Below are 144,179 nucleotides of genomic sequence, written 5' to 3' on the forward strand. Positions count from 1 at the left end.
TTAAGGCAAAGTTTAGCCCATAGGACCAGTCCCCCTCTAATGGTCTACCACTCAGCGAGGGAACAGCATTAACACAGACTGTTCTATAACGTGACATTAATAAAAAGATTGGCAGCGGGTTACAAAAGGATACACCTAACTACTATCACCTGTTATATGTTAAAGAAGAAAAAAGTCACAGATACAATTTCTATTGTAATGTGTGCACACATCACAGCACCTGCCGCCAAGATGCCATCCTAAAAAAATAACAATATAACATATATATTTTGATGGTGCACCACTTAGGTATGTCCAAACAAGTCCAATGATTCAATATAGTTTCATTATTGTCTTCTCTTTATTCTTCTTTTTTCTTAAAAGCATATCATAACAACATCAGCCAATGCGTTTCATCCTCAACACAGGACTTGTTCAGGGCTGTAATACAATAAATGTAATATCCAAACATTAAGACCCCACATACATACCATTTATTCTAAACAAACAAGACACACTTAACATTGACCAACAACCTATTATTTAATAACATAACATCCAGACAAGGGACACCCGCAATCTATACACCCATTTTTAAAATACCAAAATCTGCAATATACAAAAGCATACCACAGAAAAACATATTATAATATACCTTCCACAAATTTCTATCGTAAAGACATATATACACACTACATAACAAACTATACAAAAATAGTTACAAGAAATTATGAGAAAAAAAGATACATGCATAATCACTCTTATATTTCTTAAAAAACACATCTACATATACAAAAAATAAATAAATAACAAAATCATTTTGAAAAGCCCAAAAATGTTCCCTAACTGTTACTACCTCAAATGAAGATATTATCTACAGTGATAGTCATGACTATTTTATTGCTCCCATAATACACTTACAGTGTGATTTCTCCATGGCTATAAAGGTCTGCTAAATATTTACAAATTGATGCTTACACAGAGAGGATCTAATATTTTTGTTTATACAGTGTTCTTTAATGTTATTACCAAAACAAAATATAACGGTTTTTGTACCTTTTTTATTCGATTTTTTATTCAATTTTCATCTTTCCAGTTCACACCATGGATTTCACTATCCACATCATATTGCCTGCATTAGGCAAAATACCTAATGCAAAAGAGGGGAAAATACAGTATCACGCCAAAGATTACACTGTTTCTCAAAGACAGACAGTCCTCTCCCTCTCTGTAAAGCAAAATAAACACACCTTTATCCTTAGACAAGAAGAAACTATATTGGGCCCCCATGTCTACCAAAAATAAGTGGACATATCTCTTCATAATTCTACTGAACTGTTCCTTATTGACAGGGACACTTAGCCTTATCAACCCAGGCTTGACAGAGGGTGTGATATTAGATCATTGTAGGCGGCAATAACCGCCCGTTTTAACAAAAATGCTTGTCACCCGCCCGTTTTAACTAAAGTGCTAATCATGTGTTAAAAACCCAAAGACAAGTCAAGGGGTATATTAGTAACTCATTGTGGGCAAAAGACCCTCCCGTTATTGTTAAAGTGCTCGTCGTATGTCGTAAAACAAAAGGCAATCAAAGCTTTCGTGAAAAAATGTTTAAATGCCCCAAAGAAAGTTACATCCAACATGTACCATGTATCTCCATATTTAAACAAACATTTATAATGAACCAACATTCTGACTGATAGGCAGCTGTTGAGAATAGTTTACCTTCTTTGGAGCATCGATACTGTGCCTCTCGTAATGGCAGTGACAGCCGTTACTGAAACATGAAGTCGAAACCGAGCTGTTGTCAATGCTCGCTTTTTAAAGTTACTGCCTCATCCGTTATCCATAATGCCATGCCACATTTGGGTTTTCGTGGTAAGTGATCAGCATATAGTCACATAAATCGAGTGGGCAAACACGGCAGCCATTTTATACTGTCATGATTATTCATTTGTGCCTAGTAGAAAGGGCATAATCTATTTCTATCCCACAACCTCATCCAAGTAGTTCCTCATCTATCACAGAAATATGGCTCTACACCCAAGTTATCATAATAAATGATCCACATATGAGCCCAGGGAAAGAAGAGAAAAAAGATAAAAAATAATAAAAGATGTATAAAAAATACAGCAGCCATTTTGGAATGGTCTCCAAGTCTATCCAGACTTGTTAGCCCAGACGCAACCTCTTTGCATCTGGACAGTTTCCTTAGAAGAATCCTAAAGTAAAGTTTTCATCACTAACAAAGCGGACAAGGGGGGTCATTACAACATTGGCGGTAAAAGCCGCTTACCGCCGTGCAGAAGACCGCCAACACACCGCCGTGGCCGTGGAAATCCGCCACAGCTATTATGACACACATCCCGAAATCCTCCAAAACTCAGACACCCACACAAGTCCGACACACCAAAGGTCAGTGATAAACTGGTGAAAACAAAACCTCCACCGTCACGCTAACAGAAATACGCCCATGCTATCACGACCCACGAATCCACGCGGCGGTCTTTCAACCGCAGTATTCCATTGGCGGTACACACCGCCGCGCTCAAAATACACACACATCTCCAAAACACCACCACATTGGACAATTCGAAATACACACACCTGATACACATACACACACCACTCCCACACAATCAATACTATATAAAACACACACCCACATCACCCACAAACCCCTGCAACCATAAATTTAGACGAAGGCCAGATAGACACCACAGCATAGACAACCCCACCATACAGAGGCACACAACACCATCACCCACACTACTTCCACGCACAAAATACCACACACCACTACATATCACCACACTTATCACCACATACACCACCCCACACATCACGTACACCACCCCATGGCACGGCAAAGACACCCCAGGTTCTCGGAGGAGGAGCTCAGGGTCATGGTGGAGAAAATCTATTTGGATCACAGGTGCAGCACAACTCCAAAGCTAGGAAGATGGTGCTATGGCGAAGAATAGTCGACAGGGTCAACACAGTGGGACAGCACCCAAGAAATCAGGACGACTTCAGGAAGAGGTGGAACGACCTACGGGGGATGGTGCGTTCCGTGGTTTCCAGGAACAACATTGCGGTACAGCGGACAAGCGGCGGACCCCCACCTCCTCCCCCACAACTAACAACATGAGAGGAGCAGGTCTTGACTATTATGCATCCTGAGGGCCTCGGAGGAGTCGGTGGACGAATGGACTCTGGTAAGTCAAATCTTAACTATCATATCCCCCACCCTACCTGCATGCTATCACAGACCCCCACCCTCACCCCCACCCCTATCACTCCAACTCCTCACATATGTACTACTAACACAAACCACCCATCCCAACACCAAGCCCTTCATGACACAACAAGGGGGCGGACAGGCCTAGGGAACCCACTCTCCACGAGGCCCTCTCCTCCATCATGGGAGCATACCACCACTCCCAGGAGATGATGGCAACAGTCCTGGACAAGTTTCAGAAGACCCAGCGCCTGCAGGAGGAACAGTATTTGGGGTTCAGGGAGGAACTCAGAACCATCAGCACCGCCCTGGGCACCATCGTAGGGGTGCTGAAGGAGATACTTAACACCAGGAGGGACACTGTGGCACTCCAAGGGGCCCCTGACACTAGCATGGACGAAGAACTACCCACCACCTCCGCCGGCGCTAGTGGACAGGCGGCACCACACCAGCACCCCACCCCCTGCAGACTGAGAACCACCCCGCAAGCGGTCCCTGAGATCCAGGAACAGGACAGAGCACAATGCCAAGACCCCCGCCAAGAAATGAGACCACCCTGATTGTCATCCCACTGTCCCACTTTGTAACCCTGTCCATATTGGAACTGACCCAGCTCCACTTCCCATGCCCATATGGGCAGTGCACCTGTGAGACTAATAGACTGGACTCTGCCATGGACATTCCTCCGCCATCACCCCTCACCATTTTACCACCCCCCTCCAATATTTAGCACTTCAATAAACACCCTTGAACCACAAAACAATCTGAAGTCAGTCTGTGATTTTGAAAATGTGTATTAGCAATGACAGTGACAAAATCCATTCTCAAATGTAATGTCAACATACCTATGTCACACATCTCAAGTCCATGAGGAATGTAAGCAGATGACACACGTTGGTAACCACACCTGTGAAACCGCAATGGAAATGTACAACTCAGTTACCATATACTGGTTGAAATCGACAGACAGGATAGAGGTAGAAGTGTGAAAGTACTTGTAGTAGGCAGGAATGTGTTCTCACCTGTGTGTCACTGGAAATATTGCTGGATAACTGAGTCCCTGTTGTCAATGTCTTCTTCCTCTGCTTCCTCTTCATCACTGTCCACAGGCTCCACAACTGCCACTACACCGTCATCTGGACCATCCTCCTGCATAAAAGGCACCTGTCGTCGCAAAGCCAGATTGTGAAGCATACAGCAGGCCACAATGATCTGGCACACCTTCCTTGGTGAGTAGAATAGGGAACCACCTGTCATATGGAGGCATCTGAACCTGGCCTTCAGGAGGCCGAAGGTGCGTTCGATCACCCTCCTAGTCCGCCCATGGGCCTCATTGTAGCGTTCCTCTGCCCTGGTACTGGGATTCCACACTGGGGTCAGTAGCCATGACAGGTTGGGGTAACCAGAGTCCCCTAATAGACACACCCGGTGCCTCTGGAGTTGACCCATCACAGAAGGGATACTGCTATTCCGCAGGATGTAGGCGTCATGCACAGAGCCAGGGAACATAGCATTTACCTGGGAGATGTACTGGCCTGCCAAACATACCATCTGTACATTCATGGAATGATAACTCTTCCGGTTCCTGTACACCTGTTCACTCCTGTGGGGGGGACCAGAGCTACATGGGTCCCATGAATGGCACCTATGATGTTGGGGATATGTCCAAGGGCATAGAAGTCACCTTTAACTGTAGCCAAATCCTCCACCTGAGGGAAAACGATGTAGCTCTGCATGTGTTTCAGAAGGGCAGACAACACTCTGGACAACACGTTGGAAAACATAGGCTGGGACATCCCTGATGCCATGGCCACTGTTGTTTGAAATGACCCACTTGCAAAGAAATGGAGCACTGATAGCACCTGCACTTGAGGGGGGATCTCTGTGGGATGGCAGATTGCTGACATCAGGTCTGGCTCCAACTGGGTACACAGTTCCTGGATTGTGGCACAGTCAAACCTGTAGGTGATGATCAAATGTCGCTCCTCCATTATCAACAGGTCCACCTGCGGTCGGTACACCGGAGGAATCCGCCATCTCCTCACATGTCCCAGCGGACGGTGCCTAGGAAGGACAACAGCGACCACAGAGTCAAACAACTCAGAGGTATGTACCCACAGTCTACATAGAACACCATTCATACACAGAATCTGGCCTGTATTTGTGTTGTGCGACAAGGCCTAGGTCTGTGTGACGCAGTTGTGAATCAGGCCATGTGGGCCCCTGAAATGGCGGCTGTCTGACCTCTAAAGTGGGACAATGGGATGTGAGGTAACTGTGCTGGCGTTCTACACCGTCGCGGTAGGCAGTCGGAGTCCGCGGCGCAATGCTGCATTGGTTAACATTGGACCCTATGGGTCCCAGGAGCCAATGACGATGTACGCCTGCGGTGATGGCACGCACCGCCGCGGACGTGACCGCCGCGGACGTGACCGCCATTTTCTAGCTGTTCAATCACTCGATACCTGATCTTCAACAGGAGAGGACCTACACTGCAAGTGCTGCTGTGACCTCGATCTGGAAGAGACAATGGCTCGTGCGTCTGGGGAAAGGGCCCCTGCCTTCACTGCAGAGGAGTTGGAGAAGCTCGTGGACGGGGTCCTCCCCCAGTACACGCTACTCTACGGTCCTCTAGACCAACAGGTAAGTACACAGGGATCAAGTTGTATGGGCTATGCCTGTGTGGGGAGGGCTGGTTGTAAGAAGAAAGGGGGCACAGTTCTGCATGCATGAAGGACTGTGAATGCATGTGCCACATGGCAAGGCTAGGGATGTGGGCCACTCACTTCGACGGTGCAGTTGGTAATGGCTTCTCTTCTTCCCCTGTACATTTCATGTAGGTCAGTGCCCACCAGAAGAAGGATATTTGGCGTGCCATCGCCAAGGATGTCCGGACCCTGGGGGTCCACCACAGACGGAGCACCCACTGCCGGAAAAGATGGGGGGACATACGCCACTGGAGCAAGAAGACGGCGGAGGCTCAGCTGGGGATGGCCTCCCAACGTGGGAGGGGTGCCTGTCGAACCATGACCCCCCTGATATTCAGGATCCTGGCGGTGGCCTACCCTGAGTTGGATGGGCGCTTGAAGGCATCACAGCAGGCACAAGGGGGTGAGTACAACAACACTCAGCGGACTTTGCGCGCAGTGAAGGTGTCTGGGTGGGGGAGGAGGGCTGTGGGTTTCCCTAGGTCAGGGCGAGTTCCGTAGGCTAGGCCCCTCCGTAATACAGGCCATGTGGCACCCCACCCCACCTCTGTAGAGTGCCAAGTACAGGTATACATGCCCCTGTGTCATCTATGTGTGCAGATGTCGACTATAGCCATGTAGGATATATCCCAGGAATTGCATCTGTAGAGCCCAACAGCGCGGCATAGTGCAGGGGGCTTCTGTGTCTGTATTGTCTGCCAACGGTAGCGGTAAGCCATGCACTCAACCTGTCTTTCTTCTGTCGTCCCCCCCCCTTTTTGTGGTCTCCCTGTTCTTGTGTGCATCAGCATCATCAGGCAGAGGTACAGTGGCACCGGAGCACGAGGGAGCTGCATCCCACATGGCCATGGAGGGCCACACCACGGACTCGGAATACACCAGTGGGACGGAGGGCGAGGGGAGCTTCAAGGCGGTCACAGGATCAGCAACCAGCGACACAGACTCGTTCTCTGATGGGAGCTCCCTTGTGGTGGCGGCAAAATCTGTGCCCCCCACTTCTACAGGTACAGCCACCACCCCCCTACCAGCACCGCCCTCCCAGCAGCCCCTCAGCCTTCGCCCCGTGCCCGCTCACCCAGGAGGGTGGGCATCACCTTCACCCCAGGCACCTCAGCCCCTGCCCCTGTCACCTCTGCTGCCCTCAGTGAGGAGGCCATTGACCTCCTCAGGTCACTCACTGTTGGGCAGTCTACCATTTTGAATGCCATCCAGGGTGTAGAAAGGGAATTGCAACACACAAATGCATTCCTGGAGGGTATTCATTCTAGTCAGGCTGCCCATCATCGAACCCTGCAAACTCTGGCCTCAGCACTGATGGCAGCCATTGTCCCTGTGTCTAGCCTCCCGCCTCCAACTTCCGCCACCCAGACCCAATCCCCTGTACCCCAGCCTATCCCAAGCACACCATCAGACCAGCATGCACACACGTCAACACACAAGGGAAGCTCAGGCAAACATAAGCACCACACATCCCACAGGCACTCACGCAAGCATCACACACATGCAGACACACCAACATCCACTGCCTCCACTGTGTCCCCCTCGTCGTCGTCTCCCTCCTCCATCCCAGTGTCGTCTACACTCTCACCTGCATGCACTACCACTACAGCCACTACGTCCCGCACCAGCACACCCACCACCACACCACGCTCACGTGCACTCACCACCCCCGCTACCATTTACACATCCCATGTGTCCTCTCCCAGTGTGTCTGTGACGCCCTCTCCCAAGATACAAAAAAGCAGGCACACACCCACCCAACAACAGCCTCCAGAGCATGCACCTTCATCCAAAGTCACCAAACGTACACCTCCTACAACCACTACCTCTTCCTCCACTCCCAAACACCCTCCACCTACCTGTCCCAGTGTTCCTAAGAAACTTTTCCTGACCAAGCTTGACCTCTTTCCCACCCCCCCTCCAAATCATAGGTCCTGTACTAGCACCTCAGCCAAAAAATCACCGTGACCAGTGGTGCCTGTTGTTACAGGTATGTGGAGTGCACCGGCCACCAGGACAGCCAGTGGGACACGGAGCCACAGCACAGCCCTCTGTGAAGCACCAGAAGTTGGACAGTGCCCGGCGGGAGAGGGTGAAGACTCCAGCCAGCAAAGCTGCTCACAGGGGTCCCGAGGGGAGTGTCGACTCAGCTGTGACTCCTCCCAAGGTGGGGAAGGGGCAGAAGAAATCTCCAAAGTCTGGGAGGAGCAGCACGGCGGAGAAGACCGCCATCATCCCCACTGCCCAGGAGGCCACCGCCAGCCCAATGGTCACTGGCCAGGAGCCCACCGCCAGAGTCAGTGCCCAGGAGGGCACCCCGATCGTCACTGGCCAGGAGGCCACCACCAGAGTCTATGCCCAGGAGGGCAGCCCGATCGTCACTGGCCAGGAGGCCACCGCCAGAGTCTGTGCCCAAGAGGGCAGCCCGATCGTCACTGGCCAGGAGGGCCCCAGCAGCCACAGCCCAGCTGCCCAATGAAGGACCGCAAGCCCCAGCCCAGCTGGGCAATGAAAGACCGCCATGGCAACCTCCGCTGAACAGGGCAACACCGCTGAACAGGTCAGAAACTGCCAACTCAAGCACAGCTGAACAAGGCAAAGACCGCCATGGAAATGCCCCGCTGAACAGAGCAAGCACCGCTGAACAGGTCAGAAACTGCCAACTCAAGCACCGCTGAACAGGGCAATGACCGCCAGGGAATGCACCGCTGAACAGGGCAAGCACCGCTGAACAGGTCAGAAACTGCCAACTCAAGCACCGCTGAACAGGGCAAAGACCGCCATGGCAAGCACCGCTGAACAGGGCAAGCACTGCTGAACAGGGCAAGCACCGCTGAACAGGGCAAAGACCGCCATGGCAAGCACCGCTACCCCATGGGCGGCAGGGGCAGTGACGCAACTGGGACTGTCACGGGGTGAGTGATGCACTCTGGGCACCAGTCCCCTACCAGAACCAGTGGAGACATGCATCCACTACCTCTTTCCTTCACAGGATGAAGCACTCTGGGCAGCAGTCCCCCTCCAGAACCAGTGGAGACATGCATCCACTACCTCTGTCCTTCACAGGATGAAGCACTCTGGGCACCAGTCCCCCTCAGAACCAGTGGAGACATGCATCCACTACCTCTGTCCTTCACAGGATGAAGTACTCTGGGCACCAGTCCCCCTCCAGAACCTGTGGAGACTGTTATCCACTTGAGAGACTGTGGCTTTGCACTCCCCAGGATGGTACAGTGGGCAATCCACCCACTGTAGAGACTTGAGAGACTGTGGCTTTGCACTCCCCAGGATGGTACAGTGGGCAAACCACCCACTGTAGAGACTTGAGAGACTGTGGCTTTGCACTCCCCAGGATGGTACAGTGGGCAACCCACCCACTGCAGAGACTTGAGAGACTGTGGCTTTGCACTCCCCAGGATGGTACAGTGGACAAACCACCCACTGTAGAGAGTTGAGAGACTGTGGCTTTGCACTCCCCAGGATGGTACAGTGGGCAACCCACCCACTGTAGAGACTTGAGAGACTGTGGCTTTGCACTCCCCAGGATACATCAATGGGCATGGAGCCCTCTGGTGGATCTGGCATGGTGCACTCATACGGCTGAGGTGCCCCCCCTTCCCTTCCCCCTGAGGTGCCTGTTGTATTTCTATCTGATGCCCCGGCAGTGTTTTCTCCGTTTTGATCAGGTATCTGATGTGGGCCTCGCCCATGCATTTTGAGCCCAGTGGTCCACGGACAATGAATGGTGCATTACCTGCACTACTAATCGTGATGTATATTTTGTTGAATGTGTATATATATATCTGTATATATTTGGTTACTGTATTTTGATATATTACAATGGTTGAACTCATTTCCTTTTGTCTTTACATTCTTCCAGGGGGGCTGGGGGTTGTTACTGTAATGTTTGGATATGCATTGGTGTGTGTGTTGTAGTGGGTGAGGGTCGGGGTGGGGGTGTTGCGTGTGTGTGTCCCTGTCTTTTGCCTCCCCTATGTCCCCTGTTGGCGGTGACCGCCGCGCTGTTTGTTTGTACCGCTGTGGCGGTCTGAGTGTTAAAGTGGCAGTCTTTGTTGGCGGTTTCCGCCACGGTCATAATTCCCATTTTTTTACCGCCGGCCTGTTGGCGGTCTTACGGACGCTTTAACACCGTCCACCAGGGTTGTAATGACCCCCAAGATGTTTAATACAGCAAATGAGCAACAGCCACCTATGTGAGATCATGATAGGTTCTGATTTTTTATCCAATTTCACATTTCTAAAAGAGAGGTTCCAGTCATCTTATATAATAGCAATCCCCAATTAATTGTTAGTCATACTATATCTGATGATATATGCACCATTAGGGCGTGTGACTCATGTAACACAGTAACCAACCATTCAGAACTCACTTCTTGCATTTTTTAATTGTAAATAATGGTCAGATCTCCATTCCGTATATTAACTCATCAATATTATACCTCCTACATGATTGCATTTTATTCCCAAACAAAAAACTATGGTGGTCATTACAACCCTGGCGGTCGGTGTTAAAGCGGTGATAAGACCGCGAACAGGTCGGCGGTAAAAAATTTGCAATTGCGACCAAGGCGGAAACCACCAACAAAGACAGCCACTTTAACACTCTGACCGCCACGGCGGTACAAACAAACAGTGCGGCGGTCACCGCCATCAGACAGGCGGGAGACAATGTACGGCCCACACTATTATGACACATCAATCCGCCACCTTTTCCGGGGCGGATTCACCGCGGATAAAAACACAGCAGAAACAGGAAACCCGAAGGAAAAACGCTCACCTCTACACACCCCACTAGGAACGAGGATGCCATGGATCCGGAACTCCAAATTCTTCCTGCAATAGTCTTCCTGCTCCTCTACCAGGAGCACGAACGCCGGCGGCGAAGACCACGGTGAGTACTGCACCTACGACACAGGGGATGGGGAGGGAAAAAAAAGGGACACGCAACACCCCTACCCTCACCCACCACAACACACACACTAATGCAAATCAATACATCACAGTTACACCCCCTAAACCCCCCGGAAGAATGCAAAGACAACAGAAAATGACTGTAACTATTGTAGTATATTAAAAGCAAGTAGGCAGAAACATATATATACACCATGTACAAAATATATACCAAGCATAATAGTCCAGGTAGTGCTCTAATAAAGTCCGTGGAACACTGGGACCACACGGTATGGGCGAGGCACACAAAAGATCCCCGACCATGACGGAGAGAACACTGCAGGGGCATCTGAGAGCAACTAAACAGGCACCTCAGGGGGAGGAAAAAGGGGGGGCACCTTAGCCACTTGAGTGCACAACGCCAAATCCACGAGGGGGCCACATGCCCACTGTTCAATCCTGGGGAGTGCAAAGCCACAGTCTCACAAGTCTCTCCAGTGGGTGGGTTGACCACTGTTCAATCCTGGGGAGTGCAAAGCCACAGTCTCACAAGTCTCTACAGTGGGTGGTTTGCCCACTGTTCAATCCTGGGGAGTGCAAAGCCACAGTCTCACAGGTGGATGACAGTCTCCACTGGTTCTGGAGGGTGCCTTGTGCCCAGAGTGCTTCATCCTGCCAAAGACTGAGGTAGTGGATGTGATACTCCACTGGTTCTGGAGGAGGCTTTGTGCCCAGAGTGCTTCATCCTGCCAAGGACTGAGGTAGTGGTTGTGATACTCCGCTGGTTCTGGAGGGGGCTTTGTGCCCAGAGTGCTTCATCCTGACAAGGACTGAGGTAGTGGATGTGATACTCAACTGGTTCTGGAGGGGGCATGGTGCCCAGAGTGCTTCATCCTGACAAGGACAGATGTAGTGGATGACAGTCTCCACTGGTTCTGGAGGGGGCATGGGAGTGGAGGAAGAAGTGGTGGTTGTAGGAGGTCTTCGTTTGCTGACTTTGGGTGAAGGTGCATGCGCTGGAGGCTGTCGTGAGGTGGATGGCTGTTGGGTGGGTGTGTGCCTGCGTTTGTGTATCTTGGGAGGGGGCGTCACAGACACACTGGGAGAGGACACAGGGGACGTGTGAATGGTAGTGGGGGTGGTGACTGCACGTGAGCGGGGTGTGGTGGTGGGTGTGCTGGAGAGGGACGTAGTGGCTGTAGAGGTAGTGCATTCAGGTGTGAGTGTAGACGTGACTGGGAGGGAGGAGGGTATCAGCTCCTGTCCCTGCCGTGGAGCTCCCCTCGCCCTCCGTCCCACTGGTGAAGTCCGAGTCCGTAGTGGGGCCCTCCATGGCCATGTGGGATGCAGCCCCCTGGTGCTCTGGTGCCACTGCTCCTCCGCCTGATGATGCTAATGCACATAAGAACAGGGAGACCACAAAAAGGGGGGGGCGCCAGAAGAAAGACATGTTGAGTGCATGCATTACTGCTACCGTTGGCGGACACGACAGACACAGAAGCCCCCTGCATTACGCCGCGCTCTTGGGCTCCACTGTTCAATTCCTGGGAAATGCCCTACAAGGTTATGGACGACATCTGCACACATAGATGACACAGGGGCATGACTAGGTGTACTTGGCACTTTACAGAGGTGGGGTGCCACATGGCCTGCCTTACGGAGGGACCTTGCCTACGGAACTCGCCCTGGCCTAGGGAAACCCACAGCCCACCTCCCCCACCCAGACCCCACCACTGCACGCAAAGTTATCAGAATGAGAGTGTACTCACCCCCTTGTGTCTGCTGTGATGCCCTTAAGCGCCCATCCAACTCCGGGTAGGCCACCGCCAGGATCCTGAACATCAGGGGGGTTATGGTGCGACGGGCACCCCTTCCACGTTGGGAGGCCATCCCCAGCTGAGCCTCTGCCGTTTTCTTGCTCCAGCGGCGAATGTCCTCCCATCTTTTCCGGCAGTGGGTGCTCCGTCTGTGGTAGACCCCCAGGGTCCGGACTTTCTTGGTGATGGCATGCCAAATATGTTTTTTCTGGTGGGCGCTGACCTACATGAAATGTACAGGGGTAAGAGTAAGTTATTACCAACTGCACCGTCAAAGTGATTGGCCCCCATCCTTACCCTTGCCATGTGGCACATGCATTCACCTTCACTTCATGCACGCCACACTCTCCCCCCTTCCTTCTTACATCCAGCCCTCTCCACACAGGCATAGCCCATACAGCATGCTCCCAGTGTACTTACTTGTTTGTCTGGAGGACCGTAGAGTAGCGTGTACTGGGGGAGGACCCCATCCATGAGTTTCTCCAACTCTTCCGATGTGAAGGCACGGGCCCTTTCCCCAGACACTCGAGCCATTGTCTTTTCCACGTACCTCTGAGTTGTTTGACTCTGTACTCGCTGTTGTCCTTCATAGGCACCGTCCGCTGGGACATGTGAGGAGATGGCGGCATCCTCCGGTGTACCGACCATTGGTGGACCTGTCGACAATGGAGGAGCGACATGTGATTATCACATACAGGCTTGACCGTGCCACAATCCAGGAACTGTGTACCCAGTTGGAGCCAGACCTGATGTCAGCAATCCGCCATCCCACAGGAATCCCCCCTCAAGTGCAGGTGCTGTCAGTGCTCCATTTCCTTGCAAGTGGGTCATTTCAAACAACAGTGGCCATGGCATCAGGGATGTCCCAGCCTATGTTTTCCAACGTGTTGTCCAGAGTGTTGTCTGCCCTTCTGAAACATATGTGGAGCTACATTGTTTTCCCTCAGGTGGAGGATTTGCCAACAGTGAAAGGTAATTTCTATGCCCTGGGACATATCCCCAACGTCATAGGTGCCATTGATGGGACCCATGTGGCTTTAGTCACCCCTCACAGGAGTGAACAGGTGTACAGAAACAGGAAGAGTTATCATTCAATGAATGTACAAATGGTATGTATGGCCGACCAGTACATCTCCCATATGAATGCCATGTTCCTTGGCTCAGTGCATGACGCCTACATCCTGCGCAATAGCAGCATTCCTTATGTGATGGGGCAACTCCAGAGGCACCGTGTGTGGCTATTAGGTGAGCACCTGGGAGCAAGACAGTGGGAATGGTTGTCTGGGTCTGGGGACATCCCTACAGGTTAGTGCATGTCTAACAGTTGTCCCTCGCCATTTGCAGGTGACTACCCCAACCTGTCATGGCTACTGACCCCAGTGACGAATCCCAGGACAAGGGCAGAGGAATGCTACAATAAGGCCCATGGGCGTACAAGGAGGGTGATCGAGCAGACCTTCGGCCTCCTGAAGGCCAGATTCTGGTGCCTCCATATGACAGGTGGATCCCTATTCTACTCACCAAAGAAGGTGTGCCAGATCATCGTGGCTTGCTGTATGCTTCACAACTTGGCTTTGCGACAACAGGTGCCTTTCTACAGGAGGATGGTCCAGATGGCGGTGTTGTGGCAGCTGTGGAGCCTGTGGACAGTGAAGACGAGGAAGCAGAGGAAGAAGACATGAACAGCCGGGACTCAGTGATCCAGCAATATTTCCAGTGAGACACAGGTAATAGTACAGACCTGGCTACTACATGTACTTTAACACTACTATCTCTCTACTGTCTGTCCTTTTCACCCAGTGTGTTGGCACTGAGTTGTCAATTTCCCTTACGATTTCACAGATGTGGGTCCCACTGTGTGACATCTGCTTAGATTCCTCATGGACAAGAGCTGTGTGACATAGGTATGTTGGCATTACAATTGTAAGAGCATTTTGTCACTGTAATTGCTAATACACTATTTCGAAATCACAGACATACGCCAGATTGTTTTGTGCTTTAAGTGTGTTTATTTAACTGCTCAATATTGGAGGGGGTAGTAAAATGGTGAGGGGTGATGGCGGAGGAATGTCCATGGCAGAGTCCAGTCTATTAGTCTCACAGGTGCATTGCCCATATGGGCATAGGAAATGGAGCTGGGGCAGTTTAAGTATTGACAGGGTGACAAAGTGGGACAGTAGGATGACAATCAGGGTGGTCTCATTTCTTGGCGGGGGACTTGGCATTGTGCTCTGTATTTGTCCTGGATCTCAGGGACCGTTTGCGGGGTGGCTCTCCCTCTGCAGGGGGTGGGGTGCTGGTGTGGTGGTCCTGTGGTGGGGTGTCCTGTCCACTAGCGCCGGCGGAGGTGGTGGGCAGTTCATCGTCCATGCTAGTGTCAGGGGCCCCTTGTTGTGCCAAAGTGTCCCTCCTGGTGTTCACGAGTTCCTTCAGCACCCCTACGATGGTGCCCAGGGTGGAGCTGATGGTTCTGAGTTCCTTCCTGAAGCCCATATACTGTTCCTCCTGCAGGTGCAGGGTCTCCTGAAACTTGGCCAGTATCGTTGCCATCATCTTCTGGGAGTGGTGGTTGGCTCCCATGATGGAGGAGAGGGCCTCGTGGAGACTGGGTTCCCTTGGCCTGTCCGCCCTCTGTCGCACAGCAGCCCTCCCAGTTCCCCTGTGTTCCTGGGCCTCCATTCCCTGGACCATGTGCCCACTGCCACTGCCCCAGGTCCCTGTTGTTGTTGGGGTGGTGGGTTAGCCTGGGTTCCCTGTAGTGGTGGACACACTGCTGATTGATGTGTCCTGGGGACGGAGGTATGGGCCCGCTGGGTGGGTGCTGTGCTGGTGTTTCCAGAGGGGGGGAAGGTCTGTAGTGACCTGTGACTGTGTGAAGGGAACCGACTGTCCAGAGGTCCCCGATGGGCCGGGCTGGTCATCTAGATCCAGTTGGACAGAGCTGCTGTCATCACTGTGGGCCTCTTCTGTTGGTGGTGTGGACATGTGTGGACCCTCCTGTCCAGTGACGTTGGGTAGGGGTCCTGCAGGGGTATAAAAGGATGTTTATTACATCTGTGTGTGGCATGGTGTGCAATGGGTGGGTGACCGTGTACCCCAGTGCTTGCATTCCTGTGTGGGACCTTGTGTGATGATGGTTTAGGGGGTTGTATGGGTATGTGCAGTGGGCATGCTTTGGTGATGGGTGTCCATGCTTTGTTGTTGCAAGCAGGGCTTGGTGTTAGGATGTGTGGTTTGTGATGTAGGGACATTTGTGAGGAGTTAGAGTGATGGGGGTGAGGGTGGGGGTATGTGCTGGTATACAGGTAGGGTGGGGGATGTAATAGTTAAGATTTGACTTACCAGAGTCCATTCCTCCACCTATTCCTGCGAGGCCCTCAGGATGCAGAATCGCCAAGACCTGCTCCTCCCATGTTGTTAGTTGTGGGGGAGGAGGCGGGGGTCGCCGCCAGTCCACTGAACCGCCAGGTGTTGTCTTGAGACCATGGAACGCACCTTCCCCCGTAGGTCGTTCCACCTCTTCCTGATGTCATCCTGATTTCTTGGGTGCTGTCCCTGTCCACGATTCTTCGCCATAGCTCCATCTTCCTTGTTATTGAGGTGTGCTGCACCTGTGATCCGAATAGCTGTGGCTCTACCCGGACGATTTCCTCCACCATGACCGTGAGCTCCTCCTCTGAGAACCTGGGGTGTCTTTGCCGTGCCATGGGGTGGTGTAGGTGATGTGTGGGGTGGAGTGTGTGGGGATAAGTGTGCTGATATGTAGTGGTGTGTTGTGTGAGGTGCGTGGAAGTTCTGTGGGTGATGGTGTTGTGTTCCTGTGGATGCTGTTGTTCTTGCTGGTGGTGTCTCTCTCTGGCCTTCTTTCGGATTTTTTGGTGGTAGGGGTTTGTGGGTGATGTGGGTGTGTGTTTTATATTGTTTTGGGTGTGTGGGAGTAGTGTGTGTATGTGTATCAGGTGTGTGTATTTCGAATTGTCCAATGTGGCTGTGTTTTGTAAATGTGTGTGTATTTTGAGCGCGGCGGTGTGTACCGCCATTGGAATACCGCTGTTGAAAGACCGCCATTTGGATTTGTGTGTCGTGATAGTGTGGGCGAATTTCTGTTGGCGTGATGGTGGAGGTTTTGTTTTCGCCAGTTTATCACTGACCTTTGTTGTGGCGGACTTGTGTGGGTGTCTGAATTTTGGCAGATTCCGAACTGTGTTTCATAATAGCTGTGGCGGAATTCCGCGGCTGCGGCGGTGTGTTGGCGGTCTTCTGCACGGCGGTAAGCGGCTTTTACCACCAATATTGTAATGAGGGCCTATGTTTCTTGGAGAAGGCAAAAATGGAACCACTCCTCCCTACATTGGTCCATCATTTTCTTCCTTAATCCAGCTACATTCCAGGAAACGAACCGGCCTAATCACAATTTCACTCCGCTAACAAATACAAAACAGCCTTTGGGTAATTTCAAAATGTGATTTCTACCCTGTAGGAGTCGCATTTTACGATTCCCTAATTAGGAAATCTCACATAGGGATTTCCTATTTGCTATTTCTTGGCATATCTACAAAGCATTTTCTAAATGGAAAACGAGCATTTAGGAAATGCAATTACCATCAACTTCAAGTCAATGGTAGTAACCATGTGCAATTTAAAAAAAAGCACCCAAAAATGCTTTTTTTAAACTGCAATAAATGACATGTGTGCGCTTTACATGTGCACCACTTTTTTCGGAGTGCAGCAAGGAGGGGCCTTAGGATGAATGTCACCCTTGCTTTTGCATTTCCTAATTTGTGATTTCCGATTAGGAATTGCAAATTAGGAAATGCTAAACAATTCATACCTATGGGGAACGAATAATTTGGTATTACCTAAATAGCAATTTCCTAATAGCAATTCCTACACTGTAGGAATCACTATTATCTCTATTTTTGTACATACCATTTTGCATTTCCTAAATAGCGATTTCCAAGGAGTCGCTATTTAGGAAATGCAAAATTAGTATTTTATATATATGGCCCATAGACTCCATACATGCTTTGTTTAAACTTCTAGAATCGAGCCCTGTGTCCCTTTTGGCTGCGGAATAAGGTTTCCTTCGATCACCTCTGTGTACCTCTTTGCAATATACCTCAAAAGCGCTAGGTCAGGTGATGAATTAACCAGGGAATTATTAGCTGACTGAAGGCTAGCCAGTCAATCCACTGCTTCAAGGTGTACCTCATTATGGTTAGAAGCAGGTGGCTTAAATGGTTTTGGTACGTTTCCTGAAGTATCTGATACCCTGGTTCAAATTAAACCTCATTCATGAGCTTAATAGTGAACTCGATCTTATATCCGCGGCGATCAGTTTGTCAAAGTGCAAGGGCAATATTATTTTACCATTATTTTATTTTCCATTCTCAGTGTATGTAGTCTGCTCTGACTATATCCGAACACACAACTGACAGTCATCGGCGATTGTGCCTAATCCAGCGAGTTACCTTATTTTTCAAGAAGTCTTTATCTTGCCTGACGTCAGGTCTTAACTTCGAAACATTAACCATATACACTCTGTGTTCTCCATTCGTAAGTGGAGCTTTGTTTATTTGCTCTGTGAGGTATAGTGGGAGGTTAGAATAGAGATTCCTCTTGTACAAATGCATGCTACACGGTGGTCTCTCCAATGATGAATGTTGTGTGGGTCTCTCAGCTACTGGTTATTGGAAATTAATGAGGGGGTGACTATGCTACACCACTATGGGCCACTGTTTCAAACGTTCCTCTTTGCAACATGGGGTCTGCTATTGCCCTGAACCGGTGTTTGAATTAGTCTCATCTATCCCTCGGAGCACTTTGCTTTTATAATTTGGACAATGCATATCATTGTCAAGTTGTCACTATCTGTCTAAATGGGTGTGAATGTGCTGTCTAGAAATATGGTGGCTTTATTGGGGGTGTGTGGTGTGTGGAGGTGGGGGTAGGAGGAATCGGTTAACTTTTAGGTCTATGACTTCTTATGTTAGTGTATTAGTTTTTTAAATTAAGCTCATACACTTTTGTTTCATTTTGGATACATTGTACCACATTGGTAAAACTGGGGGGACCGTTTGAAAGGAGAGGTGATGCTATAACTTGCAGAGTATGTGTGTTAGTACTTTGCACTAGGGTGTGGGCCTTGATAGCACTGGGGAGCTAGGGGCAGCTTTCTGTTGGAGCAGGTTATAGTTATAGCAGGCAACACCTGACTTTCACCCTTGTTGGCAGGATTTACCTGATCAACCTTCTCTATGGGGGAGGAGTGGCCAGCAACTAGACCAGGTTCTGTAGGTGCTAGGTTACAGGCAATGGGCAAAGAGCATGAGGCTCCTAGTTCCTCTATTTCAGTGTCCAGGGCTTTTTATAAACGGTGGTTATTTTTGTGGATCAAACACTAGCCATTTTCCATCTTTCACACAACATTGTCTCAACTTCCTCTTTAAGGTCATCTGTCTTTGTCATAGTGCAGTTATCACCTGCATTTTTCAGTATTTTTGGGTTTTTCCCCATTACTGGATAGTGACATTATAGCTCCATCAGCTATTCTCAGTGATATCCAGGTATGTACTTTTGAATGTACTTAAATGCTGGTATCAGTCCCTCTTCTAAGCCTACATAGTGATCACTACAGTGATCCATGGTCAAAGACAATTTCTCAATGTACCACTATAAAGAAAACAATTTTACAAAAGTAACTGGGTTCTAAAGTTTGATAAGAAATTGAAAATGAAAACAAGTAATAACTAAAAGTAGTTCTATATATGATTATCGATGTGGCATAAATACTGTGTCTTCCTTAAGGTCAAAGGCTGCAGGGGGAGGGAGGAGATATGTGGCTCAGCTCATTCTCTTCCGGGCTATGATGGGCAAGGAAGGGCCTGCCCTTGGCCAGGCCTTTGCCCAGGCCCATCCGATGGGGCAGGAAGAGTCAATCATGCTTTATAGCTGCCCCGGATAAGTTGCAGGTGCAGATAGTCAGAGAGGCCTCCTTCTAGCCCACAGTATCTCATGGGACTTGTGGTCCTCAACAACTGCCACAACTGATCCCTATACTATAAATTATTGTTACAGTTTATGCAAATCATGTGCACTACATATAAACTATACATGAAACGTATACATATATTAAAACATCTACCAACTGAAAAATAGAATAAGACAATAGAGAAACACATTGCAGCAATCATTAGCATATTCAATGCATGTTTCTGACCCATTCAATCCCTGGTTTGGAAGGTGCTGTTCACTGCATCCACCTGAAGAGCACCCGCTGCCCCCAGTGCAGATATCATGTTTGAAAGGATGATGCGTCTGTAGTCCCCTTCACTTTCAAGAATCCACCTTCCCTTGTAATGTATTATTTTAGAGCACACTGATGGTCTCATTCTCATGGCATTAGAAGGCCTGGGAGCTAATACAGATGGGAAAACCAGATGGTCTGGAGATTCTCAGATGACTGGTAGGTCCAAGAGGGCAACATAGGACCAAATCATCCAGGTTTGGAGAAAAAGAGAGCCAGCAGTTTCGAGGAAGACTGATAGATAAGGATAGTGGACAGGACAGGCAGGCAAAGTAATATGAGGGGACATGTATGTCTGAGGGACTGAATGCCAGTAGCTCCAAATCCATTGGATTATACCAGGAGCTATAGACTAAGAGGAATGTATATATTAACTTTATCTTTAGTTTACTTTTGTTTTACACATACCTGGACATCTGCTGAGTAGCATGTAAAAGAGTGTTTGGTGGGTGGATTGCTACATATGTCCTATCAATGCAGCCATTGACGTGTGGAAATTGGGCTTCCTGATAGAAATCTAATTTCGTTTTTTGCAAATCCTGTGGGGTATTGGGGAATTTTATGTGCAGATGTAGTTTTGTCAACATAGCATGTGCACTTTGTGATACACCTCCAGCTGCTGCAATGACCCCTTGATACTTTCCTGAGGCTAAGAGGTGCAGGGAGCATAATACCTGCACATGAGTGGGTATGGCATTGGTTCTGTGTGTGTGTGTGTCGCTGCAGTAGTGGTTGTAAATCAGCTATTAGGTCAAGTATAATGGCTGAGTTCAATCTGTACTTTAAAAAAATCTCCTCTGTCTGATCAAATAGGGTATTGCACACTCTAAAAATGCACTCCTGTCTCCTCCTCCCTCTCCTCAAACCTGCCAGGATCCTCAACCTCCTCGCTATGACGTAAAGTGCAGCCATTGTTGAAAAGGGCTGATGCATTCTGGGCCTATTTGTATGGGCTGCACATGTTTACCACCTGATTTCAATTTGTGGTAAATTGCAAATGCAAAAACCCATTTTGCGGCTAATCGCAATTTTCGAATGCTTCATACATTGTATTGTGATTCACTAATTGTGAATCGCAGTCTTCAAATCGTAAAATCTAGTTGCAATTTTAAGGAATCGCTATTTTAGCGATTCCTTAGAAATGCACTGCAAATGCCTTTCCTACACTGTTTGTGGATGCAAAATCCTTTGATACATCTGGCCCTTACTTACTACCTGGCTTGAATGAATGCTCTGTCAGGGCTGTCCTCAAATCTGACAAACCTTTAAGGCCCTCCCTAAGAGTTTACTGAATTTTGGTATGGAGATTCTGGTTGATAGTTTTGCTCTACATTCCAGCAGTTTTCTCTCCAGACCTGTAATGAGTCATTCCATGGGAAGCTTCTTTTAAATGGATCAGTTGGCAAGGAAACATGGAAAGTTGTTGTTATTACTCTTCTTCCAAGTTCTATCATGCAAATAATGGTGCCAGCTAACTACTATATGGTGGAAAGAGACAAATCAGAGTCACTTAGTGAAGAATACAAAAATGGTTACATTTTCTACATGTACAATTCCATTCATGAAATAACCCATACAACTATATAATACAATGCTTTACAAAACATAATTACCCAGTGCTATATGATTCTCCATCAGCGATCCACAGTTTCTTTCCATTTGAACACTGTTCAGAATGTTGTCACTGCAGCTCAAGGTAGGTATGCTGGCCTAAAGAAAGACAGCTCAACTCACCTTTCCATCTTCTTTGATGCTAAGGGCATCCTCCCCAAGCCCCCAAACAAAGAGAAAAGCAGAGCACCTGTCTAAAATAGCAAATGTTACAACAATTTAGTCAAATTTAGTGCAGTAGTTTTAAAAAAGCTAGAAGAAAATATTATATTTTCTCGAAACAAATATGTTCAAAATATAAAAAAAGACACAGTAATTCATGTGAAGTATCTAATTAAGTTAACTTTACATCATTTATCCTCTGGAAATTCCAATGGCAAACTGCCCAACTTGGGCCCATATTTATACTTTTTGACGCAAAACTGCACAGACACAGTTTTGCGTCAAAATATTTACCGCCGCTAACGCCATTTCTTTGCGCCGCTCGGTCATCAAATTTATACTTTGACGCACGGTGGCACAAACCACTGGTGTGAGTCATTTTTTTGTACTCAAACCAATGCATCACATCGTAAAGAAAAACGGGCGCAAACACCGCAAAATGTGCTAAGAAGAGCCAAAATGGATCCCAGATGCTTGGACCGATCCCAGGAAGATGACAACAGACCAGGAACCAGCCAGGAGGACCCACACAAGACCCAGGAGAGGGAGAAGAAGAAAATAAAGTGTTGCTTCAGTGCAGAGGAGCAGGAAATTCTGGTGAAAGAGGTGATAGAACACCAGCACCAACTTTATGTCACCTCAAAGTTGCAAATAAGTAGGAGAGAGGCAATATGGGAACATATTTTTAATTGTTGACAAGATAAAGAGTGTGGTAGAAGTACGGAGAACAGTCATCGAGTGGAAGAAACGCTGGCATTACTGCAAGCGCAGGACAAAGGAAAAGATGGCGAGGAACAGCGCAGCAGCACTGCAGACTCGAGGTAGGAGTCCTGCACCACAGGAGGCCCTTGACCACATGGAGGAGATGTGGCAGCCGTCATCCCTGAGGAGATCGACACAGGGATTCAAGGACAGGACAGCACAGACTACCAGGAAACCACATAGATGCAGGGTAAGTCGCATGGGGAATTAAAATGCACAAATGTTAACTGCAAGCAGGGGGGACATACCTACTTCACAATGCATGTCATGATATACAGGGAGTGGAATGGGTAAAGGGGCACGGCACGGGGGCATGGCCCGTTCAGAGGAAACCTGGGGCACAGTGCCTTTGCATGGGGGTATGCTGCCATGCCAAGGATGTTGTATAGGTAAAGGCAGTCCAGGAGGGTAGGGTACAATGTAAAACTGGCCTGCTGTCACACATCAGCTGGTATTCTCCCTGGGAAACAACCTGAACAACTACGTTGGAACTACTAATTGCCTTAACAACGAATCCTGAAGAACTACTATGTCTTAACAACAAAGTTTTGAACAACTACTGCCTTAACAATGATTTTGCATTAACAACTAATGCTAGAACAACAAATTTTAAGGTAAGTGAATTTTCTTTTAACAAATTTTAAGGTAAGTTTTGTGTTTTGTTATTTATTTGTTTAGGGTTTAATTAATATATGTTTCATTTTATATATATGTATATTTCTTATTTGTATTATTGTTTGTTTGTATATATTAATTTGTAAATGTGTATTTTTACAAATTTATTTAAATTATTATGTTGATTTAGGGGTCATATATGTGGGATGGAGGGGTTATGAGTAGGGTTGGGTATTATTACTAAGGCATTAAAATGTGTATTTGAGTATTTCTTTTATGGTGTGGCATGCTGTGGGTTAAGGGACGGGATATGTGGGATGTAGGGGTTATGGGTGGGGAAGTGTATTAGTAATTGGGTGTTAATTGATATATTTGGGTGTTTTTTTTTATTTTGTGAAGTTTGGGTGGGGCAGTTCATTAATACTTGGGTATTTTGTTAGGACTTTGAGTATATTTTTTGTATGTTTTTAAGGTTATGATGTGGATTAAGGGATGGAATGTATGGGTTGTGGGAGTTATGGGTGGGGAAGTGTGTTAATACTCAGGTATTAATTTAAGTACTTGTATTTTTAAAAATGTTGTAATTTATGTTGTGGGTTTAGGGGCGGGATATATGGGATGTAGAGGTTAAGGGTGGGGAAGTGTATTAGTATTTGGGTTTTAGTTTATATATATATATTTTTTTATTTATTATGTGAAATTTGGGTGGGGCAATGTATTAGTACTTGGGTATTTTATTAGGACTGTGAGTATATTTTTTAAGGATATGCTGTGGATTAAGGGATGGAATGTATGTGTTGTGGGCATTATGGGTGGGGAAGTGTATTAATACTTAGGTGTTAATTTAAGTACTTGTATTTTTTTAAATGTTGTAATTTATGTTGTTGGTTTAGGGGTGGGATATATGGGATGTAGGGGTTTGGATGGGGAAGTGTATTAGTAATTGGGTATTAATTTATATACTTGGGTATTTTTATATTATTTTGTGAAGTCTGGGCGGGGCAGTGTAGTCATATTTGGTATTTTATTAGGACTTTGAGTATTTTTTTATATTTTTTAAAGGAGTTGTTATGGATTAATTAGTGGAATGTATGGGTTGTGGGCTTTATGGGTGGGGAAGTGTATTAATACTCAGGTATTAATTAAAATACTTGTATTTTTTTAATAATGTAATTTATGTTGTGGGTTTAGGGGTGGGATATATGGGATATAGGGGTTATGGGTGGGGAAGTGTATTAGCAATTGGGTATTAATTTATATACTTGGGTATTTTTTTTTATTTTGTAAAATCTGGGTGGGGCAGTGTATTAATAGTTGGGTATTTTATTAGGACTTTGAGTATATGTTTTTATATTTTTTTAAGGATGTGCTCTGGATTAAGTAATAGAATGTATGGGTTGTGGGTGTTATGGGTGGGGAAGTGTATTAATACTCAGGTATTAATTTAAGTACTTGTATTTTTTTAAATGTTGTAATTTATGTTGTGGGTTTAGGGGTGGAATATGTGTGATGTAGGGGTTATGGGTGGGGAAGTGTATTAGTAATTGGGTATTAATTTATATACTTGGGTCATTTTTAAAAATAAATCTGGGTGGGGCAGTGTATTAATACTTGGGTATTTTATTAGGACTTTGAGTATATTTTTTAATATTTTTTTAAGGATATGCTGTGGATTAAGTAATGGAATGTATCGGTTGTGGGTGTTATGAGTGGGGAAGTGTATTAATACTCAGGTGTTAATTTAAGTACTTATATTTTTTTAAATGTTGTAATTTATGTTGTATGTTTAGGGTTGGGATATATGGGATGTAGGGGTTATGGGTGGGGAAGTGTATTAGTAATTGGGTATTAATTTATATACCTAGGTATTTTTTTTATTTATCTGGGTTGGGAAGTGTATTAATACTTGGGTGTTTTATTAGGAGTTTGAGTATATTTTTTTTAATTTTTTTAAGGATATGCTGTGGATTAAGTAATGAATGTATGGGTTGTGGGTGTTATGGGTGGGGAAGTATATTAATACTCAGGTATTAATTTAAGTACTTGCATTTTTTACAATGTTGTAATTTGTGTTGTGGGTTTAGGGGTGAGATATATGGGATGTAGGGGTTATGGTTGGGGAAGTGTATTACTAATTGGGTATTCATTTTTATTTTTGGGTATTTTTTTGTGAGATGTGGGTGGGGTTCTGTATTAATACTTGGGTAATTTGTTAGGACTTTGAGTATATTTTTGTATATTTGTTTAAGGATATGTTGTGGATTACGGTATGGAATGTATGGTTTGTGTATGTTATGGGTGGGAAAGTGTGTTAATACTTAGGTATTGATTTATGAAGTTGTTTTTTGAAAATTTTTGAATTTATGTTGTGGATTTAGGGGTTGGATATTTGGTATTTAGGGGTTATGAGTGGGGGAGTGTATTAATACTCAGGTATTAATTTATAATGTGGGATCATTTTTTATTTCAAATTTTTATAGTTTATGTTGGTAAGGGGTGGGATATATGGTATGTTCTTTTTTATGGATGGTGAATTGTATTAGTATTTAGGTATTAATTTATGCTGTTGGTTAATTTTTAGTTTGTTATTTGGAAAAGAGATTGTGGGATAAGGATTGGGATAGATGAGATGGGGGGGTTATGGGTGGGCTCGTTTATCAATAGTTAGGTATTATTTTAAATAATTTGGTAGATTTTTATTAATTATTTAAAAATATTGTATGGGTAAGGTATGGTATGGAATAAATTGGTTTTAAGGGTTCTGGCTTGGAAAGTTTAGTAATACTGAGGTATAAATTTGTAGTATTGGGATTTTTTTGGGGTGGAAAACTTGCTGTGGATTTAGGTGTGAGATATATGGGATACAGGGGTTATGGGTGGTTAAGTGTATTAATACTGAAGTATTAATTGATATAGATGAGTAATTTTTTTATATATTTTTTATTATATGTTGTAGGATTATGGGTGGGATATATGGGATGTAGTGTTTATGGGTGGAGAAGTGTATTAGTAATTTAGGTATTATTTGGTATAGTTGGATACTATTTTATTTATTTTTTCAAAAATAAGTTGTGGGATAATAGATGGGATATTTGAGATGTAGGTGTTATGGGTGGTAAGTTTATTAGTACTTGGGTATTATTTTATATATTTGGGTAATTTAAAAAAAAATGTAAATACAAATTTTGTGGTATAAGGCGTGGGATATATTGAATGGAGGGGTAATGGGTGGTGAAGTTTTTTAGTTTTGGGGTATTAATTTGTAATTTAAAAAAAAAATTGTTGTGGTGTAATGGATGGGATATTTGGGATCTAGGGGTTATGGGTGGGAAGTATATTACTACTCTGGTATTATTTATTGTATTTGGGTACATTTTTTATTTTTTTTATTAAAAGTATGAGTATAATTAGGGGTGGGATATAGGGGATGTAGGGTTTATGGGTGGGGAAATGTTTTTATAATGAGGTATTTTTTTATACCTTTGAGTATTTTTTATATTGGTGTTTTTTTTTTTTAAGGTTGGAATTTTGTTTATTGCTGGATAATGATTGGGGAATGTATTGATATTTTATAATTTTTTATTACAGGTGATTTCTTTTTATTTTTTTTATTTTTGTTAGGTTTTGTATTGTTTTTGTATTTTTTGGTTAAAGGTGTATATATATTTTTTTTAAATAGTTATGTTTAAAAAGTTTATTTTTGAATGTTTAATATAATAGCATTTGGTAGAATAGAATTTGGATTATAATAATGTTAAAGTTTATTTCTTAAAACATTTTTTTTGATTGATTGTAATTTGTTTTTGTTATTTTTTAAATTACATTAAATATTTTTTAATTTATTTTGAATATTTTTTTCTGATGTGATAAAATTAATATTATTGTTTTTAATTACTTTTTTGGGATGTATAATTTTATATATATATTAAATTGTATTAATATTATTTTATTAAATTTATTATTTCATTAATATTTTTTTGAAAAAACATAGATATTTTTATATTTTATTTGTTAGGTGTTAGAATTTATTCATTTGTAATAATACATTTTTTCATGCAAATTTAGTTTTTAAGTAATAAAAACACCATTTTTTTTTAATAATTTTTATTTTCAACATAATAAAGTTTAAAAAATGATTTTTTTGTTATTTATTATTTAATATTTACAGATTTTTAGAATTTTTTTACAAATTTTTTTACATTTATTTATCTATTTTTTTGTGGTATTTTATTATTTTTCCTATTATAGTCTATGAGTGAAATAGTCCGTTTTCTATTTTTAGTGCTCTTTCATGTTTACGTTGTTTGACGTCTTCTGTTTTCAGTCGGAGTAGCGTCGCGGTCAAGATAGGACGGAAGCGGAGACCTCGTTCAGGTAAGTGGGATTACACTTTTTTTTACAGTATGTTGTAGGGTATTTTTATTACAGAAATAGTTGTCGGAGGTAGTTATAACGTAGGTAGTAGATTCTCGATGGTTGGAATGTTTTTTTATATTTAATTTTTTTTCTCGTACAGTTTTGTTTATGATAGTGGTATCGTAAAAGAAACAAATTTGTTTAGCAGGGTTTTATGTTTACAATGATTGTACTGCTTTTGTAATAGTTGCAAACAATTGTCTTTTCCTTGTGATAATTTTGTTTTAGGGATTTATAAGGAAGGCAATTGTTCGGTTTATGAAAAAAATGATTGGTTCATTGTAACAGCATTCATAATTATTTTTTTCTTTTGTATTAGTAGTGTCCTTTATTTCGTTTTCATGTCTTTTTGTTGATTGTTAATATTTTAATTCATGATGTTGCTTTGGTAAGAATCTCATTAATTTTTTTTTGGTAAATAATGTTTATGTGGTGTATTTAATATTTGTTTTTTTTCCGAATTTCTGATTTTGTAAAGTTTTATATTTTATTTTTTTAATAGTTTTTATTGTATAGAGAGTTGTTTTTTTAATCATCCATTTAGTATTACCATTTTTTATTTTTTTGGGATGATAAATATTTATTTATTTATTTTTTGAAGTATGAGATGCTTCTTCTATATTAATGAAGAAGATTTCTTCAGCAACACGTGTTTGGATAAAGACATGAATACTTCAAAGGTAGGAACAATTTTGGTTGTATAAATTTAGTGTGAAATAATTTCAAAAATACCAATTAAATTGGTGGGCTATGTGTTTTTTAAACTGGCAAGTAATTTTTTAGTAGGTTAGTGGTTGTTAGTAATGTAGAATATATGCTAGACTGTCGAGGTAGTCTGATGCTGTTATTGTATCAAATTGTTGTATTTTTTCCAAAATTCTTTCGGTCATTTCTTTGCTTTTTTTACTTGTGCGTGGGTTCAGGCTACCTGAGAGTGATTGAGCAAGTCTAATTTCTTGGAAACTTTGCTCCTTTTTCAAAATTTCTATGAAATGATACAGGTTTGGGTGGGGTTTACCTTTTACTTTATTGAAGGAGTTGTGCCATCCCTCTATGGCATTATTAGTTTTTGCACCACCTTCTAAGCAGGTTTGGTAGCAGTTCCACCATTCTATTGGAAATCTTGGCTTTCGTCTGCGACTAGATCTGTTTAGGTGTCCAATCCAGGTTTCTTCAAAGTAATTTAGTAAGGGTGCTAATTTGTCTTCATTTACTGTATAATAGTTAGAGTCTGTTATTGTGGTGTAATACTCATCTACTTTTGTAGGTGGTACAAAGCATAATGCTGTGAGTTTTTTTAATTCAAATTGTAGTATGCAGTCTGAGAAATATTCTCTAGTTAGGGATGATTTTTGTATTCTACGCCAATATGCTTGTGAAAAGTGGAAAAAGCATCCTTGAATTTGGGTTTGTGGATATATTTTCAGTATTGTGTTTATCATTGATAATTCGAAATCTAGTATTACTTTTCTAGGTGTTTTATTTAATGTTTTGCTTTTGATTGTTGATAAAAATTCAGTGTAAGTAGAGGAATGTTTATCAGGCAATAATGCATACACTAGGGGGACTGTAGTGTTATTTTTTGTGGCATGTATAGTGTAAATTTGAGTGAATGGATGGGGTGTAGATTTAAATGTTCCATCCATCATCCAAATATCACTATTTTGTAGGATTAGTAAATTGCGTGTTGTGCTAAATATTAAAATTCTTTTTTGAGGGTTTTCGTTGTCGTGAATGAGGAAAGTTTCTTTGGAGAAGGTAATTATTAGTTCTGGGGGGGATGTTAATATCTTCATAGGATTGTGGTGTTATATTTTGGGAATTACTTGCCTGTTTTTCTCGTTGAAATATTCTCCTAAGGTTTGGTATAGAAGGCATGCTACCTGCAATCTGTACTGGAATATGTTGTACTACCTCCCTTATAGCCTGTCCGCAGGAGTCATTGGAGAAGTGTGCAATATTTTTTATTTTTTGTATGTTTTCTCTAATCTCAATTTCCATTGCAGAGGCAGAGTGGTTGTGATGTGTTGTCTTAACAACGGTGTCTTCTAGAGTAACAGCTCTGCCTCTGCAATGTGAAGAGTAGAATTGTACACACCTCCAATGACTCCTGAGGTTCACAACCTTGTCTCTGCAATAAAGATAACCTTCATACTTTAGTAGCTGGTGTCCGGTTCTTGAGGTTACGTAACTTGCTTCTCCTTGCGATGACATTTGTGAAATATCTGTAAATAATATTTAAAAAATAAGTGGCGGATTTACTTTACAAAATAGTAAGTTAGTTAATGTATACTGTGTGCTCTGTGTAGGCTGTGTGCTCTTTGTAAGTATTTGGTGTAAGTGGCTTGTTAAGTTTTACATTTGGTGATTGTGTGTTATCTGTTGAGGTAAGTAATTTTTACTTTTAGATTTGTAAACGTGGGTCTATTGTGTGACTTGTGTTTGTTCTGAGGTAAGTACTTAGTGGAGTTGTAATAGTATATTATTTGATAGTCACTGTCCAGCATCTATGTTCATGTAAGTATGTAGTGAAGTTGGTATGGTTATTTTGGAATGTCCTGAGTATTTGTAATGTGCTATGAGGTAAGTATTTGGTGGAGTTGGAATAGCAATTTTAGTGCTATTTACTGTGCAGCACCTGCTGTGAGGTAAGTATTTGGTGGAGTTGTAATAGTACATTTCTTTTGTAGTCACTGTCCAGCACATATTGTAATGTAAGTATGTGGGGAATTTGCAATGATTAATTTGTAGTGTAGCTAATGTGTGTAATCTCTTTTGAGGTAAGTAGTTTGTGGAGTTGGAATAATAATTTTAGTTCTATATAGTGTCCAGCACCTACTTTGAGTTTAGTATTTGATGGAGTTGTAATAGTACATTTTATTACAGTAATTATCCTGCACATACTATCATGTGATGATGTTGGGTATTTGCAATGGTTAATTTGCAATGTGCTGAATTAATATTTCTATTTGGTTTGAGGTAAGTAGTTGGTGTACTTGTAATAGTAATTTTAGTTGTATTTAGTGTGAAGCATGTGCTCTGAGGTAAGTATTTGGTGGATTTGAAATAGTAATTTTAGTTCTGTTTACTGTCCAGCACCTGTTTTGAGGTAAGTGTTTGGTGGAGTTGTAATAGTTTTTTGTATAATGAGTATGGTGCACGTACTTTCTAATTAGTATGTGGGGAATTTGTAGTGTTTTTTTGTAATGTTCAGAATATTTGGTATGTGCTCTGAGGTAAGTAGTTGGTGGAATTGGTATAATTATTATAATTCTATTTAGTGTTTAGCAGTTGCATTGATGTATGTATTTGGTGGAGTTATAATAGTTAATTTGTTTTTAAGTTACTTTTTTGTACGTATCTTCATTTAAGTGTGTGGGGAATTTGTAATGGTTTAATTAGATTTTAATAGTAATTTTGGTTCTTTTTAGAGTGCTATATTTGTGCTTCTGTAAGTAGTTTCTGGAGTTGTAATAGTAAATTTATTGTATATTCAATGTGTAGTAGCTGTTATTATATAAGTATCTATAGTAGTTGTATTATTAATTTTGAGCGTATGTTTTGTGCATTTTCTGTTTTAAGGTGAGTTTTTGGGTAGAGGTTTAATAGTATATTTTAGGTTTTATGTAGAGTATATATGTAGTTTGTGTTATTTATGGAGAAATAGAGCAAGTTTTTTAGTACTTTGTTGAATAGTGGTCAGTAAGCATGGTATATGTGAGCTAGTGTTGGAAGAGATAGTGGTAAAGATAAGTTTATTTAAAAGTTTTGGGTAAGCCAGTTGGTTTTCTGTTTTTAGGTGTACTGTAGTGCATGTGATGTGTGTTAGGGATATTTTATTTAGTGATTGTGGATTTAAAGTTTTAAATTAATTACTATTACTGGGTGTGAAAGTCACTCCTTATTTTGTGTTTCTGATGCAGTAGTTTGTAGTGAGCTCATTTATTTTCTTGTATGTTATAATGTTGTAGAGCACTTGTGAAGTGCTTGTGTGGGATACTTTTTTATTTTTATTTTGGTACTCTATAGAATGTATGTTTTATAGGTTTGTATTCTTTGTTTGGCTGTTTTCTGTTATTCTCTCAGAATTTGGTGCAGTAAATGTGTTTATTTAGTTTGAAATTATTTATTTTTTAACTGCATATTGGCAGTATATGTACTGTGTTTTTTAAGTGTTTTTATTTTACTGACTTTATTTATGTTTGTTGTGAGGTTAAGGGGTATTTGATCATGAATGTTTGTTTAGTTTTATTTAATTAGAAAAAATGATTGTATGTTATAATAAAAATGTTATACTTAGTTTTAGTTTTTTTTTCTGAGCTTATTTTTTTTTTAATTGATTTATTTTCAATTTTTTATGTCTCCTGGTGTTTTATTTGCTTCCTTGGAGTCTGAAAAAAATAATAAAGAGTGTATTATTTAGTTTATTATTTTGTTTTATTAATGATTTACTTTACTTAATTTAGAAGTAATTTTTTTTGTAGCTTTGAAATTTGAGTTTAGTAATTTTTGGATTTTGTTTAAATTTACAAGGTGAATTCATTTTTTTAAATTAATTTGTAGTTGAAATATTTTATTTATATATTTTATTTATATTATAATTAATTTTAGTAGTATTATGATATTCATTATTTGACAGTTTTTGAATTTAATTGGTAATGGTTTAGTGTAATGGTTTTTGAAATATGATAATGGTTTACCTTTGATGGTGAAGGTGTTGTGTTTATTTTTTGGTCACTTTCTTGAAATTTATGCCTGTAATAGAATAGCGAAAAGCAATATTAATTATTTATTTTTTTAGCTGTGTTATAGGTTCTTATATTTCTTAATATTTATTTTAAGGATATTTTACCTTGTGATCTCAGTAGATGGCGGTGTTGGATAAATATAGATTAATTTCTTTCCGCAGTTATATGCACGTCTCTGTAAGCTGTTCGGTGTAGTACAAAATGGAGGTCGTTGGTATTTATATGTGTTTTTATAAGTACTGTTATAATTGTAAATGGGATCTGTTTTGGACGTTTTTTTTATTTGAATTTGTTTGTGATGTTAGATATATATAATTTTGAAGTATATTTATCTTGTAGTTTGTAATTTTTTTCTATGTTAGTTATCATTTGTTTAGTAGAGGAAGTACTTGCTGGGTGATGTAGAAACTTTTGTAGGACTATCGTTTTATATAGTTTTTTTTGTGTTGTGTCTTTTTTATATTTATTTTAATATGATCTATTTTAAATTAAAACGGTGTTTATATTTTTTTGATTTTTGCTGATGTTTTCTTTGTTTTATCTAGGAAAAATATTGTTGTTTTCTATTTCGCTGGTTTTTTCATGTAGTACTGTAGTGGTTCCAATATTTTGTATATTAGTCGTTGTTGTTCAGGTGTAATGCACATTAATCGTATTTTTCATTGTTTAGAGTTCGTTGTAAAAAGATTAGTTATTTAGTCGTTTTCGGTGTTGGGTAGTATTTGTTTGGGTATTCGTTGTTTGGGTAGTCATTTGTTTGGTTAGTAGTTATTTGGGTAGTCGTTTGTTTGGTTAGTAGTTATTTGAGGAGTCGTTGTTTAGGTATTTGTTATTTGGTTAGTAGTTTGCTTGGGTAGTAGTTGTTTGGGGAGTCGTTATTTAGGTAGTCATTATTTGGGTAGTAGTTGTTTGGGTAGTAGTTATTTGGGGAGTCGTTGTTTAGTTAGTCGCTGTTTAGTCAGTAGTGGTTCAGTGGAATATTTGTGCTTTAGTGGTTCCCGTAGTCGTTAAATAGGTGGTCGTTGTTTAGGAATAATTTAGTTTATGCTTATTTTTCGTTGTTTAGACTTCGTTGTAAAAAAATTCGTTTTGTAGGTTTTTTCGGTGTTGGGCAGTCATTGTTTAGGTAGTAGTGGTTTAGTGTCATATTCATTCTCCCTACATAAACTAGGGCTCAATTAACAGTCTCAGGCCATATCTGAAGTGGAATTTTGCATTGACAACAGTTGCCACCACCACCTCTGCTGTGTGTGCAGGTCAAGTAGCTAATGGCAGTAACGTCCCCATAGATCAAACACACCCAAATTAGAGGGTTCAGGATGACAACTTTATCAATCCCCTGTAATCAATAAAAATGTTCTAATCCTGTCAAATGTGATTGTCCATAGTTGCCACAAACCTCAGCCATTGCCATTAACATTATGAGGTACACAGCACTAATGTCAATCCCGTGCTGCATATGTCAGGGTCCACCCTGTGCCGGGGTCACAATAGCTCCAATGACACCACGCAACATCCCAAATGTCATACTGCTCAGACAACAGCAGTGAGGGGAGGACATATTTCACCGGCTAGTGAAATTCACCCTCACAGTCAGAAGAGGAAATGGAACACTGCTAGGACCATCAGTGCAATCCAATGTAGCACACATTCCCCAACATCAACATTACACAGTACCAATGCTGGTATCTGTACTATGCCATGCCAATGCTATACATAGTATCTGATAGGTCTCAGCAACATATAGCTGGATGTGAAATATCTGAGACTGGCTCAGTTCCAGATTGTGAAGTGTGGTGCAAGTGCCATCAGAGCACCCACAGCCAGTGCAAGGCCTCACCATGAGAATGGAAGTAGACAGAGGGTTGAGTAGGACAAGAAGGTGGCAATTCACAATTTGGCCAGAACCTACACCTAGAGGATGTGATGCTGACAAGTCCCCAAAATGACCATAATACATGTGACATGCAGGTGGGGCATAGGCCATGGGAGAATGCTAATATTAAAGACTGGAGTAATGAACAAGAACCAAGATCACAATGTGTAACAAATAGAAAGGCAGGCATGTCACATTACAAATGCCACAAAACAGACACACTAATTGTACAATATCTCATTGCAGAGGACAATGGCTCTCCTGGGGATACACCTGTTCTGGACTACCCTGATGACGTGGATGACGAGCTGACAAACATCAGCCAGCAGACCCTCCAAGATGTCCTCTAGACCCCACCTTCAGTTGCAAGTAGGAGCACAGATACAGCAGCCATCACAGAGGACCCACCCACCACCCCAAATGTACGACCTGCCAGCTCCAAACTAGCTGAGGACTCTGACGACACTGGCACCAGCTTTGAAAGAACTGTAGTTGGAGTACAGCGGGAGCTGGCCAAGGAGGTGTGGGAGGGGATGGAAAATATGGCAGCCAGCCTAGACGGGGTGCGTTCGTGCATGATGTCAACTGCAGAACAGGCAGCAGCCATGCAAGGGCAAACATCAATCTTGCATGAACTCGAAAAAAGTGTGAAGGAAATCAGCACAGCTGTAAGAGAGTTGACACAACACCTCCAACAACAAACCTTTCAACGCATGCACAAATGCAATATTGACCCCTCAGGGCCGACCTGCCTGCCTACCACAGTGATGTGGCTGCTATTCTTAAGAACAAGCAGCTCTTCTTTGCTGCAGTACTGCCATTAGTAGCCTCACAGTTGGCAGCTACCGGGATGTCTGACTCCACATCTTCAAACACTGAGGTGTGTTGCCCCTTCACAACCACCACCACCAAGGGCAGAGGAGACAACACACACATTAGAAGATGAAGACGTGGAACAGATCACCTTCTCCCGTAAGAGTACCGGTAGCACTAGTCGCTGCCACTTGGCCACTTATAACCGAGGCCCTGTGCTTTGTAACATGCCAGTCTTACAACAGCTGCTCACAAGCACTGTTCTCCAGGCAACTGTTTAGCTTGTCACTCTGCCCTGTGATTGTCTCACACTAACTCATTGGCAAATCCTGTCCCTCTGCACTGTATGACACTTCACCCCAGCATGTCCAATGACATGTCCTTTTGCACTTGTGTAGGATCACAATGTCACACTAATGGACTCACAATAATGGACAATGTAAATATAGCACTACAGCACTTTAAAATAAATAGCACTTACACAACAACTTTGTCTCTGTGTAATGTGACACATCAACCATGATGGAGATCAGTAATGTTTACCTCATGTCAATGATTATAGAATGTCAATACAACTGCCCTGAAAGTATGTTGGCTGATAACTATGCACTGTGGTCTGGATTGTACCATCATCTGCCCTTCCTGATGGTTAATTCTAAGGGAAATAGAAACTATACAGTATAATGATGTGTTGAACAGAATAAGTCTTCCTCAAGGGTATGTCTAAGCCAAAAATTATTGCGTTAAAATTTTTCTTCAAGCCAATCTTTAAGTATGTGACATTTGACCCAATTTTTTCCTAACACACACCATACAGCAGGAATGGATGTGTATGAGTATGCGTACAAATAAATAACCTGGCTGAACAATGTAACAAATGATAGGTGTGAGTTATGTATACCATACTACATGAGATCATACTACCACTCACCTCATAAGGCTTCACTTGAACATCAAGCTGCATGCAGACAATACACAGTGTCCTCAATACCAAATCTGGTCCCAAAGTAGGTGAGATTTAAAACATACATCAATAATTAACAACACTTTAGGATCCATAGTAACCTTGACTGGTGGGTGCAATGGATGGCAGATTCTTAGCAAAGTAGCTGCCAATGTAACAGCTCAATTGGAATTTGGTTGCAGGATGGGACAACAATGCAAACACTAAAGAGACACTGTTCATCCATGGCAAGGCCCTGATTCCCAAGCATGTGACAAATACTGTAAAGGATTACCTAAATATGTATTTAACAGTAAAGAAGGAAGAACCCTGGGGAAACACCTTACCTAACCTAACCTATCCTAACTACACATTACCCACAACAGGCCCTAACTAATCTCAGCTAAACTTACTTATCACATTTAACTAAACAATCTAAACATTAACCACCCACCCCCCTCATAAGACGGACACATGGAGGACAACATTTACTAACCTAAGCACATACTATCTTGTACTGAACAAATATATATTTGTTTGTATTTTTATATTTTATATATTTTTTTTTTTTAAAACCCAAAACCCCAACATCATTCCACACACACACATAATAAAAAAACAGATATTAAAAGTATCACACCCCACCACCCAACCCACTACTAACTAAACTAACAGCCTATTCTAACATAACACTAAGGCCCATATTTATACTTTTTTTGCGCCACATTTGCACCACTTTTTGATGCAAAAACAGTGCAAACTTGCAAAATACAATGGTATTTTGCCAGTTTGCGCCGTTTTTGCATAAAAAATGACGCAAATGTGGGCTAAAAAAGTATAAATATGGGCCTAAGCCCCCTAAACCCACTAATTTAAAGAACCAGGAAAGAGGAGGGAGGGGAGGAAATCATGGCGGAGGGTATATTGTTCACAAGTTCGCCCTCCGCACTGTCTTCTTTATGGCACAGACCCTCTTATTAACTTGTTCCACCTCCTGCTGCAGCCTGTTCATTTTCCTCAACATACGTTCAATGTCATGTTGCCTCCGTTGGAAATCGTCAGGGTCAATGACTGCAGCAGGAGTGGTCTGAGTGCCAGTTGCAGATGTTGGTCTGGTTGTCGGTGCCATGTGTGTAGGAGGAGGTGCAGGTGGTGCTGTGATAGGTCCAGGAGCAGTGGAGGTTGATGGTCCTGTGGTGGTGCCTACTGTGGTTGGTGCCAACTGGGTGGTAGTGGTGGTGCTGGTGGTGGTGGCTGTGGTGGACACTGAAGGGCCCCACTTGGGCAAATGCCCTCCACACTCAGGAGGCTCTTTCATGGTGATAACACCGTGCCATGTGGCGGAACCCAGACTCCACATCCTGAATGTGGCGGTAACTAATCGCCCAGCACTGAAACTCCCGAATCTGGATGGCATTCATATTGGCTGCTGTTAAAAAAAAAGATAAAAACAAACATTATGTACTTCATTGTGTAATATAGCTTCTGAAGTAAATCAGCCAATACATCTAATGTACCAGAAACAGGCCATTTCATCATACAGATCACAAATTGTCCCTGAGGAAGTATATACTAACGCAGCCTACGCATGTCCTATCTAACAGTGCAGCAATGCTAAAAAGATGTGTAACAACTTAAATGACCTATGCATTATAGTTCAGCCATTTGTCACGCAAAAAATGCTGCAAGTCCTCCACATGTGACAGGCCAACTAATGACTATCTTCTGGATCACAATCAAGGGCCACAAGATCTGTGATTTGTCAATGGAATTACCAGGATAAAATGCAGTTGCTAATCATGAGTGGTATCCTAGTTTTGGACAATTGATTTACAGATTTACATGTCTCATCAGTCCTGGGTACACATTTCATAACCCTAAGCCTGTGTCTGAGGGGGGGTGGACAAGCAACAAATACTTCAAAAACATCTAGGACACCCAGGAAGCTTTGGACATCTGTACATGGGTTTGGGCAGTCCACCACGGGTAAGGAGGATGTCCAACTAGGATACACCCAAACCTTTGACAATCCCATCCACATTTATGTTTGGAAATGCAGACAATTGTCAACATCATTTAATACTACTAATGCATGTTTTACAACAAGGAGATAGATGCAAGCACACATCTGGCCATGAGCTGCATGCACACCTATGCAACTGTACTCAGTGCCACATACATGTAGCACAACATGTTGAGCTACATGCTGCTAGTAAGTCAAACATACAGTCAAACATGTTCATTAGTGAGCACGAAGGCTCAAGTCTGTGGGTCAGACTTTGGCATCCCTATTCTGTGAGATTCAGGGTCTGACTTGCTGACTAAAGCATAAATATGGTCCTCTCCTAAATATTCTTAATAAAAGTTTTATCAACAAATGTCACCCTATTCACATGGCCATGCCTATAGGGCTGCACTACAATCCCAAAATATGACTATACGCTAATGATTGTCCAACTCAAAGATGGAAAAAAAATGATACTCCACTCAAGTAACATATCCGATCATTTACCAGCACATCATACCTTGCTATATGTCCAACACACAGAAGTCAATCACACAACAGCTGCAAACACAACACAGAACAGAAATATCAACGCTTACTCGAGATGTCTGGGTCGGCAAATCGAGCCACCTCTCCGATTGTGTAGGGGGCAGGTCCACCTGTAAAACATGGAAAGGAGAAATGTGCTCAATGTCTGTGCACTGTACAACACTTTCAAATAAAATTACTGTCTGTAACATTAAATCTGAAAGTCCAGATTCTTAGGCATGAAGATACTGAAACAGACATACCACTGCAAACATGTACAGACCCGGTCACTCCAGTGAGTGATACACACATATCTGCACACATGCAGTGGCCCTAACTATCATGCGGTGGCAAACATGCTCCATCAATTGTTTGCAGACTCATTTATGGAGTGTACTCCTCTCATCATTTGTATTAATGAGAGACATGCAAAGCCACTTTCCTGAAGCACTGCAATATCAATCACTCAGGTATTGTGGCTTGGGCATCAAAGGACAATCATTTACTGTGTGCCGCACCTGTGGGTTGATTTAAGGTAATGATTTATCATGCTTTCTAATGTCCCTCACATGTAGGGCCTGTGTTGTGTATAGGGGCTTGATGTAGGAAAATCCGATTTTGCGACTCTCGAATTGCGAGTCTGAGCGACTCCCAAATTGGGAGTCGCAAAATCAGATGCTGCATGGTGTCCCTGACACCATCTGCGAATCGGAAAGGGGTTGCAAAGACCCAACTCATTAATATTAATGAGGTGGGTTGCAATTTGCGACCCCCTTCCGATTCGCAGCACTCACAGGGATGATGGGCCTGCAGGAGATAGCAGACCACCATGTCTGTGACTGCTTTTTAATAAAGCAGTTTTTTTTTTGTGTTGCAGCCCGTTTTCCTTAAAGGAACACAATTTGATGCTAGCCATGGATTTACCAGTTTTAATATTTTGATACAACAAGGAGATATATGCTGACAGTGTATATTGTAGTCATCCATGACAGACTGCATGGGCACAGGTGTAGTCATTGCACCTGAAATGTGTCACTCATTGCCCTGTTTACCCAATATGGGTTTCGGAAATCACAGATGAGCCACATTCATCATCTTACATTAGCCAATTTGGTTGATCAGCGGATATACAGAAAACTGACACTGTGATATCATTAATACATGGTTTAGCAAATGTACCACTGTGTCTATCATGATGATGTAGGTTTCAATTTGTATGTACCTTCGGAATGACAGCAGTCACAGGAATGCTGGTCTTCTGATCTTAGCATACACCCATGTCTGTGATAACCTCCATACTGGGAGGTTAGTTATTAAACATATGCTGCACTAGATCAGCATGGGTGTGCCAAACTAAACTAGCAAAGTATTAGTCAACTTTGTATGTAAGATGGAATTGGTCAGGGGTCCCTTGCACAACATCATGCACCTAATCCATTGTGATCATGCATTCCCCAAAGTCAGGTATCCCATGATGATCCCATAACTTATGAGAAGTACATGGCAATAGAGTAACACAGATGGCAAATGCAATAGTTAGGGTCCAGCTATTGTGACTAAGACCAATGTAAAACACACAGGTACAATGAACAGAGGGCCGTGGATAGTTGTTACCCCTCAATTTGTATCATTTGCTTCATTTTATATGCCACAGCTATGGTACGTAGCACCAAACATTTTGATATGAACCCGTGTGCATTACTTTTGGCATCCATCCCTGATTTAATTGCAGCACAACCAAGTCACACTATCAGCCTAAGATGTTACCTGAGGTCAGAAATAACTTGTTACGTATGTGTCAGAATCCAGTTCAGATATGTATCTGAATAGCTGGGGGACCATTGATTCTTGAAAATATCTGGATAAAAAACATGTCTTTCCTGGTATATTCACAGACCATACATAAAACATATGTTAGAGCCACATTTGCATCATCGATTGATGAGAAGGCAGCATTAATTTGCTGGCTTCAGTTGTGTTTTGTAAGTTAGTGCCGCTGTTGCATCAACAAATGACGGTAATGAGTAGGAATTATTGTATAACTCACGGCCACTGTATGTTTAATTTGCATTCCACATGTCCAAAATCATTGTCTGCAACATATGAACAAATCTGCAACTGTCACTACAGAGCATTTAAAAGTGCACATTACTCTGAATTGTACTCACCAACAGGGCCACCAATCACAATCCCCAGGTGGTCCAGCAGGTCTTGCTCCCTGGCAACCAGGTCAGCCCAACTGTGTTTTAGCTGGTGGTCGTTGCGCAGTGTGTTGTATATTCTTTTAAGATGGTACAGGACCTTTGCCCACCGGAGCCTCCTTGCCTCTGTGTGATACCCCTGTATCACCCGGCCACCTGCTTCAATCATTAATGGGAGGAAATGGCACACCGGACAAGTAAATACCCCCAGCTCCTCCTTTCCCATTCTACCAAGATGTGGTCTACCCAACATGCTTGAAAAAAAAGAAGGAATTAAGGGATACAGAGGATAATGAAGGGAAAGGAGAGGGAAATTAAAAGTAAAGAACACTTCAACAGCCCAACCATCTCAAAGCTAACACTACCCACAACAGACTCCCAACAGTACAAAGATAAAATTAGACAAAAGAAATGACAAAAATACACAGACACAGGATACCACAGATACTTAGGAAACACCAAAACACAATATAAAGAGCACACAGGAGACAAATTCACAATATTCACAGAGATGCGAGTCCAAACACAGCCACACAGTCAAGAAAAATCACATACTGCAAAGTGAAAGTGAAAGTACACCCACTGTACCAATTCTGTAAACAGGATATCCTATTATATCACTTCCTGCCTCAAATGCGGTGCGTTTTTATTCTTATGCATCAAAATATTATAACACTTACAGTCAGTGCGTCATTTTTTTTTACGCACATGCTTAGAAATCACCCCGCATCCATATTTTCAAACATTTTTCATAGTTAACCAATTTCATGGGGTACAGTGTGGGAATTACCACTCAGGGCCAATGGATGTATCATGGCAGTAAGCGTCATTTTTCGACGCATATTCAGCCTTTTTTGATGTATATGCGTCTTTTTTGACGCATATGCGTCAACATTTCTGTCTTTTACTGGGTTTTGGTGATTTCTCAATTTTATTAGTACATGACAGGTGTGACTATACAGAGATATGCTGTTTGCACCTACATTGTGCATTCCGGTGTATGGGCACATGTGGCAGATCATACTACTGTGGACCATGATCTAGTTGTTGTACCGGATTTGCACTCTTAACTGATGCAATAGATGCCAAAACGTGTGAAATAGAAATTGGTATTACCCAGTATGAGCAGGTTGTGCGTCAATAGAGGATAACAAGGCTACGCAACTCAATACAGTAACTCATTGCCTGTGTGTCAATGTATGTGAATTGGCCCTTACAAATGTAGTTGTCCCACTGTGTGAACATCACAAGATGTGTTGTCTTAAATGTGCTTGTATGCGTGTGTTGTCAATGTGGCCAACCATCAGATGTTATTCAGTGTGGAAATGAGAAAGGAAATGTGTTTGTCATACACGTAGCAATAAATGCTGTGTGAACTTCCCAGATTTTTGGGGACTTAAGCATCTCCAATGACAAACCATGCACAGGATAGATAGAAGACTGTTGATCATGGCAAAGTTCCAAGACTTGGCCATCACATGTCCTGGAATGTTGGATACCACTTCCTGGGCACTTGTTGGTATACTACCCATGAGTCAGGCATTGGAAAATGCTATGTGGGTAAGGTGTTTGTGACACTGAGTCCCAAAACCAATCTACAAATGTAATGTCACACCACAGTTTGAGTCGTATAAATTACCTATGTTTCTTCTGTGGCAGTGGAGGACCAGCAGACCAAGCAGCACGTGTTCACATATTTCCACTGGTTAATTGCAAAAAGGTGTCCAGTTTAAGTGTGTGGGCAATGTTTAGCCTGTATCATTATTGGGGGCCATGTTGTCACAGTTACATGCAGGTCTAGTCATGAGTCTCTGGAGCCATTCCCTGCCTCAACAAAGTATCCTTCACAGCAGAATTGAACAAAAGCCAAAGAGGAATAGAAAACACACAAGGGGATAGTCCAGCTATGGCACTGCAGATGTTTTATGAGCCTTACAACAGGGCATTCCTGGTGTCCTCACAAAGTTAATGAATCAGTAATTTTAAACCAGCAGGTTTCCTCACAACATTTGTACACAGGGTGGCCTCTAAAATTCCCACTGCATCCGGGAACATCAGTGCCTCTGTGCTGATTAATCTCACAGATATTCACCACGCAAGCCCCACCAATATTTTGGGGGCAATGTGAATTAGTGTGTAGATCGTCAGGGTACAAACATGTGTTTACATTTCATGCACATTATCTAAAGTTGTTTGGTGTGCTGGAGGCACCATACCCAATTCACGCATACAGCCATGGTACACTGTCAGTACTTGTCACTCATGCATACATGAAACCCAGATGAGGGATGGGCCATGATTAGGCTATATGAAGACAAGTTTCACCACATGATACGATAAGTAAACTGATTACGCTATACAATGTATTTGAGTATTCATCGTAGACCTACCTGACACAATACCTTAGGAGGAGAGTGAGGGCATGGAAAGCAACTATGAGACAAATGTAGCCACAGGGAACCTTTATGGTAATGCAAAGACAGGAACCAGTCAGGCTAACAGGATACAGGGCCAATCAGGAACAAAAATTAACAAGGCATATACACAGTGAGCGGACTGATACTGGTCAAAGGTGGAACAACACTTTGGAAAATGAAAACTGTATTTGTCCTGTGTGCTGCAACGTTACACAATAACCCAAGGCCTGTGTTACCCAAGTGATTTTTACGGCAATGCATAACAGTAATGTACATGTAATGGCAGTTTCTATGCCATTCCAGGCAGCTGCAAAGGCAGTGCATGTTCAAATGGCTGGTCTGAATGGAGGTGCACACAGGTGTGTGCAGCTTCAGTCTCTCACAAGTCCTGTAGGTGAGAATCAAGTTCAAAGGGCCAATAGTACCTTTTACATGGGAAGCAATTGACAGGTGATTACAGGTCGTATAGACTACAAGGCAGTGCATTATCCGACCAGAAGTCCATGCAAACAGAAGAACAATGACTATGGCACACCATACTAAAGTGGGAAGCACACTGGGTTCATAATGTGAGTCTGGGTGTGTGTAGATGAGGGATTATCTGGGTACAAATGGTCCATTTCCAGGGCCCCCTCGAGAAGGGTAGGGAGAGACAGAGAACATGGCAGTGACAGGACTTATGACCTGGGATGGCATATGCAGGGGATGTCTCGTGAGCAATGCTAGTCATACCTGGGGCACTCGTGCGATCCATTTGCTGCTTACATGGATTTCTTGTCAGACACACACCTTGCAAAGATAGCTGATGTCACACTTACTGCTGTCAAGGGTCTGGTCATACCTTCTTGTTACCAATGCTATAGCACATCCACTGCCTCATGTATGAGGCATTTTGTTCCTTAGTAAATGATGGTGTCTTAGTTGTGGCCCATATGCTGCAATGAACCGTGTTGCCAACATGTATGTGTGAAATAGCTGTGGTCCTCTGCTATTGCCCTTCAAATGTGAAATGGACAGGATATATGTCATTTGCAGTGTGTGTGAAGTTGGGTGTACATTCATACCCATCAAATGTGATGTGGATTTTTCTGTATCCTAATATGTAATCCTGGAGTGTTCCATGAGGTTACACTCTGATTATGAATCTTAGGAATAATGTGATGCAAAAATGATTACGCATACCATAATATAGTGATTAGAATAGTTGTTTAATGACATATGGTAAGACAGTGGTGATGGTGAGTAGAGTTAAAAGAAGTTTTGGACTATGTGTTTTCTCTGACGCAATCCTGCAGCTGTATTTGGATGGTCCCCCTAATGTTGATGGGCAACGTCATCCTCTTCCTCCTCTTCAGGCATTTGTGGGTCTGGTTCATAGAGGGGAATGTTCCTCCTTACACAAATGTTGTGCAGGATGGCACAGGTCAAAATTATCTTGCAGACCATTTCTGGTGAGTATACGAGGCTGCCTCCAATGATGTCGAGCCACCTGAATCTTGACTTCAGGATGCCAAAAGTCAACTCGACTATGGTGCGTGTCCTCCGATGTGCCTCATTATAGGCGTGCTCTGATGCTTGGGTTTGCAAATGAGGTCATGATCCATGGCTGGATCCCATACCCCTGATCAGCTGAAAGAGAAAATGAGTGAGAACATTTTGATGTTGCTTGCACCATGATTATCACTTTGCATGGCAGTTGTTCTCTTGTGTTGTCTGTTACTCAACTGTGTTTGTGTTTTTGTGTGGAATCCTAGGCTTCTAGGATGTACCATCAGCACTGGGTTGTTTCATTATCTGAATTAGTGTTTGGCTGATTGACCGGATGTCAGCAGTATTTTTGTAGAGCTGCAGTACATTGTGTACTCCCATGCATTATGTCATGTGAAAGAGGTGTCCATGTGTCTTAACTGGGGGTGACATGATACTTCCATACACAGAATCAGTTCCACAGTGGTGGTAACACAGTTGTATCTATATGGCCTGGACATCCCATCCAATTTAACATATGCAATAGAATTTGTTAAACATCAGTGAAGCCCTTTGATTTGGCAAGGTGACAATGTACAACACATCTCCATAAGTTATTAGCACTGACGTGTTGACAATTGACTATGCACAAATATCCCATGTGTGACAAGTTCTCTGCAGACCTAATTCTCTGTCCTTGCCGAGTTGACTCATGTTCAAATGTGTACCTATACTACTGAACCTGGTCCAGTTCAGCTGGCTAACTTGGTTGTGAGGTTGTCGTTTACAGTGTCAGAAGGTCCATATGCCTGTTAATTTGTTGTGTGTGTGTGAAGTTGTCTCAAACCATATGGTGTAGGAATGTGCACTTTCAATGTTGTCACATCAATATGTGTTCTTAGCACAGTCCACTTGCTTATTGGGAGTGGGCAATGTCAGAGCAGGAGTTAAGTGAGATATTGGTACAGCCTCATTGATTCCATGTCACCTTCATTGCAGTTATTATCATCATGCTATGTGTCTCATGGTGTTTGACCTGCAGCAAAACACATTGCATATTGAAAGAATAATCTTCCAAGTTGTACTGCCAGTTAAGGCCATGTCATTGTCATTGTGTTGTTTTTAAATTGTTCCCTTGTGTCTGTGGAGTGGCATCTGTTGTTATTTGGAACTGTCATTTGTCCATAGGTGTGTATCCCATTGGGTGAGGATATCAAACATGCCTAGCTGTATCACAACCTCTGTGTCTTCCTGGCCACGTGTCAATGTAGTGGTGTATGTGTTGTTTGTCCTAGAGGGTTGCTGTGCTGTGTGTATATAAGTAGGTTTCTGTACTTACGAACAAGTAGACCATTTCCATATCGTCCATCCTGGAAGTGTTGATTGATGGTACAGTGACAGAAGATGAATGAATCATGTACACTCCCAGGAAACTTTGCCACAATGTTGGTGATCAATCCCCGGTGATCGACAATGGCCTGCACATTGATGGAGTGTGTGTGCTTCCTGTTGCGGTACAGATGCTTGGTTGCAGCAGGTGGCACAATGCGTACATGTGTGCAGTCAATGGCACCAAGCAAGTGTGGGAAGCCATTGATTTGGTAGAAGCCCTGCTGGGTCTCCTGCTTCTTCTGCTGTGTGTTGGGGAAGCTGATGTGGTGGGGTGTGAGGGGGATGATGGCATCCAATACCTTGGGTAGGAAGGCAGAGAATGAGGGCTGTGAGATCCCGACAACCAGGGCACCAGTGGTTTGAAAGGAGCCACTTGCCAACATGTGGAGGACAGCTAGCAGCTTGGTTTCTGGTGGAATGGTGTGGGGTGTCTGCAAGCTGGGTGCTAACTGTGGCTCAATGTTGCGCATCAGCTGCTGAATGGCTTGCCAGTTGAGTCTGTACCTCTGGATGATGTCTTGTTGCCAGAGTCTCAGAAGGGTCGTCCTGGTGCAGAATATCCTCTCCTGCCTTCTGCATTGCCTTTGGGGTCCCTGTTGGTGTTATGGAAGCTGCTGTTGTTGGTCCTGTGCTCTGCGTCTGCGTGTATGCTCGATGTAAAGCACCTCTATGTCTTCCTTTTTGAGCTCTGCTGTTGCTTCTGTGTTTTCCTTAAGTACTGGTGTGTTTGCCCCATTTTCACACCTGCCCTGACCCAGGCATTGTTTTTTGACGCAAATCGGGCTGTGCGTCATTTTCCAACTCCGCCTCCCGGCAGTGCGGGATTTTTTGCGGTAGCATAAATATGACGCACGGTGTTTAAGCCATATTTTGGATGGGAACACCTACCTTGCATGTCATTAACGCAAGGCGGTTTCACGCATCCAGAAAATGACACACACGGTGGAACTTTGGCACTCACGGGGTCGGATGTCATTGTATAAATATGGTGCAAGGTTTGCGCCGAATGTGCGTCAAAATATTTTAATGCACATTCGGCGCAGACAGAGTATAAATGTGTCCCTTTGTGCCTTAGAGGCACCTATAACTCAAGATGTTCCACTGTTGCCATTCCCTTTGGAAATCTGTAGGGCTACTTACTGTAGGTACTACCCCCACCCTGCATACCTCATAATGACTTGTCACCTACCGTTTTGTACGTTGGGGAAACTTGTCCCTCTGGTACCTCAGAGACACTGTACCTTCTGAATTCTCTTGCCAGTGTGATCAGACAGCACAGGCCACTCTCAGCACCCTTGGGATCAGCCTGCCAGGGTGATCTAGGGAAACTATGCAGTTAAGATACCACAAGGGTACCCGCTCCTGTCAGAGAGGATTGGCCTACCATCTGGATGCCCATAAATCACCATCATGCAGGGGTATACAGGGAACACATGCCCCTGTTGACCCCTTCTGATGACCTGGGGCCAGAATCTAAGAGTGTCTTTGGCTTACATCCCTATAAATGGCTAAAGGGCACCCTCTAGTCATTGGGAGCTGTTGCAGTAACTCCCACTGTCTATTCTCATCTGCATCTGAATGCAGCCTGCACCTCTAGGTTCCCTGTGTTACAAACCTGCCTAGTTGCTTTATAGACACTGCTCCACAGAGTACTTTAAGGGCACCTGATTTTCTGGTTGATTTTTGGTCCTCCCAGATTACATGCCCCTCTGGTTTCCCTAAAGCTTACTAGGTATCCTGCTGCAACTGGTTTCACTCAAAGCCACAAGCAACCGCCTCTGTGGCATATGGGTATCTCCTCCTCTGAGCTCTTCATGGGCACTGGACAACTTTCTGCCTGGTGCCACTGTGACAGTAGCCAGTGTGGGATCTGAAAGTGTCACGGTGGCATCCAAATATCAAACACAGATATAGGCCTAGAAATCAAGATACAAGGGGCACATAGGAAACAGGACAAAAATACATTGTGTAATGTATGGGATCTATGCCTACAGCTCATTTGGTGCGAATGCTCAATAGCGTCCTTGCAGAAATTCAGATACCAAAGAGTGTACTATTTTTTTTTACTCTAACCTGTCTAACGAAATTTGTTTGTGCAAATCCCCCTTCTTCCATACTGCCAGCCCCATCTGTCTAACCTCATTTTCTTTTTTTACGCTAGCCTACCCTTTGCACCGGCTTGCACCATTCCATAAATATGGTGCATGGCTGGTGCTCAGAAATGGTGCAAGCCGGTGCTAAACTTTTTGGTGCAAAACTGCTTTAGTGCAGTTTTGCACCAAAAAGTATAAATCAGGGCCTTACTATTTTAATGACTGTGATATTTCACTCAGCCATGGTGAAATACCTCACCCAGTGCAATCGCATATAAAAATATCCCTTCTTAATAAATGGCATTCAGTAGTTGAAGAATCAAATCCTCTTTGAATCAGTTGCTTACTTAACCTTGTTTGAACTGTTTAACTCCTTCTAATACATTAAGCAGCACGTTTCTTCTTTCACTCAATAAATCATACTGTGCAGTTTAAAATATTTATTTTTACGAATTTTCCAGAAAAAAAAGATGTTTGAAAAATTGCCTGGCTAGGTTATATTGAAGAAACTAAAAGAAAGTGTGTTTTATTCCATCGTCATGGCATCTATACAAATGTATGTTTTGCTTGAATGTAGTCATGATAGGAAACATTTGTTCCGATTTTGTAATTAACGGTCTTGAGTTTAAGATGATTTATTTCTGTTTCCATACTACCATCTAGTGGCTAAAAATAAAATCACAGTTGCAAAAAAGAATTGTTTTAGTCCGTTTCTCTATTCACATGTTTGTATTAGGAATGTCTGTCGCCTAATCAATAATTTATGGGAGTATGCCACACTTACCCACAGTCGAAGCTTTGTTAATAAATCCCTTTCAGAGGTATTTTTACTAAATGTCCATGTACAATGCTCCTACAGTTAGCAACCACAATAACGTTGCTTATAGTGAAAGGGCTGATGTTGGGGCCTCATAAACTGCAGATGCAATTGTCAAACTGGTAGCCAAGATGCAATGGATGGTGCAATAGCTCTTTTGGGAAACTGTCCTATTGTGAAATGGCCAGTGGTAAACAGACTGGCAGGTATGTCTCAGGTTGTTGCAAGAAGGCAAATGTAGCACAGAGAGTGACAGAGATGGTGTTAATATGCCTTACCACCTCAACTTTTGGCTTCTACCAAACACGCTGCGACATGCCAAAAAATCACATCAATAATTCACCAAAAACAACAAATATTCCACTGTCAGGTTATGATAAACCCAAACTATCAATACACTTACTTAAATACAATGCCGCCATGTCTAGTTTAACCAGGCCATTTAGCAGCAGTAACAGAAAGTCAAGCCGCTCTTCTTAACCTGCCACGCAAAATATTACGGCCCATATTTATACTTTTTTAGCGCTGCATTTGCGTCTTTTTTTATGCAAAAGCGATGCAAACTTGCAAAATACAGGGCCGTATTTATACTCTGGTTGCGCCGAATTTGCGTCGTTTTTTTCGACGCAAATTCGACGCTAAACTAACGCCAACTAACGCCATATTTATACTATGGCGTTAGACGCTTCGGGCGCCAAAGTGCCCGGAGTGAGCGTCATTTTTTAGCGTGAACCCCTTCCTTGCGTTAATGAGATGCAAGGGAGGCGTTCCCGTCTAAAAAAATGACTCCCAGGCCTTTACGTGGTATTTATACTCCCGGCCAAAAATGACGCCCGGGAGTGGGCGTGGCCAAAAACGGCGCATTTGCGCCGCTTTTTAACGCCTGGGTCAGGGATGGCGTTAAGGGACAAGTGGGCTCAAAATGAGCCCACAGTGCCCTCCCCTGCCCCCAGGGACCCCCCCTGCCACCCCTGCCCACCCCAGGAGGACACCCAAGGATGGAGGGACCCATCCCAGTGAAGTACAGGTAAGTTCAGGTAAGTATAATTTTTGTTATTTTTCAAATTTTTTTTGTGGCATAGGGGGGCCTTATTTGTGCCCCCCTACATGCCACTATGCCCAATGACCATGCCCAGGGGACATAAGTCCCCTGGGCATGGCCATTGGGCAAGGGGGCATGACTCCTATCTTTACAATGATAGGAGTCATGTTGATGGGGGATGGGCGTCGAAAAAAAATGGCGCAAGTCGAGTTACGACGATTTTTTCGACGTAACCTGACTTGCCCCATTTTAAGACGCCCATACGCCATTTTCCCCCTACGCCGGCGCTGTCTGGTGTACGTGGTTTTTTTCCACGCAAACCAGGCAGCGCCGGTCTGCTTGCGCCGGCTAACGCCATTCCATAAATACGGCGCCCGCATGGCGCTTCAGAATGGCGTTAGACGGCGCAAAAATTTTTGGCGCTAAACTGCGTTAGCGCAGTTTAGCGTCAAAAAGTATAAATATGGGCCACAATTTTATTTTGTAAGTTTGCGCCGTTTTTGCATCAAAAAGCGGCGCAAATGCGGGGCTAAAAAAAGTATAAATATGGGCCTACATATTCACAACCACCCAAAACATTGAAATGTAATTGTATGTAACAAATAAACTACACACACACACAAACCAACTCACTTAAGCCAGTATACACATTAAATATGAACTACATGTAAGAAATGAGTTATTAGTAAGAGAGGATATGAGTACTTCCAATATGTCCAAAATCCTTTCAGATCAAACTCGTATTTTCAATAAATCAAACATGTGCTCAAATCCTTGCACAAATAGCTCAAATAAGACTGGGTTAACTTATTAAAGTCTTGTCAAGTTTTAGCAGTACCAAAACAATAAAAATGTAAAATCGCAATAATAGAATTTACACAAAAAAAATCTAAAAATTAAGAACATGTTAATAAGAAAAAAAAAAAAGATTAATCTCCAAAATGTCAAACGGGAGAAATGACTTTTCAAAGTTTAAGGACAAAAAGCATCAAGAAAAAGTAAAGTGTCAATCAGAAGCTGGATTGTAGGTGACATTCATTTACATTTTCAAAACGAAAATCCTACTTTGGGAATTTGTTTTCGAAAAATAAAAATCTTAGGAAAAGTGCGATGGCCAGCCATAATATTTGATGATGACATCCGTCAAACTTTTTCTAAAATGACTGGAACTGCCATGATGGCAGTTGCTGTCAATGTATAGTTTTGTCCACAGAGCCCATGGACAGCTCAAACTTTGACGAGTGGATGACTCTCAGGATGACAGAGATAAAGGGGCATATTTATACTCTGTCTGCGCTGAATGTGCGTCAAAACTTTTGACGCACATTCGGCGCAAACCTTGAACTATATTTGTACTATGATGCCCGACCCCGCGAACGTCAAAATTCCTCTGTGTGCGTAATTTTCTGGATGTGGGAAACCGCCTTGCGTTAATGAAATGCAAGGTAGGCGTTCCCGTCCAAAAAATTACTTGCTCCATATTTATACTACCGCGCAAAAATCCCACACGACTGGGAGGAGGAGTCGGAAAATGACGCACAGCCCAATTTGCGTAAAAAAATAACGCCTGGGCCAGGGCAGGCGTTAAAATGGGGCAAACTAACCAGTACTTAAGGAAAACACACAGAAGCAACAGCAGAGCTCCAAATGGAAGACATGGAGGTGCTATTCATTAGCATGCACGAAGACGCAGAGCACAGGACCAACACCAGCAGCTTCCACAACACCAGCAGGGACCCCAAAGGCAAAGCAGAAGGCAGGAGAGGATATTCAGGACCAGGACAACCCTTCTGGGTCTCCGGCAACAAGACATCACCCAGAGGTACAGACTCAACTGGCAAGCCATTCAGCAGCTGCTGCGCAACATTGAGCCACAGTTGGCACCCAGCTTGCAGACACCCCACACCATTCCACCAGAGACCAAGCTGCTAGCTGTCCTCCATATGTTGGCAAGTGGCTCGTTTCAAACCACTGGTGCCCTGGTTGCTGGGATCTCACAGCTCTCATTCTCTGCCTTCCTACCCAAGGTATTAGATGCCATCATCTCCCTCACACCCCACAACATCAGCTTCCCCAACATACAGCTGAACCAGCAGGAGACCAAACAGGGCTTCTACCAAATCAACAGCTTCACACACGTGCTTGGTGCCATTGACTGCACACATGTACTCATTGTGCCACCTGCTGCAACTGAACATCTATACTGCAACAGGAAGCACACACACTCCATCAATGTGCAAGCCTTTGTCGATCACCGGGGTTTGATAACCAACATCGTGGCAAAGTATCCTGGGAGTGTACATGATTCTTCATCTTCCGCCACTGCACCATCAATCAACAATTCCAGGATGGATGATATGGAAATGGCCTACTTGTTGGTAAGTACAGAAACCTACTTATTTACAAACAGCACAGCAACCCTGTAGGACACACAGCACATACACCATTACATTGACACGTGGCTAGGAAGACAATGATGTTGTGACCTTGCTAGTCATGTGTGATATCCTCACCCAATGGGATACACACCTATGGAGAAATGACAGATGCAAATAACAACAGATGCCACTCTAGAGACACAAGGGACCAATTTAAATCAACACAATGACATGGCCTTAACTGGTAGTACAACTTGGAAGATAAGTCTTTCAATATCACATCAATACCACTCAATCACACACCCTTCCAAGAAATAAGTACTGTGTAAGGGGTGTGTAATGTGTTTCGCTGCAGGTCAAACACCGTGAGACACATAGCATGATGATGATGACTCTAATGAAGGTGACATGGAATCATTGACGCTGTACCAATATCTCATTTCACTCCTGCTCCGACATTGCCCATTACCAATAAGCAAGTGGACTGTGCTAAGAACACATATTGATGTGACAATATTGAAAGTGCACATTCCTACACATACGGTTTGAGACAATTACACATATACACAACAGTTGTACAGGCATATGGACCTTCTGACACTCAAACCGTCAACCTCATAACCAAGTTAGCCAGCTGAACTGGACCAGGTTCAGTAGAATAGGTACATGTTAGATCATGCGTCAACTCGGTAAGGGCAGATAAATAGGAACTTGTCACACATGAGACATTTGTGCATTGTCAATTGTCAACACATCAGTGCTGCAAACTTATGTAGATGTGTTGCACAATGTCACCTAGCCAAATCAAAGGGCTTCACTGATGTTTAACAAACTCTATTGCATATGTTAAATTGGATGGGATGTCCAGGCCATATAGATGGAACCATGTTACCACCACTGTGGAATTGATAGCGTGTATGAAAGTATCATGTCACCCCCAGTAAAGACACATGGACACCTCTTTCACATGACATAATGCATGGGAGTACACAATGTACTGCAAGTCTACAAAAATACAGCTGACATCCGATCAATCAGCCAATCACCAGTTCAGATAATGAAACATGCCACTGCCGATGTTACATCCTAGAAGCCAAAGATTCCACACAATAACACAAACACAGATGAGTCACAGACAATACAAGAGAACAACTGTTATGCAAAGTGATAATCAAGGTGCAAGCAACACCAACATTTTCTCACTCATTTTCTCTTTCAGCTGATCAGGGGTATGGGAACCAGTCATGGATCAGGACCCCATTTGCAAACAAACCCAAGCACAGCATCAGAGCATGCCTATAATGAGGCACATCGGAGGACATGCACCATAGTCGAGAGGACCTTTGGCATCCTGAAGTCAAGATTCAGGTGCCTCAACATAACCAGAGGCAGCCTCCTATACTCACAAAAAATTGTCTGCAAGATCATTTTGACCTGTGACATCCTGCACAACATTTGTGTAAGGAAGAACATCCCCCTCAATGAACCAGACCCACAAATGCCTGAAGAGGAGGAAGAGGAGGATGCTGTCTGTGAAAATGACGGGGACCATCCAAACACTGCAGCAAGATTGCGTCGGAGACAACACATTGTACAAAACGTCTTTTAACTATAGTCACAATCACCACTGTCTTACCATATGTCATTAAACACCCATTCTAATCACTATATCATGGTCTGGGTAATCATTTATGCATCACATTATCCCTAAGATTCATAATCAGAGTGTAGCCTCATGGAGCATTGCAGAAATACAGATTAGGATCCCGAAAAATCTACATCACATTTGGTACACCCAACTTCACACACACTGTAAATGACATATATGTCCTGTCCATTTCACATTTGAAGGGCAATATCAGAGGATCACAGCTATGGCACACATACATGTTAGCAACATGGTTAATTGCAGCATATGAAACACAACTAAGACACCATCATTCATAAGGAAAAAAATGCCTCATTCATGAGGCAGTGAATGTGCTATTGCATTGGTAACAGGAATGTATGACCAGACCCTTGACAGCAGTAAGTGTGACATCAGCTATCTTTGCAAGGAGTATGTGTGACAAGAAGTCCATGTAAGCTGCAAATGGATAGCACGAGTGCCCTAGGTATGACTAGCATTGCTCACAAGACATCCCCTACACATGCCATCCCAGGTCATAAGTCTTGCCACTGCCATGTTTTCAGTCTCTCCCCACCCTTTTCTAGGGGGCCCAGGAAATTGACTATTTGTACCCAGATAATTCTTCATCTACACACACCCAGAGTCACATTCTGACTCCAGTGTGCTTCCCTCTTTAGTATGGCATGTCATAGTCATAGTTCATCTGTCTGCATGGACTTCTGGTCAGATAATGCACTGCCTGGTAGTCTGTAGTACCCGTAATCATCTGTTCATTGCTTCCCATGTGAAAGGCACTGTTGGCCCTTTGAATTTGATTCTCACCTACAGGACTTGTGAGCGACTGAAGCTGCACACACCTGTGAGCAGTTTCATGCAGACCAGCCATTTGAACATGCAGTGACCTTGCTGCTGCCTGGAACGGCATAGAAGCTGCCATTATATGTATATCCCTGTTATGCATTGCTGTATAAATCACTTGTGTAACACAGGCCTTGGATTATTGTGTAACATTGCAGCACACAGGACAAATACAGTTTTCATTTTCCACAGTGTTGTTCCAGCTTTGACCAGTCTCAGTCTGCTCACTGTGTATTTGCCTAGTTCATTTTTGTTCCTGACTGACCCTGCTTCCTGTTAGCCTGACTGGTTCCTGTCTTTGAGTTACCATAAAGGTTCCCTGTGGCTAAACTTGTCTCATGGTTGCTTTCCATGCTCTCACTTTCCTTCTGGGGTATTGTGTCAGGTAGGTCTACAATGAATACTCAAATACGTTGTATAGCGTAATCAGTTTACTTATCGTATCATGGGGTGCTACATGTCTTCAAATAGCCTAATCACGGCCCATCCCTTGTCTGGGTTTCATGTATGCATGAGTGACAAATAGTGATAGTGTACCATGGCTGTATGCATTGATTGGGTATGGTGTCTCCAGCACAACAAACAATGTTTGATAATGTGCATGAAATGTCAAAACATGTTTGTACCCTGACGGTCCACACAGTGATTCACATCGTTCCCACCCTATCGATGGGGCTTGCGTGGTGAATAGCTGTGAGATTAATCAGCACAGAGACACTGATGTTCCCGGTTGCAGTGGGAATTTTAGAGTCCACCCTACGTAAGAATGTTGTGAGGAAACCTGCCTGTTTTAAATTACTGATCCATTAATTTTGTGAGCACACCAAGGTTGCCCTGTTGTCAGTCTCATAAAACTTCTGAAGTGCGATAGCTGGACTATCCCCATGTGTGTTCTCAATTCCTCTTTGGCTTTCGTTCAATTCAGCTGTGAAGGATACTTTGTTAATGTAGGGAATGGATCCATAGACTCATGACTAGACCTGCATGTAACTGTGACAACATGGATCCCAATAATGACACAGGCTACACGTGGCCCCACAAACTTGAACTGGACACCTTTGTGCAATTAACCACTGGAAATATGTGAACACGTGCTGCTTGGACTGCTGGTCCTCCACTGCCACAAGAGAAACATAGGTCATTTATATGACTCAAACTGGAGTGACATTACATTTGTGGATTGATTTTGGGACTCTGTGTCACAAATACCGTACCCACATAGCATTTTCATATGCCTGAGTCATGGGTAGAATCGAAACAAGTGACCAGGAAGTGGTATTCAACATTCCAGGACATGTGATGGCTTGCCATGATCAACCATCCTCTATCTATCCTGTGCATGGTTTGTCATGGGAGATGCTTTTGTCGCAAAATTCTGGGAAGTTCACACCGCATTTGTTGCTACGTGTATGACAAACACATTTCCTTACTCATTTCCACACTGAATAGCATCTGATGGTTATCCACATTGACAACACATGCATACAAGCACATTTATGAAAACACATCTTGTAATGTCCACACAGTGGGACAGCTAAAATTGAAATAGCCAATTCACACACATTGACACACAGGCAATGAGTTACTGCATTAAGTTGGGTAGCCTTGCTGTCCTCTATTAACACACAACCTGCTCAAACTGGGTAATACCAGTTTGTATTCCAAAAGTTTGGGGATCAATTGCGTCAGTGAAGAGTGCAAATCCGGTCCAACAACTAGAGGATCATGGTCCGCAGTAGTGTGGTCTGCCACATGTGCCCATACACTGGAATGCACAATGTAGGTGCAAGCAGCCTATCTCTGTATAGTTACAGCTGTCATGTACAATAAAAATGTGAGAAATGACCCAAACCCAGTGAAAGACAGAAATGTTGATGCATACCTGTCAAGAAAGACGCTTATGCATAAAAAAACACTGCATATGCGTAGAAAAATGGCGCTCACTGCCATGATACATCCATTGTCCCTGAGCAGTAATTCCCACACTGTACCCCATGAAATTGGTTAACAATGAAAAGTATTTGGAAATATGGATGCGGGGTAATTTCTAAGCATGTGTGTAAAAAAAAAAAGAAGCACAGACTGTAAGCGTTTTCATATTTTAACGCACCATAATAAAAACCACCACATTTGAGGCAGGAAGTGATGTAATAGGATATCCTGTTTACAGAATTGGTACAGTGGGCGTACTTTCACTTTCACTTTGCAGTCTGTGATGTTTCTTGACTGTGTGGCTGTGTTTGGACTTTTTTCTCTGTGAATATTGTGAATTTGTCTCCTGTGTGCTCTTAAAATTGTCTTTTGGTGTTTTGTAAGTGTCTGTGGTATCCTGTGTAAGTGTATTTTTGTCATTTCTGGTGTTTAATTTTGTATTTGTACTGTTAGGAGTCTGTTGTGGGTAGTGTTAGTTTGGGTATAGTTGGGCTGTTTTAGGGTTATTTACTTTTCATTTCCCTCTTCTGCTTTCCCTTCATTATCCTCTGTACCCCTTAATTCCTTTATTATTTCAGTCATGTTGGGTAGGCCACATCTGGGTAGAATGGGTGAGGAGGAGCTGGGCGGATTCATTTTTCTGGTGTGCCACTTCCTCCCATTGATGATTGAAGCAGGTGGCAGGGTGATACAGGGGTATCACACAGAGGCAAGGAGGCTCCAGTTGTCAAAGGTCCTGCAACGTGTCTACAACACACCGCACAACGACCACCAACTAAAGCACAGCTGGGCTGACCTTGTTGCCAGGGAGCAAGACCTATTGGACCACCTGGGGATTGTGATTGGTGGCCCTGTTGGTGAGTACAATTCAGAGTAATGTGCACATTTAAATGCTCTGTAGTGACAGTAGCAGATTTGTTGATATGCTGCAGACAATGTATTTGGACATGTGGAATGCAAGCTAAACATACAGTGGCCCTGAGTTATACAATAATTGCTACACATTACCGTCATTTGTTGATGCAACAGCTGCATTGAGTTACAAAACACAACTGGAGCCTGTAAATTAGTGCTGCCTTCACGTCAATAGATGATGCAAATGTGGCTCTAACAAATATTTTAGCCATTGTCTGTGAGTGTACCGGGAAAGACATGTTTTTCACCAGATATTTTCAAGAATTAATGTGTCCCCCAATTATTTCTAATACATGTCTGAAATGTATTCTGGCCCATACGTACCAAGATCTTTCTAACCTCAGGTAATATCTTAAGCTGATAGTTTGACTTGGTTGTGCCACAATTAAATTAGGGATGGATGCCAAAGTAATGCACACAGGTTCATATCTAAATGTTTGGTGCTACTTTCCATAGCTGTAGCACATAAAATGAAGCAAACAATACAAATTGAGGGATAACAACTATCCATGGCCCTCTGTTTATCATACCTGTGTGTTTTACATTGGTCTTGGGCACAATAGCTGGACAGAGCTAATGCATTTGCCATCTGTGTTACTCCATAGCCATGAACTTCTCATAAGTTATGGAATCATCATGGGATACCTGACGTTGGGGAATGCATGGTCACAATGTATTACATGCATGATGTCGTGCAAGGGACCCCGACCAATTCCGTAATACATAGAAAGTTCCCTAATACTTTGCTAGTTTTGTTTGGTACACCCCTGCTGATCTAGTGCAGCATATGTTCAATAACTAACTTCCCAGTATGGAGGCTCTCACAGACATGGGTGTATGCTAAGATCAGAAGACCAGCATTCCTGTGATTGCTGCCATTCCGAAGGTACATAGAAATTGAAACTTACATCATCATGATTGACACAGTGGTACATTTGCTAAACCATGTTTTAATAATATGACAGTGTCAGTTTGCTGTATAGCCGCTGATCTACCAACTTGGCAAATGTAAGATGATGAATGTGGCTCACTGTGATTTCCAAAACCCATAATGGGTACACAGGGCAATAAGTGACACATTTCAGGTGCAATGACTACACCTGTGCCCATGCAGTCTGTCATGGATGACTACAATATACACTGTCAGCATATATCTCCTTGTTGTATCAAAATATTAAAACTGGTCAATCCATGGCTAGCGTCAAATTGTCACCAATTAACGCACAGGATCCCTGCCATTATGGTGCCATAGGGGGCATATGTGGCTCAGGGTACACAGTTAATGTAGCATAAGTAACCTACCCACAACACAGGCCCTACATGTAAGGAACCATAGAAAGGATGATAATTCATGACCTTAAATCAACCCTCAGGTGCGTCACACAACAAATGATTGTCCCTTGATGCACAAGCCACAATACATAAGTGACTGGTATTGCAGTGCTCCAGGAAAGTGGCTTTGCATGTCTCTCATTACTACAAATGATGAGAGGAGTACACTCCATAAATGAGTCTGCAACCAATTGATGGATCATGTTTGTCACCACATGATAGTTAGGGCCACTGCATGTGTGCAGATATGTGTGTATCACTCACTGGAATGACCGGGTCTGTACATGTTCGCAGTGGTATGTCTGTTGGAGTATCATCATGCCTGAGAGACTGGACTTTCAGATTTAATGTTACACACAGTAATTTTATTTGAAAGTGTTGTACAGTGCATAGACATTGAGTACATTTCTCCCTTCCATGCTTTACAGGTGGACCTGCCCCCTACCCAATCGGAGAAGTGGCTTGATTTGCAGACCCAGACATCTCCAATACGTGTTGATATTTCAGTTCTGTGTTGTGTTTGCAGGTGTTGTGTGATTGACTCCTGTGTGTTGGACACATAGCAAGGTATAATGTGCTGGTAAGTGATTGGATATGTTACTTCAGTGGAGTTTCACTTTTTTTCCATCTTTGAGTTGGACAATCAGTAGCGTATAGTCATATTTTGGGATTGTGGTGCACCCCTGTTGACATGGCCATGTGAAGAGGGTGACATTTGTTTTTGAAATTTTTATAAATAAAAATTAGCAGAGGCCCATAATCATGATTTATTCGGCATGTCAGACACTGAATCTCACAGAATAGGGATGCCAAAGTCTAAACAACAGACTAGAGCCTCCATGTTCACTAATGAACATGTTCGACTGCATGTTTGACTTCCTAGCAGCATCTAGCTCCACATGTTGTGCTACGCGTATGTGGCACTTGAGTACAATGTCATAGGTGTGCATGCGGTTCATGCCAAGATGTGTGCTTGTATCTATCTGCTTGTTCTAAGACAGGTATTAGTGGTATTTAATGATGTTGACAATTGTCTGCATTTACAAACATAAATGTGGATGGGATTGTCCAAGGTTTAGGTCTATCCTAGTTGGACATCCTCCTTAACTGTGGTGGACTGCCCAAACCCATGTACAGCTGTCCAACGCTTCCTGGGTGTCCTTGATGTTTGAAAGTATGTGTTGCTTGACCACCCACCCCCGAGGCACAGGCTTAGGGTTATCAAATGTGTACCTAGATGTGATGATCCAAGTTTAGTACACAGACATGTACATCTGTAAATCGCTTGTCCAAACCTAGGGTACCCACTCATGATTAGAAACTGCATTCCATCCTGGTAATTCCATTTACAAATCACAGATCTTGTGACCCTTGATTGTCATCCAGAAGATGGACATAAGTTGACTTGTCACATGTGGAGGACTTGCAGCATTTTTTACGGGACTAATGGCTGAACAATGATGCATAGGTCATTTAAGCTGTTACACATATTTTAGAGCATTGCTGTGCTGTTAGATAGGACATGTGTAGGCTGCATAGGCATGTACTTCCTCAGGGAGAATTTGTGATCTGTATGGTGATATGGCCTGTTTCAGCTACATTAGATGTATTGTCTGATTCTCATCAGTAGCTATTTCACACAATGCAGTACCTAATGTTTGGCTTTATCCTTTTTAACAGCAGCCAATATGAATGCCATCCAGATTTGTGAGTTTCAGCGCTGGGCGATGCGTTACCACCACATTCTGGATGTGGAATCTGGGTTCTACCACATGGCATGGCGTTATCGCCATGAAAGAGCCTCAGGAGTGTGGAGGGCATTTGCCCAAGGGGGCCCTTCAGTGTCCACAACAGCCACCACCACCACCACCACCACCACCACCACTACCACCCAGGTGGCACCAAGGATATCAGGCACCACTGCAGGACCATCGACTTCCACTGCTCCAGGACCACTGACAGCAGCACCTGCACCTCCCCCTACAAGCATGGCACCACCAACCAGATACACATCTTCAACTGGCACTCAGACCATCCCTGCTGCAAACATTGACCCTGCAAATTTCAGAGTGATGGAACGTGACATGCAATGTATGTTGCGTAGATTGGACAGGCTGCAGCAGGAAGTGTCACAAATTAATAAGAGTGTCTGTGCCATGAAGAATGCCCTGCAGATTGTGAACCTGTGACAATTATACCCTCTGCCATGATTCCCTCCCCTCCCTCCTCTTTCCTAGTTCTTTTAATTAGTGGCTTTAGGAGGCTTAGTGTTAGGTTAGAATAGGCTGTTAGTTTGGTTAGTAGTAGTGGGTTGGGGGTGGGGTATGATATTTTGAACTGTTATTTTATTATGTGTGTGGGTGGGTGGGTGGCTGTGATGTTGGGGTTTTGGTGTTTTAAATACAATTTTCATAAATAAAATTAAACAAATATATATATATAAAAATACAAAAAAATATATATTTGTTTAGTATGAGATAGCATGTGTTTAGGTTAGTATATTCTGTCCTCCATGTGTTCCGTCTTATAAGAGGGGTGGGGGGTTGATGTTTAGAGTGTTTAGTTAAATGTGATATATAAATTTAGCTTAGGTTAGTTAGGGCCAGTTGTGGGTAATGTGTAATTAGGATAGGTTAGGTTAGTTAAGGTGTTCCCCTGGTTTTACTATTCTTTTTTACTGTTAAATAAATATTTAGGTACTCCTTCACGGTATGTGTCATATGCTAGGGGATCAGGGCCTTGGCATGGGTGAACAGTTTCTCTTTAGTATTTGAATTTGTGTCCAATCCTGCAACCAAATCCTAATTGAGCTTTAACATTGGCAGCTACACCAGAGCTACTTTGCTAAGAATCTGTCATCCATTGCACCCACCACTCAAGGTTACTATGGATCCCAATGCGTTGTTAATTTTTGATGTATGTTTTCAATCTCACATACTTTGGGACCAGATTTGGTATTGAGGACACTGTGTTATGTCTGCCTGCAGCCTGATGTTCAAGTGAAGCCTTATAAGGTGAGTGATGGTATATTCTCAAGTAGTATAGTATACATGACTCACACCTATCATTTGTTACATTGTACAGCCAGGTTACTTATTTGTATGTACACTCATACACATCCATTCCTGCTGTATGGTGTGTGTGGAATAAATTGTGACAAATGTCACATATGTAAAGATTGTCTAGTACAATAATTTGAAGGAAATATCTTTCGACTTAAACATCCCTTGAAGAAGACTTATTCTGTCCAACACAGCATTTTACTGTATAGTTTTGAGTTACCTCAGAATTGACCTTCATGAAGGGTTGATGATGGTACAATCCAGACCCCAGTGCATAGTTATCAGCCCACATTCTTTCAGGGCAGTTGTATTGACATTTGATGGGCATTGACATGAGGCAAACATCACTAATCTCCCTCACGGTTGATGTGTCACATTACACAGAGACAAAGTGGTTGTTGAAGTGCTATTTATTTTAAAGTGCTGTTGTGCTATATTTACATTGTCCACGATTGTGAGTCCATTAGTGTGACACCTTCTATTGTGATCCTACACAAGTGCAAAAGGACATGTCATTGGACATGCTGGTGTCCATTTTGGCTCTCCTTAGCACATTTTGCACTGTTTGTGCCACTTTTTGACGCTATTGCGTAAAAAAAAAGGGACCTATCCGGTTTGTGATGTCGTAAACCGGCTCACAGTCATTTTTGCTGCATTAATGTAATTTTTCTTTATGATGTGACGCATTGGTTTGAGTAAAAAAAAATGACGCACACCAGTAGTTTGCACTGCCATGCGTCAAAGTATAAATTTAATGCCCGAGCGGCTCAAAGAAATGGAGTCAGCCAGGGATAATTTTTTTGACGCAAAACTGCGTTGGCGCAGTTTTGCATCAAAACGTATAAATATGGCCCAAAGTCCTCCACCATTCCATTGGACTTGCTTCTCTTGTAAGGCTGTGCTAGTGCGCCTGGTCCTTAGTAAGTAAACTTACAAGGGGATGCGTATAGATCGATTAGCCTTTTGAATTGCATGGAGTATCCTAGTCATGCAGTGACTACTGAATCGATAGCTAACATCAATAATCAAGAAACATTCTATGGAAAACAGCTTAAAACCATCTACTCGTGAATAACCGCAACTCAGTAATGAGTTAAACAATTTTATTTTCCTCTTGCTTACAATTCTAACTCATCCGTTAGTTCAATCTTTATTCAAACCAATCAATTTATTAATTCATTAATAGAAAACATCATCTTTTGAAGGAACATATGCAACAATGCAATTCCATAAATTAAGAATACCAGCATTAATAGTGAAGTTCAGCAAATAAGTTTGTCAGTCATTTGTCACTGTCATCGTCACCCTTAACAGCCTACCTAACCAAGATTAGCATCAGCATGTGGGTCTTCATGCAAAAAAACTTTTTAGAGAAAAAATTAATTTGGAAAAATCTATCTAAAAGAGTTTCTATAATCAGCGTAGTTGATACCTAGAAGAAAAGGCATAAAATTGTCAATCACATTTTCATAGCTACCTATCCGGGATGGATCAGAAACAAGTCAGTCTTCGTCTTCAAGTCATCAATTAGTCAGCCATGGATCAGGCTCACAAAGTATGAGCTCAATATCAGCACCTCAGACAGCGTCTCCTGACGTCATCAATACTTGCTCGCATTCTCCTGATTTAGCCCCTTGTCATGACTTTTTATTAGGGTCTTCCAGTCCCCCCCCCTTAATTTCTAATTGGTCAGTCAGTTAGCAGATATAACTTTAACCTATAGTATTTATTTACCGAATCTACTAATTTCCACATGAGTTAATTCTCAAGATGTGGATTGGTCCACTTTACGATGTTCTCATCATCCGGCTCTTCAGGTATCGAAATTGTTGCATGTTCCTTTTCAGTCAGTGCCTTCATTGTTCGAGTCCTGGGAAGGTACATTTAGCCTACTCTACACATAATTGTATCAAATTGTCTTCATCATCTCCTGTCCGCCGGTACATTGCAGAAAATTCTAGCTAAGCAACTTTAACATCGAGCGGGTCAGGGTCAGTTCGCAGCAGCTTCTGTGCAAATACGGTTATTGTTTCCTGCTCTCAGTGTGCGAGGCCTAGGAAAACCAGGCTTTTAGTTCAGCTAACTTTGCACTACAAATTAATGCAAAACATAGGTTATACATCTCATTATGGTTAATATAAAATTTTTCTCATATTTTTATTAACTCACACAGTTTCAATTCTATTAGTGCACATGGTGATCATTCCCAGAGGGCATATTTTCAAACGTGCACATTATTTTTCTCTATAATTAATTTCTCTTTGCATTTCTCATTAGTAAATACATATACATGATTAATAATTCTCTTAATTAGCATATCTGCTTCAACAGCTGCGAGGCTCTCAAGGGCAGCACAAAGGCTCAGGACTCAGTCCAACAGAAGCTACAAGGAGGGTCCAGTCCAGGTCCAGTTTCAACTGGTCAGCTGGTCACTCCAGGCAAAGGCCTCTTGCAACTTCTTGTGTCCATGTCGCCACAAAAGAGGTCAATGCTAATAACTCTTCCCTTGAAGTCCACTTCTTAGTCCTAGATACTCATGGGAGCAGGTCCAGATCTTCAGGTGTTCACAGACAGCAGCTCCTGAACTTTTCTGTTTATCCACAGGTCCAGATGTGTTCTGAAGAGTTGGTGGTGAGGTGCAACTGTTATACAATTTACTAGCCTGCGGGTCAGGTTGACTCATGGTGGCTCTCAAACCAATGAGAAAGAAGTTCTCAATGGTTAACCTTCCCCCTTTTTCAACACATGATAATTGCTTTAATGCAAACTATTTGACTTGATTGTCTGACGAAATATTTCCAATAACAATATATTCAACAAAAATATACTTAGAATACTAACGTCAATTTTATATACATTTCATGTAAAGCCAAAAAATCAACAACAAAATCCTCAATATCCACAAGAAATTGGTAAGTATACCGAATTTGAACTATTACAAACTGCTAAATTTAAAATATATATTAACTTTGAAATTAATTGTGCATGTAAAAAATATACTTAGGATATAAAATATATGTAAAAAGTATAACTTACAAACATAAATTAAAAAATATATAATTCAAAATAATTGAAAAAATGATTAGATTATAAAATTATGCAATACAAATTTAAAAAATACCATTTAATTATATCCCACAGTAGATTAAAAAAAAAAATCCTATTTTAAGCTGTGAAACAGTAGGGAAAGTATTAGACTTTAGAGGGATCAGATTTACTATCCCCAAATAAGCAAAAGTACAGAAAATGTTGCAATTTGAAGGAGTTAACTATTCCCACTCCAAACTGGGCAATAGTAGGGAAAGTGTTGGACTTTCAGAGGTTCTGATTTACTATTCCCCTTCCAATATTAATGAAAGTAGGGATTCCCTCTCTAATTTATACAATCTAAGCAACAGTAGGGTAACTGTTGGACTTTGGAGAGGTCAGATTTACAATTCCCACTCCTAAATTCCAACTCCTAAATGTTTAAATGAAATATTCAAGGATAGGTCAGAAACAACTTAATCATAGTTTATATAAAAAATGCACTAATCGAGTACAAAACAAATACAGTTACATTTGAAATGTAAAAATGTTATCTTGTGAGTTAAAAATTAAAATAAAAAAAGAATTACAAATATTGTCAATTAAAACTGCTCCCCATCCCTAAAAAATAAACACCAACAAACAATCAAAATGAATGAAATATATAAAAGAAAACATGAACGTTACATTAATTAATTAATAAAACAATTACAAATAAAACAATTAAAGAGTATAACATAATGTAACACAGCTTAATATTCAATTACATTGCTGGACCAATTAATCATCAATTGAAAATTAACAATGTATTGAAATACCAATGCCTCAATGTATTAATTGACAGAAATAACTATCAATTAAAACATAAAACCACATAATAAATGAATTATGCATTAAAACAATTATTTACATTTTAAAAACTTTGCCACCCTAATTCCCTGCAAAACCAACTCTCTGAATTGCCAAGTTTTAATTGAATAAAAACGTAAAATAATAACTCATATGGAAACTTTCAAACTATAGTTAAACAAATACACACAAATATCATAATGCAAATAACTTATAATACTGAAATAAATATTCATCAAACAAATTAAAAAGAATTGTTAAACTATATTAAATACAATATTACATACAAATATATTTAAAAAGTAGCATATAACTGTAAAGACAATGGTGGTCATTACAACCCTGGTGGTCGGTATTAAAGCTGCGGTAAAACCGCCAACAGGCCGGTGGTAAAAAAAAATTGAATTACGACCTTGGCGGAAACCGCCAACATAGCCAGCCACTTTAACACTCCGACCGACATGGCGGTACAAACAAACACCGCGGCGGTAACCGCCAACAGACAGGCTGAGGACAATGTACCGCCCACACTATTACAACCCACCAATCCGCCACCTTTTCTGGGGCGGATTCACCGCAAACAAAAACACGGCGGAAACAGGACTTCGAAGGGAAAACGCTCACCTCTACACACCCCACGAGGAACCAGGACGCCATGGAACCGGAACTCCAAATTCTGCCGGCCTTTATCTTCCTGCTCCTCTATCAGGAGCGCGAACGCCGGCGGCGAAGACAACGGTGAGTACTGCACCTACGACACAGGGGAGGGAGGAGGGAAAAAACAGTGACACACACACGCAACACGCAAAACCCCCACCCCCACCCTCACCCACTACAACACACACACAAGTACATGTAGATACATCACAGTTACACCTCCCCAACCCCCCCTGGAAGAATGCAAGGACAAAAGGAAATGAGTCGAATAATTGTGATATATTCAAAGACATGAATCAAAAATATGTACAAATATATACATTTATACTATATACAATTATATACAGCAAGAACACAAGTCCAAGGGATTCCACCATCATAGTCTGTGAATCACTGGGCCCAAAAGGCATGGGCGAGGTCCACCCTCAATACCCGATCAAAATGGAGAGAACACTGCAGGGGCATTAGATAGAAATACAACAGGCACTTCAGGTGGAAGGGAAGGGGGGGCACCTCAGCCGGTTGAGTAAACAACGCCAGATCCACGAGGGGGCTCCATGCCCATTGATGTATCCTGGAGAGTGCAAAGCCACAGTCTCACAAGTCTCTACAGTGGGTGGTTTGCCCACTGTTCAATCCTGGGGAGTGCAAAGCCACAGTGTCTCAAGTCTCTACAGTGGGTGGTTTGCCCACTGTTCAATCCTGGGGAGTGCAAAGCCACAGTCTCTCAAGTCTCTACAGTGGGTGGTTTGCCCACTGTTCAATCCTGGGGAGTGCAAAGCCACAGTCTCTGAAGTGGATAACAGTCACCACTGGTTCTGGAGGGGGCCTTGTGCCCAGAGTGCTTCATCCTGCCAAGGACAGAGGTAGTGGATGTATCTCTCCACTGGTTCCGGAGGGGGCCTTGTGCCCAGAGTGCTTCATCCTGCCAAGGACTCAGGTAGTGGATGTATCTCTCCACTGGTTCCGGAGGGGACCTTGTGCCCAGAGTGCTTCATCCTGCCAAGGACTCAGGGAGTGGATGTATCTCTCCACTGGTTCCGGAGGGGGCCTTGTGCCCAGAGTGCTTCACAAGGACAGAGGTAGTGGATGTATCTCTCCACTGGTTCTGGAGGGAGCCTTGTGCCCAGAGTGCTTCATCCTGCCAAGGACTCAGGTAGTGGATGCCTTTCTCCACTGGTTCTGGAGGGGGCCTTGTGCCCAGAGTGCTTCATCCTGCCAAGGACAGAGGTAGTGGATGTATCTCTCCACTGGTTCTGTAGAGGGCCTTGTGCCCAGAGTGCTTCATCCTGCCAAGGACAGAGGTAGTGGATGTATCTCTCCCCTGGTTCTGGAGGGGGCCTTGTGCCCAGAGTGCTTCATCCTGCCCGTGGCGGACTCAGTAACATCGGAATCATTTGCGCTGACTGGCCTGCGGGGCTGCTGGCGGCGGTGTCCTGGGCAGCAGTGCTTGTGGCGGTTCCTTGGCAGCGGTGCTTGTGGCGGCGGTGTCATGGGCAGTGGTTCAGCTGCTGGCGGTCTTGTTCTGCCCTGCGGGGCTGCTGGTGGTCGCTTCCTGGGCAGTGTGGCTGCTGGCGGTCCTGTCTGTGGCAGCGGGGCTGCTGCTGGAGGTCGCTTCCTGGGCAGCGGGGCTGCTGGCGGTCCTGTCTGTGGCAGCGGGGCTGCTGCTGGCAGTCGCTTCCTGGGCAGTGGGGCTGCTGGCGGTCTTGTCCGCCGTGCTGATCTTCCCAGACTTGCCGGTTTTACTGTGCCCCTTTCCCCCCTAGGTTGGCGTCGCAGCTGTCTCCACACTCCCAACTGCACCCCTGGGAGTGGCTTTGGTGGCTGATTTCTGTCCCCTGTCCCGCCGGGCACTGTCCAACTTTTCATGCTTGAAAGGTGGGGGACTGTCCGTGCTCTGGCTCCTTGCCACACTGCCTGCCCTGCTGCCTGGTGCACTCCATAATCCGGTAACAACTGGCACCACTGGTCCCTGCGATGTGGCTGAGGTGCTAGGTTGGGACCTGGAGAGTCCGGCCCTAGGAGACTGACGAGGTGGGGGAGGTGATGGAAAGAGGTCAAGGCTGGCCAGGAAAAGTTTCTTATGAACACTGGGACGGGTAGCTGGAGGGGGTTTGGGAGTGGAGGAAAAGCTAGTGGTTGTAGGCGGTGTACGTTTGGTGACTTTGGGTGAAGGTGCATGGGCTGGAGGCTGTCGTGAGGTGGATGGCTGTTGGGTGGGTGTGTGGCTGCGTTTGTGTACCTAGGGAGGTGGCCTCACAGACACACTGGGAGAGGACACAGGGGACGTGTGAATGGTAGTGGGGGTGGTGACTGCACGTAAGCGGGGTGTGGTGGTGGGTGTGCTGGTGATGGACGTAGTGGCTGAGGATGTAGTGCATGCAGGTGTGAGTGCCGACAAGACAGGGAGGGAGGAGGGAGACGAGGAGGAGGGGGACACAGTGGAGGCAGTGGATGTTGGTGTGTCTGCATGTGTGTGATGCTTGTGTGAGTGCCTGTGGGATGTGTGGTGCTTATGTTTGCCAGAGCTTCCCTTGTGTGTTGAGGTGTGTGCATGCTGGTCTGATGGTGTACTTGGGATAGGCTGAGGTACAGGGGTGTGGGTCTGGGTGGAGGAAGTTGGAGGGGGGAGGCTAGAGACAGGGACAATGGCTGCCATTAGTGCTGAGGCCAGAGTATGAAAAGCTCGCTGAAGGGCTGCCTGACCAGAGTGAATGCCCTCCAGTAATGCATTGGTTTGTTGCAACTGCCTCTCTACACCCTGGATGGCATTCAAAATCTTAGACTGCCCAACAGTGAGGGACCTGAGGAGGTCAATGGCCTTCTCACTGAGGGCAGCTGGGGTGACAGGGGCAGGGCCTGAGGTGCCTGGGGCAAAGGTAATGCCCACCCTCCTGGGTGAGCGGGCACCGGGCAAAGGCTGAGGGGCTGCTGGGAGGGCGGTGCTGCTCCTCCGCCTGATGATGCTAATGCACACAAGTACAGGGAGACCACAAAAAGGTCAGTGCATGCAATACCGCTACCGTTGGTGGACACGACAGACACAGAAGCCCCCTGCACTACGCCGCACACTTGGGCTCCACTATTCAATCCCAGGGACATGGGTTACAAGGGTATGGCTGATTTCTGCACACATGGATGTCACAGGAGCCTGACTAGGTGTAGTTGGCACTGTACACAGGTGCGGTGGGGTGCCACAGGGCCTGCCTGAAGAAAGGAACTTAACTAGCAAACTCGCCCTGGCCTAGGGGAACCCAGAGCCCACCTCCCCCACCCAGACACCTAAAACGCACTCTGAATCAGCAGAATGAGAGTGTACTCACCCCCTTGTGACTGCTGTGATGCTTTCAAGCGCCAATCTAAATCCGGATACGCCACCGCCAGGATCCTGAACATCAGGGGGGTCATCGTGCGACGAGCACCCCTCCCACGTTGGGAGACCATCCCCAGCTGGGCATCCGCCATCTTCTTGCTCCAGCGGCAAATGTCCTCCCATCTTTTCCAGCAGTGGGTGCTCTGTCTGTGGTAGACCCCCAGGGTCCGGACTTCCTTGGCGATGGCACGCCAAATGTCGTTCTTCTGGTGGGCACTGACCTACAGGAATTGTACAGGTGAAACGAGAAGTAATTACCAACTGCACCGTCAGTCATTGGCCCGCATCCCTACCCTTGCTATGACCCACATGCACTCACCGTTGTTTCATGCACGCCTCATTCTCACCCCCCCCATCTTTCATCCACCCCACTCCAAACAGGCATTGCCCATACAGCATGCTCACAGTGTACTTACCTGTTTTTCTGGAGGACTGTAGAGTAGTGTGTACTGGGGGAGGACCTGATCCACAAGTTTCTCCAACTCCTCCGTGCTGAAGGCAGGGGCCCTTTCCCCAGACACACGAGCCATTGTCTCTTCCAGACTGAAGTCACAGCAGCACTTGCAGTGTAGGTCCTCTCCTGTCGAGGATCAGGTATCGAGTGATTGAACAGATAGAAAATGGTGGTCACGTCCGCGGCGGTGCGTACCGTCACCGCCGGCGTACATCGTCATTGGCTCCTGGGACCCATCGGGCACAATGTTAACCAATGCAGAATTGTGCTGCGGTCTTCAACCGCCTACCGCGACGGTGTAGAACGCCAGCGCAGTTACTTCATATCCCCATGTCCCACTTTACAGGTCAGGCAGGCGCCATTTCAGGGGCCCACATGGCATTATTTTTTACTGCGTCACACATACCTAGGCCTTGCCTAACCACTCATACAGGCAAATTTCGATTTATGAATATTTTCAGAGTAAGCTGTGTTTACGTACCTCAGAGTTGGTTGACTCTCTGCTCGCTGTTCTCCTCCATAGGCACCGTCCTCTGGGCCATGTGAGGAGATGGCACCATCCTCCGGAATACAGACCGCTGGTGGACCTATCGACAATGGAGGAAAGACATGTGATCATCACCTACAGGCTTGATCGTGCCACAATCCAGGAACTGTGTGCCCAGTTGGAGCCAGACCTGATGTCAGCTATCCGCCATCCCACAGGAATCCCCCCTCAAGTGCAGGTGCTGTCAGTACTCCATTTCTTAGCAAGTGGGTCATTTTAAACCACAGTGGCCATAGCATCAGGGATGTCCCAGCCTATGTTTTCCAATGTGTTATCAAGAGTGTTGTCTGCCCTGCTGAAACACATGCAGAGCTACATCGTTTTCCCTCAAGTGGAGGATTTGCCTACAGTGAAAGGTGACTTCTATGCCCTGGGACATATACCCAACATCATAGGTGCCATTGATGGGACACATGTGGCCTTGGTACCCCCCCACAGGAGTGAAAAGGTGTACAGAAACCAGAAGAGTTACCATTCGATGAATGTGAAAATGGTGTGTTTGGCAGACAAGTACATCTCCCATGTTAATGCCAAATTCCCTGGCTCAGTGCATGACGCTTCCATCCTGCGGAAAAGCAGCATCCCTTATGTGATGAGGCAACTCCAGAGGCACCGGGTGTGGCTAGTAGGTGAGCACCTGGACCCAAATCAGTGGGAATAGTTGTCTGGGTCTGTGGATGTCCCTATGAGTCAGTGTGTGTCTAACAGTTGTCCCTTGCCAGTTGCAGGTGGCTCTGGTTATCCCAACCTGTCATGGCCACTGATCCCAGTGAGGAATCCCAGGACAAGGGCAGAGGAACGCTACAATGAGGCCCATGGGAGAACTAGGAGGATTATAGAGCGGACCTTCGGCCTCCTGAAGGCCAGGTTCCGGTGCCTCCATATGACAGGTGGTTCCCTATTCTACTCACCAAAGAAGGTGTGCCAGATCATCGTGGCCTGCTGTATGCTTCACAACTTGGCTTTGCGGCGACAGGTGCCTTTTCTGCAGGAGGATGGTCCAGTTGGAGGTATTGTGGCAGATTTGGAGCCTGTGGACAGTGAAGACGAGGAAGCAGAAGAAGAGGACATCGACAACAGGAACACGATGATCCTGCAATACTTCCAGTGAGACACAGGTAAGAAGACAACACTGCCTGCTACATCTGATTTTAATCCACTTCCTCTCATCTGTCTGTCATTTTCACCCAGTGTATGGTCACTGAGTTGTCACTTTCCCTTACAATTTCACAAATGTGGGTCCTACAGTGTAACATCTGCTTTGTTTCCTCATGGACTAGAGCTGTGTGACATAGGTATGTTGACATTACATTTGAAAGAGCATTTTGCTACTGTAATTGCACTACGTTATTTCGAAATCACAGACAGACTCCTGATTGTTTTGTGCTTTAATGGTGTTTATTTAAGTGCTCAATATTGGAGGGGGTTGTAAAATGGTGAGGGGTGATGGTGGAGGAATGTCCATGGCAGAGTCCAGTCTATTAGTCTCACAGGTGCATTGTCCAAAGGGGCATAGGAAGTGGAGCTGGGACAGTTTAAGGATGGACAGGGTGACAAGGTGGGACAAAAGGATGACAATCAGGGTGGTCTCATTTCTTTGCGGGAGTCTTGACATCATTCTCTGTCTTTGTCCTGGATCTCAGCGACTGTTTGCGGGGTGGTTCTCCCTCTGCAGGGGGTGGGGTGCTGGTGTGGTGGTCCTGTGGCGGTGCCTCCTGTCCACTAGCGCCGCCGGAGGTGGTGGGCAGTTCATCGTCCAGGTTGGTGTCAGGGGCACCTTGTTGTGCCACAGTGTCCCTCCTGGTGTTGAGGAGTTCCTTCAGCACCCCTACAATGGTGCCCAGGGTGGAATTGATGGATCTGAGTTCCTCCCTGAAGCCCAAATACTGTTCCTCCTGCAGCCGCTAGGTCTCCTGAAACTTGGCCAGTACCGTTGCCATCGTCTCCTGGGCATGGTGGTAGGCTCCCATGATGTTGGAGAGGGCCTCGTGGAGAGTGGGTTCCCTGGGCCTGTCCTCCCCCTGTTGCACAGCAGCACTCCCAGTTCCCCTGTGTTCCTGGGCCTCTGTCCCCTGAACTGTGTGCCCACTACCACTGCCCCCAGTTCCCTGTTGTTGTTGGGGTGGTGGGTTAGCCTGGGTTCCCTGTAGAGGTGGACCCACTGCTGATTGACATGTCCTGGGGGCAGAGGTATGGGCCCGCTGGGTGGGTGCTGTGCTGGTGTTCCAAGAGGGGGGAAAGCTCTGTAGTGGTCTGTGCCAGTGTGAGTGTGACTGTCCTGAGGTCCCAGATGGGCCGGGCTGGTCATCTAGATCCAGTTGGACAGAGCTGCTGTCATCACTGTGGGCCTCTTCTGTGGGTGGAGTAGACATATCTGGACCCTCCTGTCAGGTGACGTTGGGTAGGGGACCTGCAGGGGTTTAAAGGCATGATTATTGCATCTGTATGTGCCATGGTGTTCAATGGCTGGGTGACCGTGTACCCCAGTGCTTGCATTCCTGTGTAGGACCTTGTGTGATGATGGTTTAGGGGGGTGTATGGGTATGTGCAGTGGCCATGCATTGGTGATGGGTGTCCTTGCTTTGGTGTTGCATGCAGGTCTTGGTGTTGGGATGGATGGTTTGTGATATTGGGACGTGTGTGAGGAGTAGGAGTGATGGGGGTGAGGATGAGGGTGGGGGTATGTGATGGCATGCAAGTAGGGTGGGGGATGTAATAGTAAAGATTTGACTTACCAGAGTCCATTCCTCCAGCTACTCCTGCGAGGCCCTCAGGATGCAGAATAGCCAAGACCTGCTCCCCCCATGTTGTTAGTTGCGGGGGAGGAGGTGGGGTTCCACTGCCAGTCCTCTGTACCACGATGTGGTGTCTTGAGACCACGGAACGCACCTTCCCCCGTGGGTCGTTCCACCTCTTCCTGATGTCATCCCTATTTCTTGGGTGCTGTCCCTCTGTGTTGACCCTGTCCATTATTCTTCACCATAGCTCCATCTTCCTAGCTAAGGAGGTGTGCTGCACCTGTGATCCGAATAGCTGTGGCTCTACCTGGATGATTTCCTCCACCATGACCCTGAGCTCCTCCTCAGAGAACCTGGGGTGTCTTTGCCGTGCCATGGGGTGGTGTGGGTGATGTGTGGGGTGGTGTGTGTTGTGATGTGTGGGGTGATTTTAGAGGTATGTTGTGTGAGGTGCGTGGATGCTATGTGGGTGATGGTGTTGAGTGCCTGTGGATGCTCGTTTGTAGGTGGTGGTGTCTCTCTGTGGCTTTCAGTCGCAATTGTGGTCGTAAGGGTTTGTGGGTGATGTGTGTGTGTGTTTTATATTGTATTGAGTGTGTGGGAGTGGTGTGTGTATGTGTATCAGGTGTGTGTATTTCGAATTGTCCAATGTGGCTGTGTTTTGTAAATGTGTGTGTATTTTGAGCGCAGCGGTGTGTACCGCCAATGGAATACTGCGGTTGAAAGACCGCCACGTTGATTCGTGGGTCCTGATAGTGTGGGCTTATTCCTGTAGGCGTGACGGTGGAGGTGTTGTTATCACCAGTTTATCACTGACTTTTGGTGTGGCGGACTTGTGTGGGTGTCTAGATTTTGGCAGATTCCGGCCTTTGGGTCATAATGACCGTGGCGGAATTCCGCGGCAGTGTTTGTGGTCTTCAGCACGGCGGTATGCGGCTTTTACCGCCAATGTTGTAAGGACCCCCAATATTCTTACCTCATATATTCTGTTCCACCATATTTTTGACATCACAATTTTTTTGTACAATATTTATTACTGCCTATTTCGAAGGATTACTATCATCTAGTGCACCATTCTTAGTGAAATCCAACATGGCAGAACCCATCTGCACCTGAAGTTGGCTGGTGGCCCATTCTGGGATTTTTCAAGGGACTATCATCTAGTGCTTCACAACCACACCAAACTGGTTGTGGACCAAATTGCCCATCCAACTAGGTGAAACCAGGAGAACTATAGCTGGCCTGGGGATCAAAGGACTCCTCTTCCCCAGGTCCCATTTTATACTTAACTATGAATGTGCAGCCTTCACTTTGGTCCTTTTCAAGTTAATGACATTCCTGAGTCCTCTCCAATTGTCCTTCCTGAGACTATGAGTCTATATCTCACACTGGGGGCATCATGCCAAAAGACCAAGGTGTGCCATTGTTTTTACTCTAGAAAGCAATTTTCATACGTCATCAAGAGAACACACTGAGGGACAGTAGCTGCAGACAGGATAATTCTAGTTAGCCTACAAGAACTTCAGTCAGGCAAAGTTTAACTCTCTAAAAATTACTCTTCCTATATATTTATTACAACTCTAAAATCACCATTGAATTGGATTTATAATAATTCCTAAATATTGGTTGAATGGATTGTGTATCTCATCCCAAGCCAACATTACAGTATTAGCTGGTCTTTGTGTTTTCTAAAGGGAACAAGCCATATCCCTATAAAGTTAAAATTACTTTTGGGGGAATAGTCCCTGTAGGAACATGTCAATCCTGGGTGCTACTAGGCCTACGTACAAGTTCCTTTCTTTCAGAAAGGGTATTTTTAGAGGTTTACCTCCAGTTTTAAAAGCTACAGCAGTCAGGCTGGACAAGGAGGTCTGAAGACAGGTTTTTATTGTCAGGCTATTGAATGTCCCAATGTGCTACAGTTCATAGGCACCTTTTAGAATTCAGTGGTGTTGGTGTATTAGCCTTTACCAGATACTATAGTCTTACTGGAAAGTAAAATATGCCAATAATGAGTCAGCCAATTCTGATATACATAAATGTCTTCAAGATATGTAGATAGAAAGTGTTAATTTGAATAATCTTTTGAAAGTAATTTTAACATGTATCCATTTTTTTAACTTCACATCAATCTACATATATTTAATTAACATTTCACCTAAGTTGTAGTTCTCTGTTAATAAAGTGTGCATAAATGGCTCAAGTATAAATATCGATTTTGTTTCTACTTTGTGTATATATTATTTTCCTATGTGAATAAAAAAGTTAATTAGCAATAAAAAATTATTGTTAGATGTTTCCTTTAGATGTTGTCTAGTGTTATATTACAATAAGTAAAGTGTAATTTTATATTTATTGAAATTTGAATTTAATCTCAAGTTGTCTCATTACATCCTGATATATAATTTTTTAAAGAAAAAAAACATTAATTGTTATATTTTCACTGTTTAATTTAGTTATTTGCTTATTTATTAATGTGCCTAAAAATCTATATTTGAAGTGAAGAAATCACTTTTGTAGGGAAATCATTAATGTATCTCCAGACAAGATGGGCTTTTATTCCATTTGTAAAAAAGTGGTTGTGTGTAGCAATATGTCAGCTCACAAAAGTATTTGTGGGGAGTGCAGTATGACCTGTCTTATGAATAATCATTAGTCTGGTCGCATTTAGCGATTAACAGTGATTGGCTGCCATCACAGGGATAGTGGCAAGCAAAGTACAGCATTCTCCAAAACAGATTTTTTAAAGCAAACTGTTTTTCTTAAAGGAATTGGCGCTGCTTTAAAAAAGAGAAATTTGTTTTCCTTTGACCACTAGCTACTCCCCTTGAGCCTGCTATCCCGATTTGTGAATCAATTACCACTGTCTTTGAGGAGTCAGTATCTGGAAAATAGTTTGCAACCAGAATTGTAGTCGTAATCAATTGATACAGTCAATACTGAATCACAGTTTTGAAGACATGCCCCTTACATGCCTCTTCCAAATTCCAATTCGGTATGGGTCACAGAATTCATTATATGATACTTTCTGACTCATCAATTGGATTTGCCTATAAGAAATGGCCTTTTTGAGGTCGCAAAGCCTGTGGTTTGGTAAATCACTGAGTTTGTAAGCACAAAAGTTCTTAGTACATCTTGACCTCCATTGAAAAAACGTATTATTGAATGTAAGTTTATATTGTGGCATATTTACTATTTTACCTCAAGTCCCAGAAGTATTAGACAAAGGCCCTCATTCTAACCCTTGCGGTGTAACACCGCCAGGGCAGAGGGCAGAGGGCAGAGGAAGCACCGCCAACAGGCTGGCGGTGCTTCCTGGGCCATTCTGACCGCGGCGGTAACGCCGCGGTCAGAAAAGGGGAACCGGCGGTTTTCCCCTGGCCCAGGGAATCCTCCATGGCGGCGCTGCTTGCAGCGCCGCCATGGGGATTCCGACCCCCTTACCGCCAGCCTGTTTCTGGCGGTTTACACCGCCAGGAATAGGCTGACGGTAACGGGTGTCGTGGGGCCCCCTAACAGGGCCCCACCATGATTTTCACTGTCTGCTGAGCAGACAGTGAAAATCGCGATGGGTGCCACTGCACCCGTCGCACCCCTGCAACTCCGCCGGCTCCATTCGGAGCCGGCATCCTCGTTGCAGGGGCATTTCCGCTGGGCCGGCGGGCGCTCTTTTGGAGAGCGCCCGCCGGCCCAGCGGAAATGTAAGAATGGCCGCCACGGTCTTGTGACTGCGGGGCGGTCATTTGTCGGCGGGACTTTGGCGGGCAGACTCGCCCGCCCGCCAAAGTCTGAATTAGGCCCAAAGTGTCTAAGTTATCAAGGGTTGGATGTACTTTTTAAACTCCAGAGGCAACATAATTTGAGGATGTACATATATTGATCAGTGTGGGGTATATATACTATTCTAATTATAGTCCCATAAACATTGTGGAAAGTGCAAATATTATGAGGGGTTAGATTTACTTTTGTAACTCCAAACCCAGCCACATTTTGTGAGTGCAGAGAATGAATGGGTTCAAATTTACTATTCTGTCTCCAGTCCCACAAACATCATGGAAAGTGCATATATTTTAGGAGGTGGGGAGTAGATGTACTACTGTAGCACCAGTCCCACTAACTTTGAGAATATTCTAATTTACATCCCAAATACAGTGGGTGAGCATATATATTTTGGGTCGTTTGATGTTGTAAGTCCTCATTTTGAGAAACCTGGTTAACTGCGGAAAGAGCCACAATCCACATGTTATTCCTCAAAAACTTGCTGGCATTCTTCACAATCAATAAATTCTTACTCAGGGGAGTCAGATTTTGTCAGGTGCGATAAATATCACAACAATTACTGGGCCACTGTAATGAGGGACTTATTATCATACATCCAGCACAACCAATATGAGAAATAGTGTATACATGCCATGGCCCAGATTTACTAACATTTTGTTGTAGTGAGGTTGAGAAACATTTTTGGCATAGCCACAATGTAAGATGCTAGTTGAGATTAGAAAGCTATTCAAGGGTCCATTTGTGTTGCCTTGCATAGCTTTGTAACGCTGCATTGCATTACACTGCATTAGGTAGGCGTGACATGCATGAACATGAGAGTTCCCACATCCACCTATTTATTTTTACACAAATTCAGTTTCACTAAGGGCAGAATACCTGGGTGCAAGAAAATACTTTTTTTGCATGATGACCTCATTATTTTTAATTGATGCTGTTGGTGTTTCCTATTCTGTACACTGAGGGTCATATTAAAAAAAAAATGGCATAGGGCAGCACTCCAAGCATTTTTGCTGCACTGCCAAACATCAATTTACAAGATACAGTGCATTTCTGTCCTTTCCCCATGGGCTGGAGCACAATTTGCTGCCTAGTGCCAACTCAAGCACTCTTGCACCCTGGTGCAAGAGTGCCTGCATTGCATGAGGATTGTTTTTGTGCAGGAAGGGGCACCTTCCACCACAAAAACAATCAATGGAGGCCCTCTCCTCTTTCTATGTGTGCTGCAGGATGGTGCACACATAGACAGAGGAAACAACAAGGAGGTTACACCTGCCCAGGGGAGGCATACAGTTTTGATGCATTCCCAAGTTTGCATTGCCCTGTAAATCTGGGAATGTGTCAAAACCCATTGGTGTTGCATGGGAAACCCACTGCAATGCCCATGGAATGCCATGGAAAGTTACCTGTGCTGCGTTGCCTTATGCCATATCTATGAGGCCATGAAAAGCCATGCAAAGTGGCTTTGCATGGCCTCGTAGATATGCACCTGCACTATGTGCTGCCAGAGCATCAAAAAAAGTGACACACCAGTGGCATAAGGGGCTTGTAAATATGCCTTGAGACCCTGCTAACCATCCCCAGTCCATGTGCTTTGACCCCTAAAGACTTACTGAATTGGTGAAAAATCCTAAATAACACATTTAACTTCAATGCAAGTCCCTACTATATGGCACCCGGGCCTGTAAGTTAAATGGCACTAAAGGACTCCAGCACCTATTGTGCCACCACTAAAATGATAAGGCAAAACATGCAGCCTGATTGTGCATTGTGATCAATTGCTTCTTTCTTCCATATTTCCTTTAATGCTTCTTCAGACATTTTGGGATTCCCAGTGACATAACAAAGGCCTCCAGAGGCCCCACGTGCAGTGGGCCCCTGAGCTCCAGGGTGTCCCCTCAGCACAGAACACTGTGCATGGGTAGCAGTCCCATGACTGGGTCCAGGGCAGGGCCCTCCACATGTACTTTGCAAGGAGGGGAAGGGGACTTAAGGTTTGTTACACCTCTGAGTATTCCAGTATACAAACGCACAAGAAATGTCAGCCAAGGCTTATTTCTGCAGCATGTGACAATTCACAATCCATCTTAAGTAACCATGACAGCCTAAGCCCAATGCATTTCGATCATAAGCCCTTGCTCAGGGGTAACTAAAATATAGCAAATTCACCTCAGAAGCATCAAACAGCATCATAACTTCAACAGAATGAAAAATGTACCTCACTTTGTGAAGTCCACATGCATAACCTGCATCTCCTGAATGTTAACACATAAACACCCCACCAAAACACTCAGTTACCGTGGTATCCATAATTCAATCAAATGTGCAAGGCGTGATACAGCCAATATATTAAGAAAGTCCGTAATGATATCAAACTCCATCACTGGCATTGCATAGTAGCGGCTTGCGGCGCATGGAAGGGTTGGGGTGGCACGCAGGGTGGGGATATTAAATTTAAAAACAACACTTACCTTGTTTTGCACCGCCCCTCTCCTCCGTCTCACTGCAGGGCACAGGCTCCTAGCCTTCCCTGTGGCCAATCCTGACGCTGTCCAAAGCAGTGTCAGGGTTGGCTGGGAGCGCCCAGACAGGGTGCTCCCAGGCAGACTGGGAGCCTGTGCAGGCTTTCTCCAGCTCAGCAACTATGTTGCCAGGCTGGAGAGAGCACACTGCGCATTTACGTTTGGCCTGCCCGAGACAGCCGACCAAACATACATGCACAGTGAGGGGGAGTGCTTTGAGCTCCCCCTCACTATTCGCCACCCCCGTGGCCCCACCCCTTTTCTTTTAAAGGTTTTACACCTGCCGCTACTGACCGGGGGGCAACAGTCCTGCACCCTAATGAAGGAGCCACCCCTGATAACATGATATAATGCAAGTCTGCTGTAACATGAAAAATCAATGCATCATCGCCTTAAACAAATTGAACATGAGATGTGCCCAATTCCTGCAACACCAGAATATCGTACTGAGTTCTGAGAGATAGCAATGTAACAGTTAAACTGATGCCCTAATCTCAGAGTTAGATTAAATAGCTCAAGCGTCTGAAAAGGATTTGATTTACCTTCGGCATGTGGATTGACTGAAAACAATCCCCCCAACAGAGAACGTTCCATAGACTGAAGCAGGTGTTAGTTTAAGTAGCAGTGTGGTTAATCTGTGACACATGCCGCGGAATTAACCCAAAAGAGTGGAAATTAACTAAACCAACCGTCAACATAAATAAAGTGAAATAAAAAGACAAAATAAAGTGAAATGAACCACACTAGTAACAATGATTTGCTAACATTGTACAGCAAAAATTACAACCAACTATCGACACAATCATAACATAAACAGTACGAAATTAAATGTGACATCTATTGCTGATTCTACTTTTATATTACTCCTGTATATGTATTTCCTGTACATTAGCAGATTTGCCATGTAAAACAACACTTCAAGAGTAATTCAGGATTATTTCAATGGATTTACTGAGTAATTTAAGAATAAACTTCTTTGATTACTGCTACCGATAACTCCTTTTCTCTAATTATGATTTTTTTTTCCAAACTTAGGGGGTCATTATGAGTTTGGTGGTCTGAGGACTGCCATGTTGGCGGCGGCAGTCATACCTCCAAGAGGCCGGCGGAGAAGACCGCCATATTATGACCATGGCGGTCATCCCAACAGAATGCAGCCAAAGCACCACCGACACCGCCAGAGCGGTCAAGCCGCCACGGATGACAGTAGCCACCTTCAGATCAGAGAAGACCATGTTTCCGCCAGACAGATTACGAGGCAGCACACCACCAAGGTTTTCGCCGCAGTTGCACCACCACAGAAACCCTGGCGGAAAACAACTCTATAAGAGGAAACACTCACCTTCAGGAAGCCATGCTCATCCGATGCCACCATGGAACCAGAGCTACATGTCTTCCCGCTGCTCCTGCTCACCCAACAACTTCGAAACCAGTGACGACGACACCAACCGTGAGTACACACACTTACCTGTCATTGTTGTGAAATGTCGAAGTACCTATGCACACACAACATACACACTTGGGATGGCTGGTGAGGGCAGCACACTCATGTTACCTCACACTGCCACGCACACTCACACACTGCCACATACACACACACACTTACACTGCACACACTACGCCCATCACAAACACATAAGCAAAAAAACACACAACAACACCCAGATACACAGCAGAAGCACACTCACACACAACGCACAGCACCACCAAATCACACAACAACAGCATTACCGTGACAAACACAAAAGCACCCTTAAGAACACACACTACACACCTCAGTGTCACAGTTCAATCATACAATACAACATAACAACTCCAGAGACAAATACACACAATCAGACATCCACACAACAAGCCATAACACATACCACGCAAACACACTTCACAGTGGTTCACACATACCAATCCACACACACACATGCACACAGTACAACCACACAAGTGCCCACAACACCACAAATTACACATGTCAACATAGACACCATATAAAGCCAACACAATGACATGTTCCCAACATACACATGCCCATCTCACAACGCACCTGTCACTGGGGACAAATGCCATGCATACAACCACAAATGCAGGCCAGACAAAACTGTTAGCACAGCCACCACTCACAAACAAATGTGAACACAAACCATATCAGCCAAAGGCAAAACTGCCTTAAGAAAAGAAATTTAGGACAAAGATGTTATCTTTGAACCAACAACAGGTTGGCCCTGATAACTATTAAAATAAAGAAACAAATATAATAAAATATGTACAAAGGTCATAGACCCGTTCATAAAAGTCAATTTGCTAAATGCACAACATGCACATGTCTGTTCCCCAACTTGACTCCTGACTGCCATGTAACCTCCACTGGTTGGGGCATCAAGAGGGCAGCCAGGCACCTAAAGCATTGGGGGGGCAGGAGGGGCAGTTTGGGCCTTGGTTAGAGAGGGGGATTCTTGGGTTTGGGCTTGGGAGAGGGCTTTGGTCGAGGCTTAGGGGAGGGTTGGGAACCCTTAGGAGGGGTCAACTTCTTGGCAGGGGAGGGGCATGGGACCTTGCAGGGGGTAGGGGAGATATTGGAGGTGGAAGGGCTGGACTTGGGGAGGGACACTGATCGTTTAGGGATATCACGGGGTGGGAGAGGTGTAGGGAAAAGGGAAAACTCTGAGACGAAAGGCTTTTTACTCACTCAGGGACGGTCATGGCAAAAGGGTTTGGCAGTGGAGGGAGAGGTAGTGCTTGTAAGAGGTGTCTTGGTGGATGTTTTAGAAGCATGTGTGGGTCAAATATGCTTATGGGTCTTTAGTGTCTGTTGAGTGGGTGAGTGTGGGCATTTATGTGTGTTGGGAGGAGTGGGGGTGGAGGTGCTGGGAGATGCTGTGGTGAATGGGTGACTGTCTGTTGGTGTGGTGATTACATGCATGCTGGATGTGCTGCATGTAGATGTGTAGGTAGTTGTGGTGGCTGCAGATGTGGTGACTGGGGTGGATATCTGAGGGTCTGCTATTGTGGTGATTATGGGTAGGATATGAGTTGTGGCTGGATTGGTGAATGTGAGTGTGGGACTGAAGGTATGTCAGCAGTCATGTCAGAGGTGCTAGAGGTAGTAGGGGTGTCATTGCAGGAAGTGACTGTTGCTGTGTGTGCAGGTGGGTGTTGTTTGTGTGCATACCAGTGGCAGGTCTTATGGTTCTTGTGTTTGTCTGAGCCACCTTTGGATGTTGAGGTGGATGTATGCTGATCTGTCTGTGTGCTTTGGCTGGGTTTGGGAAGTGGGATTTGGGTTTGGGAAGAGGAAGTTGGAGGGGAGATGTAAGACAAAGGGTGACTGGCTGCTGTCAGTGTGGAGGCCGGAGCCAGAAAGGATCTCTGCAGGCCTGCCAGTACTCTGTGAATAACCTCTAGGAACGCATGTCTGCTGTACTTAAGTTGCCAGTCCCTCGATGACCCACAGAAATTGACCTCAGGAGGTCAATAGCCTCCTCACTGAGGGCAGCAGGGCTGACTGAGGCAGGGGCAGGGGTGCCGGTGGCGAAGGAAGCACCCTCCCATGTGGGTGAGCGGGCACAGACAACTGGGTGGGCAGCTACACGGAGGACAGCGGTAGAAAGAGGTGGCGGACAAAGATGATGCTGGGGTGGTCCCAGAAGGGTCCGCCACCACCAGAGAGTGGCCACTGAGGAGGATGCCAAAGATGGTGATGTTGTTTTGGTCTCCCCAATGGCACTCCCCTCACCCTCTGGGCCACTGGGTCCCTCAATGTTAGTGGTCTCAGCACTCAGGGCCCCGTGACCAGCAGCTTCCCCGCTCGCCTGTGCCCAGTCTCTTTTGAATGCTGGTGCAGATGTACACAAATAGATAGAGAGGGAGGGAGACAGAGAGAGAGAGAGGGTCATCACATTCTGCACATACACAAATAACAACATGCACAACTGTAGGTGACATCTCCTGGCCAAGGAATCCCATAGTGTATACCACAATCATACTTCACGTCACTACCTGTTAGTGCTAGCCACCCCTTCATGTCATAACTCTCACCGTTATCATGATCCATGTGAGGTACCACAACTTGACCCTTCCATCTATTCACCTGTAAACCCATTTCAGCATGGGCATCATGCCCTAGCTAAAGCCGAACAACTGTCCTCATCCATGTCATATATCCCCTATCACCATAAGGGACAGTAACTGACAGACATGCATGTCCACATACAACTCCTGGCATGTCTGTGTCCATAAGGAATGCACCATGCTGGTCAGGACAACTCAATTGACTAACTACACAGCTCCTGCTATCCAATGCCTAGCTGAACCCTCTGTACATACCTTACACTATGGATATAATCCATGATGAAGAAACAACATGTGGCAGTCCCAGTCAGGTACCATCTGAATCTGACAATACCTGTCTGTAGACCATCTATATCACTACATGTATCTAATCCTAGAGGCCTAGTTGCAGTCTCCACATCACACCATACATGCATGTATGGCAACAGTGGGTAACCTAGCACACATGATATACCCACTCACATTCACAGAGAGCACTATACCACAACTAAACGTGGGACAGCCAACTAATACCAATGAGGCCACCTCAGATTCCACCTGACATGTACATACAGAGCCACCACATGTCAAGATGAGTAAACCCATCACTCATACTAATCCCCACATGTAAATACTACAACCACAGGTCCACACAAGACATATCCCACTGAAAACACATGAACACATGATGCAAACACATGGATCTACACGACTGCCATTGAACTCACAACATATGCCACAACTTTAACAACTGTATGACAAATAGTACTACAGCCAATGATATCTCGTAGTAAGAAGTGACCCCATAGCATGTACTGTCCAACCTGTCCACATCAGCTAGACAAAGGGCAACAAGGATTGTCCCACTCCGCAAGATCAGACCCCAAGTAACCATTGTGACATGATGTAGGCAGATATTGCCATATGATGCACTAGTATTGGTAGGGCATTGGCAAATATTGCATGGACAATGCAGTTTGTGTATGCGTAGGACTGCCTAACCACTCACCTCCACTGAAAAAAATGCCATTGGGACACTAGTGATGAGTTTACATTTAAATGGCCTGTAAAAGCCTGGGTAGGCCACATATACATGATAAAACACCAATATTGGATGTCCTTCAGTTGCAACCTTCACATACCCCATAATATGCACATGAAGGCACAATGGGGACAGCACCACTAACCCATATATAGTGTTCACATCTACCCATACCTGTTGACTGAATGAGATACCAGACTCACATGGAGTCAACACCTGTACCAGGACAAAAACTAACTAGTCCCTGTCCCACACATGTCAGGCACACTGTAGCAAATACAGATTACGCACATAGATGGGAGTGGGCTGGCACCATAGAGCTACATACGCATATATTCGGATATATGGACCAGCATATACTAGGCAGGTAGGATAAAACAGCAGCCTACAGACCTATATACACCTGGGTACAGTGACACATGTGGCACTGGCCACTGTACATCTCCACATGCAGACTTTGATGTACCTAGACACACCTGACCTAAATGTACACATGCACTAGCCTAGGGCCAGATCTCCATCCCAGTGTAATGCATAATGAGTACAATGTACTCCCAGTTGTCTACATAAATGGAGCGCCAACTACAGTGCCTCCAAACTATCAGGGCAAATTAAATTGGTTCAGTCAGTACTCAGCTCCTTGTGGCTGCTGTGCTGCCCTCAAATGTCCATACACCTCAGGGTAAGCCACTGCTAAAATGCTGGCCATTAGGTGGGGTAAGGGTCCTCCGGGCACCCCTCCCTCTTTGGGAGGACATCCCCAGCTGGGCCTCCATGGTCTTCCAGGCCCAGCATCACAGGTTCTCCCACTGCTTGCGACAATTAGTGTTCTGCCAGCTACGGACCCCCATGGTTCACACTTGCTTGGCAATGGCACGCCAGAGCCTCTTCTCCTGACGGCTGATTAACTGCATGGATGAGACAGACAAAAAGAGAAAGTCATATGGACTAGCACCATACCAATAGGACTGTTCTATGCACAACAGCACAGCAAGTTGCCACTCATTCTCATCCACTCAGCACACACGCCTACACATCATGCCATCTGAATGCATCAACACCCACACTAATGCACACGCAGTATGTAACGTCACACACAACATCTATCACATATGACTATGACAAGGGACTCACCTGCTTCTCTGGTGCCCCATATGGCTGTCCATACAGGGGCAGAACCTCCTCCACCAGCCATTCTACTTCTTACGGTGTGAAGACAGGGGCTCTATCACCTGCAGGAAGTGGCATGATGGCTCCCAGAGGCAGTAAACAACAGCTCACATTGTGGAGGTCTTGCTGGCAACAGTGTCAGGATTCGAGTGAGCAATTCAGCAGAAAATGGCGGTCATGACCACCATGTATAGGACTGTCACCACCGGCAGTCATCACCATTGTCCCAAGTCCACCAAAGGCAGCAATGTTATCCAATGGCAAGTTGCACAGCGGTTGCGACCGCCTACAGCCATTACGACTTCTGCCAGCAGATTCAGGTGACTTCCACCTGTCCAGTACATTAGGTCAGGCTCCTGCCATTTTGTGCACCATAAACCTATTCAACCCCACCAGCAGTTTTAATATATGTAATGCCATCAGGTATGTCAACATATTGGTTATATCTTCACTTAATGATGTGATTAGGGAGTATATATGGTGGCACCTATGTATAATAACACTGAGGTACATAGGCCACGGGTAGCTATAGTTAGTTTACAATAGTTATGTGTGAGTAGTGCAGGACAGCTATGCGTTACACACTTGTACACTTACGTTAGTCTCATTAGTACATTCTAATTAGCATGTAAGCCAATATGAAGCAATGAGGCAAGAATTGGTGAATATCTAGGGGCTGTACTGTACATTTCAGAAGTTCTACACATCTTCTACATATGTTAGGTGTCAGGTAATATGCAATGTGCAATAGATGTGTGAATACACCATGACTCATAGTATACTCCCTTCTCTCAACATAGGAATGCTGCCATGAGGAGAGTGAGACACCCACCAGTGTACCATCCACTAGTAGACCTTGAAACCATGGAGGACAGGCATGTCATACAGACGTATCGTCTGGATCGTCTGACCATCATTTGTACTCAGTTGGATCCAGATCTGATGCCTCAAATTTGAAATCCCTATGACACACCTCCCATCATTCAAGTCTTGTCAGTGCTACACTTCCTGGCCACAGGGTCCTTTCAGAATACTGTGGCTTTAACAGCTGGGATGTCTCAGTCTATGTTCAGTCTTGTGTTGAAGGATGTACTGTGTGCATTGTTGAAACACCTGGACAGCTATATCAGGTTTCCCCACCGAGAGGATAAGGCCTATGTGAAAGCAGATTTTTCTGAGATGGGACACATTCCTCATGTGGTAGGAGACATTGATGGCACCCATGTAGCCCTGATCTCTCTCAGTGCCAATGAACAGGTGTATAGGAACATACAGGTGGTGTGTCTGATAGACCAGTACATCTCACAAGTCATGGCCACGTTTCCTGGATCTGTGCATGATTCCTACATCATGTGGTACAGCAATGTCCCACATCTGATGACACAACTGCAAACAGAGAGGGCCTGGCTGCCTGGTAAGTTAATATTGTTGCTTGTGTCTGTGAGTTATGTCTCCTGTCATTACAATCTACCCAGTTCCACATGCAACATTGGAGTTGTTGTCCCTTTGTGTACACAGGTAACTCCGGCTATCAAAATCGTCCTTGGCTGTTGACAGCAGTAAGGTACACAGCCACATCAGGGGAAGTACGTTACAATGAGGCCCACGGGAGGACACTGTGTATAATCAAGCGTACATTTGGGTGACTGAAGGCAAGATTCAGGTGCCTGGACCTATCTGGAGGAGCCCTCCTCTACTCGCCCCAAAAGGTGTGCCAAATAATCATTGCCTACTGCATGCTCCTCAATCTAGCCTTGAGAAATCAGATAACATTGATAGCAGATGAGGGGGAGACAGCTGGTCCTGTGGCTTGAGATGGAGACAGGACAAGTGATGAAGAGGCTGAGGAAGGAGGAGGCGTTGACTCTAGGGCAGATTTCAACAATCAGTATTTCAACCGAAATACAGCTATTTGAAGTAGAGCATATGATGTGTTGAATGAGCACAACATGTAGTAGCTGACTGCCTTTACACCATATTTCATCAGTGGTAGTGTGATGTGCTCCAATGCCTATGTGTGAGTTGTGTATGCAGACTGATAGTCAGTAAAGTGTAGAGTACAATATGTTCACCTACTTCATGTATAGTTATATCAGATCCTGACATACACTTCTGTAAGGATCCAATCAGTATTGGGGTATGTACCTTGCTTTCTCCTATCCTCTTTTCCTTCCACTCACTGATATGGACATGTGGTGTTTGGCTATGCAACCTATGCTTGATGTATTCATTGTCAATGGGCACTGGTATTTGCTGACAGACATGAACGTAGAACCAGCCAGGTAGCTTATAATATGCATTGTGTTGTACCTTGTTAGTACTTCCTTCACACACGTTGGGTTGTAACTGCTTCATCCCTTCCTTGTACCACTGGGGGTGGGTGAAATGTGCAGTGGTGTCTTATGTGTCAAATGTAGTACATGGCCAATGTGTGCTGTTAGCATCATGACCTGTGGCTTCACAATGGGCGTTGAACAAAGTGATGAATTAGGACCTAGCTTTGTTTGTATACTGATGTTGCTGTCCAGGTTGCAGGTCACTGTATACTGACAAAGGTGAATAACAACCCTAAAGTTCTGTTGCATAATTTAGAGTATGGTTTGAGTACTGTGTTCCTCAGTGATGTTCTTTGTGTGTTCCATGGCATAAGTGCACATGTAGCTATGGTATGGTAATGTGAAGATGCTGTACCTGGCAATGTATAGTTCCTATCAGGGTGACCCTCCTTGGTAGGTAGTCTACCCTGGCCATGACTATTATTATCTGTAAGTGTGCTTAGTATGCCACCAATGCTTCCATACTGATAATACTCTCTGTCATGCTCTATTTGGAGATTGGAATACTGACTATACCGTGGTGTTACTCTGGATTTGATACTCACTTACTTCTGGCCTGTGACATGTCTGTAGTACTGTGTCTCCTGCCAAGGGTGCCTCCCTCTAATGTCCATTACACTGGCTGTTTGATGCAGGGTGAATGCCCTGACCACAGCTGGCAAGCATGACAATTGTTGATGTTGTTTTAAAGACACATATACAGTATCTGTGTTCAATGTGATTTATTGTGCATATAATCATAGTGACGATCAAAAAAGGTGCATCGATTAACATAAAGGTGATGAGTGAGGTCATGGTAGGTGGATTCATCAGAGTAGCTGCTACAGCGGTTGGTTGCACAGGTCCAGTGTCCATGGGAAAATGTAGTTCTCTCTCAGAACAGTCAACAGGGTGTATCAGTGGCAAACAAGGGAGACAAATCACGAACGGTTCACTTCCTGGCAGTGGGTTTGGTCTTGGCATCTGCTCCAGCTGGACGCCTAGAAGGATGTCCACGCTTGCGGATGGTTCTTTAGCTACAGAGGGGGGGTGTCTGAGGGTTATGGTTCCCCTGGCAGGGCCTCTATTCCACTAGCTGCCGCAGATGTAGATGGGCCAGATATAAGGGCACTAGTTGTAGGGGCCTGATGCGGTCTGGAGAGACCAATGAGGGTGGTGTTGATTTCTTTCAGCACCTCTGCAATGGAAGCTATGGTGGTATTAGGTGCTTGCCACTGCTGCATGATTTCCTGGTGGTATTCCCTCTGCAGACTTTGATTTCCTACCAGCATGGCAATGATTAGGCCCATCCTGTCCTGGGAAGATTGGTATGCTCACAGGACTTGGGAGATGGTTTCCTGGTGTATTGTCCACACTGGGGCCATCATCCTGAGGGGGACTGGCAGTCACTGGTTTCCTCTCTGTGGTGTCTATGGCAGGGTTACTTGTGGAGGAAGTGAGACACAGGGAACAGGTTAGATTGTATGTTTGGTAACAACTTTGTGAGATACAGACAGTGGCTTAGCTAGACTCCCTGCAATGACATTGACAGCTGGCGCACAGCATACCTTGTTTGTACATATTACTCAGTGACTTGGTTTCCATTGTACATGTTGGGAGCTGTCAGACAAGTTTGGTACAGTTTGCACTGCAGATGGGTTCTGGTTTAGTCTGATATTTGATATAACTATTCAGCTCTGTGACCTTGTGAATGGTCAGGCTTGCTAGATGTCACACACGATAGCTGCACAATGCACAGTGGTGTCCTAGTGGAAACACAGTATGTGAGTATGCAAAGGTAATAGTTCAGTTTCTGGATGTTGTGCATGTGCAGTGACTCTGCCATGTTACTTTCATACGAGTCTCTTTCTAGGTTTGGATATTGGATCTGTGGCCATTTGGAATGGTCACTGAGCTGTAGCTGTATTTTGCTTTGGATACCATTGTGGGTGTGCCATTGCATTGCTGTCATTGCCATGTACTTGTCCTCACTGGTACAATCTAGATGGTGTTGCTAGTACTTTAGTTGTACATGCATTACATGTGAGATAGTGTGCACGTTCCAGGTTTTCACAATGATGGATTAGTGCATGGTGTTGTAGTGATATGATTGACCAGTAATTTACATGACATTGGGAAGGGCTGTGAGGGCAGTTGGGTGAGTGGAGGTGGAGCATGCAGGAGAAGGACATTAGGTGAATAGGTTGGAGGGATAGTAGGACATTTAGTTATATGGGGAGTATTTGGGTCGTGAAGAAGCATGTAGGACAGGGCAAATGTGTAACATGACTGTAGTGGATACTTACCAGACTCCAGTTCCCCAGGTATTCCAGTCAGACCCTCTAGATGCAGTATGTCCAAGACCTTCTCCTCCCAAGATGTGAACTGTGGGGGAGGTGGCGGGCCCACCGCCAGTCTTCTGCACATCAATTTGGTGGCGTGATGTCATTGAAGGCACCTTCCCCCGTAGGTCTTTCCCCCTATTTTTGATATTGTCCCTTGTTCGTGGATGGCTTCCCACTGAATTGACCCTGCAGACTATCCTTTGCCACAACTCAATTTTCCTAGCAATGGATGTTTGTTAGACCTGTGCTCCAAACAGCTGTGGCTTCACCCTGACAATTTCAACCACCATGACCCTCAACTCGTCGTCAGTGAATCGTGGGTGTTTTTGTGAGGATATGGTAGTGGTTGTGTAGACAGTGTATGGGGGTGTTGTGAGTGTTAGGGTGCAGTGTTGTGTACTTGGTGAGGGGTGGTGCTGCATTGTGAAGGTGAGACAGTTGCTACGGATTGTGTGTGCTACTGATGTGTGTATTGTGTTGGTTGTGCAGTTGTGTGGTGTGTGATGAGGGAGATGTGTATGGGTGCCTATTGTATAATAGTGCTTTCTCTCAGACTTTTCCTGCTCTCTGTGTTTGTGTATGGCATTTTTGTTGCAAACGATTGTGGGTTGTGTTGGAAGTGTTATATAGTGCAGTGACTAGGTGCGTTGGATGTGTGGATTTGTGTCAGGTGTGGGGTATTCAAACTATTCGATGTAGTGTTGTGTTTTGACAGTAGTGAGTTTTGACCGCGGCGGTTTGTACCGCCAATGGATTGCTGCCGTGAAAGAACCATTGTGGGGATTTGTGGCTCGTAATCTGGTGGGTGGAATTTTGTCGGGCTGCCAGTGCTGGTGGTGGTTTGTTTATTGATGTTAAGCATTAAATATCTGTTAGGCACTAAGGCCCATAGTTTTGCTTTTTTAGTGCCGCATTTGCGTCATTATTTGACGAAAAAACGGCGCAAACTTACAAAATGCAATTGTATTTTGTAAGTTTGTGCCGCTTTTGTGTCAAATAATGACACAAATGCGGCTCTAAAAAAGTATAAATATGGGCCTAAATATCTCATTTGCTTTTTGCACTTTTTTGCAAATTATTGACATCTCTTTAAAAAACGAATTGGCTTTTTAACATTACCAAGAGATGATTCTGGATAGATTTAACTGATTTTGGGGGGAATTTTTTTTTTTTATTGAAATTTTAAAATTGGAAAATTTGAAGTAAATGTGAAGGGTGTTTGCTAATTTATTTGGAGAATGAAGCACTCTTTTGTTTAATAACTCGCGGCAGCCTGCAATTTTCTGGGGTAATGCTGAAATCAGTTGGGGGTCCACCTTCTTAGGTTAGCGGTCTAGTTGTTTAATGAGGGAAAGGAATTTAAACATGGGTGATGCACAGCTGCAATTCTTGCCACTAGTAATGCTGGAAGTTACTCGACACTTCAACATTGTTGATTCTTGTTAGGCACTAAGGGGCTTATTTATAAGCCCCAGTGCACCGCTGCAACATCACTTTTAGTGAAGGGCTGGCAGTGCACACTGCCAGTCCATATTTACAAGTCCTCATACAGCCACCATCCCTGGCTTTTCAAGGCTTTGTAAAGAAGGACTGAGGCAACGCAGGGCAAGTCACTGTGTTGCCTCACCGTGCGGCAGAGAGGCATGCCATGGGTGTGAGGGTGGGTGTCCCGACGGTAACACCCATGGCATTTGACACAATCCCAGATTTACAAGATTTTGCCAACTTGGGAATGCGTAAAGAGCCTACGCCTCCCCAGGGGAGATGTAAGGGAGATGCAACAAGGAAAAATACCTTTATTTCTCCTTGATCTTTCCTTTTGCTATGTGTGCTACATTCTGTAGCACACATAGCAAAAGGAAAATGCCTCTTGTGATAGTTTTTATGCAGGAAGGTGTCCCTTTCTGCACAAAACAACCTTTCCTGCAAGGCAGACACCCTTGCACCATGGCGCAAGAGTGCCTGCATTGGTGCATGGCAGCCCATTGTGCACCAGCACAGGGGAAAAGGACACAAATCCACCATATCTTATAGATACGGGACATTCCTGCCCTTTTCTTTTGATGCAGGACAGTGCAGCAAGATTTCTTGCAATACTGCCCTGAACCAAAACCTCATAATCTGTCAGGCACTATGGGCCTGATTACGAGGCTAGTGGTATCAAGACTGCCAGCCTCCTGTTGGCGGTCGGACCGCCACAGCTGTGGCACTCCGACCGCCACATTATGAGGTTAGCAGGTAGATCCGCCAACCTACCGCCGTCCCCGCCAGGATCAGTGTCTCTGACAGGCTGACGGCAATCCTGGTTGTAATCCACCAGGGCGGCACTGAACTCAGCACTGCCCTGCTGATTAAAACCTTGTTCTCCACCAGCCTTTTCATTGCGGTCTGCACTGCCCATGCCCATTGTGATTATGATTGGTTATCCATGATTGGCAAATTTAATCTACTGGTAACTCCCTAGTAAATTGCACTGTGTGTGCCCAGGGCTGGTAAATCAAATGCTACTAGTGGACCTGCAGTACTGATTGTGCCACCCACATGAGTAGCTCTGCACATATGGTTCAGACCTGCCACTGCAGTGTCTGTGAGTGCAGTCTTAAATTGCCATGTCGACCTGGCAAGTGTACCTGCTTGCTGGGCCGCAATCCTTCCCTTTTAGTACATGTACGGCACCCCTAAATCAGGCCCAAGGTAGCCCCATGTGCACGGTGCACTGTATATGAACGGTAGGACATGTATAGGTGTGTTTTACATGTTCTAATAGTGAAATACTGATAAACTTGTGTCTCACTATCTCTCCCATAGGTTATCTTTGGAGCTGCCTTGTGACATCTCACAAGTGGAGCTTTCAATTGGAAGGAATAGAGATCTGGAGTTTGGGTTTTCTGAACTCAAAATTCAAAGATACATATTTCGGTGAAGTTTGTTTTTAAATTGTGTGTTTGAAAATGCCACTTTTAGAAAGTGGGCATTTTCTGGCTTTGCCATCCTGTGTCTCAGCCTATCTGTAAATCAATGTCTGGTTTAGACTGACTGGGGCTGTTTTGTGCATACACTCTAGACAGACGGAGCTGAGTTGTGCCCTGCATATCCTGATGGCCCATCAACGGACTGATGGGTCTGCCTGAGGTAGAGTGTTGAGAGGAGCTGTCACTGACACCTAAATAGGGCTGTGGCTGTCCTCTCACAATGATTTCTCCACCACCCTGGAGTGTACCTGGAGCCAGGCCAGGGCAAGCCAGGAGCATGTGGGCAACAAAGACTTTCCTTTGAAGTATGCCTTCTTCAAAGGCTGCAAGGGATATAAGTATTAGACCTAAAACACCAGACTTTTAGAACACTTCTGGATCAAGGGTAGACTCTGCCATGTCTTAATGAGCTGAAATTGTTGGGGGGGGGGATCATTCTATACAAACCCCCGGGACATAATTCTCAGTGGATAACTAACCTACTGGACTGGCTCTCTCCACTCATCTTAAAGTACGAGCACTACTTAGTAATTGGTGATTTTAATGTGTATTTTGAGAATAGAGATGACCCTTTCTGTAAACAACTAGCAAGTTATATGAGTATACTTCAGCTCAGACCAAGTATTCTTGACCCTACACATGGAACTGGTCACAACTTGCACTTACTGTTCTCAAATATGGACACAATTCACAACAGTGTTACTGCGCCTCTAAACTGGTCCGACCATTTCATCAGTATTAGTTTTTCAGTTTCACTCCCGATTAGGCAAAAGCACACCCCCAATTCATCCTTTTCACCTAAAAGGCCCTGGTGCAAAATTAATATCAAATCTTTTGCTGAGCGTTTCTCTCCCCCGGTCCTTGATTCAGCAACTTTTCTTGATGCTTATTAACCTTTCTTAAATCTAGCTGTCTTAAACCTTAAATATATGTACACCATGGAACACCAAACCATCCCGCAGACAAAACGCTTCTCAGGCTTGGTATTAAAACATGAGATGACTAAAATGAAACTAGCAGAGAAAACGTTGTGCCTTTCGCGAAACCTTGCTGATCATTAAGCCTATATATAAAGAGCAGCTAAATGGCTACCACCGACAGCAAAAAAGAGCCAACAAAAACACTTTATCAAAAGACACGAAGATAATAGAAGTTCCAGTAAAGAACTTTTTAAAATTGTTAAAGAGCTCTCTCAGCCAGCCGGTATCCTATATACTATCCCCCTGATACCCCCACTGAGAAAGACGTCGCTAACTATTTTTCAGAAAATGTTGATTTAATTCTACTTTTGCCCCCAACCCTCTCTCTCTGAGCTAAATTGGGACCGACTTGGGCCACATCCAGATGCCAGAGTACATTTCGGTGAGTTGCTAACCTATTAAGAGAACACGTAGAAAAGACAATGGCCCGTATTTATACTCCGTTTGCGCCGAATTAGCGTCGTTTTTTTCGACGCAAATTCGGCGCAAAACTAACGCCATATTTATACTTTGGCGTTAGACGCGTCTAGCGCCAAAGTATGGCCAAATAGCGTCATTTTTTTGCGTGAACGCCTTCCTTGCGTTAATGAGATGCAAGGAAGGCGTTCCCGTCTAAAAAAATGACGGCGACGCAAATGCGTCGTATTTATACTCCCGGGCAAAAGTCACGCCCGGGAGGTGGCGGGTCAAAAAACCCCGCATTTGCGCCACTATTTAACGCCTGGGTCAGGGTAGGCGTTAAGGGGCCTGTGGGCTCAAAATGAGCCCACAGGTGCCCTCCCCTGCCCCCAGGGACCCCCCCTGCCACCCCTGCCCACCCCAGGAGGACACCCAAGGATGGAGGGACCCACCCCAGGGACATTCAGGTAAGTTCAGGTAAGTATAATTTTTTATATTTTTTAATTTTTTTTGGGTGGCATAGGGGGGCCTTCTTTGTGCCCCCCTACATGCCACTATGCCCAATGACCATGCCCAGGGGACATAAGTCCCCTGGGCATGGCCATTGGGCAAAGGGGCATGACTCCTGTCTTTACTAAGACAGGAGTCATTTAAATGGCGTCTGGGCGTCGAAAATAATGGCGCAAATCGGGTTGAGGCGATTTTTTTGCCTCAACCTGACTTGCCCCATTTTAAGACGCCCTAACGCCATTTTCCCCCTACGCCGGCGCTGCCTGGTCTACGTGGATTTTTTCCACGCACACCAGGCAGCGCCGGTCTGCTAGCGCCGGCTAACGCCATTCCATAAATACGGCGCCCGCATGGCGCTTCAGAATGGCGTTAGACGGCGCAAAAGTTTTTTACGCTAAACTGCGTTAGCGCAGTTTAGCGTCAAAAAGTATAAATATGGGCCAATGTTCGAAGTCAAATCAGGCTCCCCACTTGATCCGTGTCCTCATTTTATTTTCTCCAGACTGTCTTCTATTCTTAGTCTGTATCTTACTCAAATTATAATTTTTTTCTTGACTAATGCTATTTGTCCTGCCAAATGGAAGCAGGCATTGATTCACTCCTTATCCGAAGAAAGTAGAACTAGACGTTTCAGTACTATAAAATGACCGTCCTATTTCTTTAATCACTTATATGTGCAAGGTTTTAGAAAGATTAGCCACTAGTCAGTTGACAAGATCTTTAGAAGATAACAATATACTTCATACTTTTCAAATGGATTTTAGGCCCAAGAATTGCACTGAAACCACCCTTGTTGCTGTCCTATAAGACCGGAAGTAGATCAGGGCAAAGCTGTTGCCCTGGTCAGCAGCTGATAAGCAAACTCCAGGAGGCTGGGCTGCACTCAAATGCCTTATGGTAGTTTTGCTCTTTATTTATTAAAAGGACTCAGTCAGTTCGGCTAGAAACCATTTGATCTTTTCCCCACAGTCTTAACTGTGGTGTGCCACAGAGATCATTGTTGAACTCTCCTCATTTTAATGTGTATGTTGCAGTCCTTGCTAAGCTGGTGCACAAGTAGGGTTTAAAAATTAGCTCATATCTTGATGACACACAGTTGGTCGCTTAGAAAATTACATATAGGCCCTGATTCTAAGCTTGGCGGGCGGCGGTAGCCGCCCGCCAAGTGGGAACCGCCAGAAGACCGTACCGCGGTCAAAAGACCGCAGCGGTCATTCTGGGTTTCCCACTGGGCTGGCGGGCGACTGCCGAAAGTCCGCCCGCCAGCCCAGCGGGAAACACCCTTCCCACGAGGAAGCCGGCTCAGAATGGAGCCGGCGGAGTGGGAAGGTGCGACGGGTGCAGTTGCACCCGTCGCGAATTTCAGTGTCTGCAAAGCAGACACTGAAATTCTTTGTGGGGCCCTCTTACGGGGGCCCCTGCAGTGCCCATGCCATTGGCATGGGCACTGCAGGGGCCCCCAGGGGCCCCACGACACCCCAATACGCCATCCTGTTCCTGGCGGGCGAACCGCCAGGAACAGGATGGCGGTATGGGGTGTCAGAATCCCCATGGCGGCGCAGCTGGCGGATTCCCATGGGCAGCGGAAAGTCGGCGGTACACCGCCGGCTTTCTGCTTCTGGCCGCGGCTGTACCGCCGCGGTCAGAATGCCCGGCGGAGCACCGCCAGCCTGTTGGCGGTGCTACCGCCAACCTCCGCCCTGGCGGTATTTACCGCCAGGGTCAGAATGACCCCCATAATGTCTGAATGCCTCAAGGAGGTTAGCAGTTGGATGAGGACTCATTGTCTGTAGCTGAATGTTGAAAAAAACAGAGAATTTTGCTTTTTGGAGGTACCTATGATATATGAGATCAATCTTGGTGGCTGGTATCTTTAGGACCCACTCCTAAACCGAAAAATTGGGAAAGAATCCGGGGTTCCTGATTAATGAGTCTTTAACAATGTATGACCAAGTTATTGCTACCTGTGGCAAATGGTATGGTCTGCTGAAACTCCTTAAGGAACTAATCCACTGGATTCCAGCTGATTGCCGTGGAACCACAGCCCAAGCATTTGTAGTAAGCAGGCTAGACTATGGTACTGCCCTATATTTTGGGATGTTGGACCATCTTTTTTCTCACCTGTAGGTGAATCAAAATATGGCTGCTAAAATTATATGCAATCAAGATAGGTTTAGCTCGATGTCTGCCTGCCTTAAAACCTTACAGCGGCTTCCCATTCATATGAAGGCTCAATTCAAACTTTTGTGCCATGCAGATAGGTCCCTTTATAAAAGAGGTCTAGTGATTCTTCGATCCAGATTGGAGATTTATACCCCCATAAGAAGTCTGAGATCCACTACTCTTGTCCTTGCTAAAACTAAATGAGTTAAAAAACAAAAGCTGGGGGCCATTCTTTTACCTATCTAGCTGCCGCATAATGGAATTTATTGCCACCAGATCTCCCCTGCACTAACACCTATCTTGGACTCAGAAAAAAGCTTAAAACTTGGCTTTTTCCTAAATAATGATTATCCTATGTTTGCCTTTCACAGTAACTATGTATACGTTACATGGCTTGCTTTTGCACCCTGATATCCCTTTCGGGATGTGTGACGCACTTTATAAAAACTAAAAAACTAAAATTAAACAAAATCCACTACCATGTGTGGACCAAATTTACAAAGGTTTTAATTTAACCAAAGCTCAGAGGCCTTCTGGGTCTGAAGCACCTCTGGGCACCAGCTAACCAAAATAAACCTTTTGCCAGGCCTACTCCTTCCTTCTTAATACTTAAATGTCACCTTAAGGTTGACCCATAATGCCCATATGGCAGGGTGCATGGTATTTAAAAAGTAGGACATGTGTACTTAGGTTTTACATGTCCTGGCAGTGACAAATCGCATAATTGTTCACTGTGGCAAGGCTGGCAATCCCACAGTTTTCTATGGTTACATCATAACACATTATGGCCCTCATTATGACTTTGCCAGTCTATTCCGTAGACTGCTAAAGTCACCGCTGCAATATGACCGGCAGTGTGGGCGGTCTGAGGACTGGCATATTATGGCTCCTGGCTGCTCTCTCAGCAGCCATAATGGCGGTCTACGGTCTAGTGGCACTTACTCCGCTGCCACGTCACCACAACACCACCCGCTGAATTACATCATTCTAAACGGCATGGTGGTGTTGTGTTGGCAGGGCACTGGCGGCGGAGCAAGTGCCATGGACCCCATTCCCTCCCGGACACCCACCGCGACCAGCAGGTAAGGTGATCATCTGACCCGGGAGGGGGGGTCTTGAGTGTTCTGTGTGGAATGGGTGTGTGTGTGTGAATGGAGTGGGGTGGGGGTGTTGTGTGTGTTTGCGTGCGTGCATGTGTCTGTATGCTTGTGTGAATGTGTTTATGTGGGGGTGAGGGGGAGTATGTGTACGTGTATGCAGGGTTTGGGAGAGTATGTGTGTGTATATGGGGAAGTGTGTCGCTGCAGTGTGTGCATGTGTGTGTGAATGAGTGAGCATGGATGTGTGCGCAAATGTATGTAAGTGTGGTGCGTGCATGTGTGGATCATCAGTACAGGGATCGGGACGGGGGGTCAGTGTGGGGATCGGGGCGGGGGTCAGGAAGGGCACCGGGGGAGGTGGGGCATCGCTGCTTGGGGGGGCTTCAGATGGGGTATGGGGCCTCCTCCCTGGAGGGGGTTGGGGAGTTCCGTTGTTGTGAGAGGAATTAGTATTCTTGTCGCCAGTATCCTTACTGCCAGGGATTTTGTGGTGGGGCTGCTGCCACGGAATCCCTGGCAGTAAGGATACTCATTATAGCACTGGCTGTGTTAGGTGGACCACCGGGTCAAAGGTAGTCAATTTTCGGCAAGGCGGTCCCACCTCCCCAGCAGCACATGCAGTGAACTGGCTGTGATGCAGCCAGTTCACTGCCACGGTCGTTATTTGGCAGTCCGGCACTGCTACACTGTCAGTGGTCCGACCGCAACCACAGGCATGGCGGGGCAGTATCGCCAGGGTCATAATGACCGCCTATAATGCATAACCTCAAATTGAGAATAACTAGAAACTTGGTTCAAGTACTCATATTAATAGTATTTTAAAGTCAGAATTAATAGTCAAGCCAGATTTAAATAATTTTTTTGGAAATGCCACTTTTAGAAAGTTTGAATTTTCAAGACTAAGCCAAAGGTGCCTTTATGCCAGTGTTCAGTGTCACCCGACTTTTAATGGCTCTCCTGAGGTAAGATGAGGCTTAAGTGTGGGGAGGTGTTTTCACACTGACAGGATGGCCATCTGGGCTGTGATAGTCAACTGGGAACTAGGCACAGGTGGAGAGAAGCTGCCCCCAGAACCAGTTTAGAGTGACATCAAGGGAGGGTTCGACCTTTATACCAGCCACGCCTCCTGGTGGGCCCAAGGTGCTCTGCACAAGGGGAGAAAAGTTCTGCCATATTGGTTTTAGGCAAAGAGGGGAATACTTTACAATAAGACACATAGGAAGTGCTGAATAGGTTTGTGGGGCACCCCTGGAAACCTTCATTGCTTAGGGAGAGGACAGGAGTTTAACCCGGCCAGAGTTCAGCACTGGGCATAAAAGTGGCACCCTAAGCACCCACTTCAGGACTCCCTTTGGTCCTGTGCAAGACAGAAGAAGGACTGCGCCTGGTGTTGAACCTGTGGAGAGAAACCCCAAAGGAGTGAATTCAAAGGGATAGTTAGCTAGCCCTATGTTCAGCTACCGAAGTACAAAAGCTGCAAGAAGCCCTAATCTCTCCTGAGTCCACCTGACCAGCTCCAATTGGATTCCCCCTAGATTCTTTGTGTGACTTTTAGGAGATTATGCTTTAACCCACAAGTGATGGCCATAAAATACTGGACCCTTGGTTGTTGTTAGAGTGTACGTTTTCAAAACTGATGAGACTGCACACTTCAAAGCTTTTTCTGAACTTTTCTCCCAAAGAGCCAGATTGTACCACAGGACCTCCACCAAACCGTAGCCACTGACATTAAACAGCCAGTCAGATTAAACCTGCTAGTTTGCCCCACTGAAAGGTCTTGACGACCAGAAGGTTTCTAATTCTGTTGCGGATTTCACCTGAACCAATGCCGAGTAGCATTTCCCCATTGTTGTTGATGCCTTCCTAAGCCTGAATATCGGACTTTGCCTGCTCTGAACTCTTCCATCATCAATGTCCAGTGCCTCACACTGCTTGCCACAGTTGAAGCTTCTACTGAAGTCCTGTACTTCAGCCGACTGCCCTTCTTCTGATACACCCTCTAGCCAAACCCGCTGATAACCTCCTTGATAAGGACTTTTTCCAGAAAAACTAAGTCAGAAGGTAACTTCCAAATGGGACATATCTGGTCTTAGCATGAAGAGATGCCCATAGTTGGAGCTTTGTGCTTTTTGCAATAGAAACACCTCAAACTTTGAAAAAGCATGTCTCCAGTTCCCTACATTCAAGTTTAGCTGTTTTGGTGATTATTTGCTCTTTAAAATGTACTATATCTTTATAAATTGAAGTGGAAATTTCATTGTGTTGTGTTTGGCACTTTGTAACTATTTTGGTACCAATAAATGCTTTACACGTTTCTCCTGCTCTGTGCTACAACTACCAAGGGTTGAGCTCAGATTTAAATTATTGAGAACTAACTGGACCTAGTAAGGAATAGTGACATTCTTAATTGAAGAGGGCTGCAATACACTTTAACTAATAATCAACTTTCTCACACTGGGTTTGTTCTATAATAGTGCACCTCCCCAAGAGAGGCAGAGCTAGGAGAAAGATCTTAATTTCTCCTTTGTACTTCAATGTTCCACATATGGTGCATTCTGTGCCAGAAATAAAAAGTGGAATATGCCTTTCAGGACTGTTTTGTGCAGGAAAGTAATCCTTCCTGCATAAAAAACAATACTGCCTGAAATGCAGGCACCATTCCACCATGGAGCAAGGCTGCCTACATTGGCGCTAGGCTGGCTGAAGTACACCAGACATATGAGAGAGCAGAACTGTGCCAAATCTCAGTACCAATAGTAAAGAAAATGCACGTTGAGGGGTGTAAGATTTCCTATTCCAAGTCCAAATCCTATAAATACTGTGGAAAATGTGAAGAAGAGGTTACATTTATGATTCTAACACTAATCTCTCCAAATGCACACTTTGAGGGGGTCAGATTTAATATTCTAACTTCAATCCCACAAACAGCATGAAAGGTATATATATTTATAGTGGCAGGCTTACTGTTTAAATACACTCCCAAAATTGTGATTGAAAGTAAATAAATTGAGGGGGTTAGATTTATTATTCTAACCAAGACCCACATACATTGGGCAAACTGTGAATATTTGGGTATTTGGGCCCATATTTATACTTTTTGACGCAAAACTGTGCCGGCACAGTTTTGTGTCAAAAATATTACCGCCGGCTAACTCCATTTTGGTGCGCTGTGCGGGCGTCAAATTTATACTTTGACACACGGCGGCGCAAACCACAGGTGTAAGTCATTTTTTTTGACGCACACCGCAGCGTCAAGTCATAAAGCAAAACGACGTTAACGCATCGGAAATGACTGTGGGTCGATTTACGACACCGCACACCGGATATGCAGCGTTTTTTGACGCAATAGCGTCAAAATTCCCCACGAACACAGCCATTTCAGCAGAGGAGAGCCAAAATTGATCCCAGATGCCTGTACAGACCCAAGGAAGATAACAACAGACAAGAAACCAGTCAGGAGGACCCACACAAGAACCAGGACACTTTTAAGAAGAAAAGAAAGTGTTGCTACAGTGCAGAGGAGCAGGAAATTCGGGTTAAAGAGGTGACGGAACACCAGCACCAACTGTTTGTCACCTCAAAGTTGCCAATCAGTAGGAGAGAGGCAATATGGAAACAAATTGTTGACAAGATTAACAGTGTGGCAGAAGTACGCAGAACAGTCATCGAGTGCAAGAAAAGCAAGCATGACTGCAAGCTCAGGACCAAGGAAAAGATGGCCAGGAACAGGAAGGCAGCACTGCAGACTGGAGGTGGGAGTCCAGCACACCAGGAGGCCCTGGACTTCATGGAGGAGATGGTCGCAGCTGTCATCCCTGAGGAGATCGTCACAGGGATTCAAGGACAGGACAGCGCAGACTACCAGGAGACAACGCACATGCAGGGTAAGTCGCATGGGGAATTAAAATGCACTAATGTCAAATGTAAGCAGGGGGGGATACGGACTACAAAATGCATGGAAGTCATCGTATGGCATGGGGGCATGGCCTGCACAGACAGAAGCTGGGGCACACCATAACTCTACACCAACAACAGTCTCATGGGGGCATGCTGCCATGCCAACGATGGAGCAAAGGTAAAGCCACAACAGGAGGGAGGGGCACAACTTCAATCTGACATCCCATCACACGTTAGCCACCATACCCCCTACAATAACTAGGGCCCAATTAACAACCTCTAGTCACACCGACAACTGGAATGTAACAGTGACAACAGTTGCTACAACCACCTCCGCTCTGTGTGCAGCTCAAGTAGCCAATGGCAGTAACGTCCCCATGGATCATACACACCTAAATTAGAGGGGTGAGGATGACAACTTCAATGATCCCCTGAAACAAGACAAAGTGTGACGAGCTAGAGCCTGCGCGCCCGCACATGGCTATCACTTGTGCTGCCTCTGCCCCTGTTGCTCCGAAGCTTCCTGGTCATGCTGCCTGTGATTGGTCGATCGTTCCGCAGCGGCCGGACACCAGCCGGTCAAATGTACCATTGTCAGCACTTTCAGCGTTGAGAGGTGAAAAGGAGAGAGACGAGGAGCAGAGCTCGACTGTGAACCAGCACCAAAGGTACCGTCCGGATACCGGAAGAGAAACTGGGAGGCGATTCCGAGAAGCCCCTTTTCCAGGCGACCGGGAGGACGAAATGCAGCATCCCGCCACGCTCCAGGATAAGCGTGGCCATTCAGGTGCGTGGGACTACGTCCCTGAGTGACTGTAAATAAGAGAGAGAAAGGAGTGGAGTGAAAAGGGTAACACGGGAATAAGGGGAGAGGGGAATAGACAATCACAGAGGAAACGGAAAGGCACGAGCACTAGGGAAATAGGAAGGGAAAAGAGGGAAACAAACGAGGAGCAGGGAGAAACACGAAAACTTACCGATAGGCACCATAGACCACCATTACCTGAAAAGAGCCAGCCGAAACCCCAAGCACAGAAACGGCTGAATACTAAAGGAAAACAGAAAGACAAGAAAGAGTAGGAATCAGAATAGTACGAAAACAGAAGACAAGTACGGGCTAACCTGAGATAAGGAGAGTAATGTAATATTGCCAAGAACAGAAAGACAGGAATTATAACGATATTGTATAAGAAAAGAGATATCATTAAAAGATCACTCACAGCTATTATTCTTTTCTCTCCACATGCGCTTCCCGGGGGAAAGACCTGTGAGCAAGAGAGAGAGAGAGAGACGAGTAAGGAACGGACCTCAAGAACATCCCACTAATTAAATCCCAGCTTCGCAAAGAATGAAATAAACCTACCTGTATTCCACCATATACTATACCTTCAATAAAAATCCTTTGTTTTAAGCATATAACGCAGTCTGGAGTGGTTCCTCCACACCCACACGGTTACACAAAGGCTCCAGTCCTGTCAAATGTGAATGCCCATAGTTGTTGCAAACATCGGCCAATGTCATCCACATTAGGAGCGACACAGCACTGAGGTCACACCCATGCTGCATATGTCAGGGTCCATCCTGTGCCGGGGTCAAAATTCAACATCCCAAATGTCATACTACTCAGGCAACAGCATTGAGGGGAGAACACATGTAACTGGTCACTGACATACACCTGCACAGTCAGAGGAGGAAATAGGACACTGCTACGACTATCAGGGCAATCCAATGTACCACACATTCCCTAACATCAGCTATACACATTACCAATGCCAACATCCATATCGTGCAATAACAATGCTATGCATAGGATACACTACATGCCAACTACATATAAGTGGATGTGAAAGATCAGAGACAGGGGCAGGTCCAGATTGTTAAGTGTGGTGCCAGTGCCATCAGAGCACCCACAGCCAGTGAAAGGTCTCACCATGAGAATAGATGTAGACGGAGGCCTGAGTAGGACAAGAAGGTGGCAATTCACTATTTGGCCTAAAACATGACTAGAGCAGATGACGCTGAGAAGTCCAATAACTTAATACAATACATGTGACATGCAGGTGGGCCATAGGCCTGGGAGAATGCCCATCTGAAAGACTGGAGCAATGAACAGGAAACAAAATCACAATGTGAAATTATCACAAGGCAGGCATGTCACATTACAAATGCCACAACACACACACACTAATTGTACCCCATTTCATTTCAGAGGACGATGGATATCCTGCGGATATGCCTGTCCCGGAATACCCTAATGACATGGATGACGACCTGACAAACATTCCCCAGGAGACCATCCAAGATGTCCTTGGAACCCTCCAGACCCCACCTTCAGTCACAAAGAGGAGCACAGAACAAGCAGCCATCACAGAGGATCCACCCACCACCCCAATTGTAAGACCTGCCAGCTCCAATACAGCTGAGGACTCAGACGACACAGGCACTAGCTTTGAGAAAACTGTAGTTGGAGTACAGCAGGAGCTGGCCAAGAAGGTGTGGGTGGGGATGCAAACTATGGCATCGAGCCTAGAGGGGGTGCGTTCGTGCATGATGTCATCTGCAGATCAGGCAGCAGGTATGCAAGCCCTAACATCCATCCTGCAAGGACTACAAGAAACTGTCAGGGAATTCACCACTGCAGTAAGGGAGTTGCCACAACACCTCGCACCCCAAACCTTCCACTGCATGCACAAATGCAATCATGACACCCTCAGGGCCGCCCTGGCTGCCTACCATGATGATGTGGCTGCTATTCTTAAGAATCAGCAGATCCTCCTTGCAGCAGTACTGCCCTTAAGACCTTCACAGGTAGCAGTGACCGGGATGTCTGACTCCACATCTTCTAACAGTGAGGTGTGTGTTGCCCCTTCACAACCACCAATACCAAGGACAGAGGAGGCAACACACACATCAGAAGAAGAAGACATGGAACAGATCACATTCACATGGAAAAGTACCCGGAAGCACTAGTTTCTGCCACATGGCCAACTATTACCAAGGTCCAGTGCTTTGTAACATGCCAGTCTCACAACAACTGTACTCAATGACTGATCTGCAAACTACTGTATATCTTGTCAGCCTGCCCAGTGATTGTCTATCTCTTACTCATTGGCAAATCCTGTCCCTCTGCACTGTCTGACACATCACCCCAGCATGTCAAAAGCATTTTCCTTTACCACTTGTGTAGGATCACAATGGAAGATTCACTATAATGGACTCACAATCATGGACAATGTACATATAGCACTACAGCACTTTTCAATAAATAGCACTTACACAACAACTTTGTCTCTGTGTAATGTGACACATCAACTGTGCAGTAGATAACTGAAATGTGCCTCCTGTCAAATTACATAGCTTGACAATACAACTGTCATGAAATTATGTAGTCAGATAAATTTGCACACTGGCCAGGATTGCACCATACTCTGCCCTTCCTGAGGGTAATATCTGATGAAGCGAGAAACCATACACCATCATGCTGTGTTGGACAGAATAATGCTTCCTCAAGGGATATCTAAGTCATCAAATAGTGGCGGCAAAATGTTGACACCATGCGATACTAACACATAGAACAGTGCACACAAATCTAAGCAAATACTCCAAAAACTGCATGAATGAAGGTGTCTGAGTTTGCATCCAAATAGGTAATCATGCTGAACAGTGCCACAAATGATCTATGTGAGTCATGAAGACAATACTACAAGAGTGCTTACGACAACTCACCTTATAAGGGTGTCCTTGAACATCACACTGAAGTCAGACCTAAAACAGTTCCCCCAATACCAAATCTGGAAACACTGTTTGTGACTTTGAAAACATACTTATTGATAAAAACACTTTGGGATCCATATTAACTGTGATTGGTGGTTGCAATGAATTGTGGAATCTTTGCAAGGTAGCTCTGGGGTAGCTGCCAATCTTACAGCTCAGTTGGGATATGTTCGCAGCATAGGACACAAATGTAATCGATCAAAATTAATGTACACTAATGCCTAACACTAACTAAACTAACAGCCTATACTAACCTAACACTAAGCACCCTAAGCCCACTATGTATGAGAACAAGGAAAGAGGAGGGAGTGGAGGGAATCATGTCCCTATCAAAAGTCTAGAGGTTGGCCCTCCGGAGGGTCCGCTTTATGGACCGCACACGCTTGTTCATATGTTAAACATCTCGCTGCAGGTGACTGATTTTGCGTAGCACACGGTCCATTTTTCGTTCCATTGCCTGAAAAAAAGCTGGGGCAGTCTGGGTACCGGCGGAGGATGTGTGTAGGCGTGTAGAGCCAATGACTGTGGGGTGCCCTGAAGGTGTTCCACTGGTGGGGCCTGGAGTAACTGCAGACGTTGGGACAACAGTCCCAGCTGTGGGTGGTGCCACCTGGGTGGAAGTGGTGGTTATGCTGGTGGTGGCTGTGGTGGGCAAAGTAGGGCCACCCTGTGGAAAAGCCCTCCATGCTCCAGAGGCCCGTTCATTGAGGTATCTTCGGGCCATCCGTCAGAACCCCGACTCTACCAGCAGGATATGTTGGTACCTCATAGCCCGCCTCTGGAACTCATGGACCTGGATGGGTGTCATGTTCGCAGCTGTGAAGACAAAGGCAAACAATTTAAATTAGGAACTGCATTGTGAGAAATGGCCAAGAAGTAAATCAGACAGTACATCTACTGTACTTGTAACAGCTCATATCATCATACAGATCATTGAATGTCCCTGAGGAAGTACATGGCATGGCAGCCTACAAAGGTAACATCACACATAGCACATCCAAACCCTAAATGATGGGTAACAACTGGCATTAATTTGGCATCTGAGTTCTGCCAGTTGTCAGCTAACAATCATGCTGCACATCCTCCCCCAATGCCTGGGCTACGGATGTCATTGTACGGGATGGAAATCTAAAGCCACATGGTCTGCAAGTTGTAATTGGACTTGCTAGTATAGTACTCATGTGCCATACCCGAGTGTGTATACTAGGTTCCGACCAAACATTCACTTATTCATGTGTCTGTGTAACATACTGGTAGCATCAGTCCTAGGTACCCTATTCACAAACCCATGCCTTTGCTTGAGGCTGGGGGGGTGGAGAAACAACGAACAATTCCAAACAACATGGACACCCAGGAGTCTATAGAAAGCTCAACATGTGTTTGGCTCTACACAAACACCACAGGTAAGGTCTATAAACAAATAGGAGACAGCAAACCATTGACCAGTCCTAGCGCCACACATGTCAGGAAATGCAGACCTTTGTCCACATCATATACTTCCAGTAAGACATGACTTACAACAGACACAGAGTTGCAAGAACACCCATGATCATGATTTACATGCACATCTAGCCCATTGCACTCAAGTGCCACATACTTGTAGCACTACATGTGGAACTACATGCTGCTAGGAAGTTCTATCTACATTTTAATAAGTACTTTGGTGAATAGGGAAGCAGAAGTCTGATGGAAAGCGATTTGCAGTCCCAATCTGGTAGAATGTGGGTCTGACAGGCAGACTAAATCTGAGATGAGTTCCAGTGTGCCTCTTCTTGATACAAGTGTTATCCACATGACTAACCCCAGTTCTCATTGCGGGCCTCCAGGAATGACCTACAATCCCTAGATAATACAATAGGATAAGCATTGGCCAACTCACAAATGGTGAGAAACTGAAATCCCCCTCATGGAACAAGACAAATGATTGGCCAGCACATCACACCTTGCTATGTGTTCAACACACAGGAGTCCATCACACATCACCAGCAAACACAACACATAACAGACATATCAACACTTACTGGAGTGGTCAGGGACCTCAAATTTAGCCACCTCTCCCACAGTGTAGGGTGCCGGTCCACCTGTAAGGCATGGAAGGAAGAAATGTGCTCAAAATCTGTGCACTGACCAACAATTCCATAGACAAAAACAATGTGTAAGATGACATAAGTAATGAAAGCCATTCAGACATGATGATACTGCATCTGATATATCACGGCTAACATGTACACAGCATGGGTCTCCTGTGACAATTACACACATATCTGCACACATGCAGTGGCCCTAACTATCATGTGGTGGCAAACATGCTCCTCATTAGTGAGCAATAATAATAATGGTGTGTAATCGTCTCATTATGTGCTTCCAAGAGAGACATCCATAGCCTGGTTATGTGAGGACTGCATTACCAGTCAAACAGCCTATGTGGCCATGACACATTTATGACACATGGGTACAATGTAAAGAGGGGCAGGGACTTTTGTAAGCCCTCATGTTGTTACAGTTTCTTCATTTGATGTGGCCCAGCAATGGTGATTTGCACCAAACATAGAGATATGAACCCATGTGCATACCTTTGGACTGCCATCCCTAACTGTAATGTGGCACAACAAACACCAAATACCAGTCTAAGATGTTAGCTGAGGGCACCTTACACCTTTTCCTGATGTTTTCAAATCCTGATCTGACATGTATCAAAAATGATGAAGGACCACAATAATCCCTAACATTCATAGAACTTCCAAAAACGTTTTCCTTACACACTCATCAGACACATGAGACATATGTCTGGGCCACAATGCTATCATCAATTGACGTGAAGCCAGCACTCATTTTCTGCATCATGTAGTGTTTCTAAAGTCAGTCTAGCTATTGTGTCAACAAAGGTTGCCAATATTTTAGTAAATCTATATTTCACTGGCAAATGTAACCTGTATAGACATGCTTGACTCCTATTTTGTGTTGCTGTCTAACACAAAGGCGTCACCAAATTACACTAAGCAAAAGTATTCTGTAAGTTTGCAGAGCACGTGCTTCCTGACAGCTAGCAATTGTGGTCCTTCACATAGCCCATCAATGACCCTGTATGTTTCCGCAGCAATCCAAGCAATCAGCAACTTAGCCGGCAGATATTGTACAAATCATCTGATGTCACTACAGAGCTTTTAATTGTGCACATTTAAATGATTTGTACTCACCAACAGGACAGCCAATCACTATTCCCAGGTGGTTTAGCAGATCTTGCTCCCTGGTCATGAGCTGGTGGTCATTCCTCTGGGTCCCATACACACGCTGCAAGTGATGCAGCACCTTTCCCCACTGGATTCGTCGCTCCTCAGTGTGATACCCATGTATCACCCTGCCCCCTGCCTCGATCATGAGTGGGAGGAAATGGCACACCAGCCATATAAACCCCCCAAGCTCCTCCTCACCCATCCTGCCAAGACGTGGCCTACCCAACATCTCAGCACTGAAAAGGGGAATAGGGGATAAAGAAGAAGAAAGGAGAAAAGGGGGAAAGTAGAAGTACAAAAAAAAGTCAACTTAACAACTAAACTTAACAACTAAAAGAGCCCAACTATCCCCAAACTAGCACTACCCACAACAGACTCCCACAAACAACAAAATACAATACAATACCGGACAATTGTAAACAAAACACACTCAGACAGTATACAACAACAATATTTATTTCACAAAGTAACAAGTAAGATCGTACACAGGACACAAAAGCACAAAAGCACTGGACAACACTCTGAACACAGCCACACAGTCTAGAAGATTCACAGACTGCAAAGTGAAAGTGAAAGTACACCCACTGTACATATTCTGTAAACAGGATATTGTATTACATCACTTCCTGCATAAAATGGCCGCCGTTTTTATCGTTATGCGTCATACTTTTTCACGCATACAGATTGTGCTTCATATTTTTCGACGCACAGGAGTGAAAATTAGGCCGCATCCAAATAATAGTAAATAGTCTTTACAATTATTTGGATGCGGCCTAATTTTCACTCCTGTGCGTCGAAAAATATGAAGCACAATCTGTATGCGTGAAAAAATATGACGCATAACGGTAAAAACGTTGAAATTTCAGGGTATGAACTGGTTTTGGGGATTCTTTCCATTTTAATGTTATGTCACATTTGGGACACAACTGAGATAGGCTGATTGCACCCTCTTTGGTGTTGATGGTGTATGTTCACATGTGAGACATCATACTGCCGCTGACCTTGACCCGCTACTTCCTTAACAGGATTTTGATGCTTGGCTGATGCACTAGATGGCCATATGTGTGGCCTACATATATGTATTGCACAATTTGGGCATGTTTGGCATCAGGAGAAGATTTCAAGGTGACGAACATGAGTACAATACCTCAATGCCTATAGCTCAATATGTGTGCAGTGGCTACTAATGTATTAGTCGACCCAGTGTGTGTGCATCACAAGATGCATTATTGCAAATATGTTTGTATGAAATGTGAAGTCAATGTGTCCAAACCTTAGATGCAAGTCATTGTGGAAATGAGAGAGGAAATGGGTTAGTCATACATGTAGCAACATCCGTTGTGTGCACTTCCAAGATTTTGGGTAACGTAGACACCACAAATGACAAAGCATGCACCAGATAGATGGCAGACGCTTGTTCATGTCAATGGTCCACAATTTGGCAATCCCATGTCCTATATTTTTGGTAACTGCTTCCTCGGCACTTGTTGGTGAATCCCACAGTGAGTCAGGCACATGCATAGACAAAGTGAGTACCATGTAATTGGCCCAGACAGCCAAAGGTGAACCACAAATGTAATATGACGCTACAGTTGAGGTCATATAACTGAGCCACGACTCTCCAGTGCTGTGGTGGACCAGCAGACGAGGCAGCACGTGTCCACATTTTTCCAGTGATCAATTGCACAGAGGTGTCTTGTTCATGTGTGTGGTCCAATGTTGATCCTGTATATTTTTAGGGTTTATGTTGTCACAGTTATGTCCAGGTCTCATCATGAGTCAGTGGCAGCTATTCCTGTATCTACTGAGTATCCTTCAGAGATCAAAATGAGTAAAGTCAATGAGGACATGAGAACCTACATGGGGATGGTCCCACCCTGTTACTGAAGACGTGTAATGAGACTGTCAAGAGAGCAACCTTGGTGTGCTGAGTGAGATAATGTCTCAGGTGTCATGTTCCAGCAGGTGTCATTACAACATTTGTACACAGGTTGGCCTCTAAAAGTCCCACTGCATCTGGGAACATCATAGCCTCTGTGCTGATTATTCTCGCAGCTTTTCACCACGCGCAGCCCATCAATATGTTGTGAGCAATGTGATTCAGCGTGTGAACTGTCAGGGTCCTAACATGTGTGGACTTTTCATGGACATTATCCGAGGGAGCTGGTTCTGCTGGAGGCACCGTACCCAATCCCTGCATACGGCCCTGGGACACTGTCACACTTTGTCGTTCATGCATACATGAGACCCAGACAATGGATGGGCCATGATTTTGGTATTCAAAGACAATTTAACAAATGTGGTACAATTAAAAGGCAGATTATGCTATACAATGTATTTGGGTATGCATCGATGAAGCACATGACAAAATACCCTCTGAGGAATGAGAGGTTTGGTAAAGCAAGTGTGGTACATATGTAGCCACACGGAATCTTTAGGGTAACGCACAGACAGGTGCCAGTCAGGCTGACAGGATGCAGGGTCCATCAGGATCCAGCAATTTCACAAGTTACATAATCAGTTGTCTGACTAAGACTGGTCGGAGGAAGAACAAGACAGTTGACATGTAAAACTGTGTATGTCCTGTGTTTTTGAAGGTGACACATGAACCCAAGGGCTGTGTTACACAGCTTAATTACAAGCAATGCATAACGGTGTATTTGACAAAATGCAACTTCTATGCTGTTCCAGGCATCAGCAGGGGCAGTGCATGTTCAGATGGGTGGTGTGCATGGAGGTGATCACAGGTGTGTGCTGCATCTGTTTCTCACAAGTTCTGTAAGTGAGATTTGCATTCAAATGGCCAACAGTACCTTTCACATGGGAAGCAATCTACAGGTGCTAATAGGGCTTAGTAAGTAAAAGCAAGTGTATTTATTGACCTGACGTCCATGCAGTCAGATGTACTATGACAATGGTATACCATAGGAAAGGGTGTAGCACACTGGATCACTATTGTTTGTCTTTGTGTGTAGAGGAGAGAATATTGGGGTACACATATTACTATTCCAGGGACCTCTTAAGGAAGGTGGGTTGTGACCAGGAGCATGGGTGTTTCAGGAGTTAGGAAATGGGCTGACATGTACATGGAATATAATGTGCGCAATGCTTGTCATATGTGTGGCACTTGTGCTGTCTATGTTTGGCTTATATGGAACTCTAGTCACAGATAGTCCTTGCAAAGATTGGATGCAGTTGGACTTACTGCTGTCAAGGGTCTGGTCATACATTCCTGTTACCAATGGAATATCACATCAACTGCCTCATGTATGAGGCTTGTTTTCCCCTTATTGAGTGATGGTGTCTTAGTTTTGTGCCATATGCTGCAATACACCATGTTGCCAACATGTATGTGTGAAATAGGTGTGGTCCTCTGCTATTGCTCTTCAAAGGTGAAATGTACAGGATATATGTCATTTACAGTGTGTGTGTATGTGACCGTTGTATGATAGGCATCAAAATTGCTCTGGGAGTTTCGGTGTCCTGATCGGTATATCAGCAATGCTCCATGAGGCTACACTCTTATTCTGATAGTTAGACATAAAGGTGAGCAAAAATGATTAGCCAGACCATGATATGGTGATTATTATCGGTGTTTATTTACATTAGTTAATACAGTGGTGATGGTGATTATTTTTAAAAGAAATTGTTCATGATATGTTGGCGCCTACGCAATCCAGCAGCCGTGTTTTGTTGTTCCCCCTCATGTTGCAGGCCACCATCCTCCTCTTCCTCCTCTTCAGGCATGTGTGGCTCTGGTTCCAAGAGGGGAATATTCCTTCTTATGCAAATGTTGTGCAGGATGGCACATGTTAGAATGATCTTACAGACCATTTCAGGGGAATATAGGAGGCTACCACCAGTGATGTTGAGGCACCTGAATCTCGACTTGAGGATGCCGAAGGTCCTCTCGACTATGCTGAGTGTCCTCCTATGTGCGTCTTTGTAGGCACGCTCTGCTGCAGTGCTTGGGTTGCCAAATGTTGTCATAATCCATGACTGGATCCCATACCCCTGATCAGCTGAAAGAGAAAATGATTGGGATCATGTTGACGTAGCTTGACCCATTGATATCACCTTCCATGGCAGTAGGTGTCTTGTGTTGTCTGTGACTCTTTTGTGTTATTGTGTTGCATCCTAGGCTTGTAGGGTGTACCATCTGCATTGTGCTGTTTCCTTGGCTGAATGAGTGTTTGGCTGCTGACCGGTTGTCAGCAGTATGTTTTGGGATTTGCAGTATAGTGTGCACTCCCTAGCATTATGACTTGTGATACAGGTGTCCCTGTGTCTTCACTGGGGGTGAGATGATAGTTGCATACACAGGTTCAATTTGACAGTGTTGTTAACACGTTCACATCAATGTACCCTGGACATCCCAATCCTTTAGACTTATGCAATGGATTAATTTAAACATCATTGTGATGCTTACATTTTGCAAGGTGACAATTAGGCAACCCACTCCAAACTTTGTGATCATTGACGTCTTAACATTAGACAGTACACTAATTTCAGATGTGTGACAGGTTCAATGGTGACCTATGAAACATGGCTAGCGATGTCACGACCTCAGTGTGTTCCTGTTGACATGTTGCTGTTGTGGTGTATGTGTTGTGTGTCCTAGAGGGTTGCTGTGCAGTGTGCATATAAGTAGGTTTCTGTACTTACCAACAAGTAGTCCACTGCCATACCGTCCATCCTGGAAGTGTTGAAGATGAATGAGTCATGGACACTCCCAGGATATTTTGCCACGATGTTCGTGATCAATCCTTGATGATCGACAATGGCCTGCACATTAATAGAATGTGTGTCCTTCCTTTTTTTTCAATAGAGATGTTCAGTTGCTGCCGGTGGCACAAGACGTACATGTGTGCAGTCGATTGCACCAAGGACATGTGGGAAGCCGCTAATGAGATAAAACCCCTGTTTTGTTTCCTGCTGCTTCTGCAGTGTGTTAGGGAAGCAGATGTGGCAGGGTGTGAGTCCAATGATGGTATCCAGTACTTTGGGCAAAAAGGCAGAGAATGATGACTGTGATATTCCGGCAACCAGGGCACCAGTTGTTTGAAAAGAGCCACTTGCCAGCATGTGAAGTACAGCAAGAAGCTTGGTTTCTGTTGGGATGGTGTGGGGTGTCAGCAAGGTGGGTGCCAATTGTGGCTCAATGTTTCGCAGCAGCTGCTGAATGGCCTGCCAGCTCAACCTGTACCTCTGGGAGATGTCATGTTCCCTGAGGCCATGAAGGGTTGTTCTGGTGCGGAATATCCTCTCCTGCCTTCTGCGCTGCCTTTGGGGTCCCTGCTGGTGTTGTGGTAGCTGCTGTTGTTGCTGCTGGGCTCTGCGTCTGTGTGCACGCTGGATGAGAAGCACTCTTTGCTGCTCTGCTGCTCTGTTGTTGCTTCTGTGTGTTCTGATTAAATACAGGTGTGTTTGCCCCATTTTAACACCTGCCCTGACCCATGCGTTACTTTTTTACACAAATCGGGCAGTGCGTCATTTTCCTGCTCTGCCTCCCGGCCGTGCATCATTTTTGCCCGAAAGCATAAATACGACGCACGGCCATTTAAGTCATTTTTTGGACGGGACCGCCTACCTTGCATATGATTAACACAAGGCGGGTTGCCGCATCCAAAAAATGACGCACACGGCGGGATTTTGACATCCGCGGGCGTCAAAGTTTAAATATGGGGCAAGGTTTGCGCTGAATGTGCGTCAAACATTTTGATGCACATTCTGCGCAGACGGAGTATAAATATGCCCCTTGATCTCCTATTTTTACTTCAGTCCCACCAACATAGGAGAGGAGACACATGTTAGAATGGGTGTTCATATTTACTGTATAGTTCTTAATTTGAACATTAAAGAGTACCGGTGACTGAAGCTCTGTTCACATCAGATGTCCATGATAGACACTATTTAACATCAGTGGACCATGTACCAAGGCTGCATAGTCTTGAATTCACCTCAGGCCTCTTTAGTCAACTACTGCATACCCCTCCTTCTTTCTTTCACTTACTGGTCCCCGCTTTCTCTCTTTGTGTCGGCTTCTCCATGTTTCTCTTCCTCATTCTTTCCTGTTTACGTGTTTTTCTGTCTTTTGCTTGTGATCAATATTAGGTGCAGACATAGAAGTGCTGGTCACAAAAAAATAAGTCCCCCGCCCGCCAACTGCCATCTCAAATTAAGCACTGCAATTTTAACCCCTCCAAGATTGCAGAACGAGGATATATTGAAACAGGTCATATTTACCTTTCTAATTTCACTCTTACAATCATTATAACAAATTATTAAACAGAGTACAGGGTCAAAATACACTATCCTAATTCCTACCCTACGTATACAATGTCATATACAATAGTGCACAATTTTCCAAGATATTTCAAAGCCAAAATACTTATTTTCAACTATATTAAATTTTAAGTTTCTCCATGATTACTTTTTAAAATAAAAACGTTAACCTAAAATGAAAAATGTGCTTGTGACACACAAAATCATTAACCGCTTCGCAGCCAAGGATATAATGGTTCCACCCTTGGCTGCGGCTCTGAGGTGACAAGGATGTAACCTTTATGTCCTTGGACCGGCTCATGGGGGGAGCACTAGCACTCCCCCCTTGAGCTTCGCCGTCCCCAGGGCAGGGATGGAAGGGGAATCGCTTCCCGTTCTACCCACTCCCCCATGCTCCCCGGTGGCATCTGATAACATCAGTGTGCGATCGCGCTCTGACCTCATCAGAGGCCTACCCCACAGCTTCCAGAGCGGATTGGAGGAGAAATGCAAAAGCATTTCTCCTCGATCATATGGAGGGGGCAAGAGAGAGGCATCAAAGGAAAGGAAAGGCCTTTCCTTTCGTTTGATGTCTATCTCTGCATTTCTGCTGACCGATCACAATGCGATTGGGCAGCAGAAATGCCCACCAGACACAGAATACCCACTAGACACAGAAATGCCCACTAAGGATTTTTTATTTATTTTTAGTTTTATTGCATAAGGGGAGTTGCCCCTTGGGCAAGGACCGCTCCCCAGGGGGGGAATATTTTTAGGCCTTTTCTGCCCCCTGTGGGGGCAGATCGGCCTATTATAATTAGGTCAATCCGCTCCCGGGGTGGGCAGAAACCCCTAGACACCAGGGATCTTTTTTGTTTGTTTGTTTATTTTGTGTATTACAAGAGGGGAGTGACCCCTTAGGCAAGGCTCACTCCCTTGGGCGGGCAAATTGTTTTTATGCCATTTCTGCTACCCCTGGGGCAGATCAGCCTATTTTTATTTTTGCCCAATCTGCCCCCCACTAGACACCAGAGATTTAGGCCCGTATTTATACTCCGTTTGCGCCGAATTTGCGTCGTTTTTTTCGACGCAAATTCGACGCTAAACTAACGCCAACTAACGCCATATTTATACTATGGCGTTAGAGGCGTCTAGCGCCAAAGTTCCCGGAATGTGCGTCATTTTTTAGCGTGAACCCCTTCCTTGCGTTAATGATATGCAAGGGAGGCGTTCCCGTCTTAAAAAATGACTCCCAGGCCTTTACGTGGTATTTATACTCCCGGGCAAAAGAGACGCCCGGGAGTGGGCGTGGCTAAAAACGGCGCATTTGCGCCGCTTTTTAACGCCTGGGTCAGGCATGGCGTTAAGGGACAAGTGGGCTCAAAATGAGCCCAGAGTGCCCTCCCCTGCCCCCAGGGACCCCCCCTGCCACCCTTGCCCCCCCCAGGAGGACACCCAAGGACGGAGGGACCCATCCCATGGACATTAAGGTAAGTTCAGGTAAGTATTTTATTTTTTATTTTTTGTGGCATAGGGGGGCCTGATTTGTGCCCCCCTACATGCCACTATGCCCAATGACCATGCCCAGGGGACAGAAGTCCCCTGGGCATGGCCATTGGGCAAGGGGGCATGACTCCTATCTTTACAATGATAGGAGTCATGTTGATGGGGGATGGGCATCGAAAATAAATGGCGCAAGTCGGGTTACGACGATTTTTTCGACGTAACCTGACTTGCCCCATTTTAAGACGCCCATACGCCATTTTCCCCCTACGCCGGCGCTGTCTGGTCTACGTGGTTTTTTCCCACGTAAACCAGGCAGCGCCGGTCTGATTGCGCCGTCTAACGCCATTCCATAAATACGGCGCCCGCATGACGCTTCAGAATGGTGTTAGACGGCGCAACATTTTTTGACGCTAAACTGCGTTAGCGCAGTTTAGCGTCAAAAAGTATAAATATGGGCCTTAGTTTTTTAGTCTGTTTCACGAGAGGGGAGACACCCCTTAGGCACGGGTCGCTCCCCTGGAGGGGGAAAATTTGTTTTAGGCCACTTTTGCCCCACTTGGTGGCAGATCGGCCTATTGTAATTAGGTCTACCCCTGGGGGGGGGGGGGGCAGAAACCTCTAGGCACCAGGGATCATTTTATTTTGTTTTAGTTTTATTTTTTTAGATGTGGGATGCAACCCATTAGGCAAGGGTCGCTCCCCTGGGGGAGAAATAATTTTAGGCCATTTCTGCCTCCCTTGGGGGGCTGATCGGTCTATTTTTATGAAGCCAATCTGTCCCCAAGCAGGCAGAAATCACTAGACACCAGGGATTTTTATTTGTTTGCATCAATTTCATGCAAGGGGAGTGACCCCTTAGGCAATGCTTGTTCCCTGGGTGAAAATTTGTTTTAGGCCATATCTGCACCCCCTTGGTGGCAGATTGGCCTATTTTTATTAGGCCGATAGCACTAGGCACCAGGGATTTTTCTTGCATCAATTTCACACATGGGAGCGAACCACAAGGCAAGCGTCGCTCTCTTGGGGAGGGCAACTTTTTTTTATTTATTTTTTAGATAGCCCTATTTTTGGAAGGCCCATCTGCCCCCAAGTGGGGAGATTTTTTTTTTTTTTTTTTAAAAAGAGGGTGGGGGTATGACCATACCCCCACCCCAACTAAATGGGGCCACAGTTATTCTGCCCACCGGTGGGCTGATGGGGCAATTACCCCCATCTACTCCCCAAGGAAGAAGAAAGCCTACTAGATGCCAGAGAATTAAAAAGAAAATAGTGGTCTGGTGGCTTATGCTCCCACCACAACTGAAGGGCGTAACAGTCTTTCAGCTCTCCCCCACACACTAAAACATCTTATCCCACAGCAAGCAGGGGGACAATTGAATAATTTGGGTTTTGGTTTCACATTTGGACCACGAGAGCTTGTCTAACTCTCAAAATCGTCCCACTTGAAAGGGTGAGGACTCCACTTTTTGGACTTTGGGACGCTGCCATGTAGGAAAATCCACAAGACCTAGACACATCTGAAAACTAAACACCTGGGTGAGTCCAGGGTGATGTGCTTCACATGTACCGCACCATTTTCTTACCCACAATGCCCTGCAAACCTCCAACTTTGCTGGAAATCACACATATTTCCCACATTTTTGTGATGGAACATTCCGGAATCAGCAGGAAGACACAAAATACCTACCACCCAGCATTGTCGCATCTATACCAATAAAGATTCTGCCCCACTGGTCAGCCTAAAAATGTTTTTTTTTCAAACTGCCCTTTTGTACCCGCTTTGGTTCCTCCTCAATTTTGACATGTTTTTGGCTAATCCCTCTCACAGGCACTTGGCCCACCTACACAAGTGAAGTATCATTTTTAGAAGGAGACTGAGGGGAACGTTGGGTGGTTGGAAGTTTGTGCCGGTGCAGTGATCCCACACAGAAATGTGGGAACAATGTAATTTTTTAGCTAAATTTGAGGTTTACTGAGGATTCTGGGTAAGAAAACACGAGGGGATCCAGGCAAGTCACACCTCCCTGGATTCCCTCGGGTATCTAGTTTTCAGAAATGTTTGGGTTTGGTAGGTTTCCCTAGATGGCTGATGAGCCCAGGAACGAAAACGCAGGTGCCCACCCTGCAAAAACAGGTAGTTTTGTATTTGATAATTTTGATGTGTCTACATAGTGTTTTGGGGCATTTCCTGTCGCAGGCACTAGGCCTACCCACGCAAGCATTAGGTACAATTTTTATCAGGAGACTTGGGGAAATTCTGGGTAGAAGGAAATTTGTGGCTCCTCTCAGATTCCAGAACTTTCTGTCACCGAAATGTGAGGAAAAAGGTTTTTCTCTTGGCCAAATTTTAATGTTTGCAAAGGATTCTGAGTAACAGAAACTGGTGAGAGTCCCTCAAGTCACCCCATCTTGGATTCCCATAGGTGGCTAGTTTTAAAAAATGGACAGGTTTGGTAGGTTTCCCTAACTACCGGCTGAGCTAAAGATCAAAATCCACAGCTAGATAATTTGCAAAAAACAGCTCTATTTTCTTTGGGAAAATGCGATGTGTCCACGTTGTGTTTTGGGGCATTTCCTGTTGCGGGCACTAGGCCTACCCACACAAGTGAGGTACCATTTTTATAGCTAGACTTGAGGGAACGCTGGGTGGAAGGAAATTTGTGGCTCCTCTCAGAATCCAGAACTTTCTGTCACTGAAATATGAGGAAAAAGTGTTTTTTGGCCAAATTTTTAGGTTTGCAGAGGATTCTGGGTAACAGAACCTGGTGAGAGCTCCACAAGTCACCCCATCCTGGATTCCCCTAGGTGTCTAGTTTTACAAAGTGCACATGTTTGGTAGGTTTTCCTATGTGCCGGCTGAGCTAGAGGGCAAAATCCACAGCTAGGCACTTTGCAAAAAACAGCTCTGTTTTCTTTGGGAAAATGTGATGTGTCCATGTTCTGTTTTGGGGCATTTCCTGTCCCTGTATGCAAATAACCACTGCTTCTCAACACTTTATCTTGTGCCCATTTCGGAAATAGAAAGGTTTTCTTGATACCTATTTTTCACTCTTTATATTTCAGCAAATGAATTACTGTATACCCGGTATAGAATGAAAACCCATTGCAAGGTGCAGCTCCTTTATTGGCTCTCAGGTACCTAGGGCTCTTGATGAACCTACAAGCCCTATGGGGCACATTTACACTCCGTCTGCACTGAATGTGGGCCATAAATATGGACGCACATTCAGCGCAAACCTTGCCCCATATTTAAATTTTGACGCCCGAGCCCGCGGATGACAAAATTCCACCGTGTGTGTCATTTTTGGGATGCAGCAACCCGCCTTGCGTTAACTATTTGCAAGGTAGGCGTTCCCATCCAAAAAATGACTTAAACGCCGTGCGTCGTATTTATGCTTTCGGGCAAAAATTATGCACGGTTGGGAGGCGGAGCCGGAAAATGACGCACAGCCTGATTTGCGTCAATATTTAACGCCTGGGTCAGGGCAGGCGTTAAAATGGGGCAAACACACCTGTATTTAATCAGAACACACAGAAGCAACAGCAGAGCAGCAGAGCAGCAAAAGGGAGACATGGAGGTGCTTCTCATCCAGCGTGCACGCAGACGCAGAGCCCAGCAGCAACAACAGCAGCTACCACAACACCAGCAGGGACACCAAAGGCACTGCAGAAGGCAGGAGAGGATATTTCTCCCCAGAACAACCCTTCATGGCATCAGGGAACATGACATCATCCAGAGGTACAGGTTGAACTGGCAGGCCATTCAGCAGCTGCTGTGCAACATTGAGCCGCAGTTGGCACCCACCTTGCTGACACCCTGCACCATCCCAACAGAAACCAAGCTGCTTGCCGTACTTCACATGCTGGCAAGTGGCTCTTTTCAAACAACTGGTGCCCTGGTTGCCGGAATATCACAGCCATCATTCTCTGCCTTTTTGCCCAAAGTACTGGATGCCATCGTTGGACTCACCCCCCGCCACATCTGCTTCCCTAACACACTGCAGAAGCAGCAGGAAACAAAACAGGGGTTGTACCTCATGAGTGTCTTCCCACATGTCTTTGGTGCAATCAACTGCACACATGTATGCCTTGTGCCAACTACTGCAACTGAACACCTCTACAGCAACAGGAAGCACACACATTCCAAAAATGTGCAGGCCATTGTCAATCACCAAGGATTGATCACCAACATCGTGGCTAAATATCCTGGGAGTGTCCATGACTCATTCATCTTCTGTCACAGCACCATCAATGAACACTTACAGGATGGACGGTATGGCAATGGACTACTTGTTGTTAAGTTCAAAAACCTACTTATATACACACTGCACAGCAACCCTCTAGGACACACAACACATACACCACAACAGCAACATGTCGATAGGAACACACTGAGGTTGTCACACCACTAGCCATGTTTCTTAGGTCACCATTGAACCTGTCACACATCTGAAATTACTGTACAGCCTAATGTTAAGATGTCAATGATCACAACGTTTGGAGTGGGTTGCCTAAATGTCACCTTGCAAATTGTAAGCGTCTCAATAATGTTTTCATTAATCCATTGCATACGTCTAAAGGTATGGGATGTCCAGGGTACATTGATATGAACGTGTTACCACCACTGTCAATTTTAACCTGTGTATGGAACTATCATCTCAATCCCAGTGAAGACACAGGGACACCTGTATCACAAGTCACAATGCTAGGGAGGGCACACTGTACTGCAAATCCCAAAACACACTGCTGACAACTGGTTAGCAGCCAAACACTTGTTCTGCCAAGGAAACAACACAATGTAGATGGTACATCCTACTAGCCTAGGATGCAACACAATAACACAAAAGAGTCACAGACAACACAAACACCTACTGCCATGAAAGGTGATTTCAATGAGGCTAGCTACATGAACATGATCCCATTAATTTTCTATTGCAGCTGATCAGGGGTATGGCATCCTGCCATGGATGATGACACCTATTGACAACCCGAGTACTGCAGCACAGCATGCCTACAATGAGGCACAGAGGAGGACACGCACCATAGTCGAGAGGACCTTCGGCATCCTCAAGTCGAGGTTCCGGTGCCTCGACATCACTGGTGGTAGCTCCTATATTCCCCGGAAATGGCCTGTAAAATCATCCTAACATGTGCTAATCTGCACAACATTTGCATAAAAAGGAACATTCCCTTCCTGGAACCCGAGCCACACATGCCTGAAGAGGAGGAAGAGGATGATGGTGGCCTGCAAAATGACGGGGAACAACAAAACACGGCCGTTGGTTTACGTAGGCGGCAACATATCTAGAACAATTTCTTTTAAATATAATCACTATCACCACTTTATGAACAAATTTAAATAAACACCTATAATAATCACCATATCATCGTTTGACTATTCATTTTTGCACACCTTTATCTCTAACTATCAGATTAAGAGTGTTGCCTCATGGAGCATTGCTGATATTCCGATTAGGACACTGAAAATCCCAGAGCAAATGTGATGCGTACCATACAACGGTCACATACACACACACAGTAACATTTCAGCTTTGAAGGACAATAGCAGAGGACCGCACCTATTTCACACATACATGTTGAAAACATGGTTCATCGCAGCACATGGCTCACAACTAAGACACCATCACTCAATAAGGGGGAAACAAGCCTCATACATGAGGCAGTTGATGTGCTTTTGCATCATTAACAGGAATGTCTGACCAGACCCTTGACAGCAGTAAGTCCAACTGCATCCAATCTTTGCAAGGACTATCTGTGACTAGAGTTCCATATAAGCAGAACATAGAAAGCACAAGTGCCACAAATATGAGCAGCATAGCCCACATGACATTCCATGTACATTTCAGCCCATTTCCTAACTCCTGACACACCCATGCACCTGGTCACAACCCACCTGTCTGAAGAGGTCCCTGGAATAGTAAGATGTGTACCCTGATATTCCCTCCTCTACACACACAGCTTGTCAATAGCAATCCAGTGTGCTACACCCTTTCCTATGGTATACCATTGTCATAGCACATCTGACTGCATGGACGTCAGGTCAATTAATACACTGGCTTCTAGTTTCCAAGCCCTGTTAGCACCTGTAGATTGCTTCCCGTGTGAAAATGTATGTTGGCCACTAGAATGCAAATCTCACCTACAGGACTTGTAAGAAACTGATGCAGCCCACACCTGCGATGACCTCCATGCACACCACCCATTTCAACAAGCACTGCCCCTGCTGAAGCCTGGAACAGCATAGGAGTTGCCATTTTGTCAAATACACCATTAAGCTTTGCTACTAATTAAGCCATGTAACACAGCCCTTGGGTTCATTTGTCACCTTCAAAAACACAGGACATACACAGTTTTACATGTCAACTGTCTAGTTCGCCCTCCAAACAGTCTTAGTCAGACCACTGATTATGTAACTTGTGAAATTGCTGGATCCTGATTCACCCAGCATCCTGTCAGCCTGACTGCCATCTGTCTGTGCGTCACCCTAAATTTTCCCTGTGGCTACATATGTACCACACTTGCGTTAGCAAACCTCTCATTCTTAAGAGGGTATTAGGGCATGTGCTTTATCAATGCATGCCCAAATACATGATATAGCATCATCTGCCTTTTAATTGTACCATATGAGTTAAATCCACTGTGAATACCCAAATTCATGGTCCATCCCTTGCCTGGGTCTCGTTTATGCATGAATGACAAAGTGTAACAGTGTCCCAGGGCCGTATGCAGGGATTGGGTACGGGGCCTTCAGCAGAACCAGCAACCTCTGATAATGTCCATGAAAAATCCACACATGTCAGGACCCTGACAGTTCACACACATAATTACATTGCTCACAACATTTTGATGGGCCGTGTGTGGTGAGTAGCTGCAAGAATAATCATCACAGAGGCTATGATGTTCCCAGATGCAGTGGGAATTGCAGAGGCTAACCTGTGTACAAATGTTGTAATTACACCTGCCCGAACATGACACCTGAGACATTATCTCACTCAGCACACCAAGGTTGCCCTGTTGAATGTCTCATTACACGTCTTCAGTGGCAGGGTGGGACCATCCCCATGTAGGTTCTTATGTCCACATCCCCTTTACTCACATTGATCAACAAAGGATACTCAGTAGATACAGGAATAGCTGCCACTGACTCATGATGAGACCTGGACCGAACTGTGACAAATTATACCCCTAAAAATATACAGGCTCAACATTGGACCACTCACATGAACAAGACACCTCTGTGCAATTGATCACTGGAAATATGTGGACACGTGCTGCCTCGTCTGCTGGTTCACCACAGCCACTGGAGAGTTGTGGCTCAGTTATATGACCTCAACTGTGGCGTCATCATACATTTGTGGTTCACCTTTGGCTCTCTGGGCCAACTACATGTTACCCACTTCCTCAATGCATGTGTCTGACTCACTGTGGGATTCACCAACAAGTGCAGAGGAAGCTGTTACCAAAAATCTAGGACATAGGATGGTGAAAATGTGGACCATTGACATGAACAAGCGTCTGCCATCTATCTGGTGCATGCTTTGTCATCTGTGGTGTCTACGTTACCCTAAATCTTGGAAGTGCACATAACGGATGTTGCTACATGTATGACTTGTCCTCTCTCAGTTCCACAATGACTTGCATCTAAGGTTTGGATACATTAACTTCACATTCATACAAGCATATGTTCAATAATGCATCATGTGATGCACACACACTTGGTCAACAAATACATTAGTTGCCACTGCACACACATTGAGCCATAGGCATTGAGGTATTGTACATATGTGTGTCACTTTGCTATCTTCTCCTGATGCCAAACATGCCCAAATTGTGCAATACATATATGTAGGCCACACATATGGCCATCTAGTGCGTCAGCCAACCATGAAAATACTGTTAAGGAAGTAGCGGGTCATGGTCCTCTGCAGTATCATGTCTCACATGTGAACATACACCATCAACTCCATAGTGGGTACCATCAGCCTATCTATGATGTGTCCCAAATGTAACATAAAATAAAAACAGAAAAAATGCCCAAAACCAGTTCATGCACTGAAATGTTGACGTTGCTAGCGTTATGTGTAATTTTTTCCCCATAAATACTGTTTGTGTGTCACATGTTTTGACGCACAGGAGTGAAAATTAGGCCGCATCCAAATAATTGTACAGACTATTTACTATTATTTGGATGTGGGCTAATTTTCACTCCTGTGCGTCGAAAAATATGACGCACAAATTGTATGTGTGATAAAATATGACTCATAACGTGAAAAACGGCGGCCATTTTATGCAGGAAGTGATGTAATAGGATATCCTGTTTACAGGTCATGTACAGTGGGTGTACTTTCTCTTTCACTTTGCAGTCTGTGAATCTTCTAGACTGTGTGGCTGTTTACTGAGTGGTGTCTAGTGATTTTGTGCTTTTGTGTCCTGTGTGCTGTCTCAATTGTCAATTTGTGAAATAAATATTGTTGATGTATAGTGTCCTACTGTGTTTTGTTTACATTTGTCCAGTTTTCTAGTGTTTTTGTTGTTTGTGGGAGTCTGTTGTGGTTAGTGCTAGTTTGGGGATAGTTGGGCTCTTTTAGTTGTTAAGTTTACTTTTCATCTGTTTTTGTACCCCTACTTTCCCCCCTTTTCCCCTTTCTATTTCTTTAACCCCTATCCCCCTTCTCATTTGCAAGATGTCTGGTAGGCCATGTCTTGGCAGGATGGGTGAAGAGGAGTTGGGGGGCTTCATATGGCTTGTGTGCCATTTCTTACCACTGATGATCGAGGCAGGGGGCAGTGTGATACAGGGGTATAACACTGAGGTGCGCAGAATCCGGTCCTGAAATTATGTAGTCAGATAAATCTGCACAGTGGCCAGGATTGCATCATACTCTGCCCTTCCTGAGGGTAATATCTGATGAAGTGAGAAACCATACACCATTATGCTGTGTTGGACAGAATAATGATTCCTCAAGGGATGTCTAAGTCATCAAATTGTGGCCGCAAAATATTGTTACCATGCAATACTAACACATATAACAGTGCACACAAATCTAAGCAAACACTCCAAAAACTGCATGAATGAAGGTGTCTGAGTTCACATCCAAATAGGTAATCATGCTGAACAGTGTCACAAATTATCTATGTGAGTCATGAAGACGATACTACAAGAGTGCTTACGACAAATCATCTTATTAGGGTGTCTTTGAACATCACACTGCAGTCAGACCTAAAACTGTTCCCCCAATACCAAGTCTGGAAGCACTGTTTGTGACTTAGAAAACATACTTATTGACAAAAACACGTTGGGATCCATATTAACTGTGATTGGTGGTTGCAACGAATGGTGGAATCTTTGCAAGGTAGCTCTGGGGTAGCTGCCAATCTTACAGCTCATTTGGGATTTGTTTGTCATAGGACACAAATGTAATAGTGCAAAATTCATGTACACTAATGCCAGGGCCATGATCAACAAGCATTTAACACATACTGTAAAGGGTTCACTATATATTTATTAAATGGTAATCACAGAAGAGGAAACTGAGGGAAAAGTCTTACCTACCCTATTCTACCCTGACTACTCATTACCCACAACTGTCCCTAACTAACCTAACCTAAACTTACTTATCACATGTAACAAAAGGTCCTAAACATCAGCCCCCCACACCCCTTATGAGACGGGACACATGGAGGACAACAGATACTAACCTAAACACATACTATACTATCCTAAACAAATATATATTTTTGGGATATTTTTTAATATTTTTTTTTTTTTAAACAAACGAGAACCCCAACATAGCCCCCCACCCACACACTTAGGGCCAGAAGTAGGAAAGGGTTTGCGCCTCGCAAATGGCGAAAAACGCCGTTTGCGAGGCGCAAAAGCCTCTCTGCGATCTAGAAATGCATTTTGCGAGTCGGATCCGACTCGCAAAATGCATTTCTGACTCGCAAATAGGAAGGGGTGTTCCCTTCCCATTTGCGACTCGCAACGCTATGCAATTTCATTTGCGACCGCGAAAGCGGTCGCAAATGAAATCGCAGTTACCATCCACTTGAAGTGGATGGTAACCCAGTCGCAAACGGGAAGGGGTCCCCATGGGACCCCTTCTCCTTTGTGAATGGAAACAAAAATATTTTTTCAGGGCAGGCAGTGGTCCAATGGACCACTGCCTGCCCTGAAAAAAAACGAAACTAAGGGTTTCGGTATTTTTTTCCAAGTGCAGCTCATTTTCCTTTAAGGAAAACGGGCTGCAGATAGAAAAAAAACTGCTTTATTGAAAAGCAGTCACGGACATGGTGGTCTGCTGTCTCCATCAGGCCACCATCCCCGTGAGTGCCCATACTCGTAATGGGGTCGCAAACTGCGACCCACCTCATTAATATTAATGAGGTGGGTCTTTGCGACCCCATTGTGAGTTGCAGAAGGTGTCTGAGACACCTTTCTGCATAGCAAATTGCGATTTGCAATTTTAAACCTACCTACATCTGGCCCTTAATACGTAAAAATAGAAAGATTCTGAACCCCCCACCCACTAACACTAACTAAACTAACAGCCTATACTAACCTAACACTAAGCCCCCTAAGCCCACTAAGTATGAGAACAAGGAAAGAGGAGGGAGGGGAGGGAATCATGTCCATATATCAAAGTCTAGAGGTTGAACCTCCGGAGGGTGCGCTTGATGGACCGCACATGCCTGTTCATATGGCGATCATCCCGGCTCAGATTACTAATTTTCTTCAGCACACGGTCCATCTTAAATTCCATTGCCTGGAAAGCTGCAGGGTAGCTAGGGCAGTCTGGGTACCGGCAGAGGAGGTTTGTTGGCGTTTAGAGCCAATGCCTGTTGGCTGCCCTGAAGGTGTTGCACTGCTGGGGCCTGGAACAACTGGAGACGTTGGGACAACAGTCCCAGCTGTGGGTGGTGCCACCTGGGTGGAACTGGTGGTTGTGCTGGTGGTGGCTGTGGTGGGCAAAGTAGGGCCACCCTGTGGGAAAGCCCTCCATGCTCCAGAGGCCCGTTGATTGCGGTATCTGGATGGGTGTCAAGTTTGCAGCTGTGAAGACAAAGGCAAACAATTTACATTAGGAACTGCATTGTCTGAAATGGCACAAGAAGTAAATCAGACAATACATCTACTGTACTTGTAACAGCTCATATCACCATACAGATCATTGAATGTCCCTGAGGAAGTACATGGCAGGCCAGCCTCCAAAGGTCATATCACACATAGCACATCCAAAACCTACAAGATGGGTAACAACTGGTTTTAACTTGCCATCTGAGTTCTGCCAGATGTCAGCTAACTATCATGCTGCACATCCTCCACCAATGCCTGGGCTACAGATGTCAGTGTACGGAATGAAAAACTAAAGCCACATGGTCTGCAAGTTGTAATTGGACTTGCTAGTATAGTACTCTTGTGCCATACCTGAGTGTGTATACCAGGTTCAGACCAAACATTCACTTATTCACATGTATGTGTAACATACTGGTAGCATCAGTCCTAGGTACCCTATTCACAAACCCATGCCTGTGTTTGAGGGGGGGGGGTGGAGAAACAACAAACAATTCCAAACAACATGGACAACCAGGAGTGTATAGAAAGCTCTACACGTGTTTGGCTCTACCCACACACCACAGGTAAGGTCTATCAACAATTAGGAGTCTGCAAATCCTTGACCAATCATAGCGCCACACATGTCAGGAAATGCAGACCTTGGTCCACATCATATACTTCCAGTAAGGCATGACTTACAACAGACACAGAGTTGCAAGAACACCCATGTTCATGCTTAGCATGCACACCTAGGCCATTGCACTCAAGTTCCACATACTTTTAGCACTACATGTGGAAGTACATGCTTCTAGGAAGTTCTATCTACAGTTTAATAAGTACTTTGGTGAACAGGGAAGCAGAAGTCTGTTGGAAAGCGATTTGCAGTAGCAGTCTGGGAGAATGTGGGTCTGACAGTCGGACTAAATATGAGACGAGTTCCAGTGGTGACTCTTGTTGATGCAAGTGTTATCCACATGACTCACCCCAGTTCTCCTTGCTGGGCCTACAGGAATGAGCTACAATCCCTAGATAATACAATAGGATAAGCATTGGCCAACTCAAAAATCTTGAAAACTGAAATCCCACTCATGGAAAAAACAAAAAATTATTGGCCATCGCATCACACCTTGCTATGTGTGCAACACACAGGAGTCCATCACACATCACCAGCAAACACAACACATAACAGACATATCAACACCTACTGGAGTGGTTGGGGTCCTCAAATGTAGCCACCTCTCCCACAGTGTAGGGTGCCGGTCCACCTGTAAGGAATGGAAGGAAGAAATGTGCTCAGAATCTGTGCACTGACCAACAATTTCAAAGATAAAAACAATGTGTAAGCTGACTAAAGTAATGAAAGCCTTTCAGACATGATGATACTACATCTGATATATCACGGCCAACATGTACATAGCGTGGGTCTCCTGTGACAGTTACACACATATCTACACACATGCAGTGGCCCTATCATGTGGTGGAAAACATGCTCCTTCATTGGTAACCAGAAATAATAATGGAGTGTAATCGTCTCATCATGTGCATCCAAGAGAGACATCCAAAGCCTGGTTACTTGAGGACTGCATTACCAGTCAAACAGCCTATGTGGCCATGAAACATTTATTACACATAGGTACAATGTACAGAGGGAGAGGGACTTTTGTAAGCCCTCATGTTGTTACAGTTTCTTCATTTGATGTGGCCCAGCAATGGTGATTTGCACCACACATAGAGATATGAACCCATGTGCATACCTTTGGACAGCCATCCCTAATTGGAATGTGGCACAACAAACTCCAAATACCAGTCTAAGATGTTAGCTGAGGGCACCTTACACCTTTTCCCTATGTTTTCAAATCCAGATCTGACATGTATCCAAAAAGATGAAGGACCACAATAATCCGTAACATTCATAGGACTTCCGTGAACGTTTTCCTTACACACTCACCAGACTGACATGACACATATGTCTGGGCCACATTGCTATCATCAATTGAGGTGAAGCCAGCATTCATTATCTGCATCATGTAGTTTTTCTAAAGTCAGTCTAGCTATTGAGTCAACAAAGTTTGCCAATATATTAGTACATCTATACTTCACTGGCAAATGTGACCTATATAGACATGCTTGGCTCCTATTTTGTTTTGTTGTCTGACACAAAGGCGGCACCAAATAACATTAAGCAAAAGTATACTGTAAGTTTGCAGAGCATGTGCTTCCTGACGGCTAGCAATTGTGATCCTCCACATTGTGCATCAATTACCCTGTATGTTTCTGCAGCATTCCATACAGTCGGCAAATTAGCTGGCAGATATTGTACAAATCATCTGATGTCACTATAGAGCATTTAATCGTGCACATTTACATGATTTGTACTTTACCAACAGGGCCACCAATCACTATTCCCAGGTGGTCCAGCAGATCTTGCTCCCTGGTGATGAGGTCAGCCCAGCGGTGCTTCAGCTGGTGGTCATTCCTCTGGCTCCCTTACACGCACTGCAAGTGATACAGCACCTTTCCCCACCGGATTCTTCGCGCCTCAGTGTGATACCCCTGTTTCACCCTGCCTCGATCATGAGTGGGAGGAAAGGGCACACCAGCCATATAAACCCCCCCAACTCCTCCTCACCCACCCTGCCAAGACGTGGCCTACCCAACATCTCTGCATTGAAAAGGGGAATAGGGGAGAAAGAAGAAGAAAGGAGATAAGGGGGAAAGTAGGAGTACGAAAAAAAAAGAAAAGTAAACTTAAGCAACTAAAAGAGCCCAACTATCCCCAAACTAGCACTACCCACAACAGACTCCCACGAACAACAAATACACTACAATACTGGGTGTTTGTACACGAAAGCACAAAATCACTGGACAACACTCTGAACACAGCCACACAGTCTAGAAGATTTACAGACTGCAAAGTGAAAGTGAAAGTACACCCACTGTACATAATCTGTAAACAGGATATCCTATTACATCACATTCTGCATAAAATGGCTGCCGTTTATACCGTTATGCGTCATATTTTTTCACGCATATAGAATGTGCATCACATTTTTCGATGCACAGGCGTGAAAATTAGGCTGCGTCCAAATAATAGTAAATAGTCTTTGCAATTATTTGGATGCGGCCTAATTTTCACTCCTGTGCGTCTAAAAATATGATGCAAAATCTGTATTGGTGGGAAAAAAATGACGCATAACGCTAGCAATGTCAAAATTTCAGTGCATGAGCTGGTTTTGGTGATTTTTTCAATTTTTATGTTATGTTACATTTGTGACACAACCGAGTTAGGCTGATTGTACCCACTATGTGTTGATGGTGTATGTTCACATGTGAGACATCATACTGCAGCGGACCATGACCCACTACTTCCTTAACAGGATTTTGACGGTTGGCTGATGCACTAGATGGCCATATGTCTGGCCTACATATTTGTATTGTACAATTTGGGCATGTTTGGCATCAGGAGAGGATAGCAAGGTGATGTACATAAGTACAATACCTCAATGCTTATAGCTCAATGTGTGTGCAGTGGCAACTAATGTAGTTGTTGACCCAGTGTGTGTGCATCACAAGATGCATATTTGAAAATATGCTTGTATGAATGTGAAGTCAAAATGTCCATACCTTAGATGCATGTCATTGTGGAAATGAGAGAGGAAATGTGTTAGTCATACATGTAGCAACATCCGTTGTGTGCACTTCCAAGAGTTTGGGTAACGTAGTCACCAAAAAAATGACAAAGCATGCACCAGATAGATGGCAGACGCATGTTCATGTCAATGGTCCACAATTTCACCATCCCATGTCATAGAGTTTTGGTAACTGCTTTCTATGCCCTTGTTGGTGAATCCCCCAGTGAGTCAGGCACATGCATGGACAAAGTGGGTACCATGTAATTGGCCCAGATAGCCAAAGGTGAACCACAAATGTATTATGACACCACAGTTGAGGTCATAGAACTGATCCATAACTCTCCAGTGGCTGTGGAGGACCAGCAGACGAGGCAGCACGTGTCCACATATTTCCAGTGATCAATTGCACAGAGGTGTCTTGTTCATGTGTGTGGTCCAATGTTGATCCTGTATATTTTTAGGGGTGTATGTTGTCACAGTTACGTCCAGGTCTCATCATGAGTCAGTGGCAGCTATTCCTGTATCTACTGAGTATCCTTCGGAGATCAATGTGAGTTAAGTCTATGAGATTGTCAACAGGGCAACCTTGGTGTGCTGAGTGAGATCATGTCTCAGGTGTCATGTTCCGGCAGGTGTCATTACAACATTTGTACACAGGTTGGCCTCTGAAATTCCCACTGCATCTGGGAACATCATAGCCTCTGTGCTGATTATTCTCGCAGCTATTGTCCATGCACGGACCATCAATATGCTGTGAGCAATGTAATTCAGCATGTGAACTGTCAGGGTCCTAACATGTGTGGACTTTTCATGGATATTATCAGAGGTTGCTGGTTCTGCTGAAGGCCCCGTACCCAATCCCTGCATATGGCCCTGGGACACTGTCATACTTTGTCGTTCATGCATAAATGAGACTCAGACAAGGGATGGGCCATGATTTTGGTATTCAAAGGCAATTTAACAAATATGGTACAATTAAAAGGCAGATGATGCTATACAAAGTTTTTGGATATGCATTGATGAAGCACATGATAAAATACCCTCTGAGGAATGAGATGTTTTTAAAAGCAAGTGTGGTATATATGTAGCCACACGGAATATTTAGGGTGACGCTCAGACAGATGCCAGTCAGGTTGACAGGATGCAGGGTGAATCAGGATCCAGCTATTTCACAAGTTACATAATCAGTAGTCCGACTAAGACTGTTTGGAGGACTAACTAGACAGTTTGCATGTAAAACTGTGTATGTCCTATGTTTTTGAAGGTGACACATGAACCCAAGGGCTGTATTACACGGCTTCATTACTAGCAATGCTTAACGGTGTATTTGACAAAATGGCAACTTCTATGCTGTTCCAGGCATCAGCAGGGGCAGTGCATGTTGAAATGGGTGGTGTGCATGGAGGTGATCACAGGTGTGGCTGCATCAGTTTCTCACAAGTCCTGTATGTGAGATTCGAATTCAAATGGCCAACAGTACCTTTCACATGGGAAGCAATCTACAGGTGCTAACAGGGCTAAGAAACTACAAGCCAGTGTATTAATTGACCTGACGTCATGCAGTCAGATGTACTATGACAATGGTAAACCATAGGAAAGGGCGTAGCACACTGGATTACTATTGTTAGTCTGTGTGTGTATAGGAGGGAATATCGGGGTACATATAATACTATTCCAGGGACCTCTTCAGACAGGTGGGTTGTGACCAGGTGCATGGGTGTGTCAGAAGTTAGGAAATGAGCTGACATGTACATGAAATGTCATGTGCGCAATACTGGTCATAGGTGTGGCGCTTGTGCTGTCTATGTTCTGCTTATATGGAACTCTAGTCACAGATAGTCCTTGCAAAGATCGGTGCAGTTGGACTTACTGCTGTCAAGGGTCTGGTCATACATTCCTGTTACCAATGTAAAAGCACATCCACCTCATGTATGAGGCTTGTTTTCCCCTTATTGAGTGATGGTGTCTTAGTTGAGTGCCATATGCTGTGACGAACCATATTGCCAACATGTATGTGTGAAATAGGTGTGATCCTCTGCTATTGCCCTTCAAAGGTGAAATGTACAGGATATATGTCATTTACAGTGTGTGTATGTGACTGTTGTATGATATGCATCACAATTGCTCAGGGATTTTCTGTGTCCTGATTGGTATATCAGCAATGCTTCATGAGGCAACACTCTTATTCTGATCGTTAGAGATAAAGGTGAGCAAAAATGGTTAGCCAGACCATGTTATGGTGATTATTATCGGTGTTTAATTACATTAGTAAATTCAGTGGTGATAGTGATGAGTTTTAAAAGAACTTGTTCACTATATGTTGGCGCCTACGCAATCCAGCAGCTGTGTTTTGTTGTTCCCCCTCATGTTGCAGGCCAGCATCCTCCTCTTCCTCCTCTTCAGGCATGTGTGGCTCTGGTTCTAAGAGGGGAATGTTCCTTCGTATGCAAATGTTGTGCAGGGCGGCACCTGTTAGAATGATCTTACAGACCATTTCTGGGGAATATAGGAGGCTACCACCAGTGATGTCGAGGCACCTGAATCTCGACTTGAGGATGCCGAAGGTCCTCTCGACTATGCTGCGTGTCCTCCTATGTGCGTCATTATAGACATGCTCTGCCTCAGTGCCTGGGTTGCCAAATGGTGTCATTATCCATGGCTGGATCCAATACCCCTGATCAGCTGAAAAAGAAAATTAATGGGATCATGTTGATGTAGCTTGCCCCATTGAAATCACCTTGCATGGCAGTAGTTGTCTTGTGTTGTCTGTGACTCTTTTGTGTTGTTGTGTTGATTGCTAGGCTTCTAGGATGTACCATCTGCATTGGGTTGTTTCCTTGGCTGAACGAGTGTTTGACTGCTGACCTGTTGTCAGCAGTATGTTTTGGGATTTGCAGTACAGTGTGCACTCCCTAGCATTGTGACTTGTGATACAGGTGTCCCAGTGTCTTCATTGGGGGTGAGATGATATTTCCATACACAGATTCATTTTGACAGTGTTGTTAACACGTTAGCATCAATGTACCCTGGACATCCCAATCCTGTAGACTTATGCAATGTATTCATTTAAACATCAGTGAGACGCTCACATTTTGCAAGGTGACAAATAGGCAAACCTCTCCAAACGTTGTGATCATTGACATCTTTACATTAGACTGTACACTAATTTCAGATGTGTGACAGGTTCAATACTGACCTACGAAACATGGCTAGCGATGTCACGACCTCAGTGTGTTCCTGTCCACATGTTGCTGTCGTGGTGTATGTGTTGTGTGTCCTAGAAGGTTGCTGTGCAGTGTGTATATAAGTAGGTTTTTGTACGTAGCAACAAGTAGTCCATTGCCATACCGTCCGTCCTGGAAGTGCTGATTGATGGTAGAGTGACGGAAGATGAATGAGTCATGGACACTCCCAGGATATTTTGCCACGATGTTGGTGATCAATCCTTGGTGATCAACAATGGCCTGCACATTGATGGAATGTGTGTGCTTCCTGTTGCAGTAGAGTTGTTCAGTTGCAGCAGGTGGCACAAGGTGTACATGTGTGCAGTTGATGGCACCAAGGACATGTGGGAAGCCACTAATGAGGTAAAACCCCTGTTTTGTCTCCTGCTGCTTCTGCAGTTTGGGAAGCAGATGTGGCGGGGTGTGAGTCCAATGATGGCATCCAGTACTTTGGGCAAGAAGGCAGAGAATGATGACTGTGATATTCCAGCAACCAGGGTACCAGTTGTTTGAAAAGAGCCACTTGCCAACATGTGAAGTACAGCTAGCAGCTTGCTTTCTGTTGGGATGGTGTGGGGTGTCAGCAAGGTGGGTGCCAACTGTGGCTCTATGTTTTGCATCAGCTGCTGAATGGCCTGCCAGTTCAACCTGTACCTCTGGATGATGTCATGTTCCCTAAGGCCATGAAGGTTTGTTCTGGTGCGGAATATCCTCTCCTGCCTTCTGCGCTGTCTTTGGGGTCCCTGCTGGTGTTGTGGTAGCTGCTGTTGTTGTTGCTGGGCTCTGCGTCTGCGTGCATGCTGGATGAGAAGCACCTCCATGTCTCCCTTTTGCTGCTCTGCTGTTGCTTCTGTGTGTTCTGATTAAATACAGGTGTGTTTGCCCCATTTTAACGCCTGTCCTGACCCAGGTGTTAATTTTTGACGCAAATCGGCCTGTGCGTCATTTTCCGATTCCGCCTCCCGGCCGTGAGGCATTTTTGCCCGTAAGCATAAATACGACGCACGGCCGTTTAAGTCCGTTTTTGGACAGGAACGCCTACCTTGCATATGATTAACGCAAGGCGGTTTCCCGCATCCAAAAAATGACTCACATGGAGGGATTTGGACGTCCGCGGGGTCTGGCGTCAAAGTTTAAATATGGGGCAAGGTTTGCGCTGAATGTGCGTCAAATCTTTTGACGCACATTCGGCGCAGACAGAATATAAATATGTCCCTTTGTCTTTACTTATTCTCATATACAGTCACTGACTCAGCTGCTCATACACCCATACACGCACTCATACACCATATTACTCAGCAGTACATCGACACAGACACCCAGTAATACACACATAGTGGTTCCAAGACAATGAGTCATTCAACAATACAACTACTAGTACACCCTCTCACCTGTACGATGAATAAAACAACCAGTCACTCACTAACACAGTTACTCACGCACGCACTTACTTAGTCATATAAATACAAACACATATAAACACACTTCTATACAGTCACTGATACAAGTACACAGACACCCATACATTCACTGACACTCACGCATACAATCAGTGACACACCCACTAATTTGCCCATATAGATATTGACAAAGCCTCTAACTCACTCAAAAAGACACTCATAGAGTCACTCATTCAGCCATAGAGTCACTTAGTCACTCACCACTACAGCAACTGAAAGAAAACACTCACTCACACATCCACTTGTATACCCATGCAGCTACACAGAAACTCACTCACTCAGTAAAAGAGCTACTGACATAGCCATTCACCCATCTGTACAGCTACCCACACAACCACTCACATACATATGCATTCACACACTCATCCACTCAGATGACAAACATTACAAACACTATTATTGATCAGTAGCTCTGGAAGAGTAGTAGTTAAACTTATGCAATCCCTTTGTATGTATCTTTAACTCACATAAACACTTTTTCAAACATTTAGACTAAATGATTTTATCAGTGATGTCATCAGGGATTTCATTTGAGATGTTATCAGTGATGTCACTGAGTATGTCATGAGTGGTGTAATATGTGAGGTCATAAGCAGTGCATTGCAGGGGCATAAGGTATAGTTAGGGCTGGTAACTATAACTGCTGAATATATATATATATATATATATATATATATATATATATATATATATATATATATATATATATATATATATATGTATATATACATATGTATATATATATATATGTATATATATATATATATATACATATGTATATATACATATGTATATATATATATATATATATATGTTCACTGAAAAAAACAAAGGTTGCAAGGACATTACAGTTAGGTGGATATTTTGCCAATATAAATCCACGGAAATTCTACAGTTACACTTATACTTACAGTTATTCTTATGTTAAGAAAGTTACTTTCTGCCACAAGTTATAGTTTCTTCAGGTGTTGTAAATACCCTTGTTATAGTAACGAGACTGCTGTATTTGGGTGGCAGCAACACCGAACATGGGGAATTGAGGGGCATATTTATAATGCCCTAGCGCCACCTTGCGCCACATTAATGTCATTATTTTTAATGTTAATGTTGCCCAACGCGGCCAAAATCCCTGCGCTGTATTTACAGGGTGACGCAATGCTTGCTTTGTGCCACTCTGTAAATATTTGCTCTACATTAAACCTGCTCCAGGCATAATGTATGCAAAAGGGGTGTCCCCCATTAGTGGAGCTAGAAAAATGGTATAAGGAAATCTACGAGATTTTCTTGAGCCATTTTTTTACGGCACGTTTAATGCCTGCTCAAAAGAAGGCATTATAAGGGTGCTTCCATTCTTTAAAATGGGGCCCTATGTACTCTGCAGGAGTACATCAATAGCATAATGAGAAATTACGCTATTGCCCCCTACCCTGCAACATGGTGCGCCGTGCACACATGATAGCAGCAAGGGGGTGCTAAGAGGCACAGGGAATGTGGCTCTGCACTCGGTGCAGTGCCACTTTCCATAACTCTGCCCCTGAGTCTGATCCTGCGCCATGTGACAACTGTCTGCCTAACCCTTCCAGCCAGCTAGTAGCACCTCTCAGTACCCAAGAGTAAAAGATGATTTGTAGCACTCCTTACCATGTCATCTGGATTCTGTATTTCTCAGTGAAATCGTAGTGGAACAGATCTTACTCCTTTCTCTCAGTCACATATGTCTCACACATACAAAGGCAAAACAAAAGCAGGGCTAGGTTCTATAAGTTTTATTGAATCAACTGCATTCTATGTAAAAAGGCATGCATTGTGATTATAGGGATGATAAAACATAATGAGAGCAAGGCAGTGACAAGAAAAGTGAAACATAGGAAAGGTCCCACGATACTGTCACAACAATGATTCTAAAATCCCTACCTGCATTGCTAAGGTTTTCTAGAAGAGCATGGCAGTGTAAGCCCTAATCTTACCATCAGGCCCCCAGGGGAACCCCATCCCTCATACCTGTGATTTTAGGTAAAGAAGAGGTCTATTGGTCTAATGTGAATTCTCCCACATGGAGGGAGAGACTGAGTCAGGTCCTAGTAGTAACGTGCACAGGTGACACACAGTGTACAATTAAAACTGGCTGGAATTCTTCTCTATCATGAGGGAGCAGTGAGGTGTTTTATAATAATACATCTGGTGTTCTGAGAAAACTGCCCTGATGTGACAACACATATATTTCTGTGTATTAGAATTGGGGACATGCTAAGTGCTTTGTACCGGCAATAATTAGTAACTTATCATGTACAACCTTGAATGAGACACAGAATGAAAATGTTGCACAGAGATAAGGATAACAGAGGTCTGTGTAAAAGGACAGGCTGATAAAACAATAAAACATCTCCACTTAAATAAGGCTTCTGCTAAAGTACCAGAGGAATAACGATACATGCCTTGGAGTGAAAGGGCACAAGCTGCAGGCCTAGGATAAAATAATGTGCCTGTGTAATAGCTAAAGTAACCTGATGGCTCAGATAAGTATAACTATAGATGTTGAATTTCTATGGTTTTGAATGGGTAAAACGTCAACCTAAGTATAACGCCACTGTAACCTTTGTCTTTTTCAGTGAATGTATATTCTTTTAACTCACACGTTAATACTTGTGTCAGGTTGTGGCAAGCCAGTCAGGGCCTTGCTTTTCCCCAGGATCTGAGGAAGATCTGAGGAGGATCCTAGAATCTGTGGATAAGCCAAAAAAAAGGTAAATGTTTTGTTCATGAGGGGTCCCTATGGGACCCCCCACATGTGCCCTATGGGGTCAGGATATCTGTATCAAGAAAGAACCCCTTGTCACAGATACTATATGAAATTCTGAGTTTGAAAAAAAGCAAGGATACAAACACCCCCATCATGGATTACAGATAAGTGTTCAAGATGGAAATGTAGAGAAAACACACTTGTTCTGCCTTGGCCATGTGCGCAAAGTTAGGATGATTAGGGGACTGTGGGGGGAGCCTCAAGGCACCTGGGGTCTCAGCTGGCTCCTTACCTCCTGCGGGAGCCAGCACTGCTCCCCCTCACAGGGAGCTGCTGAAATGCAGCTCCCTACATGTGGGAGCAAAGGTTTAATCTCTTTCCCTGCCCGCATGCTAACGGGCAGTAAAAGAGATGAAAACTTCACTTCCAGCAAGCGGGCGCATTTTCACAGCTCCCGCTTGCTAGAAGCGGAGTGTTTCCTTTTGCTAGGCGGGAGCTGTCACAGCTACCTCCCAAGTGTGGACACCTTGGCAGATAGCAGGAGCAGGCCTGAGGATGCTGGTCACCAGGGCCATATATGGCTCCAGGAGGATGGGCCACATGGCCTCCTTCTTTTTTTTGCAAGGGCTGTCCCTGGGGAGGTGGTGGTACCCAGGGTTGTATATAGCCCAGTAGGGGGCTGCACAGCCCCCCTCCATGATTTTAAAAATGTTTATGGCCCCAGGGAGGTGGTGGATCCAGGGACCGGGAGTCAGTGCAAACCTCCTCTTCAAAGTTTATTGTAGTTCCAGGGAGGTGGAGTTCCCTGAGCCCCAGTGTCAGTCCACACACCCTCCCCAGCAACATATAATATGTTGTCCTAGGGAGGTGGTGGTCCTCAAGTACCAGGGGCGTTTGCGTGGCCCCCCATTTATTTTTAAAAAGTTGTCCCAGGGAGGCGCTGGTCCCCAGGTCTTGGGGGGTCCATGTGGCCCCTGAATCATTTTATTATGGTAGTCCTGGAGGGGTGTTGGTGGTGCATGTAGCCCTCTTGCTTCTTTAATTGTTGTAGCCCCAATTACCTGGTGGTCCCTGGGACTTTAATAAGCCCTAGGAGGGGGGCCTCGTGTGCCTCTCATTTTTTTAAATATCCCAATGCCTCTGGGACCTGACCCACCCAGGGGCTATTAAAACAACAAGTGTGGTGGGCCACACTATTTAAGAAAATAAATAAAATAATCAGTCGACCCACCCACAGATTTTTTTGAGAATTAAAAGAATAACACTTTCGAGCCCTGATCAGGTGCCATGGGGACCCCAGGAGAATTGCAAGGGGGTTAGGGTATTTCTACCCTGCCCTCTTTTCTTTTTTTCATTATTGTTTGGGACTCGGATGAAGCAGGGTCCAAAAATGACTACCAACATTTTCTGGTTGAAGTGTTGGTAGCCAGTCAGTTAGCAGCACGGGACTGTTGGATCCTCAGAGAATCCGCATCCCTAGATATCTATATTTTTTCCCCTTTAATATCTCCAAAAATACTTAACAGATTTACACCAAATTACAAAATTCACTGTCTGCGCAACAAGATCTAGCTTTCTTCCAAATTTGCTGTAATTCCGTCCAGTAGGGACCATTACCTCCTCAGGGCTGGCCCGTGCTAAATGAAGGAGAGGGGCTGTGAGGCCCCCACTCCTGGAGCCATTTTTAGCAGCTTCCTGCATGCAGGAGCAATGCCGGCTCCTCCAGGATGGTTCGATGGGCTGCTACTGCCTTCTGTTTCGCTGGATATCCCTGCCCACTCCTCCTTCCCTTATTTGCCCAATTCTATACTTCTCCTGCCAAGCCTCTGTGGATAGCTGCTGTCCCTATCCTCCTTCCCCCTGCCCTCCGATGTCTGTGTGCATGCCCCTGCTCCCTCCTTTTTGTTCACTGTTTTCCATGGACCTGGCACTGCCCCTCCTATCTACTCTGAGTGTTTTGTTGAGCTGCCACTGCCCCTCCTACCTGCCTAGAAAGGGCAGATGTGTACCACCTGTCCCTGCCACTTCCACCCTGACTGTCTGAGTTCCATGCCCCTATCCTCTCTCTCCTGTCCTCCATAGTCCATTTTGCTGCCACTCCCTTCTGCCCTTCATGCTCTGTTGCGCTGCAACTGCTCCTCCTACCTGCCCAGTGTGGTCTGTTGTGAATCCTCTTCCCAAGCCCTCTCTTGACTGTGACCAGCCCTACCCCTCACTTATTCTCTCCATGGTCCTTTGTACATACCCCTGCCCTCTCTCTCTTGCCCTCATGGCTGTTGTTCTGCCACTAACCCTTCCACTGGCCATGCATGGTCTTCTGTACTGTCACAACCCCTCCCACCTGCCCAGTGTGGTCAGCTTGCTGCCCCTGATCCCCTTCCCACCTTCCCTCTGTTGTCTGTGTGTATGCCATTATAGCTTCACTGTTGACATCCATGGTGTGTTTTGCTTCCAGTGCCTAAGCCTCCATGGCCAGTTTACTGCTCCTGCCCTGCCCATTGCCTTCTGCCCTCTGTTTTTCATGTGCAGGCCCTTATCCCTTCCCTTCTAGCTTGTATTCTCCGTTGTCATGCCCCTGCACCCTCCACCTGACATTCATGGTTCGTTATGCTGCAACTGTCTCTCCTGTCTGTCCGCTATGTTCAGCTTGCTGCCCTTACCGCTTTCCCCTCACCTCTCTATTGTCCATGTGCATGACCCTGTCTCCCCCTGTTGCTTTCCATGGTCTGTTGTGCTGCACTGCCGTCCCGCTTGCCCTGTGTAGTGTACTGTGCTGCTGCAACCCCTGACACCTACCCTCTAGGGGCAGTTTGGTGTCCCTCCCCATCTCCCTCCTGCCCTCTGTTATCCAGCTCCATATCCCTACCCCATTCCTCCTGCCCTCTGTGATCACATGCACTGTACTTGCCAACATTTTGAACTTGGTAAGAGGGAAATAAAAAAAATAAAAAATCAGGAAGTAGATTTTCTCCTGTGACTTATTTTGAAAAATAAATTTTAGGTAGGAGACAAATAAAATAAAGCCCTTTTGTGCTTAAAAACATTGGGAGTCTCCTGCCTGAATTGGGTGTGTTGGCATGTATGTTTGTACTGCCACTGCCTCTTCCTTCTGCCCTCAATGGTGTGCTCTGTGTGTGTGTGTGTGTGTGTGTGTCTATATATATATATATATGCATATAAATTTATAAATTTGTGCGCAAATTACGCTTAATCAAACATTTTTCCAACAAAGACATTAATCGAATGGCAGAGAATGTTAACATGAGGGCTGCAGTCTCTGGATTCAATATTGCAGATAGCTCACAACTTATGGCCATTAATGATCTAGCCGGTGAGAGTAATGAAGTTGGATGTTCTACATACGATGATATGAACAACAGTACCTACACATTTAACCAGATGGGATTTGTAACTAATCTTTATAATAGCCATCTAAAATTGTCAAGTAGATTTAATCCTCCATTACCCAGTGGTAATCTGATAGATACATTTCATGAACTAGTGATTAATGACATTGACAAATTTCGCAGAAAAGGCTCATCGAAGACATCGAGAATGACGAATAGATCCAATTTCACTCAACAAGACTGGAAAGACTTAAATATACTGAGATCCAACTCCTCTATTGTCATCAAACCCTCAGATAAGGGTGGTAATATCGTTATCATGGATATAAGTGATTATACTAAAGAAGCATACCGACAACTGATGAACACTGATCACTATGATAAATTGTCGACCAATCCTGTAACTCAGTATCAAGCGATATATCATGAGATGCTCAATGAGTGGTATACCAAACAACTGATGGATTATGATGAGTTTATGTACCTGAAAATTGACCATCCTAAAATCCCATGTATTTATTTTTTGCCCAAAATTCACAAGAATAAAACACATCCCCCAGGTAGACCAATAGTTAGCATGAATCAGTCGCTGCTTGAAAATACCTTGCGGTTCTTAGACCTGTTTTTGTGTACCTTTGTCACTGAACTACCCTCATATCTATGTGACACAAATGATTTTCTGGCCAAGATACATGACATCCCATGGCATAAAGACTACTTGTTGGTCACCATGGATGTAGCATCTTTGTATACCTCCATCAAACACCAATATGGGTTACAGGCATGTGAGTATTTTTTACAAACACGACCCATTGAATTTCTCGAGCATACTAATATGCTCCTATCCATGCTACAATTTTGCTTAACTCACAATTTGTTCCTTTTTGACAATGAATGCTTTCTACAAAAACAAGGGACAGCTATGGGGGCGTCCTTCGCTCCCACATACGCCAATTTATATATGGGCTGGTGGGAGAAGGAGGTGGCATGGTCTGAGAATAACAACATCTACATGGATAGAGTCACACTGTGGGTGCGCTATATCGATGATCTGTTCATTATCT

The sequence above is a fragment of the Pleurodeles waltl genome, chromosome 4_1 (assembly GCF_031143425.1).
Source record: "Pleurodeles waltl isolate 20211129_DDA chromosome 4_1, aPleWal1.hap1.20221129, whole genome shotgun sequence".
Taxonomy (NCBI): domain Eukaryota; kingdom Metazoa; phylum Chordata; class Amphibia; order Caudata; family Salamandridae; genus Pleurodeles; species Pleurodeles waltl.